The 119,116-nt window shown below is 44.4% G+C and overlaps 29 non-coding genes across 29 annotated transcripts; 16 read left to right on the top strand and 13 right to left on the bottom strand.

The window, feature by feature from the left end:
* Positions 1 to 65,996: 65,996 nt before the first annotated feature.
* On the bottom strand, positions 65,997 to 66,070 carry TRNAT-AGU (transfer RNA threonine (anticodon AGU)). The gene has a single exon. It is a non-coding gene; the product is annotated as a tRNA-Thr (tRNA).
* A 434-nt stretch (positions 66,071 to 66,504) lies between these two features.
* TRNAT-CGU (transfer RNA threonine (anticodon CGU)) lies at positions 66,505 to 66,577 on the bottom strand. Its single transcript has one exon. It is a non-coding gene; the product is annotated as a tRNA-Thr (tRNA).
* Positions 66,578 to 67,012: 435 nt separating this feature from the next.
* TRNAT-AGU (transfer RNA threonine (anticodon AGU)) lies at positions 67,013 to 67,086 on the bottom strand. The gene has a single exon. It is a non-coding gene; the product is annotated as a tRNA-Thr (tRNA).
* Positions 67,087 to 67,515: 429 nt separating this feature from the next.
* Positions 67,516 to 67,588, bottom strand: TRNAT-CGU (transfer RNA threonine (anticodon CGU)). The gene has a single exon. It is a non-coding gene; the product is annotated as a tRNA-Thr (tRNA).
* Positions 67,589 to 68,023: 435 nt separating this feature from the next.
* Positions 68,024 to 68,097, bottom strand: TRNAT-AGU (transfer RNA threonine (anticodon AGU)). The gene has a single exon. It is a non-coding gene; the product is annotated as a tRNA-Thr (tRNA).
* Positions 68,098 to 69,039: 942 nt separating this feature from the next.
* TRNAT-AGU (transfer RNA threonine (anticodon AGU)) lies at positions 69,040 to 69,113 on the bottom strand. Its single transcript has one exon. It is a non-coding gene; the product is annotated as a tRNA-Thr (tRNA).
* A 1,446-nt stretch (positions 69,114 to 70,559) lies between these two features.
* Positions 70,560 to 70,632, bottom strand: TRNAM-CAU (transfer RNA methionine (anticodon CAU)). The gene has a single exon. It is a non-coding gene; the product is annotated as a tRNA-Met (tRNA).
* Positions 70,633 to 71,229: 597 nt separating this feature from the next.
* On the top strand, positions 71,230 to 71,303 carry TRNAT-AGU (transfer RNA threonine (anticodon AGU)). The gene has a single exon. It is a non-coding gene; the product is annotated as a tRNA-Thr (tRNA).
* A 436-nt stretch (positions 71,304 to 71,739) lies between these two features.
* Positions 71,740 to 71,812, top strand: TRNAT-CGU (transfer RNA threonine (anticodon CGU)). Its single transcript has one exon. It is a non-coding gene; the product is annotated as a tRNA-Thr (tRNA).
* Positions 71,813 to 72,756: 944 nt separating this feature from the next.
* TRNAT-CGU (transfer RNA threonine (anticodon CGU)) lies at positions 72,757 to 72,829 on the top strand. Its single transcript has one exon. It is a non-coding gene; the product is annotated as a tRNA-Thr (tRNA).
* Positions 72,830 to 73,261: 432 nt separating this feature from the next.
* On the top strand, positions 73,262 to 73,335 carry TRNAT-AGU (transfer RNA threonine (anticodon AGU)). The gene has a single exon. It is a non-coding gene; the product is annotated as a tRNA-Thr (tRNA).
* Positions 73,336 to 74,825: 1,490 nt separating this feature from the next.
* TRNAT-AGU (transfer RNA threonine (anticodon AGU)) lies at positions 74,826 to 74,898 on the top strand. Its single transcript has one exon. It is a non-coding gene; the product is annotated as a tRNA-Thr (tRNA).
* Positions 74,899 to 81,642: 6,744 nt separating this feature from the next.
* TRNAT-AGU (transfer RNA threonine (anticodon AGU)) lies at positions 81,643 to 81,716 on the top strand. Its single transcript has one exon. It is a non-coding gene; the product is annotated as a tRNA-Thr (tRNA).
* A 437-nt stretch (positions 81,717 to 82,153) lies between these two features.
* Positions 82,154 to 82,226, top strand: TRNAT-CGU (transfer RNA threonine (anticodon CGU)). Its single transcript has one exon. It is a non-coding gene; the product is annotated as a tRNA-Thr (tRNA).
* Positions 82,227 to 83,169: 943 nt separating this feature from the next.
* Positions 83,170 to 83,242, top strand: TRNAT-CGU (transfer RNA threonine (anticodon CGU)). The gene has a single exon. It is a non-coding gene; the product is annotated as a tRNA-Thr (tRNA).
* Positions 83,243 to 83,676: 434 nt separating this feature from the next.
* TRNAT-AGU (transfer RNA threonine (anticodon AGU)) lies at positions 83,677 to 83,750 on the top strand. Its single transcript has one exon. It is a non-coding gene; the product is annotated as a tRNA-Thr (tRNA).
* An 8,791-nt stretch (positions 83,751 to 92,541) lies between these two features.
* On the top strand, positions 92,542 to 92,614 carry TRNAT-CGU (transfer RNA threonine (anticodon CGU)). The gene has a single exon. It is a non-coding gene; the product is annotated as a tRNA-Thr (tRNA).
* Positions 92,615 to 93,559: 945 nt separating this feature from the next.
* On the top strand, positions 93,560 to 93,632 carry TRNAT-CGU (transfer RNA threonine (anticodon CGU)). Its single transcript has one exon. It is a non-coding gene; the product is annotated as a tRNA-Thr (tRNA).
* A 434-nt stretch (positions 93,633 to 94,066) lies between these two features.
* On the top strand, positions 94,067 to 94,140 carry TRNAT-AGU (transfer RNA threonine (anticodon AGU)). Its single transcript has one exon. It is a non-coding gene; the product is annotated as a tRNA-Thr (tRNA).
* Positions 94,141 to 94,577: 437 nt separating this feature from the next.
* TRNAT-CGU (transfer RNA threonine (anticodon CGU)) lies at positions 94,578 to 94,650 on the top strand. Its single transcript has one exon. It is a non-coding gene; the product is annotated as a tRNA-Thr (tRNA).
* Positions 94,651 to 95,081: 431 nt separating this feature from the next.
* On the top strand, positions 95,082 to 95,155 carry TRNAT-AGU (transfer RNA threonine (anticodon AGU)). Its single transcript has one exon. It is a non-coding gene; the product is annotated as a tRNA-Thr (tRNA).
* Positions 95,156 to 95,593: 438 nt separating this feature from the next.
* On the top strand, positions 95,594 to 95,666 carry TRNAT-CGU (transfer RNA threonine (anticodon CGU)). The gene has a single exon. It is a non-coding gene; the product is annotated as a tRNA-Thr (tRNA).
* Positions 95,667 to 96,100: 434 nt separating this feature from the next.
* On the top strand, positions 96,101 to 96,174 carry TRNAT-AGU (transfer RNA threonine (anticodon AGU)). Its single transcript has one exon. It is a non-coding gene; the product is annotated as a tRNA-Thr (tRNA).
* Positions 96,175 to 102,469: 6,295 nt separating this feature from the next.
* On the bottom strand, positions 102,470 to 102,543 carry TRNAT-AGU (transfer RNA threonine (anticodon AGU)). The gene has a single exon. It is a non-coding gene; the product is annotated as a tRNA-Thr (tRNA).
* Positions 102,544 to 102,974: 431 nt separating this feature from the next.
* On the bottom strand, positions 102,975 to 103,047 carry TRNAT-CGU (transfer RNA threonine (anticodon CGU)). Its single transcript has one exon. It is a non-coding gene; the product is annotated as a tRNA-Thr (tRNA).
* A 7,370-nt stretch (positions 103,048 to 110,417) lies between these two features.
* On the bottom strand, positions 110,418 to 110,491 carry TRNAT-AGU (transfer RNA threonine (anticodon AGU)). Its single transcript has one exon. It is a non-coding gene; the product is annotated as a tRNA-Thr (tRNA).
* Positions 110,492 to 110,922: 431 nt separating this feature from the next.
* Positions 110,923 to 110,995, bottom strand: TRNAT-CGU (transfer RNA threonine (anticodon CGU)). The gene has a single exon. It is a non-coding gene; the product is annotated as a tRNA-Thr (tRNA).
* Positions 110,996 to 111,431: 436 nt separating this feature from the next.
* Positions 111,432 to 111,505, bottom strand: TRNAS-ACU (transfer RNA serine (anticodon ACU)). The gene has a single exon. It is a non-coding gene; the product is annotated as a tRNA-Ser (tRNA).
* Positions 111,506 to 111,934: 429 nt separating this feature from the next.
* TRNAT-CGU (transfer RNA threonine (anticodon CGU)) lies at positions 111,935 to 112,007 on the bottom strand. Its single transcript has one exon. It is a non-coding gene; the product is annotated as a tRNA-Thr (tRNA).
* Between the last annotated feature and the right edge of the window lie 7,109 nt (positions 112,008 to 119,116).

Here is a 119,116-nt window from a genome sequence, read left to right as displayed (position 1 = left end):
TTGCATTATTTGCACCTGTTTTGCTTGTGGAAGTTACAGTTTCAAAATGTAAGTTTTTTACCTGCCCGTGATTGCATCATTTGCCGCCAACTTTTTTTTAGAAAGTTGTGGTTTTTACCTGCCTGTGACTGTTTCGTTTGACCTGTTGAGTTGTGGGGTTTGCAGTACAAAATCTGTTGTTTTTTCACATTGCCCATTACTACCTGTTTTCCCTCCTCAAGTCAAGTCAAGTCAGAAGCATTTATAGCGCGCACATATCACATCCAATGGAGTCTCATGGCGCTTGCAGACGACACTGACCAGAAGAATAGCTAAAATCAGGAAAACAGCCAGGTTTTGAGTTTCTTGCGAAACCTTAGATGTTCAATGGTAATTCCCATATCCAACGGCATCTTATTCCAGAGAGAGGGTGCCAGGAAGGAAAAAGCTCGACCCCCATTTCTGGCCATTTGGATTGGCCGCGGGGTAAGCAGTGACTTGTTGCTTGATCTGAGTTGTCTGCTTGGCTCATACCAGGTAAGTTTGCGGGACCAATATTTTGGGCCTTTCCCATACATTTGTTTATGTGTCAAACATAAGATTTTAAACGTAATTTGCTTCTTTACCGGGAGCCAATGTAACTCCTTAAGGCAGAGGGCAGAGGAGGACATTCGCGGTAGGTTCAGCACTAGACGTGCTGCAGTATTTTGCAGAACCTGCAACATTTTCAAGAGATTTTCATTCGTTGCCAATAATAGGGCATTTCCATAATCTAATCTATTTATGATTAGGCCTTGAACCAGGGGTTTTCGTGCCTCGTCAGGTATCCATTTGAAATTTTTTCGAAGATTACGCATAATTCCGAAACAGATTCCCACAATGTAATCAATTTGGCATTTCATAGAAAGTTTATTATCCATATGGACGCCCAAATTACGCACTGATTCCTTAGGAGCTGGGCAGTCGCCTAGCTGCACTGGCCACCAATCCTGCGTCCAGTATTCGGTAGCCTTGCCAAACAGCATGACTTCTGATTTGTTGCCGTTTAGCTGCAAATGATTCTTGCCCATCCAGTTCTTAACCTCAATCATACATTTTTTAAAGCGGGATTTGGTTTCCATAATGTCGGGGCCAAGAGTGACCAGGATTTGGGTATCATCGGCGTAGGATAATACATCAAAACCAAACACCCTGATCACCTTGGCTAGAGGTGTCATATACAGATTAAAAAGTGTTGGGCTCAATATAGAGCCCTGCGGGACACCCCTTTTGACTGGTCGAGAGCTGGCTACGTTCTTACCCACTTGCACTGTAGTAGCGCGATTGGATAAAGAGTTCTTAAACCAGTCTAGGACCCCCCCTCTGACACCAATCTCCCATAGCCGTTGGATCAAGATGCGATGGGAGATGATGTCAAAAGCCGCAGACAAATCTAGGAGGATTAAGATAGTTGCTTGATGTTTGTCCAACGCAATCCTGATATTGTCTGCGACCTCTATCAATGCAGTCTCCGTGCTGTGAGCAGCACGAAAACCAGACTGGGAGGGATCCAGCAACTCCTTACTCTCCTGGTAGTTTACCAGTTGCCCATTTACAAAGGATTCCAATATTTTCCCAAAATAGGGCAGCAGGGAAATAGGTCGATAATTTAGGTGGACCTCAGCATTAGCACCAGGTTTTTTCAATATCGGCCTAACTCTTGCCGCCTTCCATACCGTGGGAAAGTCAGCTTCTGAGAGAGATTTATTAAGGAGAAAGGTGAGATCTTCAATAAGAACTGGGGCCAGTGTTATAAATGTTTTAGGGGAAATTTGGTCATTAGGGGATCCTGATTTTTTTTTTTCCCTATTTCTAGAGTTTTCTCATTATCAAACATTTCAAATGTCTCCCATCTATGGAAAAGGTCATTATAAATAGCCGTAGCATCATGAGGGAATGTTTGTATAACTTCCTGACTAAAAGTTTTCTGTATGGTATTAATGGATGTTACAGTTTCAAAATGTAAGTTTTTTACCTGCCCGTGATTGCATCATTTGCTGCCAACTTTTTTTTAGAAAGTTGTGGTTTTTACCTGCCTGTGACTGTTTCGTTTGACCTGTTGAGTTGTGGGGTTTGCAGTACAAAATCTGTTGTTTTTTCACATTGCCCATTACTACCAGTTTTCCCTCCTAATTTCTCCCTTGCTCTGTGCTCAAACCTGTGTGTTGAGCAATCCACCCAAGCTCCCATTTTGTGTTAACAAGTGAATTAAACCAGATTCCCCTCCTTCCCCCTTAGCAATAGAGATAATATACATCAGAGAGTGAACAGGGAGTGCATTGAGACAGCAGTAATCTGCTGTTAGCTGTTTATGCTGTGTTTTTTAGGGATTGTACACTTTTTGGCTAGGAGAGTGAGTAAAGTTTTGTAAAAACTGTATTGTTAGAGGGCAAAGTTTGTTAGGCCCTTACTTGTAGGACTCCAAAGTGTGGATTGAGCTTGTTTGTCTCATAGGGGAGTCTGAATTGAGGAGCAGCTACCAACTTTTGGCCAGCAAACATTGCCTGAGGTCCCAGAGAGCTTATAAGGTCGAGCATTCGAGACCTCTTGTATATACTTTAGTATATATTTATATGTGTATGTACTTTATGTGCTCTGGAGATCAGCCCTAGGACTTGCCTGCTTCCGCTTAGGGACTTTTTTTCTGTTCAACTGCCTCTATTTAACCGTCTTGATAGAAAATGACCAGTAGAGGTCAGTAAAATACCAGAATTGCTTTCTTTTTGCTCAACTGCCTCTATTTAACTGTCTTGATAGAAAACGATCAGTAAAAAGTAACCCTAAGCACAATTCAGTGTCTCAGCACTCACTACTAAAGCACACAAACCACATCTATACACCCTTCTATCCCAGCTACGACACATTTCCATCATCTTCCACACACAGTATACACCTCTATTCTATTTCGCTAACCAATACACTCATCACTAACACAACCCAAATCCACACCATACTTAACTATATCCCATCTAAACACACACTCCCTGCTCTAATTACTCCTAACAGACCCCTTTTTGTCACTAACAAACCTATGCTCAGCCTTTCATAATTTCTCCAACCAATAACCTTCACATCTTTCTACCATAACAACACAACCACACAACACTTACACTTTACTGCACCACACATATTACCTCTTGCAGCAAGCAAGGCTAAGACCAGCACTCTATTCCATCTCTTCTTACACACAACATACACTCTACTTACAAACACATCACCACTAAAGATGGGCGGAGTTTGCGAAGTTGCAGTATGTGGAATTTCGCAGAGTTGCATTAAAACTCAGTAGAATTCCATGGAAATCTGCTCCACACTAAAGTCTCTCTTTTTTTTTTAAACTGCATTAAGTTATGTGTGCAAATAGGGATGCCTAGAAAGAAATCACTCCCGGGTAGAACATGCATGCTGTCACTCATTTCACACCTCCAAGCCTCCTCTCTGCTGAGCTAAGTGTACTCCATCAAAGGAAAAGAGCCCTCTGCATCCACAGGTGGAGTGAGTACTTGCTTCATTCTTCTATCCCCCTTAAGCCCAGCCCCCTTCCTGCCAGGCGTCGGTAGAGGTTTACATTTCCAAAGCCCCCGCTGCCAGTATGATTGTGGTGTTCCCAGTGTCCGTATTGCAGGCCTGCTTTAGGGGTGGCTTCTCTATGTCCCTCTGTGACTGTTTCCGCTGTGTTGTGCAGCCTATCATGTCACACATCACGTAACCGCACAGGTGTAGAACAGATGCCAACCACCCTCTCCGGACACCTAATCAGTGATCATTGGATGATCAAACATATCTCAGTCTCCCATTGACAGCATCTCATGATGTTTTAATAGTGTGCACCCGGGAGGGGCTGTGGTGATCTCATATTGTTTTCTTGTGTGTGTGTGTGTGTGTGTGTGCGGGTGTGTGCGTGTGTGTGTGTGTGTGTGTGCAGGAGGGGAGCCGGTGAGGGCTGCACGCAGATGTTGGTATATGGGGCTGGGGCAGCTGCAGTCACATAGGGAAGTCAGTGGATATGCTAATTGCCGGTCACTGATGCAGCTTTGAACATGTCACAAGTACCCAGTGAGTGACTCCGACCTTCTGGAGGATATTTGTTCATGCGGTAATGCATTTCCTGACAGCTCAGGTCAGTGTTGGCCTGTTTTCTTTCACAAAGCGATGTGTGCCACTATGCTACTTTTCATTTTCCACAAACGTAATCACAAAGTTGTTATCAAGAAGTATTAATCCATACCATACTGTTCCACCTTTACATTTATTCAAGTACTTTAACATAATAAAATCACAAATGTAATCCCGTGCCCCGCTGCGTTTTGACTCCTCAGCAGCATATTTTCTAGAAAGATCGAATCATTTGCTCAGAATAAAACATATGTTTGGTTTCACTAGGGAATATAAGATGAGTCAGAACTTACAGGGGATGCAATCAGTTTTTCTGTCCCTCCTACAGAGAGTTTTCAGCATCTGGCTTGCAGACAAGTGTGCTAACATGATCAATACAGGGCCACCGCCTTTTTGCAGATGCTTACACGGTGCCATTAACTTTACAGCATGGGCTTGGTGGCACACCCTGGTTGCACAGATCTGGAGTTGACAGAAGCAGCGCTGCTGCCTGGCTAGCTGTACTCACCCTGCCACCACGCCCATCCCCCTTGACTGAAGGCGACGGCCATTGGGATATTTTCCACAGACACCTTCTCACAGGGCCAGCCTGATGTGGTGAATTTACCAATGCTTGTTCACACCCATAAGAGGCCTCTTCAGATTCATGGGCACAGTGCCGTTTGGCTCTTTCTTCATCTGCGTGAGGTAAAATGTATCCTTATCCACATTTTTCCTTTTTAGCGCTAGCTCCCATGTTTGCTACTTAATAGCTAGCAAACTTGATTCTGGCATATAAAATTTGTTTTTTTTAAACAAATGTTTTTTTCTTGCCATGGGTGGCGGGGGCAAACTCCACTATATGGGGGATTCTGAGTTTTTGTCGAGCTTCGCGCTCCCCTCAGAGTCAGCAATACTCCCCAAACTTTGCAGAGCAGAGTTCACAACCCACCCTTGATCACCACCCAATTTACCTTACAATTTTTGCACTCAAGCTACACTATGCAAAAAAATCCATCTCATAAAACAAATACATCAGGGGCGTGGCTTGGTGCGATGTCGTTAGAAGTGGTCTGTGGGGCTCTGACCAGCATTCCCTCATTCATAACTATCCTGAGCCCTAGGCCCGCTAATTTTGGAAAAGCTGTGGCGCTGTAAGTCCTCAGGACAAGGCGCCTCAAAGAAAACAGGAGTGGTGGACATTAATCGTGGTGAAATTGCCCAACTTTGTCAAAAGGAAACTACGTAGCGTAAAGCAAGATGACGGCCGCAACACAAAGAGACGGAGAATCTTAAAGCTTGGCATGCAAGAAGAGAAACCAAAGCGACCAGCTACTGTCTCGGAGGCAAGGACCTGTGCCTCAGATGGAGCGGGGATGCGCCCCAAGAGCTGACCGCAGAGTGGAAGAGGTACGTAGTCATGCGATCCACTACAGGGTGCCAGAGCGGCCTGAGTGCACCGCCGCAAGTCAAAAGAGTCTGACGGCAAAACGGCAGAGGATGCTCCTTCTCAGGCAGGCACCCTCTAAACACTGACAAAAGAGACCCGGAGGCCCCAGCGCTGATAACGGAGGTTCTTGTAATCTGGCGGTAGAGGAGAGTCCTCCAGTGAAGCATATCAATTTCAGGGCCAGAGGCAGGCCCGGGATTACAAGGTTGAGAAGCATAGACCCAGAGAGGAGCGCGGGCCTCCGAGCTAAGGAAGGCAATAGGACTAAGAAGGATCAGTATGAGCGGAATCCTGCATCGGGCGGTGAGAAAGCCCCCAAAACCCCACAGTGCAGACTGGCAAAGAAAGGGCAGGAGGCATGGCCACTGGTGACTGGGCAGCTGCTCGAGTACTGGCAGGCTGGGAAACCCCTGAGATCTACGAAGTCTGAGGTGAGGAGCATTGGTTTGGAGGTCGCCAAGGGAGGACACCGAAGATAGAATAGGACAGAAGAGGACAGTAGGACTAAGCAAGTGAGGCAACCATTAGAGCACATCCTGATCCATTGGCCAGGCAATCAACAAGACAAAAACCCAGCTCAGGCTACTGTTGTTGGACACGAGGCGGCACTCAGCAGCGTGCCAAGGAATTGCACAGAAAGCAGCCCATTAGCACAGGGAGGGACTTTTGGCACTGCCTGAAAATCAACTAAACTGTCAGTAAACACCCACACTGTGGGGGTAAAGACCCAATGAGAAAGATGGGGAAAGTCTCTAAGCAAAAAGGGTACAGTGTCCTAAGCATGGGTGGAGCGGAACCAGATGACGATGAAAAAAGCATGGAATCGGGGAGAGATGCCACTACCACACGGCCCTCCTTGGTGGACATCATGCAGGCAAAACGGCGTCAAGGGAAGCACTAGAGACGAAAACAGATGCAATTGGAACAGATCGGAACCTACTGAAAGACAACCACTGTAAATTAAAAGAAAGAATGGCAACCACAGAAAAGACACTCAATGATCTCCCTACGACAGTAATTCCCTTTCAAAAATCGCTTAGAGACACAAATGCCAAGGTAAAAGTTCTCGAAGTAAGAGCAGAGAATAGTGAAGGGAGGTCTCGTAGAAATAACCTATGCATAGTGGGAATACCTGGAAGACAGAAGGAACTGACATGGAGCAATTTCTTGATGAGTAAATCAAAAATGAAATAGCGCCAGAGGATCTCTCGCCTTTTTATGTGTTGGAATGGGCTTAAAGGGTCCCAGCCACTCCGCCGAGACCTGGGGCCCCTCCTCGCCCTATAGTGGTGCAGCTTCTTCCTTAATGGTAATGTAAATGGTAATGTAGTTTCTTATATAGCGCACGTATCACCACAAAGGTTATCTCGGCACTTGCTTTGGGAACCCGTCCTGGTTTTTCCCTGTGGGATAGCCCAGCTGGGCACCCCCAAGGTGAAAGCCAGGCATCCCGCCGCGGGGGCCGTAGTGGAGATTGAGCAAGCTATTGCCCAGAGTTGCAGAGCGTGAACCCCTGATTCAAGTAGGCACCGAAGCGAGAATTATCAGGTCCGTGGACATTTGGGCTCCAAACCCTGCCACGTCGGGAATTGAACCCTGGTCCCGGACCGACCTCTGCTTCTGGGTCTGCCTCCTCTAACCGGTGAGCCACACTTCTTCCTTACAGGGATCAGGATCACATTCTCCACCAAGCCCGCCAGAAACAAAACCTGCAGATGGATATCAGCTAGGTAATTATATTCCCAGACTTCACTAGGGAAGTACAGCGACAAAGAGCTTCATTCCTAGCACTCAAAAAGAAACTACGGCAACTAAAGATCCCTTACTCAATGTTGTTCCCATTGAGACTGCGAGTAGTTGGCAAAGTAGGAGTGTAATTCCTTAACACACCAGTAGAAGCATGGGATTGGCTGGACTCTGGAGCAGGACATGAAGGGTCAATTCCTCAACAGATCTAACACAGGCAACCAAGGAAAAGGGAAAGAGTATGGCTCCTGCACCGTCCTCAAAGGAAGTCAGATCTGAAATACGCAAAGCGTTGCAAGCAGTTGTGGAGCTTAGCCAAGGAGGCTCTAGTCCTTGATCAAGCACAAGTGGACAGGAAGTGGATAGATTGGATGGCTCACTGGCTACACGTGCAAATGAGGATTCAGATTCAGAATTGCCAAAGTTTAAGCCCAAGTCGGTGAACAATATTGTACAGTGGGGAAGAGACGAGAAGATGGAGCAGGCATATATGCCGCTGGCACACCGGCCTGAGCCTGAGGGAGTAAAAGCAGAGGACGTAACTCCCAATGGGAAGGATGAAGATGCTCAACATGCGATCCAGAGCAGAAGACTAGTACATAATATTGTGGAGTATGGCCTGGCGGTGCTACGGGACCTGGTGGGTAATTTGCAAAACCCAAGATCACAAGGATACCTACTTGTAACTTTGTTTGAGTTTAGTTTGGAGGTTGACTACCTGTACCTGTCCTGGGGAGGGGGAGTTGGGGTTCTTCTTTAACTCAAGGTTTGTTTTTAGGGACCAGGCGTGTCAAAGGCAAGGTACCCAATGGAGAAGAGTTGAGACCAATACAATGGCATCCCCAACAGACCTTAAATATATAGCATGGAATGTGCAGGTAATGCACACTATGTCGAGACGCCACAGAACACATGTGTACTTAGTGAGGAGGTGGGTGCAAATCGCTCTACTGCAGGAGACACATATAATGGCAAAAGAAAGAGCCACGCTTTAGCGTAGATGGAGGGGCCAAGTGTATTACACAAACTACTCTTGATTTGCAAGGGGGTATTTCCATATGGGTGAGGGTGGATATACGATTTCAGTGTACAGGGCAAATAATTGACCCTGATGGAAGATATGTCATATTGTCGGGAAAGATAGATGGTAAAGCTGTAACACTGTGCAGCATTTATGGTCTGAACACTGACCAAACCTCATTTCTAACTCATCTTTCCAGAACGTTGGCTCCAGCGCCTACGGGATCGATAATTTGAGGAGGTACTTTAACTGCATTACAGATGTGGTGTTACCACCTCTCCCAGACTCTCCCATGCATAAAATAGCAGAAGCACAAAGACTCTGGCAGCAGCGGTGGGAAATAGTGGATACTTGGAGGGCGCAACACCCAGGGAACAGAGATTACTAATTTTTCTCAGCACTACATGAGTTACATGTCAGGCTAAACTCCATATTGTATTACCCTGACATGCATGAATGTGCACCGATGAGCGAGTACCTGGCCCGACAATCTCAGATCATAACTCGTTATTACTGGGACTGGTCTTGTCCCAAGGGAGGCCCAAAATCCTGACCCGAGGCCTGAAGCGCTGGAGGACCAAGTCTTCCAAGCGACAATATGCACCGCTATCGGGCAATATTTTGAAGAGAATGATGGGACAGCTACAAGCAAACTAATAGAGTGGGAGGTCTTTAAGACCGTAATATGAGGATGTTGCATCTCTTAGGCGATGGGAGTAAGGAAGGTGCTTATGAGGGACACCCTGGCAGCTGAGCAGCGACCCCAAAACCTAGAGAAAGAGAGACCTGAAAGGAGAGATAGACAGGAGGAGTCACTGACAGCTAAGGAAGCAGTAGCTGAGCAGATGGAGAGGCTGCGTTGCTTTGGCCTTAAAAACTATATGCTTGAAGTCCACTCTGAAAAGGAAAAATCTGGGGCTCTACTGGCCTGGCTGGCTAACCCGGCTAGAAGAGGATTGGTCATATTGGAACTGAAGGGGCATGAGGGAGAGATTTGTCATCAAAAACAAGATATTAATGATATATTTCTGGAATACTATACAAGATTATATGAAAGTAGACTGTCCTCCAAAAATAAAGAACTTGAAGAGTGTATAAGCGACATTTAATTACCAGCAGTGTCGGAAGGAGTAGCAGAGACCTTGTCAAGAGATATAGCTGAGTGAGGTGAGAAGCGCCATTAAAGCTATGGCCAGGAATAAGACACTAAGGACAGATGGATTCCCAGTGGAGTTTTACTCCACACACACATATATATATATATGTGTGTATATATATATATATATATATATATATATATATATATATATATATATATATATATATATATATATATATATATATATATATATATATATATATATATATATATATATATATATATATATATATATAAAATATATATTATATATATATATATATATATATATATATATATATATATATATATATATATATATATATATATATATATATTTTATATTTATATATATATATCAAACTGTTGGGTCCCAGACTAGTAGATAAATATAATCAAGCAAAGCAACATGGAAAACTCCCTGGTTCAATGGGAGGAGCAGTAATTATCCCACTGCTGAAACCTGGGAAACCAGCATGTGACAGAAGGGCATATAGACCGCTCTCTATGCTTAACTTGGTTTATAAAATTTTGAGCAGGGTCCTGGCCATTCGCCTACTCCCGCATATGACAACACATGCATCCAGACCAGGCATTCTTTATCCCACCCATAAACACAGCATTAAATGTCAAAAGGCTACTGCATATCCTTGAGGTCGATTCCTATTGCAGGGATGAGGCGATCATCTTTGTGGTAGATATTGAAAAGGCATTTAATAGCCTTGAGTGGACTTATTTATTTTGAATGATTAGGACATTTGGACTGGGACCAGAATTCGTAGGGTGGACAGCTCGATTATATAAGGATTCTACAGCAAGAGTTAAGACGGGAAGACTGATCTCCGATGCCTGCCAACTAGAGCAGGTAAATCGAGAGGGGTGCCCACTGTCGCCTCTGCTGATAACCTTGGCTATGGAGCCGCTGGCGGCCAGAGCTAGAACAGGACATCATTATCGAGGACTAGAAGTAATTGGGCAAACAAATCATATTGCATTATTTGCAGATTACCTATTTTGTTCTTGGCCAATGTAGGGGAGACCTCCGGGGGTGCTAAGGAACTCCTAACAAGGTTGTAGAGGGTGGCAGGACTCAGGGTGAACTGGGCAAAATTATGCCTCTTCCCTGCGAAGGAGGGCAGGGTAGGACCGCAGGAGACAGAGGGAGTCCAGTAGGAGGAAAGGTGCTTAACATACCTGGGAACCCAGATATACCACGCCCAAGGAGATTTATTGGAAGGCAACTTAGGGAGAGCTTTGAGGGGCGTGAAAGCTTGCTTTGACTTCTGGGGGACTCCTCTCATATCACTGTCTGGCAGAATCGCTCTATTGAAGATGGTGACTTTACCTAGGCTCCTATACTATTTTGGAGTGATGACAATTTGGATTCCAACAAACACAAGAATATGGACGGAATGTTGCACATTGGCAAAACATTCACCCCCAGTCACAGATCTGGGTTTCATCCATCGTTATTTTGCTCACCTCGCCACCCCAGTTCAGACATGGCCATATGCAAATCAGTCTTGACCCTGCGCCTCATGGGAACAGTCCAGCCCGAATTGCCAAGCCATGTCTTCCCTGGACCGGAATCAAGCATCCTAGGACCGGTTTCTGGCTGTCAGCCATCATGAGCCAGGATAGCTTGACTCCAGTGGCGTAGTGAGCACGGGACCCACGTATGGGCATACCCTTCCCACATAGGGCGAACAGCAAAATACAAAAGATGATGGACGGAATGTTGCACATAGGCAAAACATTTACCCACAGTAACAGATCTGGGTTTAATCCATTGTTATTTTGCTCACCATGCCACCCCAGTTCGGACATGACCATATGCAAATCAATCTTGACCCTGTGCCTCATGAGAACAGTCCAGCCCAAACTGAACAGCCATGTCTTCCCTGGACCGGAATCAAGCATCCTAGGACTGGTTTCTAAAAATTTGAGAGGCTCCTTTCACCCTTTTCCTCCTGTAACTTCCTACTGCTTTAAAGACCTCACCTAGCAATGCAACATTCCCAGACACACTTCCAGACACGGTTTCAAACTTGATAACACTACATTCCAACCTATGAGTTCTGGCTGACCTCAAAATTTGTTTTGACAAACCCAATATGCCCCATCCAAACCAATCATCTCTGGCCTAGATACCCTGAACCTGCATCAGATCGTCCACAAGCCCACACACAACACTGGACACTTCTTAGATCTCATTTTACCTAATAACAAACTAGTTAACTTTCAAACTATAACTTTGGTCACATAGTCAGATCACCATTTGCTTGCTTTCCAACATAAAACAACACTAAGCAACGCACCTGCAACTGCCACCAAAAACATGCATACACCTATTCACAGTGGAACAAACTCAATTTGGAAGACTTAGAAACACAACTAACATCCAGTACAGATCTAGAAATTATAAATTATGTTTAATAACTATATGAATGGCTACCGGAAGCTTTTGATATCCTCATATCACTAAAAGCCACACAACAGAACAAAAGAAAATAAGCACCTTGAAGAATTACAGTGATAAAAGACATAAAACAACAAATTAGAAAGCTGCATTGTGCTTGGCTCAAAACAAATGCTAATCAAGACAAGCTTCACCTACAAAAAAATACATATTATTCAACAAAAGATACAGAATATTAAATGCTAAATGGGCAAATAAAGAATTCTATAAAATTCTAAGTGAATTTCACAAACCAAATTGCCTAGAAGGAGCTCATCCCTTTACTCAAGATTTCACAGACTAACTGGTAAATCATTGTACTGCCAAAGCAGACACATTGGACTCATACTTAAAATAAAGACAAAGCACCAGCACTGACCCTTTTACAAAACAATTCAAGAATACTCTAACCCAGCCTCTCCATTCCTTCCAAAGAAGAATCATCAACAACTCCTTAACTACCGGAATATTTCCAGAAAAACTCATTAAAAAAAGTCATACATACGCCCATTACTGAAGAAAACAAACTTGAACCAGCTGAACCCTGGCAGTTACAGATTGATTACAAATGGACCTTTCCTAGGCAAACTGATAAAAATAGCAGCATTAGCCCAGTCACTATTCACTGAAGATGAAGTCATACTTTCAGATTTCCAAACAGGATTCTGTCAGGAAGAGGCACAGAATCTGCCCTTCTTGCCATCTGGGATGACCTGCAGAACACAGTTGACTGCAACTGGGTTGCTGCGCTACTTCTCTTGGATCTCTTTGACACGGTTGACCATGACACTCTGATACAAAGACTCTACAAATTCAGCATAGAGGGGACTGCTCCAGACTGGACGCATCCCACCTTCGCCACAGAACTAATGCCATCCATACTCCACTTTTCTCGTCCATGCGTACTCCACAAAAGCAGGGGTCCCTCAAGTTTCTATCATCTCACCCATGCTTTTTAACATCTACATTAATTCATTACCAGCACTGATCAATCAATTTCACCTCATGTGCTATAACTATGCAGATGACACACAAATATTCCTTCAATTGGAATGCCCCAAAGACATTGGAAACTCACCAATTTTCAGTTGTCTCAGAACCATGGGTCATTGGATGACGTGGAACCATCTCACATTGAATGCTTCCAAAATGGCAATTGGAAACATTATGACCCACTCGCCGCCAGGCCGGAGGATCTTGGGACACTGCCTAAAGTATCGAAGGAAGCAAGAAACCTCTACTCCATGCGATCGATCAATGCCCAAGTGGATAAACTAGAAATTTCAAGCTTTGTTACTATCCAAACTCTGTGACAAATCTTCACCCATTTGGGATTTCCACACAAGGTCCAAGCTACCATCTCCCTTGTTCTGTCCAAACTCGATTACACCAATAACCTCTACCACAGATCACCTTTAACGACCATGAAAATACTGCAACAGATTCAGAACTCAGCTGCAAAACTACTCTTACATATAAAAGGGCAGGACCACATCTCCCCTGCCCTGAAAGCCCTGCATTGGTAACTGGTTGCCAGAAGATCCACATTCTAGCTGCTCAATATCACCCACAAAGCGATAGATGGAACAGGCCCTCTCTTCATCAGGAATAAAATCGCCAAACACATTCAACAAAGGACCCTCTGCTCTAGAGTGGCACCTTGCCTCAAAATCCAAAAACAAGAAAAAAACATGGGTGATACATCCTTCTCTGCTCATGCAGCCAAACCATGGAACTCTATACCCCCAACATAAGATGCACAGATAACCACTTTATCTTCAGAAAACTACTCAAGAATTGGCCCTTCCCAACATAAGTACCATACGCAAAGAGAAATATTCAGCATATCCCTCAGTATATAAACATTCATTTGTACTATAGATGTATACCTATATATGATGTACACCTATATATGTGTATTGCTTTGTATTAATGTGTAGAATAATTATGTTTTTAAAGATATATATATATATATAATTACTTTCTGTACAATCATGTCATCTATTGCCAAACCCAGGGGACCGCGATGGGAACCTGCTTCGCCCCCAGCTACACTGGACTGTACCTGGGCTGGTGGGAGGAGCAGGTGGCCAGTAACATCAGTGCCTTTACCCACAAGGTGGTTCTCTGGGTGAGGTATATAGATGCTGTGTTTTGTATTTGGAGGGGAACAGAAGAGGAGGCCAATGAGTTTGTGGTGGAACTCAACAGTAATAACTACAACCTAAAGTTCACCAATACCGTACATGAGAAAACAATTGAATTCCTGGATGTGGAAGTCACTGTCCAAAAGGACAAACTTACAAGTAAATTGTTCAGAAAGATAACCGCTGGCAATAGCATATTGCATGCAAATAGTTGCCATGCGAGGAATCTCATCAGCAGGATTCCTTTTGGAGAGCTCCTACAAGCAAAAAGGAACTGCAGCTCGGAACAGCTATTCCAAAAAGAATGTAAAATTATGACTGACCATTTTCTTGAACGAGGATACTCACAGAAAATGGTAAATCAAGCCTGTTTAAAAGATTCCAAAATTGACAGAACAACTACACTATTTAGCAAACCCAAGGTTGCCAACGAGGTTGAACCTTTAAGGTTCATTACTGCATACAATAACCAGTCTTGGGAACTGCGCAAATGTCTGAAAAAATATTGGCATGTCCTAAACACGGACTCTACACTAAACAAATTTGTGGGTGGACAACCAAAAATCACCTATAAGAAATGCCCTGTGCTTTCTGATTTATTATGTAGTAATCTAATACCTGATGATAAAGTGACTAATTCTATATGTGGGTTTTTTCCCTGTTCCTCCTGTAAAGCCTGTAAAAACATTTCCAAATGTAAAGAAATAACATTGTCCACAGACCAAAAACCTTTTGTCATTTCAAAACATCTAACGTGTACATCAGATTTCTGCATCTATGCTCTGAGTTGCCCGTGTCCACTTGTGTATATTGGAAGCTCAATAAACCCGGTCAAGAAGAGGATATTAGAACATACTAGAGCGATCATTAATGAGTATCCGGTGGCCAGGCATTTTAAAGAAAAACACAATAAAAATGTATCTCTAGTGCGTTACTGTGCCTTTGACAGAATTCCTAAATCTGAACGGACAGAGTGAAGGAACTAAGATGCCTAGAATCTAGATTAATTATCAAATATGATACAGTCTACCCAAGAGGGCTTAATAAGGATGAGGAGATGTGGGTTCACTTGGGCTGATGAACAAGCACCCTTTTGAAAATAAGATCGCCAAGAGTCTATATGGGTAGCTGGATTCCTTTCTTTTTCGTATAACATTCCAGGAGTCTTATTAGTACCTTTCTATGTATTTTATGTCCTGTATAAATTCATATGTATCTCGTAGATTTTGTTTTGTATATAATAATTTTTATACACATTGACGGTGCATTTTTTAACTTTGTAGGAGAGATAAAACTGTCGGCAAGTCAATTTCAAGAAAAGGCAGATTTATCATCTTGTGAAGACAGAAAATACGACAGTATAGATCAAGAGTGAAACATGATCTACTTAACTAATTGCTATAAAATGGGTTTTTGAATTATGTAATGTGTATACTCGCTGATTCACAGCCCACTAGGGCAGTACTGGAATAGATAAATGTCGGAATAATTGCCCACTAGGGCGGTATCAAGGTGTATGAAATGGTTTTCATGTGATACTAGACAGACCACACTTGACGTGATTTTATGCTTACAATACGAGCTGTTATTAATTAACTCATGCACTTTTCAATATGGAAAACCAACTTCTCAAAGATCATTTTTTTTCGCTCATTTCAATACAACTAAAGAGTCGTTTGAAAAAACTTTATTTATACATTTTTTTAAAAAATGCTGGTACAAGACCAAAACACCATTCCAAAATGTCTGCCATTATCATTTGCTTATAAAGACAGAGTAGTAATATTTCTATGAGAATAAATTGCACTATATATATTGGGATTACACAAACGTTACTTGACCCGTGACCAAGGTGCTCTGGCACTGAAACGCGTCGGGCGTTTACTTGTGGCATGTTTTGTTAAATAAACTCACGAATTAGGAACTATTCTGTGGCTCGAGTGGATTTTTGAGTTAGCAACACGGTGAAACTCCAAGGACCTTGTGTGGAGGGTCGCGACCTCACCTCGAGCCCGCCGCCATTAAGTGGCTTGGAGATCCGCGACTTCATTTGCTCATATATATATAGATATCAATGCTCATTCTCCACTCGACATCGGAGCACTCTTAGGCGGGTGCGGCCAGCGGTAGTGGAAACCCGCTAACACATGACGCTCAAATTTTGCTGCAATTAGGCAAAAATAGGCCGCACTCACACAGGGGAAAGTATTGGCAAAACATCTTTAATGCGATGTAAACAGACGGGTTTCGGCGTCAAGCCTTCATCAGTGTTTCATTGACGAAGGCTTGACGCCGAAACTATGATCCCCAAATTAACCCTTTCTACAATATTCCCTACTCCACCCCTCCTTGCATCATCTCATTACTCTTTTCCTATTCCGATCTCCCAACACAAGCCTTTCTAATCCCTACCCTCTGTCTCTTCCCCCTTGACATCCCTTTTACTCATCCCAAGCCTCCTCCTACTGCTATGACCTCCAAAACAAACAACAAAATGTCTAAATCCTTCCCTCTTCTATCCCTCCACTATCCTTTGAATCCAAATAACAGACTTACATGTCCACCTCTCAAATGAATTTAATATTTCACTTTACTAATTCACCACTAATCCTTTATGGGTTCCGGAATAACGTACTACTCGCAGAAAAAGCACTTCAACACCATATCAGGGGTAGCAAGTGCTTTATAAATGCAAACCTTTTGCTCTCTGCTCTCCCTCTGCTATTCTTCACAAGCCAAATAACTGACTTACAGATCCGCCACTCAAATGACTTTCATATTTCACGATACTAATTCACCACTAATACTTTATGGGTTCCGAATTAACGTGCCACTCGCCGTAAAAGCACTTCGACACATCATCAGGGGTAGTAAGTGCTATATAAATGCAATTACAATACAATACAATACAATATTCGGCCACTAAACGAATACCCCATCTCCATCACCACATGTCAGTGCATTGAGTTAAAATATTTTTGGCAGACATTAGTGGAAGCAATGCAAGTCCTAGGTGTTCATTCAATGTGCACCTGTACTTGCATAATGTCAGTGTCTTTCTTCAATAAAATTAAGCCGGAGGGAAGGCTAGTTTTATGGCAGTATCAATGCATTTTTCTGATATAACAAAGAGTAAGAAAAGGGAGAGGATCTGCACTTTAATAATGGCAGTTACATTGATAAGCAAAGCAGACCGTGACTTCCTGCAGGTCTCCAGCGAGATACATGCGAAGTGGAGTCAGGGCCGGACTGGCCGTAGCAGGCACCAGGTATTTTCCCGATGGGCCGAAAGGGTGAGGGTCGGTTTTCCAGCAGTGGGGGCCAGCTTTGCAGCAGTGCTGCAAAATCTCCCCCCCCCTAACAAAAGCTGCAGCAGTGGTGCTAAAGCAGCAGCACTGCTTCTCACTGTCACCCGTCCCCCCCCCTCCACATTACAGGGCCGGTCCAGTTGAATAGCCAGGGCTGGTTTATTTTGCCAGTCCGCCACTTCGCAGAAAAAGCACCTTTTCATATTTTTTGATTTCATGCACTCAGTTGTCACGATTCTAGTTTTTTTTTTTAAAAGATACTGCCCTCCCAGGATCTTTGCTTCAACTACATGTTGGCTCTGCAGAGCCAATTGAACAAGAACCGAGCCACAGCTAGTTGTTCAGTCCGAGCCAGGCTTGAGCCTTACTTGGTTTGCTCATCTCCAGGAAAAATAAATTGGACAGTACATGTTTTAGAACATGTGCACCATTGTAGATAGTGTAAACATTTCCAAACCCACTTACACCATGTTTGATGTGTTTGAGATATGGAACGAATCAAACACTATTTACTCCAAATGTAACTTTTCCACCAAAGAAAAACTCAGGCATAACTGATGAGTTAGTTTTTCTATTAATTTACAAATACGTTCCCCCACTTAGAAATGTGGGAATTGTTAAGTGATATGATACGTTGTTTCAATAGATAGCTATAAAAGTGCAAAACTACTTTGCTCTACATCACAAAAATGTATACAAGAGCTAGGGTGTTTATAGCATATATATATATACACACATATATATATGTATATATATATATATGTGTGTGTGTGTGTGTGTATATATATATATATATGATGCATTTAAATGTCTCAAAAGCAGTGGATGTGTTATATATGATACTAAGGTGCTAGCAAATGACTTGAATCACTTGATCTCAGTAAAAATGTGATACACACAAGAATCAATGAAAAAGCACTTCTGTAATCCAGCAGGTTAGCACTTTTGTTTTATGCGATAAAGTACAATTTTCCTTACTCGGGGCCAGATTCACATGGGTAAACTTACGCTTTTGTGTAAGTTTACTATTTTTTGCAGTTCACAAAGCAATTTTATGAGTAGTATCTTTATGACTGCCTATCTTTTTATGTGCGGGGTCTCGGTCACAAGTGCTGGGACTCCGCAGTCATAAAGATACTGTTTGTAAAATCCCTTTGAGAATTGCCAAAAATCAAAATCTTACACAAAAGTGTAAGTTTACCTTTGTGAATCAGGCCCTGTGAATTTACTGTAGCAAACGAGGAGGAGAACCAGGACATGGAAAAATGTACAGACTGCTTAAAGTAGGGTGCTGATGGGGATCTGTATGGTTTCTGGAGAAGTCCATGAAAATCCCCTTATGTGTTTTCCTCCAACATTGGGGTATCAGGGTGGGTGAAAGTCTGCAGGTATATCCTCCCGCAGGTTACGGACTCCTAGCAGTAAGGTGTGGTTCATAATATCATATCCAGAATATCGTCTGACATAAGTAGATTGTCCTAAATAATGCTTGCAAAAATATTTCCCCATTGGAGTTAATAATGGAAAATCTGCTCACAATGGGTTGATATTTTTGCAAACAGCATTTAGGACACCAGGGGTTAGATTTATTAAGAGTTTGCTCTGTGTTTACATCGAGAAAGTGATGCAAATTGACACAAAATCTTTTTTTACAAATTTCTACAAAACTTGTTTTGTGCTGAAAATCGCTCGGAAGTAATTCAAAACAGTGCATACTTAGCACCAAGCGGTGATCTGTGGCTGGTGCATAGGCACTCCCATGCAACCGCCCAAGGTTTTTGATGCACAACCCCATTTGCTTAAAAAGTAAACAGAGTTTTGTGGCAAAATACAGCGCCCATTTCAATTAGGCACTATCACGGAGAAATGCTTTTATTTCTCCTTTTCCGACTTTGCATGCGTGCTGCACTGTACAGCATACATATAAAGTGGGCAACGTTTCAAAGTTAGACAAAACTTAGTATTTTGTACTGGAAGGGTATCCTCTCAGTGCAAAACCTATGCTTGGCTGACGCAGACACCCTTGCACGATGGTGTAAAGGTGAGCGTGTGGCGCGTGGCAGCATATTTCAGCACTGGCGCTAGGGGGAGGAGAGTGACATAGGGCAAGATGGATTAAGCAGTTTTACCCATTCTGTGCCTATGGGAAAATGTGTTCATACATCTGGCCCTTTGTTCTGTAAATAAGATGCTCTCCTGCTCTTTCCTGATGCAACGCAGCACAGGTTTTTACCTGCTACACTGTATAGCATGAGATTTTAGTAAATCTGCCCCCCTACTTATGTATAAATATATATACAATATTTCTGACAGCAATGTTCTGGGATTAGCCCCACTAGAACGAAGAGGATAGTCCTTATTAGCAGATTTTAAATCAGGGCACAGGATGTCTACACTACACCCACTCAGAGACAGGCACTTTGCTTAAAAATACTGAAAGAAGCAATGCTTCTTAAAGGTACTTGCCTAAGGTCACACTGCGCGGCAGGGGCGGCTGACTGAAGTTTGTCTCCGGAGCTCCCGATTTCAGGGAGAGAAGAGTATACCGTAGCTGTTTTATTTAAAAGACAGGATTCTTCAAAACTGACTCTGAGCCGGAGTCAGCTTTTGCGAAAAGTGGTGTAAACTGCAGGACCTCGGCCCTGACCCTGACTGCAGGATGTGTCTTCTTCAGCGGCTCGCGGGGACGTCTGCCGGGTCCAATGACGCATTGCCTTTACATAGTGTCAGGTTAGGGAGGGGCTCGGAAAATATCCCATTATGAGGAGCTCATCTGTTTTCTAATTGAGCCCAAAGATTAAGAGGTCCTAATTGAGTAGAGTGATGCAACGGTATCGCAATTCCAAAAGTAACAACACTTAGGCGCCCAGAAGCATTACAATTAGTGGAATGGCGCTAATGACTGCATCCGTTCCGTGCTTTGCCTAACTTCATCTGCTATAATGCCTGCAAGCAGCGCCTGTGTGTGTGTGTGTGGGGGGGGGGGGGGGGGGGGGGGGGTAGTTGGGGAAGCGCAGGATGCTGCAATGACCAGACACACAGCTGACACAACACATTCCATTTACTGGGGCATGTGTACGCCCCAATCCGGACGCACTGCAATGTGCATGACAAAATTGCCAAAGTTGTTCCATTTCATCAAAAGGATTATTCAAGTTTATCACTTTATTGTACATTTCACTCATGTTCCTCAGTCACATGTAAGCCACTTATGAATACATCATTTCCTTTAGCCGCTGTAGGTATGTGCGTAGCTTATTCCTAAAGCGCGGAATGTAACATAAATATTCCTCCATGCGGGGGAACAGAACAGTGGGTGTTTAAGTCGTGTTATTCTAAATTTAGTAGAATTAGGCAGTTGGGACACATCGGACTCAGCATTTAATTAGTGATATTTGAATTTAGTGGGCAAAACGTTGAAGGCGGGAAGAGCGGAAGCTGCTTGGATATATTAAATGCATGTGTTTTTCAGAACACAGTTAAACTGGTGAAATATCTGTGAAAGTACAGTCTGACACGTGTTTTAATTTTGTAGATTTACCCCTGACAAAGAGCCGAAAGAGGCTCGAAATGCATTGGGTGACACAGGCTATCTTTGGAGGAATACTTATGTTACATTCCACGCTTTAGGAATAAGCTATGCGCATACCCACAGCGGCTAAAGAAAATGATGTATTCATAAGCGGCTTACATGTGACTGAGGAACATGAGTGAAATCTATACTACTATTATAAAGAGAGAACACAAACCTTTGAGCCAGGTAAACTTGAAAAGTACACCACCAATCAAAACACCCAAGACATCTTTGGAAACCTCAGGGCAAGCAGAAGGACATAGGCTATTAAAAATAAAAAATATAAGTTGTTTTAAAAATTTCGAAATAAAAATAAAGTAGTCCCTTGCAAGTAGCGCCGGCCGCGACGTCTGCGTGATGACATAATTTGCGTTTGCGCTCCCTGGCAACACTTCCGGAAATGGCGCTGAAGATCGCGGCCTGCTGGGAGGACTGCCGCGGCCCTACTTGCTGCTGGGCGAAGTGGCGGCCTATGCGGGCGGGGCGCATGGAGAGTGGCGGCCTGTGAGGGCTGGGCGCCTGGAGAGTGGCGGCCTGTGCGGGCGGGGCGCCTGGAGAGTGGCGGCCTGTGCGGGCGGGGCGCCTGGAGAGTGGTGGCCTGTGCGGGCGGGGCGCCTGGAGTTGGCCCAGCGGCTCAGGTAAAGATCAGGCTCTCCGGGACACGGGTGGAAGGGGGCCGGGACGGGAGGGGGCCGGGGGCAGAAGTGCATGCAAAGCCTCAAATGCTGCCCCAAGCCCCTTTCTGCCCCAGGCAACGCTGGGGCGGGCTGCTAGTGTTCAATAAAGTGATAAACTTGAATAAACTCTTTGATGAAATGGAACAACTTTGGCAATTTTGTCATGCAGATTGCTGTGCGTCCAGATTGGGGCGTACACACGCCCCAGTGAATGGAATGGGCTTTTATAAATAGAAATATATTTGAAAAGGCATCAAACTCCCCATTAAAATGTCAATGTTTTAATTCTTTTGTTGATTAATTAGTTAAAATATTACATCATGTGTGAATTTATTTGATATATATGCTTCTGCATTTTTGTAAGTTGCTTAGGTTATTATTATTATTCATAGTAGTAGTAGTAGTAGTAATTGCTGCAGTCGTAGTAGTAACAGTAGTAGTAGACTGTTGTTATTTTGCACACAATATGCACACAAATATAAAAATATATAAGAATGAAACAGTAGCCAAGAAGCCCAGTGAAACTAGGCCTTGCACTTAAGTTCACTCCTTTTCAGGTTGCCATTCACATGTAATCATGGAAAATGCCATTTCTCACAGTGCAAGACGCATAAATGGAAGAAGTGAACAGACCCATTGCCGCAGTCTTTACGCTGCAGTGGGTGAAAGCAAACCGTGAATGTCATTTGAACAGTCCATTGTATGAAGATTAAAGCTGAAAACAGCTAAAGTTGTTCTTAGGCCATAGATAGTATTGGCACACAGATAAACAACTGCATCGATGAATATAGGAATCAATATGTGCATGAAGTAATGGGTGTGGGCAATTCCGAATTTAAGCCTGTGCAGAGTTCCCAGAGTTCAACTACGTGGAACTCCGCAAAGAGACAAAAAAACTCAGCTAAACTAAGTTCCGCGAGCGGCGGAGTGCATTAGGGTAATACCGTTCACAGTGATTTTGAGCAGTGGTTGCCTGTCCCAGACTGTAAATCATCGAGAACTGTACCATGCGCAGCGCAAGAGGGTGTCGCATCCTTTCTGCTGCTCGAGTAGATTTTCTACTTGAGCAGCAGCTTTCTCATTGCAAACTGAAGGTTTCACAACACGAGTGGTCGTGACCTGCTGTTACCACTCGCATTGAGATATCCAACCAACCGCATTGAGAAACTAGACCTTTGCCAGTGGAAAATCTCGACAGCAGGTGGATTTTCCTCACTCGCAAACTTGGTGTTGATGAGCGCGAGGAAGGGAAAAACTCTGCTCTGCAAATTTTTGTTACCTCCGCATGCTCTGCGGACCACAGAATGCGGAAAACTTTGCAAATTACACAAACGGAACAGAGTTCACAACTCAGGGTTAGTTCCGATGTTATATATGGACAGCTTTTAAAGTCAAAGTGTTCTGCAAATAAATATTTCCACAAACACCATGTGGCAGGTTATTTGATAAAGGAAGAATCTGACAGATGGGCGCCCTGGCGTTTGGATGGGAGGCTTATGCTAACAATGCCAAACGTATCTAGTGCGCTACTTGCTTTAGCCAGTTGAAAATCGCAGAATTACTTGCTCATAATAGGAGCAATTTCTTACCTAGTAGTATGATATAGGAATAAATCCATCAGAATTATTTAAAGCTATGCCCTGGAACATTGCATTGTCCATGCATTAGAGTCCTATTAGCTCTTCTCTCTCCCAAATGCTGAAGTAGTATCACTACCAGATAAGTACCGAATACCAACGCATACTATGTAAATAGACTCAAAATAGGTGTTGTGTTTCCTAATGATCGAATCAACAATATAAATGTGACAGAATATCGAAAACATAATATTGGCAGGTAAATAAGTCTAGATTTTCTATAACTAACTCCACATAAATGTACCTGTGCAGTACATATACCTCAAGGTATGTCAATCTTTGGTTAGGAACAGTAAATTTGTATAATTTACATGCACTTACCTTTCAATATTTTGTCCCTCGATATTCTGCCCTCAATATTTATTCTGTATTCCGTCCTATCCAAAACAAAGACCTGGCTGTTTAGGACATATTACAATTTCTTAGGAACCAAGCAGGGATTATTCTCATATCTGCACCCAACCGTTGGCTTTAACCAATTGCCAGTTGTATCAAGTTCAAAATGTCCCACATAAAAAGTTTTTTTTTCCAGACACACAGTTACCAGTCTACCCCAAGTACAAACCCAAGTACAAACACCCTCTTTCTGTTCAAAGGTGTGTGAAGAAAAAAAAAAAGGCGTGAAGGAAAGAAAGCACCTCACGTAAGCATCACCAAGGGACCTGCTGGTAGGTACTCACACGTTTGCCCACGTTTCTCATCATCTGTAACTTTCTTATCCATGAAAAGAAAAGAAAAAGTGCCCAGTGTAAAGTATAAAAGGTGAAGAGAGAGATAAGTAGAGTAAAGAATGCGAAAAAGCGTCTCGTGTCAAAAAAGGACCTCGCACTGTGAGAAAGAGTAACCCCTTTTTCCAAATAAAATAGAGTTATGACTCACACATGTCAGTTTTATTCCATGATATGAACCTACTCAGATTTAAAACCAGAGTGCATGTTTCAGACCACTTTAAGATAGTCCAACAACTTTCCATGCTATTCTTTACGGCAATTTCTTCATGGTTCGGGCCACACTTCACCTCAATGGATCTCAAATTTTTACCCACAGCTGACAGGTGGTTTCCATTAAAATTCATAGCGGCTCCCCACCATATTAAAGGGGTGTCTTTCACTCATAAGACTCCCCTGTGGCACAGTCCGTTGCTGTCCGTATACCACGTTTAGACGTGTATACCACATTGTCTCATTCCAGCCTCAAGGCCTGGTCTGAACTTGGGTGGCATGGTGAGCAAATGAATGATGGCTTTAACCCAGATCTCTTCACTGTGGGTGAATGTTTTGATTTGTTCTGCATTCCGTCCATCAATTGTGTGTCTTTTGCTTTCTCGCCCTAAGTTTATGCCCAGACATGGGCCCTGTGCTAACTGTGCCACTGGATTCAAGCTATCCTGGCTGATGAGGGGTGAAACCCCGAAACCGGTCCTAGGATGCTTTAATCTGGTCCAGGGAGGACCCGGCTTGGCAGTTCGGGCTGGACTGTTCCCATGAGGCACAGGGTCAAGACTGATTTGCATATGGCCAGGTCTATACTGGGGTGACATGGCGAGCAAAAGACTGATGGATTTACCCATATCTCTTGATTGGGCGTGAATGTTTTGATTCGTTCTGCATTGTATCCATCAATTGTGTATCTTTTGCTTTCTCGCTCCAAGTGCGCGAGGTATGCTCAGACGTGGGTCCCGAGCTCACTGTGCCACCGGATTTAAGGTATTCTGGTTGATGACAGGTGAAACCCTGAAACTGGTCCTAGGATGCTTGTTTCAGGTTCAGGGAGGACCTAGTTTGGCAGATCAGGCTGGACTGTTCCCATGAGGCACAGGGTCAAGTCTGATTTGCATATGGCCAGGTCTAAACTGGGGTATCATGGTGATCAAAAGAATGATGGAATTAACCCAGATCTCTTTACTGAGCATGAATGTTTTGATTTGTTCTGCATTCCGTCCATCAATTGTGTGTATTTTGCTTTCTCGCCCTAAGTGTGTTGGGTATGCCCAGACATTTGTCCCGGGATCACTGTGCCACTGGATTCAAGGTATCCTGGCTGATGAGGGGTGAAACCCCGAAACCGGTCCAAGGATGCTTGTTTCCGTTCCAGGAAGGATCTGGCTTGGGCTGGACTGTTCCCATAAGGCACAGGGTCAAGACTGATTTGCATATGGCCAGGTCTAAACTGGGGTGACATGGTGAGCAAAAGAATGATGGAATTAACGCAGATCTCTTGACTGGGTGTGAATGTTTTGATCTGTTCAGCATTCTGTCTATCAATTGTGTGTCTTTTGCTTTCTCACCCTAAGTGCGCCGGGTATGCCTAGATGTGGGTCCCAGGTTCACTGTGCCACTGGATTCAAGGTATCCTGGCTGATGAGGGCTACAACTCCGAAACCGGTCTAAGGATGCTTGTTTCCAGTCCAGGAGTACCTGGCTAGGCAGTTCAGGCTAGACTGTTCCCATGAGGCACAGAGCCAAGACTGATTTGCATATGGCCAGGTCTAAACTGGGGTGGCATGGTAAAAAAGAGAATGATGGAATTAACCCAGATCTCTTGACTGAGTGTGAATGTTTTGATTTGTTCTGCATTCAGTTTATGAATTGTTTGTCTTTCGCTTTCTCGCCCCAAGTGCGCTGAGTATGCCCAGACATGGGTCCCGGGCACACTGTGCCACTGCATTAAAGCTATCCATGCTGATGGGTAGTGAAACCCTAAAATTGGTCCTAGGACACTTGTTTCCAGTCCAGGGAGGACCTGGCTTGGCAGTTCGGGCTTGACTGTTCCCATGAGGCACAGGGTCAAGACTGATTTTTTAGGGTGGCATGATGAGCAAAAGAATGATGGATTTCACCCAGATCTCTTGACAGGGGTGAATGTTTAGATTTTTTTCTGCATTCCGTCCATCAATTTTGTGTTTTTTTGCTTTCTCGCCCTAAGTGCGCCAGGTATGCCCCGATGTGGGTACCTGGCTCAATGTTCCACTGGATTTAGGCTATCCTGGCTGATGAGGGGTGAAACTCTGAAACTGGTCCTAGGATGCTTGTTTTCGGTCCAGGGAGGACCTAGCTTGGCAGTTCGGTATCAACTGTTCCCATGAGGCCCAGGGTCAAGACTGATTTGCATATGGCCAAGTCTAAACTGGGATGGTATAGTGAGCAAAAGGATGATGGATTTAAGTGAGATCTCTTGACTCGGGTGAATGTTTTGATTTGTTCTGCATTCTATCCATCAATTATGTGTCTTTTGATTTCTTGCCCTAAGTGTACCGGGTCTGCCAGACAGGGGTCCCGGGCTCACTGTGCCACTGGATTCAAGCTATCCTGGCTGATGACGGGTGAAACCCTTAAACCGGTCTTAGGATGCTTGATTCCAGTCCAGGAAGGACCTGGCTTGGCAGTTCGGGTGGACTGTTCCCATGAGGCACAGGGTCAAGACTGATTTGCATATGGCTAAGTCTAAACTGGGATGGCATGGTGAGCAAAAGGATGATGGATTTAAGTGGGATCTCTTGATTGGGGTGAATGTTTTGATTTGTTCTGCATTCCATCCATCAATTGTGTGTCTTTTGCTTTCTTGCCCTAAATGCGCCGGGTCTGCCCAGACATGGGTCCCGGGCTCACTGTGCCACTGGATTCAAGCTATCCTGGCTGATGACGGGTGAAACCCTGAAACCGGTCTTAGGATGCTTGATTCCAGTCCAGGAAGGACCTGGCTTGGCAGTTCGGGGTGGACTGTTCCCATGAGGCACAGGGTCAAGACTGATTTGCATATGGCCAGGTCTAAACTGGGGTGCCATGATGAGAAAAAGAATGATGGATTTAACCCAGATCTCTTGACTGGGCATGAATTTTTTGATTTGTTCTGCATTCTGTCCATCAATTGTGTGTCTTTTGCTTTCTCGCCCTAAATGTGTGGTGTTTGCTCAGATGTGGGTCCTGGGCTCACTGTGCCACTGGATTTAAGGAATCCTGGCTGATGAGGGGTGAAACCCTGAAACCGGTCCTAGGATACTTGTTTACGGTTCAGGGAGGACCTGGTTTGGCAGTTTGGGCTCGACTGGTCCCATGATTCACATGATCAAGTCTGATTTGCATATGGCCAGGTCTAAACTGGGGTGGCATGGTGAGCAAGAGAATGATGAAATTAATCCAGATCTCTTGACTGAGTGTGAATGTTTTGATTTTTTCTGCATTCAGTCTGCTCAATTGTTTGTCTTTTGCTTTCTCGCCCTAAGTGCGCTGGGTATGCCCAGACTTGGGTCCCGGGAACACTGTGCCACTGGATTCAAGCTATCCATGTTGATGGGTGGTGAAACCCCAAAATTGGTCCTAGGATGCTTGTTTCCAGTCAGGGGAGGAACTGGCTTGGCATTTCGGGCTGGACTGTCCCCATGAGGCACAGGGTCAAGGCTGATTTGCATATGGCCAGGTCTAAACTGGGGTGGCATGGTTAGAAAAAGAGTGATGGATTCAACCCAGATCTCTTGACAGGTGTGAATGTTTTGATTTTTTCTTCATTCCGTCTATCAATTGTGTGTCTTTTGCTTTCTCGACGTAAGTGCCGAGTATGCCCAGATGTGGGTCCCATGCTCAATGTGCCACTGGATTCAAGGTATCCTGGCTGATGAGGGGTGAGACCCCGAAAACTGTCCAAGGATGCTTGTTTCCTGTACAGGAGGACCTGACTTCCAGTTAGGGCTGGACTGTTCCCATGAGGTTCAGGGTCAAGACTGATTTGCATATGGCCAGGTCTAAACTTGGGTGACATGGTGAGCAAAAGAATGATGGATTTAACGCAGATCTCTTGACTGGGTGTGAATGTTTTGCGACTAATCTTTGGGTATTGGAATGTTAGTGCTGTCTGATTCATGAAGTTTCAAATATCAGGCCCAAGCGAGCTAGTATTTTAAATAGAAATTACTGTGTATGTTTGTTGAGAAGGTTTTCCTGTTCCTGCTTATGCCTAGCTCTAACACAGTTCAGTTCATGAGACAGTAGCCATGGTCATCATGGACCACACCCCACAGCCCATTGTAGGGTGCTGCAGATCTATACATTTATAGTTACAGTATACCAACAGTTTCACAAGACATTGCAGCAAGGCTAGAAAAAAACTATGAAGTTCCACTCCCATTGCATTTGCCATCCAATGTTTTGATATTTTCTGCATTCTGTCCATCAATTGTTTGTCTTAAGTGCGCCAGGTATGCCCCGATGTGGTTACCGGGCTCACTGTTCCACTGGATTCAAGCTATCCTGGCTGATGAGGGGTAAAACTCAGAAATTGGTCCTAGGATGCTTGCTTTCGGTCCAGGGAGGACCTGGCTTGGCAGTTCGGGCTCGACTGCTCCCATGAGGCACCGGGTTAAGACTGATTTGCGTATGGCCAAGTCTAAACTGGGATGGCATGGTGAGCGAAAGGATGAGCGTATAGATGCGGCCACGCATCCATACGCTCCAGCATCTGCACCGCAAATGGGCCACTCTCTCCTGCCTGTCGAGTGGTCCGGCTGGACCAACAGGAGCATCTATATTGGGAAAAACAAAAAAAGACAAATTGTAAATAATGCTCTGTGCAAACAATGAACTCAAATAACTGAGTGGCACAGTAGCAGTACATTGCTGGTCCCCTGGGGCCATTGGCATGTATTAGATGTTATTATTATTCGCAGAGCCACAAGGCCAATTCTATGTGTTACTCACACATGTTGCCAAACATAAAAAAGCAATGACTGTGGTAGAAAAGTAACAGGCAAAGAATAACATTACAGGATCAAAAAAAACTATGATTTGATTATTTTTATTTGAAAGGCTTTTCAACAAACTATAAACAGAGTCAGATGCATCAGTTAAAAGATAAATGACTTCTCGTTGATGAGTATGACATTCTGCACTATATGGAGTACAAGTTGTGTGGGGTGCTAAAATAATGAAGCCATGATCATTGCTAGCCTGAACTTCTGCTAGTTTGCTACATGGGCAGGTGTAGCTGAAAATTATCTATGTTTAATACCAATTGCCTTGCTCTTCGCCAAATGCATTTCTCTTTCTATCCTGCCTCCAAAGAGGCAGATGGATAATAAATAAAATGCTGCATCAGTCACACACCTCATGTATGAAATGCGGATATTGATATATTATCATGTCTGCCGTAAGAAGGCTTTGAGGAAAATTATTCTAATGGGCTGCACTACAGGTAACGGAACAAGCTATATAGATTTTATTTGGCACATTCGTCACTGTGTACCCCATATGCCAAACTTGATATCAAATCATGCACTTACTCTCACTTTACTCTGTGGTCTCTCCCGTTATCACACATTTCCAACAAATTCATTTGCTGGGTATTAACTAAGGAAAGGAAACTTGCTTTTCTCTACTGTTGGGGGTATGGTAGAGGGATTAGACAAGTAAGGTAGAACTTTTGTTATATACATTATAGGGGCCACTACATTGATCATCGGTTCATCACCCATAGCTTATTCAGTCACGGTACAATTCAAAAGGGAAAAATTTGACCAAATGTACATCAAATCTGTTCTAGGAAACCATGCTATATGTGCTGGAATTACTTCACATGGGTATTGCATGATTAAAAGTGGCACATGTCAAGAATGGATTTTCCAATTTGGTAGGCTGGGACGGAAGAACTTAGGAAAAAACTAAGGAGTGAAGAACTAAGAGGTGACTCAGGTGGTAAAGGGACAACACTCCTTGTATGTTTGGTTTGCAATGCTTAGAAAACATTGTAAATGGCACATTAACTGAAGTAGACGCACATTATACAGCCAACACTGCAGTCACAAATTGATCGCCCCATATTTCACTTACGGTTGGAAAAAATGCCATGGGCAGGGAGGCGGGGTGATGAATGATAGGTAAGTTAGATCTGGCTCATATAAAAAATACAGATAGTCAAGGAAGCAGAACATAGGATAAAAAATAAATAAATAACCCCTACTTAGATCTATAGCTTTGAATGATAATGATAACCCTATATAAACTGAGTAAGCAGAGTAGGTGAGCAGCAGAACACTCCTCATGAGAAGAAGAGCTGCCTTGCTTATTCATCCAAACAATCCACATATTCATTCATCCTTTCATTCTAATTCATCCATAGTCACCACGATTAAGCTTTATTTTCTCCCATTGTCCAAATTGTTCAATACTTTTTCCACCCATTCAATACATAACAACCCTTTCTTCAAACCATCCTTTCGCTCATCCACAGTGCACACTGTCACTCACCCTTTCACTCATATACCATTAACTTTCTTTTAAGTTACCTTCTGTTCTTTCATGTTTCCCTCAAACCATCAAACTCATTGAGTGAGATTGTTGCTGCATTGCAGATAGGAGAGGCCATAATAATTAACCCAATCACTGCTCTGGCTGGTAAAGCTGAGTAGGGGGTTCACTCCATGGTAATTTTTGATGATGATGAGTGATGCCATGGTAATAGCTAGTGAGCATAGTAATTTCAATAAATTATGTGACTTACCAGTGCCTGACCCTGCTGCCTCTTCTCCCCCTTCAACTGACCCTTCACTGGCTATTCCTGCAGCGCCACTGGAACCGGTATCACTGATGTTCTGTGTGGCTAGAATAAAACATTACACATAATTTAGATTCCAGATATGCAACCCCAAATACAACAGCAATGCAGCACTGCAGCTCAGTTAGCACGTTAGTATCTTCCAAATACAACACTCGGCATTTGACTGGTTGGTTCACAAAGTTAGAGTCAGGTGTGGAATAATGGTCAATGAAAGACATATGTGTTGGATGGCAAATGCAATGGGAGTGGGACCTCATCATTTTTTTCTAGTCTCGCTGCACTGTCTTGTGAAACTGTTCGTATACTGTAACTATAAATGAATAGATCTGCAGCACACTACAATGGGCTGTGGGGTGTGGTCCATGATGACCATAGCTACTGTCTCATGAACTGAACTGTGTTAGAGCTAGGCATAAGCAGGGACAGGAAAACCTTCTCAACAAACATACACAGTCATTTATATTTAAAATACTAGCTTACTTTGTCCTATTATCTGAAACTTCATGAATCAGACAGCACTAACATTCCAATACCCCAAGATTTGTTGCTTAAACAGATCACCTATAGTATTACTAGTTTTGACTCGAGTCTATCAACTGTCGTTACATCTATATTCCAAATCTCCTTAACAAAAACTATATTTGGAACTAATATAATGCAGTGAATGATCTTTGATTCTATCTATTGTCATTTCTCAAAAGCCTTGATGAGCCCACTAAGTCTCCCATTTTTGCAATGCATAGATGCATACTTCACATCATTCATGCGAATTCAATTAAACAACCTGAAACAGTACGAGCTACAGAAACAAAGTCATAGATAGAACGCGCTACTCAGTGATTCACTATAGTGACAGGAGAACTGTCTGCAATGGCTTCTTATTCAATCAGCCAAAGCGAGCGCCTGGTGAGTGCGATTAGGTAACAACACTTGCCTATCAGAAACTAGAAACTGGGTCACTCAATAACATACCATTGTAAACTAAACAACTTACTTCTGAGTGTGAGCAGCATGCTATTCAGATTTTTTTTAGCATTGTAAATCACAAGCAGAACACATATTTAATACTCACAAGCCCCAGAATATCGACACCTAGCAGGTCGAGCAGGTCCAGTTCGCAGTCCAGAATGTCTGCCCAACAGTACTCCAGCTGCTGGGTGGTGCACCGGACATGGCTTCTGTGCCACATGCACCGGTGTACCACCCCCAGCACCGCTGATGCTCCGGAAGTGTGTACCTGCTACCGGCACTGCCGCCTGCTGCCAGCATAGAGGGGAGGTGGCGCTGCACAAAAAAAACGAGTGCTACTACGAGCCACATTTATTTGAAACCCTAGACCAACAGACTCCCCTCGCTCATCAAAATAGGATGTTGGACAGGATCATCAGCAAGGTGAATGCTGATGGACCTGTCCTGCGCTCAATGGATGATATCAAGAGAAGTTGGTACAAAGATAGAAGGAGGGTAAAAAAACTGGGCGCAGAAGAACATCAGAACGTAAAAAGGACTGGTGGTGGCCCTCCTGCACCACCTTAGCAACAACACATCTGCAGACATCTCTGTAATGAACCCAGTTAACTAAATGACTGTATTTAGATTTACAGAAAACAATAGTCAATGAGTTTGTGATGTGGCTATAATACAAATAAACCATATACCTGCAATGAAAATTAAAAGGCTTAAAACTATTGCCATATACACACGGCTTCGAAACTCACAACTAGGTTTTGCACTCCAAACAGCAGTCACCGGTGTCAGACGTCTTTTTAGTACATTTCCACTCACTCTCAGGAAAGTAGAGTCCCAGATACCCTAGTTGCAATGGGTGGGAAGGTGTGTGTGGGCCCAGACCTAATGGGAGTCGTACTGAAAGCAAATACTTCTCATCCCACACAGCACAACCTGTTAATCAGGGTCTATGGCTACCTGACAGAGAGTAGTAATGTACTGCCAAAATGGCTGTCACTGTGGGCTGGTGTTTGGAACACAAGGCCCTGTTGGTAGTTGTGGCAAATTCAAACACCAGTCACCTGTGTCCGACAGACATCCTGCTAGGACCTTTTGAAACACTGTGAGGAAAGCATAGTACATGGTGGGCAGTTTGGGCTGGGTGGAAAGGTGTGTGTAGTACAGGGCCTGATGGTAGTTGTAGCCATTGTAAATACTCTTCCTCACACCCAGCCTAGCTAACTCCTCTGGGTCTATGTCTACCTGACAGTGAGGGGAAATGTACTGCCAAAATGGCTGACACTATGGACTGGAGTCCGGAGCCCAAGGCCTTGATGGGAGTCGTGGTCTAGTCAAACACCAGGCAACAGTGTCAGACATCTTGCTAGCACATTTCCATTCACTGTCAGGTACCCATAGGCCCAGATGAGCTGGTTGGGATGGGTAGGAGGAGGAATCCTTGCACTGGCTACATCCCCCATCAGGCCCTGTCCCACACACACCATCTACCCAACCCAAACAGATGTCCTGGAAGTCTGATTTCCTGGGAGTTGGTGGAAATGTACTAGAAAGATGGCTGACACTAGGGACTGCTGATCAAACAACAAGGCCATGAAGGGGGTTGTGGTCAGCTCAGGCACCAGGCACCAGCGTCAGACATCTTGCCAGTTCACATTCCATAATTGCTAGGACAACACTCTTCCTGGTGGGTTGCTTGAGCTGGGTGGGAAGTTGTGTGTGGGCCTCGGCTTGATGGGGGTTGTAGTGACAGCAAACACTGGTCTCACACAGCACAACTAGCAGAGCTGTAAATTTGCTCTCATGATAGTGAACTCTACATGCAAGATGGCTGACACTGTGCACTGGTGTTTGTAGCACAAGGCCTTGATTGGAGTTGGGGACACGTGAAACACCATGTAACAGGACCAGCCCTTTTGCCAGTACATCTCCACACAGAAACACAGGGGTGCTGTTTGGGATGGCTGAGACTCGTGTGTGTATGGCATTGCCTGATGAGATTTGGAGTAATGGCAACCAGTCCTCCCTCAACACAGCACAACCACTTCATCAGGGCCTGGGGCTAACTGACAGATGTGTGGAGAATGGACTAGCAAGGTGGCTAAAACTGGGGACTGGTCTTTGGAGCACACATCCATGATGGGAGTTGTGCTCAACTCAGACAACAGGGATCACTGTAAACTATCCTGCTAGTACACGTCCCCTCACTGTCTGGTAAGCATAGTTCCAGGTGGGCTTGTTTGGCTGGGTGTAAGGAGGAGTGTTCGAAATCACTACATCTTCAATCAGGCCCTGTCCTACACACACCTTCCCACCCAGTCAAAAGAGCCCACCAGGAACTATGATTTTCTGACAGTGAGTTGAAATGGGCTAGCAAGATGGCTGACACTGGTGCCTAATGTCTGATTTGACCATGTCTCTCATCCAGGCCTTGTGCTGCAATCACCAGTCCACAGTGTCCGCCATTGTGCTAGTACTTTTCCATTCAGTGTCAGCTAAGCATAGTCCCTGGTGGCCCGCTAGGGCTGGGTGGGAAGAGTGTGGGTAAGACAGAGCCTGATGAGAGTTGGAGTAATACCAACTCCTCCACACACACAGAACAACCACTTCATCTGGGTCTATGGCTACCTGACAGTGGGTGGAGGTATACTAGCAGATAGCTGACATTGGGGACTGCTGTCTGACCCTATCACAACTACCAAATTTGACCTGGTGCTCCAAACACCAGGCACCAGTGACAACTATCTTGCAATTACACTCCCAACATTGTCTAGATAACACTCTTCCTGGCGGCCTGGTTGGGCTGGGTGGAAGCAGGAGTGTAAGTTTCACAAATAGACCATCAGCACTCAAACCCCAACTCATAACATTTGCCACAAAATAGCATAAAGCAGAGTTTGTGATCTCATCTGACTATGGAGTCAATTTACAAAATACTTGATCTGTGTTGGCACAGATCTAAGCAGTCACACATTTGTCTCCTTACAGGCTTTGCCTTGATTGTCATGGGATGAGAAAAATAAGCACCTCACTCACACCATGACCACACAGTTCCAGGGAAATCAACAGACTTTGAGGTTGTAGATAGTCCCACCTATGTGGCTGGTGAGTCATGGATTAAGCCTAGTACATATGCCAGACAAACTCCAACATTGGGAACTAAAGACTAAGTATGTCACTGTTATCCTATTCACGTGGAGAACACCAACCCACCAGTGTCATCCACTGAGTGTCAGGTACTAGTCAATGTCTTTGGACATGTTATGAGACCTAAATACAACATGCCCATGTATGCATATAGGTGGAGCTGATCACCAATCCACATAATCCACACGTCATCTGCGGCGTCCCTCAAGGATCATCTCTGAGCCCCACCCTCTTCAACGTCTACATGAGCCCCCTCGCGGCCATCGTACGCAAACACAACCTCAGCATAATCTCCTACGCCGACGACACCCAGCTGATCCTCTCCCTGACCAACGACCCCACCGCCGCCAGAGCCAACCTGCACGAAGGGATGAAAGAGGTAGCCGAGTGGATGACGACCAGCCGCCTGAAACTGTACTCGGACAAGACGGAGGTCCTCATCCTGGGCCCCTCTCCCTCCGCCTGGGACGACTCCTGGTGGCCTCCCGCCCTGGGCACCGCACCCAAACCAACAGACCATGCACGCAACCTGGGCTTAATCCTGGACTCCTCCCTCTCCATGACCAGGCAAGTCAACAACGTCTCCTCGGCGTGCTTCAACATCCTACGCATGCTACGGAAGATCTTCTGGTGGATCCCCACCGAGACCAGGAAGACCGTCACCCAGGCCCTCGTCACCAGCCGACTGGACTACGGCAACGCCCTCTACGCCGGTACCACCGCCAAGCTCCAGAAGAGACTCCAGCGGATCCAGAACGCCTCAGCCAGACTCATCCTCGACATCCCACGAACCAGCCACATCTCCGGACATCTGAGAGACCTTCACTGGCTCCCCGTCAACAAAAGAATCACCTTCCGCCTCCTCACCCACGCACACAAAGCCCTACACGACCAAGGCCCGAGCTACCTCAACAGCCGAGTCAACTTCTACGCTCCCAAACGCCACCTCCGATCAGCCAACCACGCCCTCGCCGCCGTCCCCCGCATCCGAAGAGCGACTACAGGAGGAAGGTCCTTCTCCTACCTGGCCGCCAAGACCTGGAACTCCCTCCCGACCGACCTGCGCCTGACCCAAGACCACCTCTCCTTCAGGAAGAAGCTGAAGACCTGGCTGTTCGAGCAGTAGCGGCCCCCCCACCCCCCCCCAGCGCCTTGAGACCCTACGGGTATGTAGCGCGCTTTATAAGTGTCATTGATTGATTGATTGATTGATAATTTCATAATTTCAATGTTCTCCAAAAACATAGGTCATCACCATGGATGAGGGAAGCCAATCTATCTTCATTACCTTATGTTTAGGTTCAGTCATCTTTGTAATTGGTATGATTTGAGGGGCAGTGGACATTCACATTAATTACTGTGTCATTTCTGTATCCACAGGGCGAGCTGGGAACACCTCCGGACGAAATGAGGACAGCCAGCCCCAGACTCTGGCCGACCAGAAACTCTCCGGCATGGAAGTCTCTCACACATTCTCGGACAAGGAGGATGATCCTGACCCATCAGGTTTGGGCCAGCACACAGTACCAGCAGCTACAGCAGGATCCACTGTGACCACTCCTGCCTCAGCTGACAACACCCAACTGACACCTACCTTGACGGACACAGCAGCCCGGGACACTGCCAACAGTACAGCAACACAGAGCACTCTGGAGTTGACTGACAACAACACCCCCATCAATGAGGAAGGAGGCTCAGTTTTGACTGTACCACCAACAACTGGGCCTGCTCGGGTGGGTAGGGGTGGTGGGAGGGGCCATGTGGATCCACGTCATCAAGCAGCTTGTGCTGCTGAGGAACACCCAAACCGCTCCAGAGTGACCAACGCCTATGAGGGTTACTAGGGAGAAATGGGCCAGGAAATAGGGATCCTCCGGAACATCGAGCCGCTGCAGGCAGGCCAAAACAAACTACTGGACACTTTCAATCAAAAAATTAACAACATGATGAGGGTGCTGTGGGATATTGGTACCAGCCTCTATCAGATTGCAACTCACTTGACCACACATCCTTGTATGCCCACAACATCTGGTGCATTATCATCTGCACAAGCCACAGGGAGGGACGTGGAACCTGGCGGAGAGTCCCCAGTACCCCAGGAGCCTGCAGCTGTGTGTCCCCCATCCAAATGTGGGAAGAGGCAACTGAGGAAAATCAGTGAGAGTTGGATGGCAAGAAACCTCCGCAGGAAGTGACAATGTGCCCTCGATATCATCCAGTGTGTGCCAAAAATTCACTTGTTGACTGTCCAAAAGAACTGTCCCACAATGCATGGAGGGTCAAAATTGGACTCAAATAACAGTGGCTTTACCATGGAGAATTTCATCTACAAAGACAATCAACTCCTATCTGCACAATATTTTTTTCCTTTGTGAGCACATCACCATTGTGTGTCTTAATTTATCACTTTATGTGCAAAAATAAAACACTTTGCACCAAAATACTTGTTCATGTCATGATTTTTAATTCCAAATTTACATATTGTAATCACCCTTTAATAACAATGAAGAAAGTGTCACCAACATTGGTAAGAAATTACTTCCAAGTAGTAAACTATGGACACGTGACTAAATGTACCTTGGCACAGCATATTAGATATACACAACCAGGTTATCACACAACCCGTAGTACATGGTACATATTTACAGGATGTCAATTGTCTACACAACTATCACTATTTGCCAGCACTTTGGATGTGTGATATCAGACAAGGCACTTATCAATGTGCAACACATATTTATTACACAGATACAAGCTAGTGCATGAACACAAAGTCAAATCACATGACACAGTACCGAAAGGCACTAAAAACAAAATCACCAGACTATCAGGTCTGAAGGAAGTGCATGCCAGGGAGTCCTACAACATTTCCATGTTGATGTTATGTATCACCACGTTGTGTAGCACGCAGCAAGCTGCAATTATCTGCCTCACCTTTCCTGGGGCGTACTGGAGGGTTCCTCCGGTTTTATCCAGACAGCGAGTCTGGACTTTAGGATGCCAAAGGTTCGCTCCACTACCCACCTGGTATGGCCATGGGCCTCAATAAAGCACACTTCTGCTGGAGAGACTGGGTTGTACAGTGGTGTCAGTAACCATGGCTAGTTGGGGTATCCAGAGTCTCATACAGTAAACACAGAAAATACTTCAGTTGACAACCAACATATCGCTATCTGACATAGAACCAACACACACTACAACATACACATACAACATCACCTACCAAAAAGTCAGGCCCAGTCATGTTGCATTTGTAACAAAAAATGGGGGATGATGCTGTTACGCAGGATAAATGCATCATGTGCAGATCCAAGGAAGTGGGCACAGATGTGTGAGATGAACATGTCAGCCGAACACACCAACTAGACATTGATAGAGTTGTAATGTTTGCAGTTGCGATAGACCTTTTCATTGGCCTGTGGTGGAATAAATGCAATATATGTACCATCAATCGATCCAATCTTATGGGGTATCTGTCCTAAGGTAAAGAAATCACCCTTGATGCCAGACAACTCTCCTGGTTTAGGAAACTTGATGTAGTGGTCCAGGAAACAGATCAATGCCTGCAACACATCCCAAAGGACATTGCTGAACATGGGCTTGGATATTCCACCCAATATTGCCACTGTGTACTGGAATGTTCCTGTGGCAAAGAAATGCAATGCTGCCATCACCTTCACCTCGGGGGTTAGTGCTGTAGGATAAGTGTGACTAGGCCACAAATGAGGTGACAACTGCTGGCACAACTCATCAATTGTAGCCCTTGTGAATCTTGATGATGTCCGGTTCTTTCAATGTCTATAGGTCTGGGAAGGGCCTGTAAACTTGTAGCTGTCTGCACTACCTAGGTGCAGAGAATGTAAACACAGTTGGTGTCAGTTCACATTGTACCAAACAACATGCACTTCATAAAAATTGCCCACACCTAAAACTAGATGTCAATGGAAATACACATTCAAGGAATAAAGTTGACCGTAGATACATATCACAGCATTCTGCTCCTTGCTAGACATGTTTCCAAGGTATGGTGACTCAGCAATTAGAGTGCAGTAGTTCACCAGTATCTGTCACTGTTCATGTCATGCAAGCATGACAAACTCAAAAACTCACAACCAAATAAGCCTAGATTTACGTTTGTGAGAACAATCATATGGTTCAAATGTACCCACAATATGATCATGTAATACCTGATATGTGTGACACAACATACACACAGCGTCTCACAGTAGAAATTATGCAAACTACTGTCACAGGGTGAACGTTGTCAGGTTGTCATGTCTGCATTACTCAAACAATTGCATACACAAACCATTGACTATGTAGGAGTTCCATATAAAGCGAGTGTCCACTTAAGTGTTGGACACAAAGATACACTAGCAAATCACATATTAACCTAAGCTTATGTGGCTGTTGAATGTCACAGTGTAGTCATTCCTTGATAAATGCATTATCCAGATCTTAAAAAACACACCACCTTTCCAGTCTCACATCACACTGATTGCACACTGGCTCACACTGTCCCGTAATGCAGTGACTAGGTAAAGACTGTACATGTATTGGCCTAAAAACTCATTGTGACTGTGACCAAGCCTAAGAGGCTAAATTGAGTTGTTGGTTTTCCTGTTGGTGTTAGCCACCTCAAGGTTAGGTCATCATGGGAGTGTGAGCGTTTCAGTTAGATGTCTTTTTCACCAGGCAAAAGCTGCATCCCGCCATGGATTTTCACAAAATCACAACAATCACAAAAGTTTTCACCCTGCCGACGGATTTTTCAAAAGACGAGGTAGGCGCATCATAACTGAATCGGACACAGCCATAGGCTGTTAGTAGTTATGGTGACAGACGCGGGTTTTGGATTGTGTTCGCATCACCTGGACACCAACGCAGGTTGCTCCCATTGCCAATGTATCAAAGCCACTCACGGTCCGATTATATTTTTTGAACCGCGAAGTAGGCGTGTCATCTGTAAGCATTGGTATACCTTGGACCGATTCAGAAAATGTGACCGACAGGGACCTATCGCTTTGGCCGCATGGATTGAAGACCGCCTCTGTGGTTTAGATATAAGTCTGTCGGTTCCCTGGAGTGGTTGCTTGCTTGCACTTACTGCATGATTCCTGCATCTCTCCATCTCTCTGCTGCTGTCCACATCCTCTGGGAGTTACTATGGCATGTACAGAGTACAGGGCCACAGCCTTCACAGCTGAAGAAAACCAAATGCTGTTGGACATGTTCCTGCCTCTGTACAGGCAGCTCTATGGAAAACCAGAGGAACAGGTGAGTGATGATCACGCAGCATTCTTATTTGACATGTGCAATAATCATGCACTACTGGCATTAGGAATCTCATAGAGAAGCATGTAAACTGTTTGTTTAAAATTTTCAAAGCGTGTAGCTAATTGGTATGCACAAGTGCACTGCAGTAGAAGTGTATGTACTGGGGTTAACTTCATATCACTGTTCTCATAGGAGAGAGTGATCATTGAACACAATTTTGCCAATCAGACCATGGCCTATGTGTACCAACTTTTGTCTCTGTACATGTTGCATGTGAACTACGGTTCTGTCACCATGTCATCCTTACAGGTCAACTCCCATTAGAAGGCCAAGCTGTGGAGGATCATCACCTGGAAGGTACGCTCCTTGGGGGGTCACCAATTTGCACACTCAACATTGTAGGAAACGGTGGTAGGACCTGAGAGGATGGACCAAGAAGATTGCGAGAGTCCGGCTGGGCCTGCCACCTCCAGGCAAGAGGGGTGCGCACCGAACCCTGACCCCCCACATGCTTTGTAGCCTAGCGGTGGTCGTCCCTGACCTGGATGGGCAGTTGAGAGGCAGACAGCAGCAAGGAGGGGGTGAGTATGTATCTTTTTGCACAACTTTTCTAACCATGCATGTTGAAGTAGTTTAGCCTAATGGCCCTTTTATAGGTTGTAAGACACATAAAACCACTGTTCAGTGTTACAATATGCATAGGCACAAGGATAAGTAAATGCCTGGTTATGGCCCTTTCATCTGGAACATTGGAGGATAACATGTTCTGGGTAGTGACAGCAGTGCATGATCATGGGATCTGAACGCATTGGAACAACATGTGAACAGAGATAACCTTCTGAAATATTGTGTTTGCTCAACATGTTTCCAAATATTGACTAATATCTGAACTCGCCATGCTTGTACTGTATTTACAACGCATAGAGCAATGGCGATATAAATTCCAGCAATAGCGGGGTAATCTCCGTTTTGCATGGAACATCGCTGGTTTTCCAGCGATATGCTTTTTGATACGACCATGTGGTCGTAACACAAGAATCCACCCCCCATGTTAGGTATGGGTTAGTCATGATTTTAGCTGACGTTAGTTATTGGCGAAAACAGTGGTTTTCGCCCAAAACTATTGTCTGCTACAATGCGTGAGCCACCTTGTAAATATCGCGATGTTCACATCAGCGATATTTACAAGGTTGTACTGCCCAGTGATGCCCACTTTGCATCTCATTAGAGATGCAAAGGAAGGCATCGGAAAAAATGGTGCTAACATGCACTAATGCATGTTAGCACCTTCTTGTAAATAGGGCGATATTTTTATCTCTGATTTTTTGTCTTTAAAAGCCATAAAAGCAGAGATATGACCCTTGTAAATATGCCCCTGGGTTAGATACATATTCACAACTGTTCCAATGTGTGTAAAGGCTCTTCACTGGTCATCTTTGATACCTTTTAAACCGTGTGTTTGATGCATCACTGTTAGATTCAGAGATGTCACATATGCATCATTTTGAAGTGAGTTTACAAAATGAGATGGTAAACAAGAGCAATTTAAGCTGTACAACGTATGCACAATGGCTAAAAGAAGTGAGGGACATTCAGACTTGACCTATAGAAATGTGCACTTCTGCAGTATGGACAGAATGGTACAAAGTGTTGACAACATTTGTAAAATCAAGATGCTCATTAGTAATAGTCTGTATAGACAATGCACCCATAAGGCCCAGTGGCATGGTGATCCACATGAAGCATTGTGAAGATGCAGTCATTGGACTTGGCAGTGTGTTGACCATTGTTCACCAGGGAAACTGGTTAAATGTTTCCAATGTACAAAACATTCAGATTCATCTTCCTTACACTGTGCATAGATTACACAAGACTGTGGACCATGCACCACTCACCCTATATATGCCTACTACCTTGGTGTCTCCACAATAAGAGTTGGATGTGTGACCTTACAGAAAAGCGCTAATTCTACCATACAGATTAGCACATTCACTGTTGTCTGTGTGCTATGATTTATGCAATGACTACACCATGTCTCAATTCAATTGTGTGACTCCTATTCAAATTGTGAGGTATAAACTCCCTTACATTAGATGAGACAGGTATGTCATGACACAAGACCGTCAGTAGTGAAAGACAATACAGCAGCTGGTACATAGTGAAGTAGTTGACATTGTGGTTTTGGAGTTTGGTATTCCTATACCCAAGGTCGCTGGAAACATCATGTGTGAGGGCGCATAGGTTAACTTGCATACCAACATGTGATATTTATGGAACAGTATCAAAATTAATCACACATGTCCAATTGACGTAGTTGGTGAATCTGTGAAGATTTGTGATGATACCTTTGTGTCATGTACATAGAGACAACTCTTGTGATTAATTCAAACTGTCCATCAGAGGAGGCAGCTCCATGGAACAAAGGGGGAACAGCTTGCCAGACTGGTTCCAGTGCTGAGTCCGAGCAAGAGGGAACCAGTGGGACGAAGGGTGAGGGGGCCTCACTGAGGGCACAATGGGAAGAACATCTGTCGGCTCCATGACCCGCTCAAGCTCCAGTGAGGACTCCCATGTGGTGGTGGATGACCCAGGGACTAGATCTCTACTTCAGAGTCCACCACCACCCCTAACATCTCCACCCTCCCAGCTGCTCCCAGACCATTGTCCATGGCCGCTACCCTAGAAGCATACCAGGCACTTCACCCACTACCCCTGTCTCCCCTGCTGCCCTGTGTTTGGAGGCATCCTGAGCCAGATTTCTGTGGGCAGACAGCAGTGCTGAATGTCCTCCAGGTGCATACAAATCATCTCACACAAATGGTATCATTCCTGGAGGGCATTAACACAGACATGTCTGCCCTACAGAGATCCAATCAGGCTCTGGCCTCTACACTGATGGCAACATTATCGCAGATCCAGCTATCTCTACCCCTCCTGCCTCTTCCACATCTACAGTCCCAATTGCCCAACCTGACCCAAGCACACGTAAACATATACATGCATCCACCTCAACAGCCATACGCAGCACACAAACACACAGACAGAAGGACAAACACACATGCATGCAGACAAGACAGACAGCACATTCACCACCACAGACATACCACTAGACCGGACCAGCATCCATAGACATGCCACAGTCTACACAACCCTCTGCCTCCACAACCCCTATCCTTGCCTCCTCTCAGACCCATTCTGCCCAGAAACTCTACCTCATTGCCCTTATTTTATTTTGAAAGTTTTATATAGCGCGAACAAGATCTTCGCAGATATCAGAGCGCTTTACAGAGGAGGGGAGCATATATACACAGATACATCAATAGTGTTAAAAGTACAGTGAAGTGATATCATAAACAATCAAGTAAGTCAATTTCAAAGTCCAACAAAAATGCGAAGGATTCGAACAAGTAGTACAGATGAATATCGAGTCTTTGAAGTTGATCCCCAGTAGTGGTTCAAGTGTATTTAGCCATGAGGATCGCTTTTACTTCTTTCTTGAAAAGTATGGTAGAGGGGATGAGCCTGGTTTCAGGGGGGAGTGAGTTCCAAATCCTGGGAGCCATTCCTGAGAAAGAGCGTTTATAGTTTTTTTCCTTGCGGAATCTTTTAGGCTTTAGTAAAAGATTGTTTGTGCCTCTAGTGTTTCTGGAGCCTCCAGAAATCGTTAGCTTCTGAGCGAGGTATCTAGGTGAGCTCAGGTGGACAGCCTTGTGCGTCAAACAAGCGATTTTCAGGTGTATTCTGGCTTCAAAAGGCAGCCAATTCAGGGATTTGAAGTCAGGGGAAATGTGTGAGTGTTTTTTTGATCCAGTGATAAGTCTCGCTGCGGCGTTTAAAGAGGCTCTTATGGGTGCCGTAGTAGCTAGGGGGAGACCGCAGAGGGCGGTGCTGCCGTATTCTATTCGAGGTATGACTAGTGATTGTACCGCAGTTTGGAAGTCTTTGGCTGGATGGAAGGGTTTAAGTTTCCTAAGGGTGTTGATTTGGTAGTTTGCTCCCTTAGTTGCTTTGTTGATGTGTTCCTGCATGCTGAGATTGGTGTCAAGTGTTATGCCCAAAGATTTCGCTGAGTCCACGATGGTGGGTTGAACATTGAGTGCCGTTAGGTGTTTAAGCCACATTTGTGCGGTAGTGATCTTCGCGGGAGGTGAGATCAGAAGGAACTCTCTTTTAAGGGCATTGAGTTTGAGATGATTAGCGGCCAGCCAGGATTGGGTGCTTCTGATCGTTGAGTTCAAGAGCGTGATGTCTTTGGGTGATTGTAGTTTGAGATAAAGTTGGGTGTCATCAGCATACATGTGGAAGTGTACATTGGATTCTTGTAGCAAGGTGGTGAGAGGTTCCATAACTAGGTTGAACAAAGTTGGGGATAGGGAGGATCCTTGTGGTACGCCTAGCGATACAGGTCTTGGCGCGGACATCAAGTTGTTGCTCTTGAATTTCTGCGACCTGTTATGCAGAAAGGACGTGAACCATTTGAGCACCGTTCCAGATAGGCCCATTCTTGTGTTTAATAGTTCGAGTAAATTCTCATGTTTGACGGTGTCAAATGCGGAGGAGAGATCAAGGAGGATGAGGAGGCAGGTATCGTTATGATCTAGGATTTGGAGGGCGTCGTCGATTATGTGAGTCATAGCAGTTTCAGTACTGTGATTTGCTTGGAAGCCTGATTGGTGAGAGTTGAGGAGATCAAACTGAGTAATGTGTTTAATCAATTGTATTTGTGCGCATTTTTCTAGCAGTTTGGCAAGAGTCGGAATGTTGGTAATGGGACGGTAGTTGTTTAGGTCAGAAGGGTCGGCTGTAGGTTTCTTTAGCAAAGGTGTGATCTGTCAAATTTTGAGGGAGTCGGGAATGGTCCCTTGTTGAAGTGAGCTGTTAATGATTTTCGTCCCGAGTGGAAGGAGCGACGGGCTAAGGACTTTGACAGCGTTAGCAGGAAGGGGGTCCGTGAGGTGATTGGATGGTTTCAGAGTGCTGAGCAGTCTGCCAATTTCTTCTTCCGTGTAGGTGACAAAGGTTGACCAGGTGGCATTGTTTTTTGGTTTAGTGGGTGCAATGCAGTGGGGTTTGGGATAGAGGCTTGCGTCCATGAGGAGATCATTCTTTATGTTGTCAGTTTTTTGGTTAAAGAAAGAGGCGAAGTCTTCGCAGGAGGGGGCTTCGCACATAGTGTTGAGAGGTTGTGGTTGTTCTTTGGATTGTGTTCGGATAAGCTCAAACAGCTTTCTCGGACGATTTTTGGCTTGGTCGAGCTGACGGCTGAAGAAGTCTGATTTTGAGCGTTTTATTTTCCTGAAGTAGGCATTTCTCTTTTTCTTCAGGGTTTTTTGGTTCAGTGCAGAGGGAGCTGATCTCCAGGTGCGCTCTGCCATTCGCATGGCGCGTCTATCGTCATTAAGACTCCCGTCGTACCAGGTGTTGGAAATTTTTGCGGAGGCTTTTTTTAGCTGCAAGGGTGCGACTTCATTAATTATTGATGTCATAGTGTTAAGATAGTGATCAGTCAAGGATTGGACGTCCTTAACGCCAGCAGGAGGAAGCAGTAAGTTGCAGCTGTTGGGGGGCAGAGAGTTTGAGTTTAGTTTTTTCATGTCTCTTTTCCAGACTTTGGGCCTGGCGGATTGAACAGCGTTAAATTTAACTTTTTCATTGATGAAGAATGTGATAATGTGATGGTCTGACCAGTCACAGGGTTGGATAGATTCGAGTTGGATAGAGGCCTCTTTGGCGATGATAAGGTCGAGGATAGAGCCTTTCTCGTGTGTTGGACTGTTGCAAATTTGAGTGAGGTCAAGGGCGTTAAGGAAATTCTTCAGACCTTTTACCACTGCATCATTATGGTTGTTCCAGTGGAGGTTGAAGTCACCAAGGTATATTTGTGTGAGTTGTCGCCCGGAGTTGGTTGAGATCATATCCATGATTTGTTGGGAGAAGGTAAGGTTGTCGCCGGGTGGGTGGTAAACGCCGTGAAGAGTGCAGATCGGTTTGCCCTCACTGATAATATCGAGGCAGATGTATTCACAGGAGGTTGGGGAGGGTAGGGAAGGGGAAGTTACTTTCAAGACAGAGAGGTTGCTCCTGTATATACATGCGATTCCGCCACCTTTTTTATTGCCAGACCTGTCAAGTCTAGTGATGTGGTAGTTGGGGGGAACCAGAATGTCCATTATAGGTGTAGAAGATTCTGTTAGCCATGTTTCAGTCATGATGATTAGGTCAAGATCCAATTTTAGGATGAGATTGGCGATAGCGGAGGAGTGTCTAGCGGCTGATCTGCAGTTGAGGAGAGTGCATTTGAGACGGGGTGTGTCGAGGGTGGAAGGGGGTTCTAGAGCGAGGGGGACTTTACTCAGGTTACTATGGATAGCGATTCTGTTGTTCAGTGTGGGGGGTCTAAGGGGATTGGAGTGAATCGTAGGAATGGCAGTGAGAGTGTCGGGTATGTTGCTATGGGGAGCTGAGTCGTAGGAGCGGAGGAGGGTGATTGTGTCGAGGTCCGAGAGAGGGTTGCAGGAGCGATGGGGGCGGTTTTCACGGTTGTGAACAGGGATTGAGGTCCAGTGCGGTGGGAGTCGAGTGCGAGAGTTCGCCGCCCGGGTGGAGGACCAGTTGGGAGGGGAGGTGATGGTGGAGGCACGTGAGTGTTGTCTGGGGTGTGTGCTGAGTAATTGTTTGATGATGTGAATGTCTTGTTTGATCTGGTGGAGGGTGTTTGGTGAGGGGTGACTGGAGTGTGATGGACAGAGTAGTTGTTGTTTGATGGTGTGCATGTCTTCTTTGAGCTGGAGGAGGGAGGCCGTAATGTAGTCCAGTGTGGGAAATGTGTTGGAGGTGGGGATGGGAGGGTCGGGCGTGGATGGCATAGGGGAGAGGTTGGTGGTGTGGATGAGAGTATTGGTGGTAGGGGGAGAGTGCAGGGTGGAGGATGGGCGTTTATTAGTGGTGAAGGGGGTGGAGGTTGGGTAGTGGGGGGTGAGACTGGGGGGGAAGTGGGATTGTAGGTGGTTCTTTTTTGAGGGGGTGGAGTTGAATTGATGGAGGTGGTGTGTTCTGTGTGATTAGTTAATGGGTGGAAGTGGGGGCTGAGAATGGGGGGGGATAAAGGGTGGGGTTTGCCTTTGTGTGTGTCGGTCTGATGCTGATCTAGGTTAGGCGGGTTGCGGGTGGAAGCTGTGGTATCAGGGGTGAGGGGAACGGGGATGAGGGCTGGTGTGTAGGGGGAAGGGGTGAGGTGGTTGGTGTAAGAGGGAGAGAGATCTATGTCTGTGCTTGAGGGGTGTGGGGTAGCTACGGTAGGTGGGTGAATGACTAAGGTGCCGGGAGTAAAGGAGTGGTGCATGTCGTTTTGGGTGGGAGCTGTGGTATCAGGGGTGAGAGGAAAGGGGATGAGGGCTGGTGTGTGAGGGGAAGGGGTGAGGTTGTTGGTGTAAGAGGGGGAGTGATCTATGTTTGTGCTCGAGGGGAGTGGGGTAGCTACGTTAGGTGGGTGAATGACTAGGGTGTCGGGAGTAAAGGAGAGGTGCATGTCGTTTTGGGGCTGGGCTAGGATAGAAGGAATGAGGTTTGAGGCTGTGGTGTCAGGGGTGAGAGGAATGGGTGTGGTATGAGAGGATGACAAGGTGAGGTTGGAGGGGGGAGGGGGTGCCGCTGGAATGTGTGGGTGAGGGATCTATGTCTGTAAATGAGGAGTGCGAGGTAACTACATTAGGTGGGTGAATGTCTAAGGTGCCGGGGGTGGAGGAAAGGTGCGTGTCGTTTTGGGGTTGAGCTAGGTTAGAAGGGTTGTGATTGGGGGCTGTGAATTCAAGGGTGATAGGCCTGAGGGTGCTATGAGTGGGGGTCCGGTGATTGGCGAGGTGTTGTTTGAACATGGGGAACAGGTTGTCCAGTAGTTCCAGGTTCTTGTCTGTGGATTGAATTAGGATAATCCCGTTATTGTATATAGTGATGGTGGTTCTGCCCGGGAAGAGTTGGGATGGTGTGATGGAGAGTTTTTGGCCGTGCGCGAAATTCCTGGAGGTGGAGACCGTGAGTAAGGTGTGGAACGCTTTTCTCCATTGGGCTCTGCGTGTGGTGTGGAAGATGATATCAATGTTCAGTGAACCATTGACTGGTGAGAAGTAGGTGTCTGCACAGGGAGTTTCAGGGTGGGACCTCAGGAAGTTGTGTTTAAAGCGTTTAGCGGCTTTTTTAGTGAGTGAGGGTGGGTAGTTGATTCTGTATGTGTGCTTGCCGACGGGTTCCATGATGGGAGGACAGTCTAGGTAGGTGTAGTAGGGAGGGTGCACTGTCCTAAACAGTTGCGTGGGCCTAAAGTGACACTAGTGAGTGCACAATAATGCTTTACGCAGAGTACAGATGCAGACAATAATAGATAGATAATGGGAAGTGACACTAGTGAGCTGCCAAGGTGTTTGAGGTAGTAGTCGGTGCATACAAGACTAACACTTGAGATGGGTGCGAGTTGCACAAGTGTAGGGTGCACAATAAAGATATAAGAGAGCAGAATACTGATGAGGACTGTAAGTTACATAGAGCAGGGGTGACACTAATGAGCAGCTAACAAGTATGAGGTAGTAATCAGTGAACACGGGAAGGAACAATGTAAGTGCAGGTTACGTCAGTGACAAGTCTATGTGAGATACTCGTCAGTACATTTTAGGAATAGGAGTGAGTTCGATGTAGGTTATAAACAAGTGCAGAACAAGTAGAAATATAATACTGACAAAATACTGGAATAAAATAACTGTGCAAACCATAAAAATATCTAATCGAAGGTGACAATAGTGAGTAGTCAAAAATATGTAAGGTACAGGAGTCCGTGACAGAATACAATTGCACACACAAATTATATGAAACAACAAGTGGCATTAGTGAGCAGCAAAAGAAAAATATATGAGGTATAATATATGATATACAAAACTGACAAAATACTGGAATGAAATAACTGTGCAAACCATAAAAATATCTAAATCGAAGGTGACAATAGTGAGTAGTCAAAAATATGTAAGGTACAGGAGTCAGTGACAGAATACAATTGCACACACAGATTAAATGAAACAACAAGTGGCATTAGCGAGCAGCAAAAGAAAAATATATGAGGTAGCAAACGGTGCATTACCGGTGACGATAAAGTGGGACGTGCAAGATACAGTTAGGAATATAGAATATAATGCCACTGTAAAAGGCAATAATATATGGGTAGCAATAGGTGCAGAAAAAGTGAAATGTGCTGGACACAATTAGGAATATATTAATAATTATCACGGTAAAAAAGCAGACTATCTAAATCCGACGTGAAAACGCCAAGCTGTGTAAATTGTGCAGCCGATATAAGTAGTCTAATAGTCTAAGAGGCCTTAGGTCTTTAGGTCGATGGTAGAAATGACTAGTCCATGATGGTCTCCCAAAGATAGACAAACTAAGATGGCCGAACCGATAGGGGAGGTAGAAATATTGGTCCTTTGTCTGTTGCTGTTACTTTGGGCTCAGAGCAGGACCGTTTCACTTTCTATTCGAGCAGGCACTGCTCATAGCTTGCTGGGAGGGAAAAGTGGGGGAGTTAAAGCTGTGGAGCCTCATGGACATCAAAGGTACCGGCGAGGATTTATTTCTACATTTTTATGGCCCCGGCCATGTTGCTCAAGGAGGTAGTTTACGAATGTGAGCAGTTTTATGTCCCCAGCCATTTTGTACAAAGGAGGTAGTCTAAAAATGTGAGCAGGCGGGTGGGGTGAAATAAATACCTTATGCCTCCATAAGCGTGTTGAGCTTGCCAGCAGAGTTTTTGTTGTTGCAATGCTTTGATCCAGGTGTGACGCAGATAGATCTGACTGTAGCTATTTGTGCTGTGTGTTTGCCTCGATGTTCCAAACCTGTATTTCCCTGCGCGGTGGGGGACTCGATGACAAATATCCACTCCCGGTGGGGGGGCGGCTCCTGTCGGCCCTCTAGCTCTCGTTGGTCCCAGAGCCCAGTTCAGCAATTCCCCAGCGCCTCTACACCTTCACATCCGTTTCCCGGTGCCTCCGGGAGCCGACTCCACTCACCGGGCGTCCTTCCTGGTCCCGCATCCAACCTACTGTGCTGTGATGCAGGCGGGAGGGGGTGTCCGCCGACTTCCCCGGGCAGTCCAGGCACAGCAATCAGCGGCCTGCGCCTTGGAGTGGGCGGGAGGGGGGGCCACTCTCCGGTGCAGCCGAGCGTACACTGTAGTCGGTACTCCTCGCGGGGTCATTGGAGATGGTTTCCCGGCTTCAGAGTTATGCGTTCCACTGCGGCGGCCATTTTTGAAATTGCGCGATTCGGTGGAACGCACGCCGAGTTTGATGTTTCTCTTCTTTGTTTGTCAAGTAGCCGGCGCTAGTCACCAACTAGTCACCAACTACAAACTCCAGGGCTTCTGAGCGGCTATCCTCCCAAGGCTCAAGGTTCGTCCAGCGCTGGAGCCCATCAGCAGATCCACTGCTCCGATGCAGGGGTGGGGGAGGGGGTCAGCTTCAGGTCGCTCCACAACCCACCGTGGGCACGAGACTCGTGGCAAGACGTCGATGGCAAGAGCCCTTTGCGTGATCGCAATCGTGCCGGGGGAGCCTCAGAGCGGAGCTTCAGAGTGCCGACCCTCCGCAGGCTCGGGACATCCGATTCCTGTGTTCAGCAGACGTCCGTTGAGGGTGGTGATGTCTCCAGCTGACCCAGGCTGCGACGGGTGGCTCCAACCTTCCACCGGACAAGGTATGTGGAAATAAAAAGATTCTAGTTACATCCTGTTACTCTTACGAATTCGGTTCCGTGGAGCAGTGGGCGCTGACAGGGATAAATCCACCTAGAGGGATCCCAGGCACCAGGAGCTCTTAGCAGGCTCCTGCTCCGGTGGCCATCTTGGACATATGACCTCTTCTCTACCAAAACCTAACATCCCCCTCCCAAGAAGAAGAAATCCACCTTCCTGCAACTGCCATTTCCATCGGACCCCTCCACCCACTGAAAAAACTAGCCTCAAAACCCCCACCAAATGAAATTCCCTTGGTGTCTGATGTCCCAACCCCCTCCCAAAACGAATACTTCCACATCTCAGCCCAATACCTCCACACCCAAAACATCCTGACCCAAGATGTCACCTGCCCTCTCTATTCCTGTTCATACCATTACCCATTACAAAATCCCTAAACTAGTAAAGCCCAGCCCATCCCATCCTCCAGCTAGCCTTCCCACTGCAGTTGACCCACCACACCATTCATCTGACCCTCGCACTGCAGTTGACCCACCCCCTCCCTCTGACCCTGCAACTGCAGTTGACCCACCCCCGCCATCAGACCCTAACAATGCGGTTGGCCCACTCCCCCTACTGATTCCATCCCTCCCAAAACACAACCCAGTCCTCCCTAGCCTTGTCCCTTTTTTTTCTAAATTACATTTGTATTGATTTTAGATAATCCGGTTGAATGGGACACAGATCAAAGCAAATATCAGAAGCAGGCCTTCAATTAGCTGTCAACAATAACTATACCCATCACAGCGATATCACAGCATTATGTTATTACAATCAAGGTATTCACAGACGGAGAATACACTCTAGATCTGAACAATGACGATCAGTGAGGGTCACAATTCTGCATGCAAGCAAGGACAAATAGGGTAAGAAGCTGTCATAATCTGTTAGTGCGGTCCCCTATAACCCTCATTCAATGATTGTCCCCACTATCGGCCTGTTTCACCAACAGATATTGCGCAAAAGACCCCAAAAGCTTTTAGGGCAATTTTTGGGGGGCAGCAGTTCATTATAGATATCTGACTGGGTATTGCAGTAGAGCATATGTTGTTCCCACTCTTTCACATCCAGTGTAGGTCCGCTCATCCATCTCATCGCTATTCTGTGCTTAGTTAATAATAGGCCCATGGAGATCAGTTTCCTAACTTTCTTATTCAGAGGCTTAGTGTACCCCAATAGTGCTAGCAAAGGGTCAGGAGAGGGGGATAGACCTGTAATCTCATTTAATAAGTGAAAATCTGTGTTCAGTAATTCGCTACTGGTTGGCATGGCCATGCTACATGCAGAAAACCTGCCCCCACCTTCCCACAGCGCTTGCAGTAATCTGTTTCTCTGAACCCATTTCGATATAATCTCAGTGGAGTGCAGTGAACCCTATTCAGGTACTTAAAATGGGAAAGCCTGTGTCACCCATTAAGCAAGATATTTTGTGTGGCTTCACAGCAATAACGCCAGATATCATCGGTGAGGTCACACCCTAAATTGCGCTGCCACTTCAGTCTGGCCTTGGTGTAGTGGGTAAAATTAAATGCTTGTGAGCTGGTATAAACCTTCAACACTAACTTATTAGGGGAGTCTGAACGGATTACTAGCAACAGCCGTCAGCTCAGGTGGTTCTTGCAGATCGTCTCCCAGCAAAGCCCTCAGTGCATGACTCGCTCTGGAAATGTGAAATTGTGTGAGGGGGATATGGTCATGTATGTCCTCTGTTACTTACTTCCAAATGTGCATTCTTCCCTCCACAAACAAATCATCCATCACTTGTATGTTTAAAGCACCCAGTGAGCGGATCACTTCTCTGTCAGCGCTGACGCTAAGCCAATGACACCACTCCACCGGCATCAGCGGGGAATGTAATAGGATGCCAGCCTGTTTTCTCATCAGGGCGTGCCAGGGCATGAACCACTGAGTTTACAGAGTCCCGCACACTGCTGCTCCAATCAATGGTCTGAAAAAGACTGCAAGGGAGGGGGTTAGGGCTAGCAACTACTTTCCCTATTTGAAGATGTGGCAGATTGTGTGGGCTATGGATCCAAAGTGGGGCGTGCGAACATTGTGCCACCCGATAATATAGCTCCAGACCTGGTGCCCCCAGGCCTCCAGCTGAATAAGGCAGTGTAAGTTTGTCTAATTTAACACGCAAAGTTTTCCCTGTCCAGGCCAATTTACCTAGTAGGGTCCTTAGTGTCTTAAAGATAAGTTGGGTTATCAACATTGGGATATTGACAAACAGAAATAGGAATCTAGGGAGTATGATCATCTTCATGAGGGACACACGCCCCACCAGTGAGATAGGAAGGCGTATCCACCTGTCTATGTCTTCCTCTAATTTAGTAATGGCTTTACCATATTTTGCCCTGAAAATTTGTTCCGCGTCGGAGTGTATCTGTATACCCAGATATATGACCGGGTCCGCTGCCCATTGGAGAGGGTAATCTAAAGCTGTCTGTTCCATGGCCGGGATCAAAGAGAAAATGATAGATTTGTCCCAATTAATTTTTAGACCTGACACACCGCCAAATCGCAGCACCTCTCATATAAACGGAGGGAGATTGGTGTCCGGACCCTGTATATACAGTAAAATGTCATCCGCAAAAGCAGAGACAACAAGATTATAGCATGGGAACTGGAGACCCCTATTGCCATGATATTCATGTAGAGCACAATTCAAGGGCTCCGTAGCAACAGCGTAATGCAGAGGCGACAGGGGGTGCCCCTGCATCGTGCCCCTAGAGATTTGTATGGGTGATGAAACCACATCACTCGAATGCACACAAGCTGTGGGAGAGTTATATAATACTGAAATTAGTTTCAAGAAAATCTCTCCATCCCCAAATCTCCTAAGCACCACCAGCATATATTTCCCCTCAACTGAATCAAAGGCTTTTTCAGTGTCTAAAAACACCGCAGCCACCTCAACGCTCGGTTGAACATGCTTTAGGGCTGAAAATACTATTCAGATTATAGGATAGCGTGCGGCCGGGGTATAAAGCCCGCCTGCTCAGGCCCCACCAAAGTAGGCAGAAGCGGTGTCAGCCTGTTAGACAATATCTTCGCAAACCTTTTGTGTCAACATCTATCAACGAAAGTGGTCTGTAAGACAAGCACTCCTGAGGATCCTTCCGGTCTTCAAGATGGTTACTATTAATGCCTCACGCATAGTGGGGGGCATTATTTCAGCCTCACCTATTTCCTGAAATGGAGTGGGACCAGTAAATCACTGCAGGCCTTGCAAAAAGCCGCAGTGAGCCAATGTTGGCCTGGCGCACCACGATCCCGCATAGTGTTGAGTGCCATCCGGATTTCAACAGTTTCAAGGGGCCCCATAACTTATTCTCTGTGGCTATTTGTCAGCCAGGGCAGTTGTATATACTCCAGGTAGTTCATTATGTTATCCTAATCCGGGGTGACTTTGAAACTGTACAGGTCCTGATAATGTCAAACAAATCTGTTTACTATATCTGTCTGCTCTTTCAGGACAATGCCCTCCTCATCTAGTACTTCTCTGATAACTCCAGATTCATATTGCCATCGGACAATCGCAGCAAGCACCAAACCCGGCCTGTCGCCCTCACCTTAAGATCTGGCCAATGCGTATTTCCCCATGTGCTTACTTGCTCTGTCAGCTTCCCGATGATATTCCTCCAGTGTAGTTTTCAGATGTTCTATAATCTGAGGGTCTTTACTCTTAAGCACTTCTGCTTCCAGGGCACTCAAACGATCCTCCAAAACAGCAAGTCTACCTCTAATAGAGCTGAGCACCCCCGAATGTTTAATCATGGCAACCCCCGTATGTATATCTTAAACGCCTCCTAGACCATGGCAAACTCATCATCGTGGCAAACTCATCAATGGATCCAACTTTAATGGCAAATAATTCAGTGATAACAGCAGCTAATTCAGCTTTAAATGCTGTATCCAGAAGGGAGTTTGGGGGAATTACCACAGAAGGGAGAAGGGAGCGGTAAGGGATGTAAATCGTTATCAGGATAGGAGAGTGGTCAGAGAAGGAGTGAGCTAATATACTGTAGTCTTGCACCCTGGGCAATATGGCCTCAATATTAGACAGTAGTCTATTTGAGTGTGCATATCATTGTACGCCGAGTAGTGCGTATACCCACCCATCCCAGGGGACCTGGCTCTCCACACGTCCACCAGTTGTACCTGCAACACCACATCTGCTTTAGCTTTAGCAGCCGCAGACGTTTGGCTAGAAGGTCCTTTCAATCGGTCGAGCGACGGATCAAAAACATAGTTAAGATGCCCTCTCCAAATTAATGGCAATGGTCGGCAGCTTATAATAAGAGTTAATAGTGTATTGTAGAACTGCGGGTCATTATAGTTAGGTGTTTACAATTAGAAAGTCAGCACCCCCACCGTTGCATCTTGAAATTATAAATCTGCCTGCAGGACCCATCTTACATTCTTCGAGCCATAAACTTGAGTTGGGATTAACCCATGTGAGTACCCCCCTAGCATGTGAGGTAAAGCCTGCGGCGTTTAAATGCCCTGCTAGGTTGCATCTTGTAAGCTTAGCACAATTAGGGGCAAGATGCGTCTCCTGCAGCAGCGCAATGTCTACCTCCTTTCTTCGCAGACATGCCAGAATTTTCTGCAGCTTTCTGTGATTATTTAAGCCCCCACCTTCCATGTCATTAATTGCAGACATCTCCTATAGCCCTGCGCCCGTGACCTGTACGGCATCCTGCATACTTACATGTTTTAACAATCTCCGCTGCTATTGCAAATACGCTATTGTGACCTGTCATGCTCAGTGTGACCGTATGAACTGTAAAAAAGTAACTAACCCCCCTCCCACCCATGCCATGCCATCCCCAACTAGGCATTGGCGGCATACTACTTACCCCCTCCCTGTCAGTTGCTAGTACGTATGCCAAGAAATCAACACATGTGTAACAATAAACACTATTCAACCCATGACATTTGAGCATGAAACGCATTGGGGCAGATGTTATCGGCCATCTCTTCAGTGTGGTCCCAGTGCTGCATCACCACTTACCAAGGAATAACAGACTCCCACTGGAGACACTAAGTTACCCAGGTAGTCTGATAAGCCACTAATGATGAATAGCATCTCTCACCCTAGAAGAGACCATTGTATCTCACCAATAAACCTTAGCTCTGCACATGAAGGTTGTCATACACATACATCTTGACATAAACTTATAGTACCCGTGAAGAAGGCACACCTGAAAGGCAAAGTACTCAAAACCCCCAACTCACAGAATGGATTGACACCTCGATCTAGGGCGCAGTGTCACTTATCAGTCATTTTCATCAAGACCACCATCAGCTCCAGCAGCCTTATCATCCGCTATCTTGTCTTTCCTGCACTTTCTGGACAAGTCCCAGTCTTTGAAGGCTTTTTGTAGGGACTGAGGGTCAGAGAAAATCTTAGCCTTACTGTCGAACATCACTCTCGGCCGCGCCGGATACAGCTTCACGTATTCTACTATGTGTTCCTGCAACTTGCGCTTCAGAGTTGCGAATTGCTTCCTGGCCTCCTGGACTCTGATAGTAAAATCCAGGAACAAGGAGAGAGAAGAGTCCTCATATTGCAGTTCTCCCAGTTCTCTTGCCGTTTGCAGCGCCACGTCCTGGTGTCTGTAGTTGAGTAGCTTTGCTATTATAGTTCGATGAGGAGCCCCCGGGGGCGGCTTAGGTCCCAGTGATAGGAGCACTCTCTCCATGACGAACATAGAAGAAAAGGTATCAGCGCCAAGCAGCGTAGTCAATAATTCTTCTATGAAAGTCTCCATGTTACCTGTCACAGTGGACTCGGGCAGGCCAAAAATGCGCTGATTACTGCATCGCGACTTGGCTTCCGAGTCCTCAGCTCTGACTTGCAAAACAGTCAGAGCTCTCTCCATTTGTTTCTGTGCACTAGTAGTGTCGGTTTGAGCCTCCTCCATTTTTTATTAATTCTACATTCAGCCATATCAAGACGATCCGCGTGCTTGTCGACTCTCTCAGTCATACGGTCCATCCTATAGGACAGGGTATCTATTTTTGCGTCAATCACTGATAAGCCTTTTTGCATAGACGCAAGGATTGCTTTAATGTCGTCAACTGGGTCATCCGACATTGTGTCAGTATACAACGCCGCTGACATGGTGGCTTTATCTCTATGGGCGTTTTTCCATTGCTCAAAGTTCAGCTTGGGTTGAGTCTTATCTGGTTTGGCCATGGGAGCGACAAGCAGGTTATATGCAAAGCTCCAGAATAGCAGCAGCTGTTGCCTCAGCTGCCCCATTCGGGAGAACCCACAGGCGCTAGACGGGGGCTTCACAGGGGGGAGTCTATACTGGGTCACCCCAGGTGGCCCCCAAGTTTGCTTCAAGAACTGGCATAGTTCCAGCCTGTCCTCACAAAAATTGTGGGACTCCACTTTATTGGCACTAAATAAGGCAAGTTCTGACCATGTACATACAACTACACCAAGAGACAGTGCAGCACAGCAAAGGAAGCAAGATATGAATTGGTAGCGTCGTACACAAGTTCAGCGCCTCAGGTGCTTCTCCGGACGCTCTCCACAAGCAGGCCCGCTCACCCGGCCAGCAGCAGTTAGACTGCGCAGCAAAGTCACCGCCTCTAGGCCGCAGGCTCCGCAGTGCCAGAGCTCAGCAGCAGTCAGGGGTTTCGCTGTAACTCACCCCATAGCAGGATCGCCAACAGGCAGAGGGTCCCGCCGTCTCCGCTCCGCAGCAAATATAAGGGCCAGGTGAGCTCATGCACCCGTCGCAGAGTAGGAATCTCCTCTCTCTCCAGCAGCAGCAACTCGCGGCGTAGAGGCCAGCCACGTCCAAGGAGAGATCTCCGGATTGGCCGGGCCTGTCGAATCCGTTCCTGCAGCCTCCGAGTCACCGCCACGAGGGCACAGCGTACATAGCATCCAAGGTGAGATATCAGGATATTAACAGCTAGTAACTGCCGGATAAGGGTGGAGATGAACGGAGCTCACTTAACAAGCAGCCATTTTTGGCCAGGCAGCTCCGCCCCCCTAGTCTTGTCCCTTTGGTGCATGGCCTGCCCCATAGATGCCCCTCACAGGGGAGGTATCCCTTTGCAGAATATTTGCAGGCTAGAGTAGATGGGCAGGACTCTTGTCACCAATATGTCAGAGACCTTTGGACTGGCCATTGGCTTTTTGCTATTTATGAAAGGTATGTTTGAATAAAGCATGTTCACATTGTCATATACAGATTTCAGTATCCCAAAAATAGTTATTTTACTTAACTGTATATCATGTGTAATTAGTAATTAACTGAGCTGAACTGTGTAATTAGTATTGTAAGTATACAATGATGTTAGTATGGCATGGTTTGTATATGGTTCATGGAGTATGAGTACTTGGTCACTATGTAGTCAAGAATTTGGTGTCTACTTTGGCTGGGTGTCAATGTCAACGTTAGTTTTGGCCATGAGTGTGACATGAAGTCACAAACCTTTTGTTTTTAAATCACACTTGCACATAGTTAATGCTTTCAGAAGTTAACATTGTGGAAGTGTTGCAACCTGCAACAGTTTAGGAGAAGAATGCTGCATATGTTTGATATGTGCAGAAAGACAACTGTCTCATCAAAACACCTGTATGCATATGGACTTTGACTACATTGTAGTGACTTTGAACACAACAATGTACTCAAAGTAATGGTAGATTTGTTTTATGTGACTTGATAGTGGTAGACCCATGTCTGTGTCTTCTATTGATCAGGTAGACTAGTGGCAATGACACACTTGCCACAGTTGGCATGCCACTGTATGCCAATATCCTTAAAGGCTATGGACCCATATGATACAGTTCCTGTGCCCATGGTGATTGTAAGGTAGGCATTAGTCTGATACTGTCCCAACACTGTTACCTCTCCGGACTCTACTTTCTGCAGATATTCTTGTTAGTCAAGTTGTCCGTGGTCGGTATTATCCAAGGCCTATACAATGAGATGTCAGTCATTCCATCCTGCTTTTGTTTTGGGGACATCATGTGGATGGTGTCCGTCTGTCCAGTATATGTCTCAATGATGTTTTACAGTCCTTACGGAGACAAAATTATTGTAGGTGATAGTTGGATGTGTACACAACGTATAGTGTATGAATGATCATCACAAAATTAGAATGCTTGTGATGACATGGTGATTACAGAGTTGTACAGTACCTAGCATTGTAATCTGCATCTCATTATGCCACAGTTAGAGTGAGAGAGTCAGGCCATTTCACAATTCTGTCTAATGTACTGTACATTTCTGGCATGGCGACACAGGTGCTATGAGTTCATTCAATGCGTAGGACGTTTGCTGGCAGTACACTCAAGGAAAAAAAGTGTGATGGGGGAGATCCATAAGATCCACGATGAAGGGGGAAATCTGGTGATAGACTCTTCAAGCATACGGGAGGAATTCCATACATATTGTAGGAAACTATACCAGGTGGAACAGAATGTAGAATAGAACTCAATCACGATTATTATTTTGAAGATGTTCAATTAGAACATTCACCCCTGACGATGCAGATCTTTGGAGAGCAGCTTCTCAGAGGAAGAATTATATGGTGCATTGAATGGCCTCCCTTCAGGCAAGGCAGTGGGACCTGACAAGATCCCCCTCGAGTTCTATAAAACCTTTTTCACTGGGCCCAATCTTATTAAAACATTTAGACAGGCTCAGATAGGGAATTCTGTTCCAGAGTCATGGGCCCAGGCCGTAATTGTAGTCTTTTTATAAAAAGGTAAGCCCCCTCGGGAATCAGGTTCTTACAGACCCATTAACCTGATGAACAACAATGTGAACATATTCTCAAAGGCACTAGCTTCACAACTAAGTTTAATAATTGGTAAGGTGATCCATACTCGACACAACAGAACAGATTCGAAGGCTGACAACGCTGTTGGATGCAGCAGCTGTCACAGGAGACACTATGGCATTGATTCTACTTGATGCCAAGGAGGCGTTTGGTAGAGTCTCCTAGGATTATCTGAGGGGCATCCTCAAATGGTTTGGGATAGGAAAGGGCTTTATTAAGGCAATTTGCAGCTTATTTAGGACCACTGTGGCCCGATTAAGAGTGAATGGAGGACACACAGACCTGATATGGATTATAAGGGGGACTAGGCAGGGGTGCTTGTGTTTCCCACTTCTCTTTGCATTATATATCGACCCCTTGATTCATTATATTGACGCAAACAGAAGAATTAAACCTATGAGATTTCAGGAACAAGAAACAAAAATCCTCGCATATGCAGATTATTTGGCAGTCATCACACCTGTTCCCCAAATAGCAATTGTGGCAATAGGGGAAGAAGCTCTAACATTTGGGAAGATCTCAGGTTCTTTGCTCAATAAGCAAAAAACACAGATAGTTATAAACAACTCAAATGATATGGAGGATCAACAGATGACCCAGGTAGCCACTTATTTAGGGATAAATAAAACCTTAGAGCTTGAGCAAATGATAAACATAAATATAGCTCCAATTACTTGGAAAGGAATAAAGGACTTCGACGGGTTGCACAATCTTCATCTTTCTATTGTCGGCAGGTGCAATATAATTAAGATGATTTTTTTCCAAGATTTTATATCTCTTGAGGGCCATACCACTGGAATTTGAAAATCATTGGTGCAAGGGGTTGGAGAATATGTTTAATAGATTTATCTGGGCACACAGGAAGAGTCGGAGAGCATTAACATTTCTGACACTTGCAAGAGAGAGAGGAGGAACAGGGGGAGCCATATCTTGGACTTTATTATTGGGCTGTAGCTTTACAATACATGCAGGGGTAGATGGGAGGGAAGGTAGAAGATCGGTGGGGTCAAACTGGGTCACCAGATGTTTACGAACTACTACTCGGAGATGAGGCCCAGGGCTGCTTCTTGAAATAAAGCTAGCCCAGCTATTAAAAAAGGGTACATTTAAAACTTTATTAACAGCTTTTTTTTAGATATGGGTAGCATTTAAAAGAAACATGCAGCTGGCAGAATGAACTTTTACACTCAATGTTTTTGAAACCCGATGCTCCCAGAAATTTTCCAGAATAACATTATGGCAAGATGGGAGGACGCATGTATTTTAATAAGTTGGGGATCTTATGGATTCAAATGGGTTTCAGACATTTAGTGATATTCTAATCAAATTTGGAATTAATAGGAGTGATTTTTTAAATACTTGCAAATTTGAAGCTTTCTAACTAAGAAAAAAGGGCGGTTAAAGGGCTTCAGTCAAAACAGCATTATGGAGGTGGTTAGGGACAACACAGGTTGTGCCATTAGGCATATTTATTCGAAATTGTCCCTGTTCAGCCAAGACGACCTTGAGAAACAAGGGGCAAAATGGGAACAAAAACTAGGTATAGTTCATGGTAGCTTATTAGACTCCCTGGAACTTGAAAGGACATTTTTTTGTTCTCGGCTAGACTACAAGCACAGCACTACAAAATGCTGTTTGCATTATGCTACACCCTGGAAAAAATAGCTCAATAAGGGGATGGGGGGCTGGTTGGGATCATCTGCCCCTGCTGTAACAGCACTGTAGCCAACCAAGGACATATGTTCACAACATGTCCCATTCTAGAAACACTGATAGGAAATAGAAATGTTTCTAAACCAATCGCTGAAAATAAAGATACATTTAACTAACGCTTCTAGGGGTGAGTAATAATGAAACACCTGAGGAATACCTATATTTTCAATTCCTGGCTATGGCAGTGGTCAGAATTTGTATATCGACGGCATTGCAGGATTTCTGTGGCCCGTACTTTTCAGCAATGGTTACGGAGGCTATTAGCTATTTTCACCTAGAAAAGGGGGTGCATGAAATAAAAGGGGTGTAGAGCAAACAGATTAGGGAAATATATCCCAGCCCGATCTACAGATGGAAGGAGGGAAGACGCAGTATCAGACCGTAGCTGATAACCTAGCTGCGAATGCAGGTATAAAGGTGCTTTTTTTTCAAAGATATGTTTATTAGAATCTTTTATGAGCATACAGTCCATAGGCACTCAAGGCAACAGCATATGGTCCCACGCAGGGGGTGAACAAGACACGATAAAAGCTTGGTGTACAAAAGAGGTATCGAAAACAGAGGGGTTGAGCTCCTCCTCAAATTCCATTAGCTAAACGAGAGTTACAGCTGCTAGATTAGCGGAGCGTTTCCCACTGTCTCAATAAATATGAGGTACACAAAAGAGCAGGTATCTTGTTAGGTAGTTGACCAAGCCTCATACAACTTGACAACTTGACATTTATCAGCAATAATACACTGTCTAAGATACGCTTCTGGAGTGCTGCAAGATGTCGAGAGAGACAACTTTAGCTCAACATAGCCTGTCCCAACGTGGGGCAAGCAGTCAAATGACTACTAAAAGAGCAAAGAACTTCCCCACTGCCCTAACCCACCCCCCACCCACCCGTGGTGGCGGCAGTATTCCTAAACAAAAAGTATAAGAGCACCAGACACTAGTACAGTGATCAGTATTCAAAGAGATGCAGAGCCCTGATGGTAGAGGGACAAAAAGCGGAAGGAAGGCCTCGAGAGAGGAAAGCGACCAGTGGTCCCCATTTGAATTCAAAGTTCTTGTAGTTGTCCCTAAAGATGTCGGCCATACGTTCAAGGCTCAATAACCTCCAAAGGCGGGCGTGCCACAGGGAGATAGCCAAAGCCTCCTTCTACCAGGCAGCCACATGAGTGACCTTCGCCGCACCGATACATAGCCACATAATCATCTTGTCAGCACGGGTCTGATGTTCTAGGGAAGGGGTCATGTAGCCCCAAGAGAACCCCCGCCACAGTAGTAGGCAGGGGGTAGCCCAACATTTCCTTTATGCAGGCCAGGATTTCATCCCAGAAAGGCCAGATAGACGGGAAATCCCACCATATATGGCGAAAGTCACCCAAGAGCCCGCAACCCCTCCATCATCTATCCGAGGTGGTGGGGAATATTCACCAGGAGCTTGAAGGGGTGAAGGTATCAATCCATCATGGTCTTAAGATGTACCTCTCTAAGATCTATGGAGTGATTGAATCGGGTAATGTCAGACCAAAGATGAGTCCATTCCTCATCAGAAATGGGTCGCTGGATCAGGTCCTCCCACATACTCATGTACCTGGGCCGTAGAAAGAGGGAGGTCTTAAGCAAGAAGGTATAGATAAAGGAGATCACACTCTTCATAGAGGACGTCTTGGAGAGAAAGGTTTCGAATTTTGTGGGAGGTCGGGTAGCGGCGTCCCTAACTTGGGGATTGAGGGCCCAGTGCATCAGCTGTGCGTGGTGGTAACGTTCAATATTCTCTAAGTCAAACTCCCCTTTGCACTCATCAAAGGTGAGAGGCTCACCGTCTCGGAATAAATGAATCAAGGTTAAGCAACCCCCCCTCTTCCATGCATCAAAGGGACCCTTGTGAAGAGCCGGAGGAAAAAGGGAAGTGTGGTGAATCGGGGTAAAGGGATATGGGAAGGAGGACCATCTGTCATCACCCAAGACTGTGTCCCAGACCTTGAGAGTGGTGTGTGTAGGTGTGCTGATGTAAGTATTTGGGGGTCTATCTCTACGGGGCTCCCATATGGTCCGACCTGTCACGCTGTGGTCCATATGCAGCCACTGTTTCTCAGAATCTTTCTGGGACCATTCGACTAGGACCCGCAACTGAGCAGCCTTGTAATAGAGTTGAATGTCCGGCAGGCCCACTCTCCCCTCCATGCGAGGGCGGCGGAGCAGAGAGTAGGAGAAGCGTGCTCATCCCCCTGCCAGATAAAGCGCAAGATCATGGCTTTGATTTTCCGAAAGAAATCAAGGTCTAGTTCAATAGGCAGGGCTTGAAATAAATAAAGAAGTTTGGGCAAAAGGGTCATCTTTAATGCGTGAATGCAACCCAGCCATGAGAGGAAGAGTGTGAGGAGGGGAGGGAAGTTGGCTCCGTACAACCCTCGAATGGTTGGCGTCAGGGAGACACCCAAGTATTGAATGGCCGAAGAGGCCCATGCCAGTGGTGTGATAGTTCTGAGATTAGCAACCGCCTCCGGCGCAAAAGTAAGATTAAGTATAAAGGACTTCCCAGAGTTTATTTTAAAGCCAGAGACTCACTCATAGCGGTCGAGTTCGGATTGTAAGCTTTTTCACTTTCATATTCCTTTCTAAGTTCACACACTTCTCTACTCAAACACTTTAGATGAATGAAGATGCTTCACTTATTCAAAAACACCTCTCTAATTTGAAGTTTACCCTATTTATAGAATTTTACAATATACCTTGCTGAAGATCGGATTAGTTGAATTCACCAATAGAGTGATCATTCACCTCTATCTTGTTCTTTGTCATTTTCTTTTCCCTATTTAAGTCAATGCATTCCTACCAAAATCTTCACAATACCAAGTATTTTATTTCTTTTTAAGATAACTTATTCTAAATTTCATAGAACCAGACGTTTATTCTTGAATTGTATTCAACACTTGTTTGATGAAAATTATTCCGAAAGCATGGAGAAAACAGTTAGGTGCTGATGAGATTTGAACTCAAGATTTCCTGTTTACGAGACAGGCACTTTAACCACTAAGCCACAGCACCAACGTTAATTAAAAAAATGCATAAATAATTTATTGTTAATGATGAAAATGTGTTTCCTGCTATAAATTCTTTTGTATATGTGTTGTAATATTAAACACGAAAAGTTCTCAATCACTAAGCAAGTATTAATATGTTTTAATAAACAGGTACTCTTATAAAACCCAATTTCATTTCTTGAATACTTTCATTTTTTTTTCATGAAGGTATTAATGATGCTCAAATCTAGGTGGAAATTTCATCTACGTCTTTCTCATAGATATGTCTTTTTTCATTTTGCAATAACTGTATTAATTCTATAATCTTGAAAATACTTGGGTTTTTTAAGGTTTAAGACGATCTGTTCAACAGTAAGAAGAATCAGACTTTTATATTTTAATTGTATCGGAATAAGACCTAATGAAAATGATTTGTTATATAACAATGAGAAAAGCAAGACGCTGCTGAGAGTTGAACTCAGGATCTCCTGTTTACTAGACAGGCTCTTTAACCAGCTAAGCCACAGCACCCACTTGATGCTTAATTTTGAAACACTTTTCTTTATGGTGTTCAAGAGAATATTGTGTTTTCACTTTCATATTCTTTTCTAAGTTCACACATCTCTCTACTCAAACACTTTAGATGAATGAAGATGCTTCACTTATTCAAAAAACCTCTCTAATTTCAAGTTTACCCTATTCATAGAATTTTAAAATATACCTTGCTGAAGAATGGATTAGTTGAATTCAACAATAGAGTGATCATTCACCTCTATCTTGTTCTTTGTCATTTTTCCCCTATTTACGTCAATGCATCCCTACAAAAATCTTCACAATACCAAGTATTTTATTTCTTTTTAAGATAACTTATTTTAAAGTTCATAGAACCAGACGTTTATTCTTGAATTGTATTCAACACTTGTTTGATGAAAATTATTCCGAAAATATGGAGAAAACAGTTAGGTGCTGCTGAGATTTGAACTCAGGATTTCCTGTTTACGAGACAGGCGCTTTAACACCTAAGCCACAGCACCAACGTTAATAGTAAAAAATGCATAAATAATTTATTGTTAATGATGAAAATGTGTTTCCTGCTATAAATTCTTCTGTATATGTGTTGTAATCTTAAACACGAAAAGATACTCAATCACTAAGCAAGTATTAATATGTTTTAATAAACAGGTACTCTTATAAAACCCAATTTCATTTCTTGAATAATTTCAATTTTTTTTCATGAAGGTATTAATGATGCTCAAATCTAGGTAGAAATTTCATCTACGTCTTTCTCATAGATATGTCTTTTTTTCATTTTGCAATAACTGTATTCATTCTATAATCTTGAAAATCCTTGGGTTTTTATAAGGTTTAAGACGATCTGTTCAACAGTAAGACGAATCAGACTTTTACATTTTAATTGTATCGGAATAAGACCTAATGAAAATGATTTGTTATATAACAATGAGAAAAGCAAGGCGCTGCTGAGAGTTGAACTCAGGATCTCCTGTTTACTAGACAGGCGCTTTAACCAGCTAAGCCACAGCACCCACTTGATGCTTAAATTTGAAACACTTTTCTTTATGGTGTTCAAGAGAATATTGCTTTTTCACTTTCATATTCCTTTCTAAGTTCACACACTTCTCTACTCAAACACTTTAGATGAATGAAGATGCTTCACTTATTCAAAAACACCTCTCTAATTTGAAGTTTATCCTATTCATAGAATTTTAAAATATACCTTGCTGAAGATTGGATTAGTTGAATTCAACAATAGAGTGATCATTAACCTCTATCTTGTTCTTTGTCATTTTCTTTTCCCTATTTAAGTCAATGCATTCCTACCAAAATCTTCACAATACCAAGTATTTTATTTCTTTTTAAGATAACTTATTCTAAATTTCATAGAACCAGACGTTTATTATTGAATTGTATTCAACACTTGTTTGATGAAAATTATTCCGAAAGCATGGAGAAAACAGTTAGGTGCTGCTGAGATTTGAACTCAGGATTTCCTGTTTACGAGACAGGCACTTTAACCACTAAGCCACAGCACCAACGTTAATTATATAAAATGCATAAATAATTTATTGTTAATGATGAAAATGTGTTTACTTCTATTAATTCTTTTGTATATGTGTTGTAATATTAAACACGAAAAGTTCTCAATCACTAAGCAAGTATTAATATGTTTTAATAAACAGGTACTCTTATAAAACCCAATTTCATTTCTTGAATACTTAAAAAAAATTTCATGAAGGTATTAATGATGCTCAAACCTAGGTAGAAATTTCATCTACGTCTTTCTCATAGATATGTCTGTTTTTCATTTTGCAATAACTGTATTCATTCTATAATCTTGAAAATACTTGGGTTTTTATAAGGTTTAAGATGATCTGTTCAACAGTAAGATGAATCAGACTTTTATATTTTAATTGTATCGGAATAGGACCTAACGAAAATGATTTGTTATATAACAACTATGAAAAGCAAGGCGCTGCTGAGAGTTGAACTCAGGATCTCCTGTTTACTAGACAGGCGCTTTAACCAGCTAAGCCACAGCACCCACTTGATGCTTATTTTGAAACACTTTTCGTTATGGTGTTCAAGAGAATATTTCTTTTTCACTTTCATATTCTTTTCTAAGTTCACACACCTCTCTACTCAAACACTTTAGATGAATGAAGATGCTTCACTTATTCAAACAACCTCTCTAATTTGAAGTTTACCCTATTCATAGAATTTTAAAATATACCTTGCTGAAGAATGGATTAGTTGAATTCAACAATAGAGTGATCATTCACCTCTATCTTGTTCTTTGTCATTTTTTCCCCTATTTACGTCAATGTATCCCTACAAAATCTTCACAATACCAAGTATTTTATTTCTTTTTAAGATAACTTATTTTAAAGTTCATAGAACCAGACGTTTATTCTTGAATTGTATTCAACACTTGTTTGATGAAAATTATTCCGAAAATATGGAGAAAACAGTTAGGTGCTGCTGAGATTTGAACTCAGGATTTCCTGTTTACGAGACAGGCGCTTTAACCACTAAGCCACAGCACCAACGTTAATAGTAAAAAATGCATAATTAATTTATTGTTAATGATGAAAATGTGTTTCCTGCTATAAATTCTTCTGTATATGTGTTGTAATCTTAAACACGAAAAGATACTCAATAACTAAGCATGTATTAATATGTTTTAATAAACAGGTACTCTTATAAAACCCAATTTCATTTCTTGAATAATTTCATTTTTTTTTCATGAAGGTATTAATGATGCTCAAATCTAGGTAGAAATTTCATCTACGTCTTTCTCATAGATATGTCTTTTTTTCATTTTGCAATAACTGTATTCATTCTATAATCTTGAAAATACTTGTTTTTTTTAAGGTTTAAGACGATCTGTTCAACAGTAAGACGAATCAGACTTTCATATTTTAATTGTATCGGAATAAGACCTAATGAAAATGATTTGTTACATAACAATGAGAAAAGCAAGGCGCTGCTGAGAGTTGAACTCAGGATCTCCTGTTTACTAGACAGGCGCTTTAACCAGCTAAGCCACAGCACCCACTTGATGCTTAAATTTGAAACACTTTTCTTTCTGGTGTTCAAGAGAATATTGCTTTTTCACTTTCATATTCCTTTCTAAGTTCACACATTTCTCTACTCAAACACTTTAGATGAATGAAGATGCTTCACTTATTCAAAAACACCTCTCTAATTTGAAGTTTATCCTATTCATAGAATTTTAAAATATACCTTGCTGAAGATTGGATTAGTTGAATTCAACAATAGAGTGATCATTCACCTCTATCTTGTTCTTTGTCATTTTCCTTTCCCAATTTACGTCAATGCATCCCTACAAAAATGTTCACAATACCAAGTATTTTATTTCTTTTTAAGATAACTTATTCTAAATTTCATAGAACCAGACGTTTATTCTTGAATTGTATTCAACACTTGTTTGATGAAAATTATTCCGAAAGCATGGAGAAAACAGTTAGGTGCTGATGAGATTTGAACTCAGGATTTCCTGTTTACGAGACAGGCACTTTAACCACTAAGCCACAGCACCAACGTTAAATAAAAAAATGCATAAATAATTTATTGTTAATGATGAAAATGTGTTTCCTGCTATAAATTCTTTTGTATATGTGTTGTAATATTAAACACGAAAAGTTCTCAATCACTAAGCAAGTATTAATATGTTTTAATAAACAGGTACTCTTATAAAACCCAATTTCATTTCTTGAATACTTACAATTTTTTTTTCATGAAGGTATTAATCATGCTCAAATCTAGGTAGAAATTTCATCTACGTCTTTCTCATAGATATGTCTTTTTTTCATTTTGCAATAAGTGTATTCATTCTATAATCTTGAAAATACTTGGGTTTTTATAAGGTTTAAGATGATCTGTTCAACAGTAAGACGAATCAGACTTTCATATTTTAATTGTATCGGAATAAGACCTAATGAAAATGATTTGTTACATAACAATGAGAAAAGCAAGGCGCTGCTGAGAGTTGAACTCAGGATCTCCTGTTTACTAGACAGGCGCTTTAACCAGCTAAGCCACAGCACCCACTTGATGCTTAAATTTGAAACACTTTTCTTTCTGGTGTTCAAGAGAATATTGCTTTTTCACTTTCATATTCCTTTCTAAGTTCACACATTTCTCTACTCAAACACTTTAGATGAATGAAGATGCTTCACTTATTCAAAAACACCTCTCTAATTTGAAGTTTATCCTATTCATAGAATTTTAAAATATACCTTGCTGAAGATTGGATTAGTTGAATTCAACAATAGAGTGATCATTCACCTCTATCTTGTTCTTTGTCATTTTCCTTTCCCAATTTACGTCAATGCATCCCTACAAAAATGTTCACAATACCAAGTATTTTATTTCTTTTTAAGATAACTTATTCTAAATTTCATAGAACCAGACGTTTATTCTTGAATTGTATTCAACACTTGTTTGATGAAAATTATTCCGAAAGCATGGAGAAAACAGTTAGGTGCTGATGAGATTTGAACTCTGGATTTCCTGTTTACGAGACAGGCACTTTAACCACTAAGCCACAGCACCAACGTTAATTAAAAAAATGCATAAATAATTTATTGTTAATGATGAAAATGTGTTTCCTGCTATAAATTCTTTTGTATATGTGTTGTAATATTAAACACGAAAAGTTCTCAATCACTAAGCAAGTATTAATATGTTTTAATAAACAGGTACTCTTATAAAACCCAATTTCATTTCTTGAATACTTACAATTTTTTTTCATGAAGGTATTAATCATGCTCAAATCTAGGTAGAAATTTCATCTACGTCTTTCTCATAGATATGTCTTTTTTTCATTTTGCAATAAGTGTATTCATTCTATAATCTTGAAAATACTTGGGTTTTTATAAGGTTTAAGATGATCTGTTCAACAGTAAGATGAATCAGACTTTTATATTTTAATTGTATCGGAATAGGACCTAATGAAAATGATTTGTTATATAACAACTATGAAATCAAGGCGCCGCTGAGAGTTGAACTCAGGATCTCCTGTTTACTAGACAGGTGCTTTAACAAGCTAAGCCACAGCACCCACTTGATGCTTAATTTTGAAACACTTTTCTTTATGGTGTTCAAGAGAATATTTCTTTTTCACTTTCATATTCTTTTCTAAGTTCACACACCTCTCTACTCAAACACTTTAGATGAATGAAGATGCTTCACTTATTCAAAAAACCTCTCTAATTTGAAGTTTACCCTATTCATAGAATTTTAAAATATACCTTGCTGAAGAATGGATTAGTTGAATTCAACAATAGAGTGATCATTCACCTCTATCTTGTTCTTTGTCATTTTTTCCCCGATTTACGTCAATGTATCCCTACAAAAATCTTCACAATACCAAGTATTTTATTTCTTTTTAAGATAACTTATTTTAAAGTTCATAGAACCAGACGTTTATTCTTGAATTGTATTCAACACTTGTTTGATGAAAATTATTCCGAAAATATGGAGAAAACAGTTAGGTGCTGCTGAGATTTGAACTCAGGATTTCCTGTTTATGAGACAGGCGCTTTAACCACTAAGCCACAGCACCAACGTTAATAGTAAAAAATGCATAATTAATTTATTGTTAATGATGAAAATGTGTTTCCTGCTATAAATTCTTCTGTATATGTGTTGTAATCTTAAACACAAAAAGATACTCAATCACTAAGCAAGTATTAATATGTTTTAATAAAAAGGTACTCTTATAAAACCCAATTTCATTTCTTGAATAATTTCATTTTTTTTTCATGAAGGTATTAATGATGCTCAAATCTAGGTAGAAATTTCATCTACGTCTTTCTCATAGATATGTCTTTTTTTCATTTTGCAATACCTGTATTAATTCTATAATCTTGAAAATACTTGGGTTTTTTAAGGTTTATAATTTATATATTACAAGATAGAGGTGAATGATCACTCTATTGTTGAATTCAACTAATCCATTCTTCAGCAAGGTATATTTTAAAATTCTATGAATAGGGTAAAATTCAAATTAGAGAGGTTTTTTTTAATAAGTGAAGCATCTTCATTCATCTAAAGGGTTTGAGTAGAGAGGTGTGTGAACTTAGAAAAGAATATGAAAGTGAAAAAGCAATATTCTCTTGAACACCATTAAACAAAGTGTTTCAAATTTAAGCATCAAGTGGGTGCTGTGGCTTAGCTGGTTAAAGCGCCTGTCTAGTAAACAGGAGATCCTGAGTTCAACTCTCAGCAGCGCCTTGCTTTTCTAATTTGTATATAACAAATAATTTTCATTAGGTCTTATTCCGATACAATTAAAATATAAAAGTCTGATTTGTCTTACTGTTGAACAGATCGTCTTAAACCTTATAAAAACCCAAGTATTTTCAAGATTATAGAATGAATACTGTTATTGCAAAATGAAAAAAGACATATCTATGAGAAAGACGTAGATGAAATTTCTACCTAGATTTTAGCAATATTAATACCTTCATGAAAAAAATTTGTAAAGTATTCAAGAAATGAAATTGGGTTTTATAAGAGTACCTGTTTATTAAAACATATTAATACTTGCTTAGTGATTGAGTATCTTTTCATGTTTAAGATTACAACACATATACAAAAGAATTTATAGCAGGAAACACATTTTCATCATTAACAATAAATTATTTATGCATTTTTTACTATTACCGTTGGTGCTGTGGCTTAGTGGTTAAAGCGCCTGTCTCGTAAACAGGGAATCCTGAGTTCAAATCTCAGCAGCACCTAGCAGTTTTCTCCATGCTTTCGTAATAATTTTCATCAAACAAGTGTTGAATACAATTCAAGAATAAACGTCTGGTTCTATGAAATTTAGAATGAGTTATCTTAAAAAGAAATAAAATACTTGGTATTGTGAAGATTTTGGTAGGAATGCATTGACTTAAATAGGGAAAAGAAAATGACAAAGAACAAGATAGAGGTAAATTATCACTCTATTGTTGAATTCAAATAATCCAATCTTCAGCAAGGTATATTTTAAAATTCTATGAATAGAATAAACTTCAAATTAGAGAGGTGTTTTTGAATAAGTGAAGCATCTTCATTCATCTAAAGTGTTTGATTAGAGAAGTGTGTGAACTTAGAAAGGAATATGAAAGTGAAAAAGCAATATTCTCTTGAACACCATAAAGAAAAGTATTTCAAATTTAAGCATTAAGTGGGTGCTGTGGCTTAGCTGGTTAAAGCGCCTGTCTAGTGAACAGGAGATCCTGACTTCAACTCTCAGCAGCGCCTTGCTTTTCTCATTGTTATATAACAAATCATTTTCATTAGGTCTTATTCCGATACAATTAAAATATAAAAGTCTGATTCGTCTTACTGTTGAACAGATTGTCTTAAACCTTATAAAAACCCAAGTATTTTTAAGATTATAGAATGAATACTGTTATTGCAAAATGAAAAAAAGACATATCTATGAGAAAGACGTAGATGAAATTTCTACCTAGATTTGAGCATCATTAATACCTTCATGAAAAAAAATTGAAAGTATTCAAGAAATGAAATTGGGTTTTATAAGAGTACCTGTTTATTAAAACATATTAATACTTGCTTAGTGATTGAGTATCTTTTTGTGTTTAAGATTACAACACATATACAGAAGAATTTATAGCAGGAAACACATTTTCATCATTAACAATACATTATGTATGCATTTTTTACAATTAACGTTGGTGCTGTGGCTTAGTGGTTAAAGCGCCTGTCTCGTAAACAGGAAATCCTGAGTTCAAATCTCAGCAGCACCTAACTGTTTTCTCCATATTTTCGGAATAATTTTCATCAAACAAGTGTTGAATACAATTCAAGAATAAACGACTGGTTCTATGAACTTTAAAATAAGTTATCTTAAAAAGAAATAAAATACTTGGTATTGTGAAGATTTTTGTAGGGATGCATTCACGTAAATAGGGAAAAAAAATGACAAAGAACAAGATAGAGGTGAATGATCACTCTATTGTTGAATTCAACTAATCCATTCTTCAGCAAGGTCTATTTTAAAATTCTATGAATAGAGTAAACTTCAAATTAGAGAGGTTTTTTGAATAAGTGAAGCATCTTCATTCATCTAAAGTGTTTGAGTAGAGAGGTGTGTGAACTTAGAAAAGAATATGAAAGTGAAAAAGCAATATTCTCTTGAACACCATAAAGAAAAGTGTTTCAAATTTAAGCATCAAGTGGGTGCTGTGGCTTAGCTGGTTAAAGCGCCTGTCTAGTAAACAGGAGATCCTGAGTTCAACTCTCAGCAGCGCCTTGCTTTTCTCATTTGTATATAACAAATCATTTTCATCAGGTCTTATTCGATACAATTAAAATATAAGTCTGATTCGTCTTACTGTTGAACAGATCGTCTTAAACCTTATAAAAACCCAAGTATTTTCAAGATTATAGAATGAATACTGTTATTGCAAAATGAAAAAAAGACATATCTATGAGAAAGACGTAGATCAAATTTCTACCTAGATTTGAGCAATATTAATACCTTCATGAAAAAAATGTGTAAAGTATTCAAGAAATGAAATTGGGTTTTATAGGAGTACCTGTTTATTAAAACATATTAATACTTGCTTAGTGATTGAGTATCTTTTCATGTTTAAGATTACAACACATATACAGAAGGATTTATAGCAGGAAACACATTTTCATCATTAACAATAAATTATTTATGCATTTTTTACTATTACCGTTGGTGCTGTGGCTTAGTGGTTAAAGCGCCTGTCTCGTAAACAGGAAATCCTGAGTTCAAATCTAAGCAGCACCTAGCTGTTTTCTCCATGCTTTCATAATAATTTTCATCAAATAAGTGTTGAATACAATTCAAGAATAAACGTCTGGTTCTATGAAATTTAGAATAAGTTATCTTGAAAAGAAATAAAATACTTGGTATTGTGAAGATTTTGGTAGGAATGCATTGACGTATATAGGGAAAAAAAATGACAAAAAACAAGATCGAGGTGAATGATCACTCTATTGTTGAATTCAACTAATCCATTCTTCAGCAAGGTATATTTTAAAATTCTATGAATAGGGTAAACTTCAAATTAGAGAGGTGTTTTTGAATAAGTGAAGCATCTTCATTCATCTAAAGTGTTTAAGTAGAGAAGTGTGTGAACTTAGAAAGGAATATGAAAGTGAAAAAGCAATAGTCTCTTGAACATCATAAAGAAAAGTGCTTCAAAATTAAGAACCAAGTGGGAGCCGTGGCTTAGCTAGTTAAAGCGCCTGTCTAGTAAACAGGAGATCCTGAGTTCAACTCTCTGCAGCGCCTTGCTTTTCATAGTTGTTATATAACAAATCATTTTCATTAGGTCTTATTCCGGTACAATTAAAATATAAAAGTCTGAACCTTGATCCACTTGTATGCACGCCATCTTCTTGCCAAACCCTACCTCTGTTGAACAGATCATCTTAAACATTATAAAAACCCAAGTATTTTCAAGATTATAGAATGAATACAGTTATTGCAAAATGAAAAAAAGACATATCTATGAGAAAGACGTAGATGAAATTTCTACCTAGATTTGAGCATCATTAATACCTTCATGAAAAAAAATGTGTAAAGTATTCAAGAAATGAAATTGGGTTTTATAAGAGTACCTGTTTATTAAAACATATTAATTCTTGCTTAGTGATTGAGAACTTTTCGTGTTTAAGATTACAACACATATACAAAAGAATTTATAGCAGGAAACACCTTTTCATCTTTAACAATAAATTATTTATGCATTTTTTACAATTAACGTTGGTGCTGTGGCTTAGTGGTTAAAGTGCCTGTCTAGTAAACAGGAGATCCTGGGTTCAACTCTCAGCAGCGCCTTGCTTTTCTCATTTGTATATAGCAAATCATTTTCATTAGGTCTTATTCCGATACAATTAAAATATAAAAGTCTGATTCGTCTTACTGTTGAACAGATCGTCTTAAACCTTATAAAAACCCAAGTATTTTCAAGATTATAGAATGAATACTGTTATTGCAAAATGAAAAAAAGACATATCTATGAGAAAGACGTAGATGAAATTTCTACCTAGATTTGAGCAATATTAATACCTTCATGAAAAAAATGTGTAAAGTATTCAAGAAATGAAATTGGGTTTTATAAGAGTACCTGTTTATTAAAACATATTAATACTTGCTTAGTGATTGAGTATCTTTTCATGTTTAAGATTACAACACATATACAGAAGAATTTATAGCAGGAAACATATTTTCATCATTAACAATAAATTATTTATGCATTTTTTACTATTACCGTTGGTGCTGTGGCTTAGTGGTTAAAGCGCCTTATGGCCGGGATGCCCGCCACACCCTCCCAACACCAATCCCCGATGGGAGGAGACAGACACGAGTTTGAACTTTTAGAAGGCGGGGGGAGTAACCCCCCCGGCCGTATTTATTAAAATATGAAACAAAATTTAAAACATTAAATAAAAGTTTCATGAATCATGTACAATTTTACTTTTATTACATCTGATGAAGACATGTCCTTTGGCTAACCTTAACAAATCTCTAATACAAAGGTTTCCTAGCCGAGTCTAGCATCCTGAAACTCAACATTCAAAATTTAAATTGTACATCCTAGCATTAAGGGCCAATGGCAAGGTCTTAACCGGTGTCAGATCCCTACTACCAAAATCCCGCCCTCACGGTGTGAGTGGCGCATGCGCAGAGGACTTTACCCTCATTGCCAACTGCAACTTCCCTTGTCGCGGGGGCCCCCTTTCACTCGACGCCATCTTAAAGGTCGTCCGAGTTCCCGTGTGAGGTATCTTTAGGAAGGACAGCGTGGACTCCCCCCCATCCCCGCACTCTCTTCCGCCGGAGCGGATCTCCGGCCCCCGGGAAATTCGTAGGAGGGGCATATATCCGCCTCCCCCCTTGGGAGGGGCCAATGGCCGTCTCCCCCTAGGCGACCCATCTTTAGTGGGTGCCGCCTCCCCGTGGAAGGGGCCAATGGCTGCCTCCCCGTGGAAGGGGCCAATGGCCGCCTCCCCTCGGGCGCTCCCATCCATTTTGGGTGGCGCCCCCCTCTAGGGACCTTGAAATTACTGCTCACCGATCATGACCTTACCGCCACAGGCCGGATAGTTGACCGACTATCCGGACCCCCCACTCCTCCTATAGGTCATGCCTTTTTAAAGCCCTTAACCATGCTATGAAGTCTCCTATGAGTAAATCATTCCCCTCCCTGGACAGGTGAACCCCATCATTCAGATACATGTGATCACCCCGAATACACCCATGAGGAATGCTATGCAACAGCGCGGAGCGAAACTACTTCCCAATCTTATTGTTGACCCTCTTCACCGAGTGGTTCAACGCTGGTACTGAAAGACCCCCCAGCCAAACTTTCCTGGGGATCATGTGGGACCAGGCAATCGTGCACCCCGGGAGTTTCTTAGCCAACCAGCTGACTGCCAACAGGATGCATTCTAATAACACTCGCCTTCCCAGTTTCACCAAGTCATTGCCCCCCAGGTGTACTATTACCACAGATGGCGGTGACCTTTGCCGCCCTAAAAGACCCTCAAAAAATGCTTGGAACTGGTCAAAACAGAGGCCACCCTTCCCATGGAAGGTCACTCTGTACCCGTATTCCCCAGATGCGTGAATCGCGTCACCTGCCCTGAATACGTCCTCGGCCCTTCTCACATAGGAGTGGCCCACGACCCATACCACTCTCTCTCCAGTCGGTGATCCTCGACCGCTGGACTCCTGGTGCTGGGTCGACTTCCCATTCCGCCCCGCGTGACAGGCTTGCGAAACTGTAATTCAAACAAAAGACAAGAGGCGTGAGTGCATGTCAATTGACTTTTTACAACATGTGCAATCGCACATACCTTTTGAAGCAGTTCGAGGACCAACGGCCCAGCCGTTTCACTTCCTCCGCACACTGACCCCAGGCCGTAGCTTCCGTAGCAGCCCCTATCCTAAATGAATGGGTCCCAAAATCGCACGGGTCCATGCCCGCGGCAGCGATTGCCAGTGCCAGTACCCTCTGAAACTGAAACCTCGTCAGTGGGGTGCCATCTTTATGCCTAAGCAGGCTCCCCCCCCATGTGGCCTTCCTCAGTGTCAAGTATTCCTCTACACACTTTACCGGACAGGCGGGGGACCCTCGTGTGCGCCGTACGACAACACTTTCTCCCATAGCATCCTGGTCTGTCTTGGACCTGGCTATTGAGATTACCATCGAATCCCCCCTCATTTGTAAGTGATCCCTGCACAGACCTCCCTCCATATCCTTCTTGTTCCTCGCCACAAGTTCGCCTACCCGCATGGCCCCATGGAATGCCAAGGCGAAAGCTGATCGGAACAGAACTGCTTCAAAAGGAGAGGAGCATGTCTCATCCAGCTTTGCTAAAAGCAGAGACAACCTGTTTAAGCCAATCGGGCGCCTCGTATCCTGCCTGCGACCCTCAAGGCGTTGCCAGCCGCGGAGTGCCTTCCTAACCAGAAAGGAACCCGTTGGGTCACTCATGCCTTGCAGCTGTGCCATGAACGAAATGGCCGCCCTATGTCTATAGGCCGTTGCCGCTGATCGGCCTGTACTGTGCAGTGCCACCAAGAACCCCAGGAAGGATTCCTCCTGACACCAGCTCTGTCTCCCTGACGGACCCAAAAATGTGCAGTAAGAACGAAACGCCCCTTCGTAAGCTTTCCTTGTCCTGGGCGCTAAGCTGGCTGCCACGAGGTCTTGTAATCCGGGGCACCGATTAGCCATAGCGTTTCGGGGAATGGTGCCGCCACTAGGTCCGCTGAGGGTAGATAGCCCCTGAAAGCCTGCATATGTGAACGAGAGAGTGCATCAGCTGCATTGTTCAGTACACCTGGCACATGTTTTGCCCTGAACTGTACATTCAATTTCATGCAACGTAAAAAAATTTCTATTAACAATCTCAATATCCACTTGCAGCGGGCTGCCTGCTGGTTAATGCACTCAACCACCGTCATGTTGTCTGACCAAAACACCACAGAACGGTCCCTAAAGTCATCTGGCCATGCCATCAGAGCAACCCAAATGGGGAACAGCTCCAAGAACCCAATGTTACCTGTCAGACCGCTGGAGTGCCACCACGTCGGCCACACTTGAGCCGACCATCGGTTACCAAAGATGGCGCCAAATCCCACACTCCCAGCTGAATCGGTCCACAAACCTAGTTCATCCGATGATGCTGGTGGTTTTTTCCACACAACTCGACCGTTGAAGTCCGCCAGAAATGCCAACCAAATGCGCATATCCTGGCGAACCTCCGCCGACAGTCTCGTCCGGTGATGTCCCTCCTTGAGGCCAACCATAGCTTGGGCAATAGAGCGTGAGAAGGGGCGGGCCATCGGTATCACTCTTAAGGCAAAATTAAGTTGACCCACTGATTGCTGTAACTGATGCAGGGTCACCTTCTCCTTGCCCAGGCATTGTGTCAAGGAAGCCCTAAACTTGGCTACCTTTTTCATCGGTAAACGGAAACATCCCTGTAAAGGAATCGAGCTCAATACCCAGAAACTCCAGTGAAGTAGATGGTCCAACCGTCTTACCTGGTGCCAATGGGACTCCGAATTCCCGCATGAGGATGCAGAAATCGTGCAGCGCCTGCGCACATTCCGCAGTGCTGGCCGCTCCCAAAAACAGGAAGTCGTCTAGATAATGCATAACGTACCCATGCCCTGTGGATTCGGTGAATGCCCAGTCCAAAAAACAGCTGAACATTTCAAAATAAGCACAAGAAATGGAACAACCCATAGGCATGCATTTATCCATGTAATAACTTCCTTGAAACGCAAAACCTAGCAAGCGCTGGTCCCTTGGGTGTACCGGGAGCAACCTGAATGCTGATTCAATGTCCGATTTTGCCATCAGCGCTCCCGGGCCCAGATGATTTAACATGGCAACAGCTTAGTCGAACGATGCGTACCGCACCGAACAAATATCCGGGTCAATGGCATCGTTCACCGAAGTGCCCCTTGGGGCAGATAAGTTGTGAATGAGTCTAAACTCCCCCGGGTCTTTCTTCGGGACCACCCCTAGCGGTGAACACACAAAATCCGCTACCGGCGGGCATCTAAAGGGCCCCGCCACCCGCCCCAGGCTGACTTCTTTGGAGATTTTCTTCGCTGCTACACCAGGGTTGTGTTGTACAGATAACTGATTTCTACACAAGGAGTCCCCCTGAAAATCCCCCACCGGGATGTTGAAGCCATATAGGAATCCAGTCCTCAAAACCCCCGCGGATACATGATCAGGGTATTTGTTCAACCAGGGAGTCAGAGCCGTGATATCTATAGGTGTAGGCAATCGGTTCCCAAGCCTCACCTCACTCTGGCTTAGACCCCCCTTTACCTCCCGTTCTGCTGTTCTTTGATCTACATCTACTCTCCGGATGGGAGGGGTTCCCACAGCCCGCACACGCATGCCTGAACCTACATGTTCCCTGGGGCCTGTTACAGTTACCTCTATTGAAGCCCCAACAAACCCCCCGCTTGCCGCCATTTCCGGCGTTCTTGGGCTGGAAATCCCCAGCGGCGCTTGCCCGAAAGGGCAATGCAGGCTTTTGGCGAACTGACCCCGGGCCACTCCCGCCCGGGGAGGACGTACCCGCCGCACCAGGCAAGAGCTGCTTGTGCCATGACACCGAGTCGAGGCAATCCCAGGACAAAGTCGCATCAAACTCTTTCGATTTTCGGAATTTCATGTCGTAACCTTTCCACTCGTCCCCCCCATACATGGTATAAAAATCCATAATCCTATTCTGATAACAGGACAACTCGGTCATTACTTCCGGCTTTCGTTCACCCATGACTGCCGTAAATATTGAAAAGGCTTTTACCCAGTTTGCATCGGTCTCATCGACCCTGAATTCCGCCATCTTGGCCCGCCATACGCTGGGGTGCCATAAGTCTTTCTGGGATTTTGCATATTCCATCTCGCGATGGTCAGTCAACAATGAAAACATATTCACATATTTTTCTCCCCATATCATTTCTTTTGTGGCCGCAGGGATGTGCTGGGCCACCTTTTCGCGCCTCGAGGGTATTGAACCCTCCCCTGCCAATGGCAATGGTTGCTTACCGGGTGCAATCGTCGTGTCTGCTGCCCTTTCCCGGCTGACCGTAGGTACTCCTGGCGCCACCTGTGGGGGAACAAAAGGAACATTCGCCGTCCCGGCTTCCCTTGACTGCCGTAACTGCTCAATTATAAGCCTAGCCTCCTCGGCCGGGTCTCCCGCGGCCACAGCCCCCCCGCTTTCTTCTTGAGCCAGGGTAACACTGCCGCTAACTGGATGGCCAGTTCCGGGGGCATCTCCTCTTCATTAACCGGGGTAACTACAACAGGGATTGGTAGGCCTATATCTGGGTTTGGTACCGGGGTACCGGCTGGTGCAATGGGGGCGACTGGGGGCACCTCGGGAACCGGATCTTCCCCGGAAACCGCCCTCTTCTTAATCCGCTTCCCCCTACCCTCAGGGACGACTCCCGGCAAGGCCGGGCCTGTTACCTTCTTAGGATGGCCTTAGGGGTTGTTCTGGGCCGCTAACTGCATTTTGACCTCAGCCAAACCTCGACCGATCGACTCAACTTTACCGATTTTTCGGTCCATAATCGCCATTCTGTTCGACAAGGTGCGTAGTACCTTCTCCCACTCGGAGCTCTTTCCCGCCTTTTTGCCGGCCATAGCTTCGATTATCCCGCTCTTTCTAGTCGATCAACGAGGACCAGATCCTTTGTTCTCCAGATAACTGAAAGAAAAACAACAAGATTACAAATTTCAAAATTGCCGCTTGTTCCGTCGAGGGCTCACGAGCAATCGAGTGGTGCAGCCTTCAGAGCACAGGAACAAGAGGACCTTCTTCGGCTTCCTGCTCAATTTTTCCGTCTGTGGGAGGGCGGGAACCCTCCTCAGGTATGCCTCTGGGCGTGGTCTTCCATGCGGGTGTCTAGGACAACACCTCCTGGGCGGGAAAGGGCGCGCCCCGGCTACGCCACTTTGGGCATACCAGCCGAGCCACGCCTCCCGCCCAAAATGGTTTCCCGGAGGAATCGGGGCACCCGTCCATACGTTCGGGGGACCGAATGGTCGCCCCTTTCCAGTCTCGTAAACAGGAAATCCTGAGTTCAAATCTCAGCAGCACCTAGCTGTTTTCTCCATGCTTTCGGAATAATTTTCATCAAACAAGTGTTGAATACAATTCAAGAATAAACGTCTGGTTCTATGAAATTTAGAATAAGTTATCTTAAAAAGAAATAAAATACTTGGTATTGTGAAGATTTTGGTAGGAATGCATTGACTTAAATAGGGAAAAGAAAATGACAAAGAACAAGATAGAGGTGAATGATCACTCTATTGTTGAATTCAACTAATCCAATCTTCAGCAAGGTATATTTTAAAATTCTATGAATAGGATAAACTTCAAATTAGAGAGGTGTTTTTGAATAAGTGAAGCATCTTCATTCATCTAAAGTGTTTGAGTAGAGAAGTGTGTGAACTTAGAAAGGAATATGAAAGTGAAAAAGCAATATTCTCTTGAACACCATAAAGAAAAGTGTTTCAAATTTAAGCATCAAGTGGGTGCTGTGGCTTAGCTGGTTAAAGCGCCTGTCTAGTAAACAGGAGATCCTGAGTTCAATTCTCAGCAGCGCCTTGCTTTTCGCATTGTTATATAACAAATCATTTTCATTAGGTCTTATTCCGATACAATTAAAATATAAAAGTCTGATTCGTCTTACTGTTGAACAGATCGTTTTAAACCTTATAAAAACCCAAGTATTTTCAAGATTATAGAATGAATACAGTTATTGCAAATTGAAAAAAAAGACATATCTATGAGAAAGACGTAGATTAAATTTCTACCTAGATTTGAGCATCATTAATACCTTCATGAAAAAAAATTGAAAGTATTCAAGAAATGAAATTGGGTTTTATAAGAGTACCTGTTTATTAAAACATATTAATACTTGCTTAGTTATTGAGTATCTTTTCGTGTTTAAGATTACAACACATATACAGAAGAATTTATAGCAGGAAACCCATTTTCATCATTAACAATAAATTATTTATGCATTTTTTACTATTAACGTTGGTGCTGTGGCTTAGTGGTTAAAGCGCCTGTCTCGTAAACAGGAAATCCTGAGTTAAAATCTCAGCAGCACCTAACTGTTTTCTCCATATTTACGGAATAATTTTCATCAAACAAGTGTTGAATACAATTCAAGAATAAACGTCTGGTTCTATGAACTTTAAAATAAGTTATCTTAAAAAGAAATAAAATACTTGGTATTGTGAAGATTTTTGTAGGGATGCATTGACGTAAATAGGGAAAAAAAATGACAAAGAACAAGATAGAGGTGAATGATCACTCTATTGTTGAATTCAACTAATCCATTCTTCAGCAAGGTATATTTTAAAATTCTATGAATAGGGTAAACTTCAAATTAGAGAGGTTTTTTGAATAAGTGAAGCATCTTCATTCATCTAAAGTGTTTGAGTAGAGAAGTGTGTGAACTTAGAAAAGAATATGAAAGTGAAAAAGCAATATTCTCTTGAACACCATAAAGAAAAGTGTTTCAAATTTAAGCATCAAGTGGGTGCTGTGGCTTAGCTGGTTAAAGCGCCTGTCTAGTAAACAGGAGATCCTGAGTACAACTCTCAGCAGCGCCTTGCTTTTCTCATTTGTATATAACAAATCATTTTCATTAGGTCTTATTCCGATACAATTAAAATATAAAATAATGATTTGTCTTACTGTTGAACAGATCGTCTTAAACCTTATAAAAACCCAAGTATTTTCAAGATTATAGAATGAATACTGTTATTGCAAAATGAAAAAAAGACATATCTATGAGAAAGACGTAGATTACATTTCTACCTAGATTTGAGCAATATTAATACCTTCATGAAAAAAATGTGTAAAGTATTCAAGAAATGAAATTGGGTTTTATAAGAATACCTGTTTATCAAAACATATTAATACTTGCTTAGTGATTGAGTATCTTTTCATGTTTAAGATTACAACACATATACAGAAGAATTGATAGCAGGAAACACATTTTCATCATTAACAATAAACTATTTATGCATTTTTTACAATTACCGTTGGTGCTGTGGCTTAGTGGTTAAAGCGCCTGTCTCGTAAACAGGAAATCCTGAGTTCAAATCTCAGCAGCACCTAGCTGTTTTCTCCATGCTTTCGTAATAATTTTCATCAAACAAGTGTTGAATACAATTCAAGAATAAACGTCTGGTTCTATGAAATTTAGAAAAGTTATCTTAAAAAGAAATAAAATACTTGGTATTGTGAAGATTTTGGTAGGAATGCATTGACTTAAATAGGGAAAAGAAAATGACAAAGAACAAGATAGAGGTTAATGATCACTCTATTGTTGAATTCAACTAATCCAATCTTCAGCAAGGTATATTTTAAAATTCTATGAATAGGATAAACTTCAAATTAGAGAGGTGTTTTTGAATAAGTGAAGCATCTTCATTCATCTAAAGTGTTTGAGTAGAGAAGTGTGTGAACTTAGAAAGGAATATGAAAGTGAAAAAGCAATATTCTCTTGAAACACCATAAAGAAAAGTGTTTCAAGCTTAAGCATCAAGTGGGTGCTGTGGCTTAGCTGGTTAAAGCACCTGTCTAGTAAACAGGAGATCCTGAGTTCAACTCTCAGCAGCGCCTTGCTTTATGGCCGGGATGCCCGCCACCCCCTCCCAACACCAATCCCACGTGGGAGGAGACAGACACAGGTTTGAGCTTTTGGAAGGCGGGGGGGAGTTACCCCCCCGGCCGTATTTATTAAAATATGAAACAAAATTTAAAACATAAATTAAAAGTTTCATGATTTATGTACAATTTTACTTTTCTTACATTTCGATGAAGACATGTTCTTTGGCTAACCTTAACAGATCTCTAATACAAAGGTTTCCTAGCCGAGTCTAGCATCCTGAAAATGTATACATTCTAAATTAAAATTGTACATCCTAGCATTAAGGGCCAACGGCAAGGTCTTAACCGGTGTCAGATCCCTACTACCAATATCCCGCCATCACGGTGTGAGTGGCGCATGCGCAGAGGACTTTACCCTCATTGCCAACTGCAACTTCCCTTGTCGTGGGGGCCCCCTTTCACTCGACGCCATCTTAAAGGTCGTCCGAGTTCCCATGTGAGGTATCTCTAGGAGGACAGCATGGACTCCCCCCATCCCCACACTCTCTTCCGCCGGAGCGGATATCCGGCCCCCGGGAAATTCATAGGAGGGGCATCTAACCGCCTTTCCACCCCTGGGAGGGGCCTATGGCCGTCTCCCCCTAGGCGACCCATCTTTAGTGGGCGCCGCCTCCCAGTGGAAGGGGCCAATGGCCGCCTCCCCCCGGGCGCTCCCATCCATTGTGGGTGGCGCCCCCCTCTAGGGACCTTGAAATTACTGCTCACCGATCATGACCTTACCGCCCGACCAAACAATAAATACGACAGTTGTTTATCTATTAAGGGAAGAAAGTTCTGACATGGTCTTGACAAATCATCAACTTTCACCTTTCTACTACGAAAATTCCTAAAAGTAGAAGCAACATCAGTATATAAATCACACTCTTCACTTTCCTACAAAGGAGAAAAGGCCTACACACAAGTTTAATCTCAGGCATATGTAATTACTGAAAACCAGACTGTATCACTTTAATACGATCAAATATCATCCATAACTTTTATTAAAACAAACACTGCATTAGGGGCTGGTGGGTGGGTCAAAATTGCCGCTTGTTCCGTCGAGGGCTCACGAGCAATCGAGTGGTGCAGCCTTCAGAGCACAGGAACAAGAGGACGCTTCTTCGGATTCCCGCTTCATTTATCCTTCTGTGTGAGGGCGTGGACCCTCCTCCGGTATGCCCACTGGGCGTGGTCTTCCGGGCGGGTGTCTAGGACAACCCCTCCTGGGCGGGAAAGGGCGCGCCCCGGCTACGCCACTTCGGGCATACCAGCCGAGCCACGCCCCCCGCCCAAAATGGTTTCCCGGGGGGATCGGGGCACCCGTCCATACGTTCGGGGGGACCGAATGGTCGCCCCTTTCCATATGGCCGGGATGCTCGCCACCCCCTCCCAACAACAATCCCCCATGGGAGGAGACAGACACAGGTTTGAGCTTTTGGAAGGCGGGGGGGAGTTACCCCCCCGGCCGTATTTATTAAAATATGAAACAAAATTTAAAACATAAATTAAAAGTTTCATGATTTATGTACAATTTTACTTTTCTTACATTTCGATGAAGACATGTTCTTTGGCTAACCTTAACAGATCTCTAATACAAAGGTTTCCTAGCCGAGTCTAGCATCCTGAAAATGCATACATTCTAAATTAAAATTGTACATCCTAGCATTAAGGGCCAACGGCAAGGTCTTAACCGGTGTCAGATCCCTACTACCAATATCCCGCCCTCACGGTGTGAGTGGCGCATGCGCAGAGGACTTTACCCTCATTGCCAACTGCAACTTCCCTTGTCGTGGGGGCCCCCTTTCACTCGACGCCATCTTAAAGGTCGTCCGAGTTCCCGTGTGAGGTATCTGTAGGAGGACAGCGTGGACTCCCCCCCATCCCCACACTCTCTTCCGCCGGAGCGGATATGCGTCCCCCGGGAAATTCGTAGGAGGGGCATCTAACCGCCTCCACCCCTGGGAGGGGCCTATGGCCGTCTCCCCCTAGGCGCTCCCATCCATTGTGGGTGGCGCCCCCCTCTAGGGACCTTGAAATTACTGCTCACCGATCATGACCTTACCGCCACAGGCCGGATAGTTGACCGACTATCCGGACCCCCCCACTCCTCCTATAGGTCATGCTTTCTCAAACCAATTAACCATGCTATGAAGTCTCCTATGAGTAAATCATTCCCTTCCCGGACAAGTGGACCCCATCATTCAGATACATGTGATCACCCCGAATACACCCATGAGGAATGCTATGCAACTGCGCGGAGCGAAACAACTTCCCAATCTTATTGTTAACTCTCTTCACCGAATGGTTCAACGCTGGCACTGAAAGACCCCCCCGCCAAACCATCCTGGGGATCATGTGGGACCAGGCAATCGTGCACCCCGGGAGTTTCTTAGCTAACCAGCTCACTGTCGACAGGATGCGTTCTAATAACACTCGCCTACCCAGCTTCACCAAGTCATTGCCCCCCAGGTGTACTATGACTACTGATGGCGGTGACCTTTGCCGCCCTAACAGTCCCTCAAAAAATGATTGAAACTGGTCACAACAGAGGCCGCTTTTCCCATGGAAGGTCACTCTCTACCCGTATTCCCAAGATGCGTGAATCGCGTCACCTGCCATGAATACGTCCCCGGCGCGCCTCACGTAGGAGTGGCCCACGACCCACACCACTTTCTCCCCAGTCGGTGTTCCTCGACCGCTGGTCTCCTGATGGTGGGTCGACATTAAATTCCGCCCCGCGTCACAGGCCTGTGAAACTGTAATCCAAACAAAAGACAAGAAGCGTGAGTGCATGTCAATTGACTTTTCACAACATGTGCAATCGCACATACCTTTTGAAGCAGCTCGAGGACCAACGGCCCAGCTGCTTTACTTCCTCGGCACTCTGACCCCGGGCCGTAGCTTCGGTAGCAGCCCCTATTCTGAATGAATGGGTCCCAAAATTGCGCGGGTCCATGCCCGCAGCAGCGATTGTCAGTGCCAGCACCCTCTGAAACTGAAACCTCGTCAGTGGGGTGCCATCATTGTGCCTAAGCAGGCTCCCCCCCATGTAGCCTTCCCTTGTGTCATGTATTCCTCCACACACTTTATCGGACAGGCTGGGGACCCTCGTGCGCGCTGGACGACAACACTATCTCCCCTAGCATCCTGGTCTGTCTTCGACCTGGCTATTGAGATTACCATCGAATCACCCTTTATTTGTACGTGAACCCTACACAGACCTCCCTCCACGTCCCTCTTGTTCCTTGCCACCAGGTTGCTTACACGCAAAGCCCCATGGAATGCCAAGGCGAAAGCTGCCCGGAACAGAACTGTTTCGAAAGGGGAGGAGCACGTCTCACCCAGCTTCGCTAAAAGCTGAGACAATCTGTCTAGGCCAATCGGCCGCCTTGTGTCCTGCTTGCGACCCTCGAGGCGCCGCGAGCCCCGGAGTGCCTGTGTAACCAAAAAGGAACCCGTAGGGTCACTTATGCCCTGCAGTTGTGCCATGAACGAAATGGCCGCCTTATGCCTAATGGCCGTTGCCGCTGATCGGCCTTCTTTGTGCATTGCTACTAAGAACCCCAGGAAGGATTCCTCCTGGCCCCAACTCTGTCTCCCTGTCGGACCCAAAAATGTGCAGTAGGAACGAAACGCTCCTTCGTACGCCTTCCTTGTCCTGGGCGCTAAACTGGCTTCCACGAGGTCTTGTAATCCGGGGCACCAATTAGCCATAGCGTTTAGGGGAATGGTGCCGCCACTAGGTCCGCTGTGGGTAAATAGCCCCTGAAAGCCTGCATGTGTAAACGAGAGAGTGCATCAGCTGCATTGTTCAGTATACCTGGCACATGTTTTGCTCTGAACTGTACATTCAATTTCATGCAACGTAAAACAATTTCTTTCAACAATCTCAAGATCCACTTGCAGCGGGCTGCCTGCTGATTAATGCACTCGACCACCGTCATATTGTCGGACCAGAACACGACCGAACGGTCCCTAAAGTCGTCTGGCCATGCCATCAGAGCAACCCAAATGGGGAATAGCTCCAAGAACCCAATGTTACCTGTCAGGCCGCTGGAGTGCCACCACGTCGGCCATACTTGTGCCGACCATTGGTCGCCTAAGATGGCGCCGAATCCCACGCTCCCAGCTGAATCGGTCCACAAACCTAGCTCATCCGATGATGTTGGCGGTTTGTGCCACACAACTCGACCTTTGAAGTCCGCCAGAAATGCCAACCAAATACGCATATCCTGACGAACCTCTGCTGACAGTCTCGTACCGTGGTGTCCCTCCTTGAGGCCACCCATAGCTTGCGCAATAGAGCGTGAGAAGGGGCGAGCCATCGGTATCACTCTTAAGGCAAAGTTAAGCTGACCCACTGTTTGCTGTAACTGGTGCAAGGTCACTTTCTCCTTACCAAGGCATTGCACCAAGGAGGCCTTATACTTGGCCACCTTTTCGATCGGTAAACGGAAACATCCTTCAACAGAATCGAGCTCAATCCCCAGAAACTCCAGTGAAGTGGATGGTCCGACCGTCTTACCAGGAGCCAATGGGACTCCGTACTCATGCATGAGGGTGCGGAAGTCCTGCAGCGCCTGCGCGCATTTCATAGTGCCTGCCCTTCCCAAGAACAGGAAGTCGTCTAAGTAGTGCATAACGTGCCCATGCCCTGTGATTTCGGTAAATGCCCACTCCAAAAAACAGCTGAACATTTCAAAATAAGCACAAGAAATGGAGTAACCCATAGGCATGCATCTATCCATGTAGTATTTTCCCTGAAACACAAAGCCTAGCAAGCGCTGGTCCCGTGGGTGTACCGGGAGCAAGCGGAATGCTGATTCGATGTCTGATTTCGCCATCAGTGCTCCGAGGCCCAGATGATTCAACATGACGACCGCATCATCGAACGATGCGTACCGAACCGAACAAATATCCATGTCAATAGCATCGTTCACCGCAGCACCCCTCGGGGCAGATAGGTTGTGAATGAGCCTAAACTCCCCAGGGTCTTTCTTTGGGACCCCTCCTAGCGGTGAACATACATAATCTGCCACCGGCGGGCATTGAAAAGGCCCCGCCACCCGCCCCAGGCTGACTTCTTTGGAAATTTTCTTTGCTGCCACGCTTGGATCATGTAGGACAGATAACTGATTTCTACAAAAGAAGTCCCCCCGAAAATTCCCCGCCGAGATGCTGAAGCCATATAGGAATCCCTTCCTCAACATCCCGGCAGATCTATGATCAGGGTATTTGTTCAGCCAAGGAGTCATAGCCATAATGTCTACGGGTGTAGGTAGCCGGTTCCCCAGTGTCCCCTTATTCTGGCTTAAACCCTCCCTTTCCTCCTGTTCCGCTGTTCTTGGATCTACAGCTACTCTCCGGGTGTGAGGAATTCCCACAGCCCGCACATGCATGCCTGAACCTACATGCTCCCTGTGGCCTATTACAGTTGCCTCTATTGAAGCCCCAACAAACCCCTCGTTTGCCGCCATTTCCCCCAGTCTTGGGTTGGAAATCACCAGCGGCACCCGCTCGAAAGGGCAACGCAGGCCTCTGGCGAACTGACCCCGGCCCGCTCCCGCCCGGTGAAGACGTACTCACCGCCCCAGGCAAGAGCTGCTTGTGCCATGACACCGAGTCGAGGCAATCCCAGGTCAAAGTAACATCAAATTCTTTCGCTTTCCGGAATTTCATGTCATATCCTTTCCACTCGTCCCCCCCATATATAGTATAAAAATCCATAATCCTATTCTGGTAACAAGACAACTCAGTCATTACTTCGGGCTTGCGTTCACCCATGATTGCAGTAAAGATCGAAAAGGCTTTCACCCAATTAGCAACGGTCTCATCGACCCTAAATTCCGCCATCTTGGCCCGCCATACACATTGGTTTGCCATAAATCTTTCTGGGATTTTGCATATTCCATCTCGTGATGGTCAGTCAACAAAGAAAACATGTTCACATACTTATCCCCCCATATCATTTCTTTCGTGGCAGCAGGGATGTACTGGGCCACCCTTTCCCGCCTTGAGGGTAGAGAACCTTCCCCTGCCATTGGCAATGGTTGCTTACCGGGTGCAATCGTCGTGTCCGCTGCCCTTTCCCGGTTAGCCGTAGGTACTCCTGGTGCCACCTATGGGGGAAAAGAAGGAACATTCGCGGTCCCGGCTTCTCTCGTCCGCCGTAACTGCTCGATTATAATCCTAGCCTCCTCGGCCGGGTCCCCCCCGGCCACCGCCCCCCCCGCTTTCTTCTTGAGCCAGGGTAATACTGCCGCTAACTGGATGGCCAGTCCCGGGGGCATCTCTTCTTCATTAACAGGGGTAACTACAACCGGGATTGGCAGGCCCAAATCTGGGTTCGGGACCGGGGGGCCTGCTGGGGCAATGGGGGCGACTGGGGGCGCCTCAGGAACCGGGGCCTTCCCGGAAACCGCCCTCTTTTTAATATGTTTCCCCCTACCCTCGGGGACGACCCCCGGCGAGGCCGGGCCTATTACCTTCTTAGGTCGATCTGAGGGATTGTTCTGGGCTGCTAACTGCTTTTTAACCTCGGCCAGACCTCGACCGATCGAATCAACTTTACCAAGTTTTCGGTCCATAATCGCCATTCGGTTCGGATCTTTCCCAGCATGGTTTCAGGAGGGAGCATAGCACTGAGTCTGCCCTCACCATAGTGCTGGACAATATCCGCACTAGAGTTGGCGAGGGTCAGACCTCCCTCCTGATCCTTCTAGATCTCACAGCGGCCTTCGATACCCTGTCTCCCGCGGTGTTAACATCTCGCCTGAGGGAGATTGGGGTCCGCGGGCCTGCTCTGGGACTCCTTTCCTCTTTTCTCGACCACAGAGAACAAAGGGTAATGCTGGGATCATTTCTATCTCCATCCCTGTCTGTGCAATGTGGGGTCCCTCAAGGTTCAGCGCTCAGTCCTACCCTTTTTAATATCTATGTGACCCCCCTTGCCAGACTCATTAGATCTTTTGGGATGGAGGTAGTCTCCTACGCGGACGACACCCAGATCCTAGTCTCTCTCTCCCAGTCAGTTACGTCAACTGCCGCCAATTTTAGATCTTGCATGGAGGCAGTTGGCCAGTGGATGATTCACAACTCACTAAAACTGAATGGGGAGAAGACGGAGGTGATGGTTTTTGGAGGAAAAGAAACGATCTGGTCGGCTGAGTGGTGGCCGAACTCGCTGGGCTTATGTCCCGAGCCCACCTCGTCAGCAAAAAACTTGGGAGTCATGATCGACCCCACCCTTAGTATGTGCCAACAGGTCAACAGGACTGTTTCGACCTGCTGGGGGATTATCCACATTCTAAGGAAAATCAGGCACTTTTTGTCACCCCAGGCAAGAAAGCAACTTGCTGTCGCACTTTTGGGCTCGCGACTGGACTATTGCAATGCGCTGTATGCAGGACTGAACAAGAGTCATCTACAGCGCTTGCAGGTGGTCCAGAACGCGGCAGCGAGATTTGTTCTTGACCTACCTAAACGTGCCTCTGCCACCGAAGCCCGAAAGCAGCTTCACTGGCTCCCCGTTGAGTACCGGATCCTTTTTAAATCCATGTGTCTGGTGTACAAAGCCTTAGCTAAATCCAGCCCTACAGGCATGGGATCTATTCTATCTCAGCATAACCCCGGTAGGAATCTTCGCTCCAGTCACAAACTTCTTCTCTCTGTACCTCGTGTTAGAAAAGCAAGATGGGGAGGCAAGGCCTTTTCTAACCTGGCACCTAAATGGTGGAATGCCCTCCCTTTGGAAGTAAGGTCCCGCCCCACTCTACAAGCCTTTAGATCCGCTCTAAAGACCCACCTTTTTACACGTGCATACCCTTAGTGGTGCTCTGCAAATTTTTTGATTGGTTTTGATAGGCGCCTTGACACCTTCGGGTTTAGTTTGCGCGTTACAAGTTGCTTAATAATAATAATAATAACAAGGTGCGCAGTAACTTCTCCACTTCGGAGCTCTTTCCCGCTTTCCTGCCAGCCATAACTTTGATTATTCCGCTCTAGTCAAACAACGAGGACCCGGTGATAACTGAAAGAGAAACAACAAAATTACACGCTCTCAAAATTGCCGCTTGTTCCGCCGAGGGCTCACGAGCAATCGAGTGGTGCAGCCTTCAGAGCACAGGAACAAGAGGACGCTTCTTCGGATTCCCGCTTCATTTATCCTTCTGTGCGGGTGTCTAGGACAACCCCTCCTGGGCGGGAAAGGGCGCCCCCCGGCTACGCCACTTCGGGCATACCAGCCGAGCCACGCCCCCCGCCCAAAATGGTTTCCCGGGGGGATCGGGGCACCCGTCCATACGTTCGGGGGGACCGAATGGTCGCCCCTTTCCATTCTCATTGTTATATAACAAATCATTTTCATTAGGTCTTATTCCGATACAATTAAAATATAAAAGTCTGATTCGTCTTACTGTTGAACAGATTGTCTTAAACCTTATAAAAACCCAAGTATTTTCAAGATTATAGAATGAATACAGTTATTGCAAAATGAAAAAAAGACATATCTATGAGAAAGACGTAGATGAAATTTATACCTAGATTTGAGCATCATTAATACCTTCATGAAAAAAATTGAAAGTATTCAAGAAATGAAATTGGGTTTTATAAGAGTACCTGTTTATTAAAACATAATAATACTTGCTTAGTGATTGAGTATCTTTTCGGGTTTAAGATTACAACACATATACAGAAGAATTTATAGCAGGAAACACATTTTCATCATTAACAATAAATTATTTATGCATTTTTTACTATTAACGTTGGTGCTGTAGCTTAGTGGTTAAAGCGCCTGTCTCGTAAACAGGAAATCCTGAGTTAAAATCTCAGCAGCACCTAACTGTTTTCTCCATATTTTCGGAATAATTTTCATCAAACAAGTGTTGAATACAATTCCAGAATAAACGTCTGGTTCTATGAACTTTAAAATAAGTTATCTTAAAAAGAAATAAAATACTTGGTATTGTGAAGATTTTTGTAGGGATGCATTGACGTAAATAGGGAAAAAAAATGACAAAGAACAAGATAGAGGTGAATGATCACTCTATTGTTGAATTCAACTAATCCAATCTTCAGCAAGGTATATTTTAAAATTCTATGAATAGGATAAACTTCAAATTAGAGAGGTGTTTTTGAATAAGTGAAGCATCTTCATTCATCTAAAGTGTTTGAGTAGAGAAGTGTGTGAACTTAGAAAAGAATATGAAAGTGAAAAAGCAATATTCTCTTGAACACAATAAAGAAAAGTGTTTCAAATTTAAGGATCAAGTGGGTGCTATGGCTTAGCTGGTTAAAGCGCCTGTCTAGTAAACAGGAGATCCTGAGTTCAACTCTCAGCAGTGCCTTGCTTTTCTCATTTGTATATAACAAATCATTTTCATTAGGTCTTATTCCGATACAATTAAAATATAAAAGTCTGATTCGTCTTACTGTTGAACAGATCGTCTTAAACCTTATAAAAACCCAAGTATTTTTAAGATTATAGAATGAATACTGTTATTGCAAAATGAAAAACAAGACATATCTATGAGAAAGACGTAGATGAAATTTCTACCTAGATTTGAGCAATATTAATACCTTCATGAAAAAAATGTGTAAAGTATTCAAGAAATGAAATTGGGTTTTATAAGAGTACCTGTTTATTAAAACATATTAATACTTGCTTAGTGATTGAGTATCTTTTCATGTTTAAGATTACAACACATATACAAAAAAATTTATATCAGGAAACACATTTTCATCATTAACAATACATTATTTATGCATTTTTTATTATTACGGTTGGTGCTGTGGCTTAGTGGTTAAAGCGCCTGTCTCGTAAACAGGAAATCCTGAGTTCAAATCTCAGCAGCACCTAACAGTTTTCTCCATGCTTTCGGAATAATTTTCATCAAACAAGTGTTGAATACAATTCAAGAATAAACGTCTGGTTCAATGAAATTTAGAATAAGTTATCTTAAAAATAAATAAAATACTTGGTATTGTGAAGATTCTGGTAGGAATGCATTGACTTAAATAGGGAAAAGAAAATGACAAAGAACAAGATAGAGGTGAATGATCACTCTATTGTTAAATTCAACTAATCCAATCTTCAGCAAGGTATATTTTAAAATTCTATGAATAGGATAAACTTCAAATTAGAGAGGTGTTTTTGAATAAGTGAAGCATCTTCATTTATCTAAAGTGTTTGAGTAGAGAAGTGTGTGAACTTAGAAAGGAATATGAAAGTGAAAAAGCAATAGTCTCTTGAACACCATAAAGAAAAGTGTTTCAAATTTAAGCATCAAGTGGGTGCTGTGGCTTAGCTGGTTAAAGTGCCTGTCTAGTAAACAGGAGATTCTGAGTTCAACTCTCAGCAGTGCCTTGCTTTTCTCATTGTTATATAACAAATCATTTTCATTATGTCTTATTCCGATACAATTAAAATATAAAAGTCTGATTCGTCTTACTGTTGAACAGATCGTCTTAAACCTTATAAAAACCCAAGTATTTTCAAGATTATAGAATGAATACAGTTATTGCAAAAGGAAAAAAAGACATATCTATGAGAAAGACTTAGATGAAATTTCTACCTAGATTTGAGCAATATTAATACCTTCATGAAAAAAATGTGTAAAGTATTCAAGAAATGAAATTGGGTTTTATAAGAGTACCTGTTTATTAAAACATATTAATACTTGCTTAGTGATTGAGTATCTTTTCGTGTTTAAGGTTACAACACATATACAGAGGAATTTATAACAGGAAACACATTTTCATCATTAACAATAAATTATTTATGTATTTTTTACTATTACCGTTGGTGCTGTGGCTTAGTGGTTAAAACGCCTGTCTCGTAAACAGGAAATCCTGAGTTCAAATCTCAGCAGCACCTAGCTGTTTTCTCCATGCTTTCGTAATAATTTTCATCAAACAAGTGTTGAATACAATTCAAGAATAAACGTCTGGTTCTATGAAATTTAGAATAAGTTATCTTAAAAAGAAATAAAATACTTGGTATTGTGAAGATTTTTGTAGGGATGCATTGACGTAAATAGGGAAAAAAATGACAAAGAACAAGATAGAGGTGAATGATCACTCTATTGTTGAATTCAACTAATCCATTCTTCAGCAAGGTATATTTTAAAATTCTATGAATAGGGTAAACTTCAAATTAGAGAGGTTTTTTGAATAAGTGAAGCATCTTCATTCATCTAAAGTGTTTGAGTAGAGAAGTGTGTGAACTTAGAAAAGAATATGAAAGTGAAAAAGCAATATTCTCTTGAACACCATAAAGAAAAGTGTTTCAAATTTAAGCATCAAGTGGGTGCTGTGGCTTAGCTGGTTAAAGCGCCTGTCTAGTAAACAGGAGATCCTGAGTTCAACTCTCAGCAGCGCCTTGCTTTTCTCATTTGTATTTAACAAATCATTTTCATTAGGTCTTATTCCGATACAATTAAAATATAAAAGTCTGATTCGTCTTACTGTTGAACAGATCGTCTTAAACCTTATAAAAACCCAAGTATTTTTAAGATTATAGAATGAATACTGTTATTGCAAAATGAAAAAAATACATATCTTTGAGAAAGACGTAGATGACATTTCTACCTAGATTTGAGCAATATTAATACCTTCATGAAAAAAATGTGTAAAGTATTCAAGAAATGAAATTGGGTTTTATAAGAGTACCTGTTTATTAAAACATATTAATACTTGCTTAGTGATTGAGTATCTTTTCATGTTTAAGATTACAACACATATACAGAAGAATTTATAGCAGGAAAAACATTTTCATCATTAACAATAAATAATTTATGCATTTTTTTAAAATTACCGTTGGTGCTGTGGCTTAGTGGTTAAAGCACCTGTCTCGTAAACAGGAAATCCTGAGTTCAAATCTCAGCAGCACCTAAGTGTTTTCTCCATGCTTTCGGAATAATTTTCATCAAACAAGTGTTGAATGCAATTCAAGAATTAACGTCTGGTTCTATGAAATTTAGAATAAGTTATCTTAAAAAGAAATAAAATACTTGGTATTGTGAAGATTTTGGTAGGAATGCATTGACTTAAATAGGGAAAATAAAATGACAAAGAACAAGATAGAGGTGAATGATCACTCTATTGTTGAATTCAACTAATCCAATCTTCAGCAAGGTATATTTTAAAATTCTATGAATAGGATAAACTTCAAATTAGAGAGGTGTTTTTGAATAAGTGAAGCATCTTCATTCATCTAAAGTGTTTGAGTAGAGAAGTGTGTGAACTTAGAAAGGAATATGAAAGTGAAAAAGCAATATTCTCTTGAACACCATAAAGAAAAGTGTTTCAAATTTAGGCATCAAGTGGGTGCTGTGGCTTAGCTGGTTAAAGTGCCTGTCTAGTAAACAGGAGATCCTGAGTTCAACTCTCAGCAGCTCCTTTCTTTTCTCATTGTTATATAACAAATCATTTTCATTAGGTCTTATTCCGATACAATTAAAATATAAAAGTCTGATTCGTCTTACTGTTGAACAGATCGTCTTGGAAAGGGGCGACCACTCGGTACCCCCGAACGTATGGTTGGGGGCCCCGATCCCCCCGGGAAACCATTTTTGGCGGGTATGGCGTGGCTCGGCTGGTATGCCCGAAGTGGCGTAGCCGGGGCGCGCCTTCTCCCGCCCAAGAGGGGTTGTCCTAGACACCTACACAGATGACCACGCCCAGTAGGCGTACAGGAGGAGGGTACACGCCCTCCCGCAGAAGAATAAGTAGAGCGGGAATCCGAAGAAGCGTCCTCTTGTTCCTGTGCTCTGAAGGCTGCACCACTCGATTGCTCGTGAGCCCTCGACGGAACAAGCAGCAATTTTGAGAACTTGTAAACTTGTTGTTTCTCTTTCAGTTATCGGAGTACGAAGGATCCAGGACCTCGTTGATCGACTAGGAGCGGAATACTCGAAACCATGGCTGGCAAGAAAACAGGAAAGGGTTCCGAGACGGATAAGGTATTGCGCCTATTGTCGAATCGGATGGCTAGCATGGACCGAAAACTCGGAAAGGTCCAATCGATCGAGCGAGGTTTGGCGGAGGTCAAAAAACAGATGGCGGCGCTGAGCGACTTGGCTCACCCTAAAAAGGTAATAGGCCCGGCCTTGCCGGGAATTGGCTCCGAGGGTAGAGGGAAACGGGTCAAGGTGAGGGCGGTTTTGGGGGAGGTCCCGGTTCCAGTGGTACCCCCAGTCGCCCCCGTCACGCCGGCAGATAACTCGGTACCAAACCCGGGTATAGGTCTGCCGATCCCGGTTGTGATTACTCCCACTAGTGATGAGGAGATGCCGCCTGAATTGGCCATCCAGTTGGCAGCGGTGTTACCATGGCTTCAGAAAAAAGCAGGGGGGGCAGTGGCCCTGGGAGACCCGGCCGAGGAGGCCAGACTAATAATCGAGCAATTACGGCAGTCGAGAGAGGCCGCAACGGCGATTGTTCCTCTTGTTTCCCCACAGATGGCACCGGTAGGACCTGCAGTTGGTAGCGAGAAGATGGCGGGAACAACGACCGATACCGGTAAGCTCGCATTGCCAATGGCGGGGGAGGGTTCATTACCCTCGAGGCGGGAGAAGGTTGCACAGCACATCCCTATGGCCACGAAAGACTTAATATGGGGAGACAAATATGTTAACATGTTTTCATTATTGACTGACCATCGCAAGATGGAATATGCTAAAGCGCAGGTGGATTTATGGCACCCGAGCGTCTGGCGCGCAAAAATGGCGGAGTTCAGGGTGGAGGAGACAGTAACGAACTGGGTTAAGGCCTTTTCTATATTTACTGCAATCATGGGGGAACGAAAACCCGAGCTCATGACTGAGTTAACTTGCTATCAAAATCGTATTATGGATTTTTACTCAATGTATGAGGGGGATGAATGGAAAGGTTATGATATGAAATTCCGGAAAGCAAAAGAATTCGATGCTACTTTGACTTGGGATTGCCTGGACTCGGTGTCATGGCACAAACAGCTCTTGCCAGGGGCGACAGGTACGTCCTCGCCAGGCGGGAATGGGTCAGGGTTTGTCCGCCAGAAGCCCGCGGTGCCCTTTCGAGGGGGTGCCAGTGGGGATTCCCAGTCGAAGACCGGCGGGAATGGCGGCAAACGTGGGGTTTGTTGGGGCTTCAATCGAGGCACCTGCAACAGACCGCAAGGAACATGTAGGTTCCGGCATGCGTGTGCGGGCTGTGGGAATTCCTCACACCCGGAGAGTACTTGTAGATCTAAAAACAGCGGGACGGGAGGTAAAGGAGGGTCTAAACAGGAGTGAGGTGGGATGTTGTGACCGTTTGCCTACACCCGTCGATATCATGGCTCTGACTCCTTGGTTGAACAAATACCCGGATCATATATCCGCTGGGGTGTTGAGGAAGGGATTCTTACATGGCTTCCACATCCCAGCGGGGAATTTGCGAGGGGACTCCTTTTGTAAAAACCAGCTATCGGTACAACACAACCCAAGTGTGGCAGAGAAGAAAATTGCGAGAGAAGTCAGCTTAGGGCGGGTGGCGGGGCCTTTTCATCGCCCGCCGGTGGCGGAGTTCATATGTTCCCCGTTAGGGGTTGTCCCGAAGAAAGACCCTGGGGAGTTTAGACTTATTCATAACTTATCTACCCCAAGGGGTTCCTCGGTGAACGAGGCCATTGACCCAGAAGTTTGTTCCGTGCGGTACGCATCGTTCGATGATGCCGTGGCCATGTTAAATCGCCTGGGCCCCGGGGCGCTGATGGCGAAATCAGATATCGAATCAGCGTTCCGGTTGCTCCCGGTACACCCGCAGGATCAGCGCTTGCTAGGTTTCGCATTTCAAGGGAGTTATTACATGGATAAATGCATGCCGATGGGTTGCTCCATTTCCTGTGCTTATTTTGAGATGTTCAGCTGTTTTTTAGAGTGGGCATTCACCGAGGCCACAGGGCACGAGCATGTTATGCACTATCTGGACGACTTCCTGTTCTTAGGAGCACCCAGCGATACGAAATGTGCGCAGGCGCTCCTGGACTTCTGCACCCTCATGGGGGAGTTCGGAGTCCCATTGGCGCCAGGTAAGACGGTCGGACCATCTACTTCACTGGAGTTTCTTGGAATTGAGCTCGATTCTGTGGAGGGATGTTTCCGTTTACCGAGGGAAAAGGTGGCCAAGTTTAGGGCTTCCTTGACGCAATGCCTGGGCAAGGAGAAGGTGACCCTGCACCAGTTACAGCAAACAGTGGGTCAGCCTAACTTTGCCTTGAGGGTGATACCAATGGCCCGCCCCTTTTCACGCTCTATTGCACAAGCTATGGTTGGTCTTAAGGAGGGACACCACCGTACGAGACTGTCGGCAGAGGTTCGTCAGGATATGCGCATTTGGTTGGCATTCCTGGCAGACTTCAACGGTCGAGTTGTGTGGAACAAGCCACCAGCGTCTTCGGAAGAACTAGGTCTATGGACCGACTCAGCTGGGAGCGTGGGTTTTGGCACCATCTTTGGTAACCGATGGTCTGCGCAAACATGGCCGGCGTGGTGGCACTCCAGCGGTCTCACAGGTAACATTGGGTTCCTGGAGTTATTCCCCATTTGGGTTGCTCTGATGGCATGGCCAGATGATTTCGGGGACCGCTCAGTGGTGTTTTGGTCTGATAATATGACTGTGGTCGAGTGCATTAACCAACAGGCAGCCCGCTGCAAGTGGATCTTGAGATTGTTGAAAGAGATTGTACTACTTTGCATGAGATTGAATGTACAGTTTAGGGCGAAACATGTGCCAGGCGTACTGAATCATGCAGCTGATGCACTCTCTCGTTCACATATGCAGGCATTCAGGGGCTATCTACCGACAGCGGACCTAGTAGCGGCACCGTTCCCCGAAGCGCTATGGCTAATTGGTGCCCCGGATTACAAGACTTCGTGGCAGCAAGCTTAGCCCCCAGGACAAGGAAGGCATACGAAGGAGCGTTTCGTTCCTACTGCACATTTTTGGGTCCAACAGGGAGACAGAGCTGGGGTCAGGAGAAATCCTTCCTGGAGTTCCTGGTAGCGCTGCACAGAGGAGGCCGATCAGCGGCGACGGCCAGTAGGCATCGGGCGGCCATTTCATTCATGGCACAGATGCATGGCATAAAAGACCCGACGGGTTCCTTTTTGGTTAAGAAAGCCCTTCGCGGCTGGCAGCGCCTCGAGGGTTGCAAACAAGATACGAGGCGCCCGATTGGCTTGGACAGATTGTCTCTGCTTTTGGCAAAGCTGGATGAGACGTGCTCCTCCCATTTCGAGGCAGTACTGCTCTGGGCAGCTTTCGCATTGGCATTCCATGGGGCTATGCGGGTGAGCGAACTTGTCGCAAGGAACAAGAGCGATGTTGCTGACAATCGCTGCTGCGGGCATGGACCCGTGCGATTTTGGGACCCATTCCTTTAGGATAGGGGCTGCCACTGAGGCTGCAGCCAGGGGTCAGAGTGCGGAGGAAGTAAAGCAGTTGGGACGTTGGTCCTCGAATTGCTTCAAGAGGTATGTGCGATTGCACATGTGGTAAGAGATCAATTGACATGCACTCACTCTTCTTGTCTTTTGTTTGAATTACAGTTTCGCGAGCCTGTCACGCGGGGCGGAATTTGCAGTCGACCCAGCACCGGGAGACCAGCGGTCAAGGATCACCGACTGGTGAGAGAGTGGTATGGGTCGTGGGCCACTCATACGTGAGGCGAGCCGGGGACGTATTCAAGGCAGGTGACGCGATTCACGCATCTGGGGAATACGGGTACAGAGTGACCTTCCATGGAAAGGGTGGGCTCTGTTTTGACCAGTTTCATTCGTTTTTGGAAGATCTGCTAGGGCGGCAAAGGTCACCGCCATCTGTAGTCATAGTACACCTGGGGGGCAACGATTTGGTGACACTGGGTAGACGAGTGTTATTGGAACACATTCTGTCGGCTGTTAGCTGGTTGGCTAAAAGAGTCCCGGGGTGCACGATTGCCTGGTCTCACATGATTCCGAGGAAGGTATGGCGGGGGGCTTTTCGGTGTCAGCACTGAACCATTCAGTGAGAAGAGTTAATAATAAAATTGGTAAATTGTTCCGCTCTTCGCAGTTACATAGCATTCCTCATGGGTGTATTCGGGGCGATCACATGTATCTGAACGATGGGGTTCACCTGTCCAAGGAGGGGAATGACTTACTCATAGGAGACTTCATAGCATGGCTAAGGGGTTTGAGGAAGCATGACCTTTAGAAGGAGTTGGGGGGACCGGATAGTCGGTCAACTATCCGGTCTGTGGCGGTAAGGTCATGATCGGTGAGCAGTAATTTCAAGGTCCCTAGAGGGGGGCGCCACCCAGAATGGATGGGAGCGCCCAAGGGGAGGCGGCCACTGGCCCCTCCCACGGGGAGGCGGCACCCACTAAGGATGGGTCGCCTAAGGGGAGACGGCCATAGGCCCCTCCCAGGGGGGAAGGCGGCTAGATGCCCCTCCTACTAATTTCCCGGGGCCCGGATATCCGCGACGGCGGATAGAGAGTGTGGGGATGGGGGGAGTCCACGCTGTCCTTCCAACAGATACCTCACACGGGAACTCGGACGACCTTTAAAATGGCGTCGAGTGGAAAGGGGGCCCCCACCACGACAAGGGAAGTTACAGTTGGCAATGAGGGTAGAGTCCTCTGCGCATGCGCCACTCACACCGTGAGGGCGAGATTTTTGGTAGTAGGGATCTGACAGGATCTCCTGTTTACTAGACAGGCGCTTTAACCAGCTAAGCCACGGCACCCACTTGATTCTTAATTTTGAAACACTTTTCTTTATGGTGTTCAAGAGAATATTGCTTTATCACTTTCATATTCCTTTCTAAGTTCACACACTTCTCTACTCAAACACTTTAGATGCATGAAGATGCTTCACTTATTCAAAAACACCTCTCTAATTTGAAGTTTACCCTATTCATAGAATTTTAAAATAGACCTTGCTGAAGATTGGATTAGTTGAATTCAACAATAGAGTGATCATTCACCTCGATCTTGTTCTTTGTCATTTTCTTTTCCCTATATAAGTCAATGCATTCCTACCAAAATCTTCACAATACCAAGTATTTTATTTCTTTTTGAGATAACTTATTCTAAATTCCATAGAACCAGACGTTTATTCTTGAATTGTATTCAACACTTGTTTGATGAAAATTATTACGAAAGCATGGAGAAAACAGCTAGGTGCTGCTGAGATTTGAACTCAGGATTTCCTGTTTACGAGACAGGCGATTTAACCACTAAGCCACAGCACCAACGGTAATAGTAAAAAATGAATAAATAATTTATTGTTAATGATGAAAATGTGTTTCCTGCTATAAATTCTTCTGTATATGTGTTGTAATATTAAACATGAAAAGATACTCAATCACTAAGCAAGTATTAATATGTTTTAATGAACAGGTACTCTTATAAAACCCAATTTCATTTCTTGAATACTTTTCAATTTTTTTTCATGAAGGTATTAATGATGCTCAAATCTAGGTAGAAATTTCATCTACGTCTTTCTCATGGATATGTCTTTTTTTCATTTTGCAATAACAGTATTCATTCTATAATCTTGAAAATACTTGGGTTTTTATAAGGTTTAAGACGATCTGTTCAACAGTAAGACGAATCAGACTTTTATATTTTAATTGTATCGGAATAAGACCTAATGAAAATTATTTGTTATATACAAATTAGAAAAGCAAGGCGCTGCTGAGAGTTGAACTCAGAATCTCCTGTTTACTAGACAGGCGCTTTAACCAGCTAAGCCACAGCACCCACTTGATGCTTAAATTTGAAACACTTTTCTACATGGTGTTCAAGAGAATATTGCTTTTTCACTTTCATATTCTTTTCTAAGTTCACACACCTCTCTACTCAAACACTTTAGATGAATGAAGATGCTTTACTTATTCAAAAAAACTCTCTAATTTGAAGTTTACTCTATTCATAGAATTTTAAAATATACCTTGCTGAAGAATGGATTAGTTGAATTCAACAATAGAGTGATCATTCACCTCTATCTTGTTCTTTGTCATTTATTTTCCCTATTTACGTCAATGCATCCCTACAAAAATCTTCACAATACCAAGTATTTTTTTCTTTTTAAGATAACTTATTTTAAAGTTCATAGAACCAGACGTTTATTCTTGAATTGTATTCAACACTTGTTTGATGAAAATTATTCCGAAAATATGGAGAAAACCGTTAGGTTCTGCTGAGATTTGAACTCAGGATTTCCTGTTTACGAGACAGGCGCTTTAACCACTAAGCCACAGCACCAACGTTAATTGTAAAAAATGCATAAATAATTTATTGTTAATGATGAAAATGTGTTTCCTGCTATAAATTCTTTTGTATATGTGTTGTAATCTTAAACACGAAAAGTTCTCAATCACTAAACAAGTATTAATATGTTTTAATAAACAGGTACTCTTATAAAACCCAATTTCATTTCTTGAATACTTACAATTTATTTACATGAAGGTATTAATGATGCTCAAATCTAGGTAGAAATTTCATCTACGTCTTTCTCATAGATATGTCTTTTTTTCATTTTGCAATAACTGTATTCATTCTATAATCTTGAAAATACTTGGGTTTTTATAAGGTTTAAGATGATCTGTTCAACAGTAAGATGAATCTGGAAAGGGGCGACCACTCGGTCCCCCCGAACGTATGGCGGAGTACCACGATCCCCCCGGGAAGCCATCTTGGGCGGGAGGCGAGTCTCGGCTGGTATGCCCGAAGCGGCGTAGCCGGGGCGCGCCTTTTCCCGCCCTAGAGTGGGTTGGCCTAGACAGTGACGCGGCTGGCCACGCCCTTGGGGCAGGCAGGGGCGGGTTTACGCCCGCCCTGAAGACGGATAAAAGGAGAAGCAAGATCAGAAGGCATCCTCTTGTTCCTGTGCTCTGAAGCTGCACCTCCTCGCTGCACGTGAGCTCGAGACGGAACGAAGAGCCAATTTTGAGCGTTGTAATCGTTCTTGTTTGTTTTTCAGATACTCTGTTGGAGAATGCCGAAGAAGGCGGGAAAGCGCATGACTACTGACCAGATGCTGCGCGTTCTCATGAAAGAGGTGACCGAACTAAAGAGGCGAATGGATAAAGACGAGGAAGGGGGACCGAAACGTCCTTTGGCGGGAGCAGCCCCGGGAGGGAAAAACAAGAGGCCCAGGAGGGGAGCAGCTGGGGGAGACAACCCGGGTCCCAGTACCCCGCTCGAGGCACCCACTCCCGTGCCGGAGGAAGGGAATCCGATTCCCGTTGTGGTCACCCCCGTGTCCGGGGAAGATATGCCGCCCGAGCTGGCAGCACAATTAGCAGCGTGGTTGGGAAAAGGTAGCGAGGGCGCCACGGCTGTCGACGCACAGGTGCTGATGAAGCAACTGCGTGAGTCACGGGAAGCAGCGAAGGTGTCCACGCCGGCTGCCGCAGTAGAGAAGCCACAGGGGACGGGTTCAGTAGCAGAGGCAGCGTCCGGTTCAGGTAAGCGGCCATTGCCGATTGCGAGGGATGAGTCAGCACCCTCTCGTAGGGAAAAGTTGGGTCAGCATGTTCCTTTGGCTATTAAAGAGAAGATATGGGCGGGGGAGTACGTAAACATCTTCTCGTTGCTTACTGATCACTATGAGATGGAGCATGTTAAGGGCCAGAAGGATCTCATGCATCCGAGTGTTTGGCGCGCAAAAATGGCCGCCTTTAAGGTAAATGAAAACATTGGCAATTGGGGCAAAGCGTGGGGGGTTTTTACATCGATCTTGGGGGAACGAAGGCCCGATCTGTTACCCGAATTGCCGATTTATCAGTCACGAATCATGGGGTACTCGGTATCACACGAGGGTAATCATTGGTTCTGCTATGATAACCTGTTTAGAAAGGCTAAAGAACATGATAAAAACTTAACGTGGGATTGTTATGATTCTGTGTCATGGTCCAAAATGGAGGATACTGGTATGTTAAAATTGCCATTAGTAGGGAGTAACGTTGGCGAATCCTCCCGCCAGTATGCGGGGACGCCCTTTCGATCAGGTGCGGGTACCGACAATTACTCGAGGCCTGCCGGCAATACAGGAAAAAGGGGGGTTTGTTGGAACTTCAACAGGGGTAAATGTACTAGGCCCCAGGGATCGTGCAAATTTAGACACGAATGTAGTGGGTGTGGGCAATCATCCCATCCTGAGTCCACGTGCAGAGCCAAAACGGGTGATAACGGGGGTAGAGGAGGCGCCAAACAGGTCTAACATAGTCCGAGGGGCGCCTTTACCTACCCCGATTGATACCTTGGCAATGATTCCTTGGCTCAGTGAATACCCGGATCGTACTTCTGCTGGGGTGTTGCGGAACGGGTTTTCTTATGGTTTCCGCATCCCAGTGGGGGACTTTCAAGGTGCAGAGAAATGTAAAAATCAGCTATCGGTCTTCCAGCATACGGCCGTGGTACAGGATAAGATCAGGAAGGAGGTTACTCGAGGTCGAGTCGCCGGTCCGTTTAGTGTACCACCGGTTCTTAACTTTGTTTGTTCCCTTTTAGGTGTGGTCCCAAAGAAGGACCCGGGTGAGTTTCGGCTGATACATAATTTATCAGCCCCACGTGGTCTTTCCGTAAACGAAGCGATAGACCCGGAAGTGTGTTCGGTGCGGTACGCATCCTTCGATGAGGCCGTAGCCATTTTGAATCGCCTGGGGCCCGGGGCGCTGATGGCAAAATCTGATATCGAGTCAGCGTTCCGGTTGCTCCCGGTACATCCAGACGATCAGCGTCTCCTAGGTTTCATGTTTCAGGGTCATTATTACATGGATAGGTGTATGCCGATGGGGTGCTCTATATCTTGTGCCTATTTCGAAAAATTCAGTAGTTTTCTACAATGGGTCTTCACAAGGAAGACGGGTTTCCAACGTGTGATGCATTACCTTGATGATTTTTTGTTCCTGGGGGCAGCCGGGGATCCGGAATGTGGGCAGGCTTTGGCGCAATTTTGTGTCTTGATGAATCAGTTTGGCGTGCCATTGGCACCAGGTAAGACTGTGGGGCCTTCCACTTGCCTCGAGTTTCTGGGGATCGAGTTAGACTCCGGAGAAGGTTGTTTTCGTTTACCAGCTGACAAAGTGTCAAAGTTCAGGACATCCCTGCAAATGTGTATAAGTGGACCTAAGGTTAAGCTGCATCAATTACAGCAGTTAGTTGGCCAGTTGAATTTTGCCCTGAGGGTTATACCAATGGCCCGCCCCTTTTCCCGTTCGATTGCTCAAGCCATGGTCGGCCTGAAGGAGGGCCATCATCGCACAAGGCTCTCGGCAGAGGTCCGCCAGGACATGCGCATTTGGTTGGCATTTCTGGCGGATTTCAATGGTCGAGTCGTCTGGAACAAACCGGCCGTGTCCTCTGAGGAGCTGGGGCTGTGGACAGATTCGGCAGGGAGCATAGGTTTCGGTGCCATCTTCGGCACAAGATGGTCTGCACAAAAGTGGCCGACATGGTGGCATGACAGTGGACTGACAAGTAACATTGCTTTCCTGGAACTTTTCCCCATTTTAGTGGCCCTGAGAACTTGGCCCGAAGGGTTCAAAGATCACTCTGTGGTATTTTGGTCTGACAATATGACCGTGGTCGAGTGTATCAATAGTCAGGCAGCACGATGCAAATGGATTTTGAGACTGCTCAAGGAAATTGTTTTACTGTGTATGCAATTGAATGTGCTATTCAGAGCAAGACATGTCCCAGGGGTAATGAACCAGGCGGCTGATGCACTGTCTCGTTTTCGTATGCAGGGTTTCTGGGGTTTTCTTCCCACAGCGGACCCGGAGCCGGCACCCTTTCCCGAAGCTCTCTGGTCTCTCGGTGCCCCGAACTTCGTAACCTCGTGGGAGAGAGTTTAGCACCCAGGACGAGGAAGGCATATGAAGGGGCGTTCCGGTCCTATTTAGCCTTTTTGGGGACTGATAGAGAGGAGCTTTGGGGCCAGGAGGAGTGGGTGGTAAATTTTCTGATGTCCTTACATCTGGTCGGGAAATCGGTGGCCACGGCTCAGAGGCATCGGGCTGCCATTTCCTTTGTTGCTAGGGCTCATGGGATCCATGACCCGACAGCGTCTTTCGTTGTACAGAAAGCGCTACGGGGGTGGCAACGCCTTGAGGGTCGCAGAGTAGACGAGAGGCGCCCGATAGGTTTGGATAGGCTGGCCCAGTTATTATCCAGACTCCCTGCTACGTGTTCATCTCAGTTTGAGACAGTGTTATTCCGAGCCGCTTTTACGCTGGCATTCCATGGGGCTATGCGGGTAAGCGAACTAGTGGCGAGGAACAAGCAGGATGTGACAGGAGGATTGTGCCAGGAGCACGTCCAGATCAGAGGGGAGACAATGACGGTCTCATTTGTCAGGTCCAAGACCGATCAAAGTGGGATGGGTGACTGCGTAATCATACGCAGGATTCCCGGGTCCTCCATGTGCCCGGTAAAGTGTTTAGAAGATTATTTAGCACGAAGGGTGGCATCATGGGGGGGGGACCTTGTTGAGACACGCTGACGCCACCCCACTGACAAAGTTTCAGTTTCAGCGGGTGCTTGCGATGTCGATTGCCGCTGCGGGCTTGAACCCGGGCGAGTTTGGGACCCATTCCTTTCGGATAGGGGCTGCTACAGAAGCTACAGCCAGGGGTCTGAATGTGGAACAAGTTAAACGGGTGGGGCGTTGGTCCTCCAATTGTTATAAAAGGTATGTGCGGTTGCACATGTTGTGAAGCTGTAACAATGTACTCACGCTTCTTGTTTTTGTTTGGTTTTCAGTTGCGCAAGCCTACGAGGCGGGGCGGACTTTGCAGTCGACCCAACACCGGGCCAGCGGTCAGACATCACCGGCTGTGAAAAAGGAGGTGTGGGTCGTGGGCCACTCATACGTGAGACGTGCCGCAGACGTATTCAAGGCAGGTGACATGATTCACGTAGCTGGGGAATACGGGTACAGTGTGTCCTTCTACGGAAGAGGCGGTCTCTGTATTGACCAGTTTCAATCATTTTTTGAGGGTTTGCTAGGGCGGACGAGGTCACCGCCGTCTGTAGTCATAGTACATCTTGGGGGTAATGATTTGGTCACCACTGGTAGACGACTTCTTCTTGAGGCGATGCTTTCCACTGTAAGTTGGTTAGCGAGGAGAGTTCCAGGGTGCACAATTGCGTGGTCCCATATGATCCCACGAAAAGTGTGGCGGGGGGCTATTTCGGTTCCTGCTTTAAATCATTCTGTTAGAAAGCTTAATAACAAAGTGAGTAGGTTGTTCCGTTCCAAGACACTGCATTCTATTTCGCATGGGTGTATTAATGGTGACAGTATGTATTTGGGGGATGGAGTGCATTTGTCTCGGGTGGGGAATGAGTTACTCATAGGAGACTTCTTAGCATGGCTAAAAACGTTATACCATGACCTTTAGGTAGGAGTGTTGTGGGGGGTCCGGATAGCCGGTCAACTATCCGGCCTGTGGCGGTAAGGTCATGATCGGTGAGCACTAATTGGAAGATCCCTATGAGTGGGCGTCACCCAGCACGGATGGGAGCGCTCGGGGGAGGTGGCCATTGGCCCCTCAACGGGGAGGCGGTCCCTTCTAAGGATGGGTCGCCGAAAGAAAAGGAAAGGCGGTCAAGGCCCCTTCCTGGGTAGGAGGGGTTACAGCCCCCTCCTGGGGAATTTCCCGGGGCCAGGACGTCTGCGACGGCAGATGTGGTAAGTTGTGTGGGGTTTGGGGGAGGGTCTACGCTACCTTCTAGATACCTCACACGAGTCCTCGTACGACCTCTAAGTGGCGTCGAGTTTTATTGGGGCCCCCGTCAAGTCAAGGGAAATTGGTAATTGCACTTGAGGTACGCCTCTGGGCCGCCCCTCACAAGTGAGGGCGATATTTCTGGGTTAGGGATCTTGACACCGGTTACGACCTTGCCGTTGGCCCTTAAACGTTAGGATGTACAATTTCAAAATTTCAAGTAAATGTTTTGTAGGATGTTAGTTCGGCTAGGAGAACCTTTGTATTAGAGAATCTGTTAAGGTTAGCCAAACATCGCAATGTGGTAATGAAATTGTACATAATATGAAACTGTTTATTTAATGTTTTAATTTTGTTTCATATTTTAATAAATACGGCCGGGAGGGTTACTCCCTCCCGTCTTCCAAAAACTTCAGAACTGTTTCCGGTTTCCCATCCTTGGGGATTGTGTTGAGAGGGGGTGGCGGGTATCTCAGCCATATGGAAAGGGGCGACCACTCGGTCCCCCCGAACGTATGGCGGAGTACCACGATCCCCCCGGGAAGCCATCTTGGGCGGGAGGCGAGTCTCGGCTGGTATGCCCGAAGCGGCGTAGCCGGGGCGCGCCTTTTCCCGCCCTAGAGTGGGTTGGCCTAGACACTGACGCGGCTGGCCACGCCCTTGGGGCAGGCAGGGGCGAGTTTACGCCCGCCCTGAAGACGGATAAAAGGAGAAGCAAGATCAGAAGGCATCCTCTTGTTCCTGTGCTCTGAAGCTGCACCTCCTCGCTGCACGTGAGCTCGAGACGGAACGAAGAGCCAATTTTGACCCACCCACCAGCCCCTGAGGACAGCAAGTGGTTTTTTGAATAAAGTTGATGGATAACTCTGATTTTCGTTTACAGGTTGTGGTATTACCGTGATGATTTTGAGTATGTAATAAAGAATGGTCGATTTGTGTTACGTTTCGCAAATAAAGAAATTCTGCTTTAGTGTTCATTGGTAAGCATGCTTTTAATAAAATTGTAGTTGCTACTGTCTTTTTTAGTTTAGTCATTTAGTTAGCATTGTCGTATTTATTTTGGTCGGGCGGTAAGGTCATGATCGGTGAGCACTAATTGGAAGATCCCTATGAGTGGGCGTCACCCAGCACGGATGGGAGCGCTCGGGGGAGGTGGCCATTGGCCCCTCAACGGGGAGGCGGTCCCTTCTAAGGATGGGTCGCCGAAAGAAAAGGAAAGGCGGTCAAGGCCCCTTCCTGGGTAGGAGGGGTTACAGCCCCCTCCTGGGGAATTTCCCGGGGCCAGGACGTCTGCGACGGCAGATGTGGTAAGTTGTGTGGGGTTTGGGGGAGGGTCTAAGCTACCTTCTAGATACCTCACACGAGTCCTCGTACGACCTCTAAGTGGCGTCGAGTTTTATTGGGGCCCCCGTCAAGTCAAGGGAAATTGGTAATTGCACTTGAGGTACGCCTCTGGGCCGCCCCTCACAAGTGAGGGCGATATTTCTGGGTTAGGGATCTTGACACCGGTTACGACCTTGCCGTTGGCCCTTAAACGTTAGGATGTACAATTTCAAAATTTCAAGTAAATGTTTTGTAGGATGTTAGTTCGGCTAGGAGAACCTTTGTATTAGAGAATCTGTTAAGGTTAGCCAAACATCGCAATGTGGTAATGAAATTGTACATAATATGAAACTGTTTATTTAATGTTTTAATTTTGTTTCATATTTTAATAAATACGGCCGGGAGGGTTACTCCCTCCCGTCTTCCAAAAACTTCAGAACTGTTTCCGGTTTCCCATCCTTGGGGATTGTGTTGAGAGGGGGTGGCGGGTATCTCAGCCATAAGACTTTTATATTTTAATTGCATCGGAATAAGACCTAATGAAAATGATTTGTTATATAACAACTATGAAAAGCAAGGCGCTGCTGAGAGTTGAACTCAGAATCTCCTGTTTACTAGACAGGCGCTTTAACCAGCTAAGCCACAGCACCCACTTGATGCTTAAATTTGAAACACTTTTCTTCATGGTGTTCAAGAGAATATTGCTTTTTCACTTTCATATTCTTTTCTAAGTTCACACACTTCTCTACTCAAACACTTTAGATGAATGAAGATGCTTTACTTATTCAAAAAACCTCTCTAATTTGAAGTTTATTCTATTCATAGAATTTTAAAATATACCTTGCTGAAGAATGGATTAGTTGAATTCAACAATAGAGTGATCATTCACCTCTATCTTGTTCTTTGTCATTTATTTTCCCTATTTACGTCAATGCATCCCTACAAAAATCTTCACAATACCAAGTATTTTTTTCTTTTTAAGATAACTTATTTTAAAGTTCATAGAACCAGACGTTTATTCTTGAATTGTATTCAACACTTGTTTGATGAAAATTATTCCTAAAATATGGAGAAAACCGTTAGGTTCTGCTGAGATTTGAACTCAGGATTTCCTGTTTACGAGACAGGCGCTTTAACCACTAAGCCACAGCACCAACGTTAATTGTAAAAAATGCATAAATAATTTATTGTTAATGATGAAAATGTGTTTCCTGCTATAAATTCTTTTGTATATGTGTTGTAATCTTAAACACGAAAAGTTCTCAATCACTAAACAAGTATTAATATGTTTTAATAAACAGGTACTCTTATAAAACCCAATTTCATTTCTTGAATACTTACAGTTTATTTACATGAAGGTATTAATGATGCTCAAATCTAGGTAGAAATTTCATCTACGTCTTTCTCATAGATATGTCTTTTTTTCATTTTGCAATAACTGTATTCATTCTATAATCTTGAAAATACTTGGGTTTTTATAAGGTTTAAGATGATCTGTTCAACAGTAAGAAGAATCAGACTTTTATATTTTAATTGTATCGGAATAAGACCTAATGAAAATGATTTGTTATATAACAACTATGAAAAGCAAGGCGCAGCTGAGAGTTGAACTCAGGATCTCCTGTTTAGTAGACAGGCGCTTTAACCAGCTAAGCCACAGCACCCACTTGATGATTAAATTTGAAACACTTTTCTTTATGGTGTTCCAGAGAATATTGCTTTTTCACTTTCATATTCTTTTCTAAGTTCACACACCTCTACTCAAACACTTAAGATGAATGAAGATGCTTCACTTATTCAAAAAACCTCTCTAATTTGAAGTTTACCCTATTCATAGAATTTTAAAATATACCTTGCTGAAGAATGGATTAGTTGAATTCAACAATAGAGTGATCATTCACCTCTATCATGTTCTTTGTCATTTTTTTCCCTATTTACGTCAATGCATCCCTACAAAAATCTTCACAATACCAAGTATTTTATTTCTTTTTAAGATAACTTATTTTAAAGTTCATAGAACCAGACGTTTATTCTTGAATTGTATTCAACACTTGTTTGATGAAAATTATTCCGAAAATATTGAGAAAGCAGTTAGGTGCTGCTGAGATTTGAACTCAGGATTTCCTGTTTACGAGACAGGCGCTTTAACCACTAAACCACAGCACCAACGTTAATTGTAACAAATGCATAAATATTTTATTGTTAATGATGAAAATGTGTTTCCTGCTATAAATTCTTTTGTATATGTGTTGTAATCTTAAACACGAAAAGTTCTCAATCACTAAGCAAGTATTAATATGTTTTAATAAACAGGTACTCTTATAAAACCCAATTTCATTTCTTGAATACTTTCAATTTTTTTTCATGAAGGTATTAATGATGCTCAAATCTAGGTAGAAATTTCATCTACGTCTTTCCCATAGATATGTCTGTTTATCATTTGGCAATAACTGTATTCATTCTATAATCTTGAAAATACTTGGGTTTTTATAAGGTATGTACATTTCATATATTTCTCAGTTGCACTTGTGCATACCTTTTTCTCAAAAGCATACAAAAGAAGGCAGACTGATTAGTTTATACAAATCAAAGTTGCCTAAGCTATCATTTGAGCAAGAGATAGGTGTCATGGTCGACGTTTCGGTCTATCACTCTGTCCTCCGCTAGACCACCTTCAGGTCTGAGTAAATAAAAAATTGGTTGACTCCTATTAAAACACGGAAAGAATATAATAGTTACAGTGTACTTTTTCTTTTTTTATTAATAATTTGTCTAAAATAAAACCTGTGTGGAGGAAAAGAAGAGAGATTTGTATTTTACATAATAAAAATAAGCAAAGATAGTGAAATTTATTATGTATTAATCCCGATAGATGAAGAAAGTAAGATGACACAAATTGACACTTACTCTGAGATTAATGCCAAAGATAATTTATCTTTACATTTTTTAAAGTTTAAATGAGTTTTGCACAAGATTAATCGGCAAAATATATCCAATATTTAGTTTGTGCCAACAGAATTCAATGGCACAAGGGCACCATTAACAAGGAACACAATGTCAATTTTATGGTTCATAAGGTGCTGATGTCAGAAGTCATCATCAATGTGCTAAAGTCTCACTGTTGATAATTATTGTTTGCAATGGAATCAAAACACATATGACACCAATAAATTATAATGGTGTTAATTTAATATATCAATATAGCCTGTTTTATGAGACTGATTTTTTATTTGCAAAAAGGTGGAGACCAGTTTGTAGGTCTCAGTTTTTTCATATATTGGTGACAATCACAGCTGTACATTTTCCCTCCTCTGTTTATTTAATGGGGGGCACTCATTGCGAATAATGTTCAATACTTTAGTATCACTTATTAAATGTAATAGGATAACCAAATGTTAACCTATGGGTGAAAAACAAATTTAGGACATGTAAAACTTATGAATGCATGTCCAACTTTAGAATACACTGCACTTTGCTCTATGGGCTACTTAGGGCCTACCTTAGGAGTGATATATATATATGTGTTAAAAATGTAGGTTCATACTGTGACAAGGTGGGGTCGATGGGGGTGGAAAATGAAGACGTCACAGACTGGTGGACTGCAACACCACTCTCTCCCCCTCTTGTCTCTCCAGTCTCCACAACAGGATGATTGGAACTCTCTGTTCCTACCTGTGTTAGACACAACAAAGGAAATGTTAGAGGGCTCGTTTAACTGGGGAATCCCTTATGACAAGACTCCGCCCCCTGATGAGATCACCACCTTCGGCCCAATAAGGAGAGGAGATACTACTGAGCCGGTGTGTGTGATCACCGGAGAGGAAAAAGGAGCGGAGGGAGAGGACATTGAGAATTACAGAGGAAAAGGATCACTGGAGAAGAGAAGGAGCCTTGTTACCGAACTATCGGGAGCCTTGCGAGTGCCAGGAGGCCCACGGCACCACTCTTCACCCAGCCATGCTCCAGGAGGAGCGTGGCTATCGCAGGTACGGGATCGGTTTGTGGGTTGTATTGGGAGGAGGGAGAGGCCCGCGGAATAGAGCTGAGTCCTTCGTTCTCATACCTGCATGCACCCTACCCTCAGCACCATCACTTTGTTCCCTTGATGTGTGTCACGGTTTGCGGTGTTCCCTCACTTCCCTGCCCTCAAGTTCATTACCTTCAACTCCCTTGCACGCATTGTTGTTTTCTTTTTATCCTCAAACCACCGGAGCTTCTGAGACGCCGACTACCAACACGTTGGGAGGAAGACCCGTTTCACCCCGGAATGACCGGCCGCAAGACGGACCTGGCTCCATATTCCCCTGAGAAGCTGTCGTTTAGGAGGAGACTTGTATTTGGGAAAATAAAATCCTCTTTAACCTGATCTGGTTTTCGGTCCCTCATTGCTGCCCTGCAACAAGTGGTGGAGAATGCGGGCATAACAGCACAGTCCATCAGTAACCCCATGATGGACGCACTGGTCCAACACCTCATAAAAAGCCAGGAGAAGCTGGAATGGGCCATAGAGCGGCAAATGTCTTCAGCCCAGGCCGACAGAGTAGTATTCAAACACACTATTTTGGCCCAGATAGAGGGCTTCAGAAGTTCATAATGGAGCCAGTTTCCCCTCCACAAAGACCACCCCGAGGTGCACCTCACGGCCTCTCTGGCATCTCTTTACAGAAGTACGTGTCTGGGAGGACCCCAACACATTCTTGTTAAAATTTGAACGCGCAGCTCGGGCCTGCAGTTGACCTGATGATAAATTGCCTTTCTTCTTGGCTCCCCTGTTGACCCGGGAAGCCAAATCAGCATACCAAGTGGCCAACACCACTGGAGGCACACCGTACCAGGAAATAAAAGACATTATTTTGGATCATCTCGGCCTGGACGCCGAGGCGTATCGAGTAAGGTTCAGAAGAGAGAAAGGCATGCCAGGGAAATACCCCAAAACACAGTTTTTTATGCTGAAGATGGTGGCCGACAAATGGCTGAGACCCTCGACAAGCACCAAAGAAGAAAAATTAACCGGCTATACCTGAAACTATTTCTTGAAGCACAAGCCATTGAAAAGGCCACAACGTTCTTGCAAGCCCAACCATGTAACCCAGTGTGGGACGTTGAGAAACTGAGTCGCTCAAACCCAATAAAATATGTAAAGAAGCAGCGCCCCTTCTTGGACCCATCAAAGGCAAAACCCTCAAGACCGGATGTACCCTCTATTAGAGGACCACAGTGCTTTGAGTGTGGCAACTGAGGCCATATCGCTTGCCTTTGTTTCAAGCAAAAACCAACTGAAGAACCCATGGAAGTGGGATACATCACGAAATCCATTTTATACACTGCCGAGATGGGGACCACCTTTTATGTAAGTGTACAGGTGAATGGGAGGAGGGTAAAAGTGCTGTTAGATTCAGGCTGCATACAGTCAGTGATACAAAGAACACTTGTAAGGACTTCCCAATTCCTCTCAGATACCCTGGTGCACATTAGGTGCATCCACGGGGATGCAAAACCCTACCCTCTAGCTTCTGTGACCCTTTTTCCACTGTACAGGGGCTCCTTGTACGGTCCGGGTTGGGCTTTTAGAAGGGCAACCCGAAGAACTTATTCTGGGGACAGACAACCCTGATTTTCTGCAGCTATTCCAACGTACTGTACAACAGGAGGGAACAAAATCCAGGGGGTGGGAGACACCAGCCCCTCACTACCTGCCCTCACCATGCATGAACCCTGGTTATTAGACAGGAGCTTTCGGTTGCCCAGGCTAATGACGCCACCTTATTTAATGCTTGGGAGACAACCCATGACGGTCAGGACAACCCGTCACCTACTTTTCCCCACTTCCTCATCAAAGATGGGCTGTTGTATCGAAAAGGCAACGCAGAAAGTCCCTCTCAGCTACTTGCACCTGTGTCATTCCGGGCACAGATTCTTTGTTTTCCCATTCCTGCCTTACTGCGGGACATACAGGCACAGAGAATACGTCCCAAAACATTTTAACACATTTCTTTTGGCCTGGGGTGTACAAAGATATAAAAGTCCATTGCCAAACATGTGAGGTATGCCAGAAGAACAATACCCAATGACCACCTGCAGTACCCTTACATCCGATGCCTTTGATAGGTAACCCCTTTGAGAGGATCGGGATGGACGTTATCTACCTAAGACACAGAAGTGGAACCAATACGCATTGGTAGTAGTGTACTATGCCACACGGTTTCCGGAGGCCTTTCCCCTCCGAGCCCCAACCCCAACCACTAGATTCATTGCTGATTGCCTCTTAGAACTCTTTACAAGGGTGGGGTACCCAAAGGAAATCCTCATGGACCAGGGAACCCCGTTTGTGTCTCGTTTGATGAAAGAGGTGTGCTATACCCTGGATCTTCGCCACAAAAGAACCTCTGTTTATGACCCCCAGAAAGATGGCCTCGTAGAGCGCTATAATAGGACACTGAAGACTACCTTGAAAAAAATGTTAGCCGTTGAGGGCAAAGAGTGGGACCGCGTTCTGCCCCATGTGCTTCACGTTATCAGGGCCCAAGTCCAAAGTAGCCTGGGCTGTTGATCCTTCGTAATGCTTTATGCCGGCAGCCGAGATCGCTATTGGAAATAACCAAATTAGCATGGGAATGACAGGTTGAAGAAGAGAACCAGGGAGTATTGGAATATACACAGCAGCTAAAATTTAAGATCCGGAAGCTAAGGGATCTAACCTATTCCACGCTCAAAAAGAGTAGAGAGAAGCAAAAGAGCTGCTACGACCTTGGGAAGAAGTGGAGAAGACTGTTCATCGGTGACTGGGTCTTGGTATTACTCCCCTTTTCCACTAAAAAGATCAAGTCCGAATGGTTGGGCCCCTTCAGGGTAGTATGGGTCATTGGAAAAACGACCTATCAACTCTAGGTAACCCCCAACAGAAAGCAGTCTTACCATATAAGCCTCCTAAAGAAATGGCTGGGACCCTTACCTAAAACAACACACCTTACCCTGCCTACCAAGCTGCCTTGTTGATGCACTATGGACTAGCTCATGATCAATGGGGAGCTATCAGAAGAAGAAAGAGCCACCCTCTGCACCTCTCTAGTCCCATTTGCATCCCTTTTTTGGACATTCCTGGTAAGACGACTCTGGCCGAACATCGCATAATACCTCCTGCAGGTAAAATCATAAAACAGCAGCCATATCGGATTCTGGCAGCAAAAAGGGCAGCGGTCAGAAAGGAAATACAGGACATGTTGCGCCTAGATGTCATACGACCTTCAAATAGCGAATGGTCGTCTCCGATAGTGATGGTGCCCAAACCAGATGGCTCGACACGGTTTTGCATGGATTTCAGAGCATTAAATTCTATCTCTTCCTTTGACGCCTATCGAATCCCCAGGATTGAGGAGCTAATTGAGAAACTGGGAGAAGCCAGATACATAACAATGCTGGAACTAACAAAAGGGTACTGGCAGGTGCCCCTGCCCGTGAAAGACCAAAAGAAGACCTCGTTCGCTACTGCAGAAGGTCTCTACAAGTTCAACGTACTCCCCTTTGGCCTTCATGGAGCCCCGGCACCTTCCAGCAGCTTATAAATACCGTACTACAAAACCATCTCTCCTTCTCTGTTCAGAGTACCTCAACGACATTGTGATCTTCAGCAAGACCTGGAAGGAACATCACCAGGCCTTGGAGCAGGCGGCTTTACACATGAACTCAAAAAAAATCCTGAGCTGCCTATCAGAAAGTGAAGTACCTTGGGTACATTCTGGGCCATGGCAAAATGGCACCCTAGACAGAAAAAGTGTGGGCTATAGCGGAGACACCTTTTCCCACCAACAAAAGAGACCTGCGCGCTTTTTTGGGTTTATTGGGATATTACCAGTGCTTTATACCACCGTTTTCCGAGGTGGCATCCCCCTTAACAGACACCCTTCGCAAGGAAGTTAGACCCCAACACCTACTACACCCAACCAAACCAATGATAGAGGCATTCGAGTCTCTAAAGAAAACCATCATGACGAGTCCTGTGTTATCATCCCCAGACTTTGAAAAACCCTTTATACTCCACACTGATGCTTCCGATTTTGGGTTGGGGGCCGTGTTGTCACAACTGTCAGAGGAGGGGGTAGAATATACCATCTTGTACATAAGCTGAAAGCTATTCCCTAGAAAGACCAAGTATCCTACGATAGAAAAGGAGTGCCTAGTTATAAAATGGGCAGTAGATAAGCTCCAATACTATCTTGAGGGCCGACCATTTACTCTGCACATGGGCCATGCCCCCCTGCAGTGGATGTGTAGAAACAAGTCGCAGAAACCTAGAGTTCTACGCTGGTTTTTGTTTTTACAGCAATTTTCGATTGAGGTACGACACCGAAAAGGGAAAGACAATCGGAGCGCTGACTATCTGTTTAGAATCTTTCCTTTCCCTGATCGGGAGAATCCTAGGGGGGAGGTGTGTGACAAGGTGGGGTCAATGGGGGTGGAAAATGAAGACGTCATGGACTGGTGGACTGCAACACGACTCTCTTCCCCTCTTGTCTCTCTACAACAGGATGATTGGAAATCTCCATTTTTACCTGTGCTAGAAACAATGGAGGTAATGCGAGAGCGCTCCTTTAACTGGGGAATCCCTTATGACGAGACTCTGCCCTCTGATGAGGTCACCACCTTGGGCCCAATAAGGAGAGAAGATGCTACGGAGCCTATGTGTGTGATCACTGAAGAGGAAGAAGGAACGGAGGGAGAGGACGTCGAGAGTTACAGAGGAAAAGGATCGCTGGAGAAGAGAAGGAGCCTTGTTACCGAACCATCGGGAACCCTGCAAGTGCCAGGAGGTCCACGGCACCACGCTTTGACGAGCCACACTCCAGGAGGAGCATGGCTATACGGGATCGGTTCACAGATTGGACTGGGAGGAGGGAGAGTCCCGCGGATTAGAGCCGAGTTTTTCGTTCTCATACCTGTTTGCACCCTACCCTCTGCACCATCACTTTGTTTCCTAGACGTGCGCCACGGTTTGCGGTGTTCCCTCACTTCCCTGCCATCAAGTTCATTACCTTCAGCTCCCTTACATGCGTTGTTGTTTTCTTTTTATCCTCAAAACACCGGAACCTCCGAGACGCCGACTACCAACATGGTGGGAGGAAGACCTGTTTTACCCCGGAAGAGGACGGATGGCCAGCCGCAAGATGGACCCGGCTCCATATTCCCCTGAGAAGCTGTCGTTTAGGAGGAGGCATGTACTTGGGAAAATAAAACCCTCTTTAACCCGATCTGGTTCATGGCCCCTCATTGCTGCCCCA

The sequence above is a fragment of the Lissotriton vulgaris genome, chromosome 12 (assembly GCF_964263255.1).
Source record: "Lissotriton vulgaris chromosome 12, aLisVul1.2, whole genome shotgun sequence".
Taxonomy (NCBI): domain Eukaryota; kingdom Metazoa; phylum Chordata; class Amphibia; order Caudata; family Salamandridae; genus Lissotriton; species Lissotriton vulgaris.
Note: the sequence above shows the minus strand (reverse complement) of the source record. Positions and strands in the feature narration are given on the sequence as shown.